The 144179-nt window shown below is 43.6% G+C and overlaps 2 protein-coding genes, 1 long non-coding RNA gene and 2 other non-coding genes across 9 annotated transcripts; 1 reads left to right on the plus strand and 4 right to left on the minus strand.

Annotated features, from left to right (window-relative positions):
* Positions 1–17032: 17032 nt before the first annotated feature.
* Positions 17033–17165, minus strand: LOC146046536 (small nucleolar RNA SNORA57). Its single transcript, XR_014465933.1, has one exon. It is a non-coding gene; the product is annotated as a small nucleolar RNA SNORA57 (small nucleolar RNA).
* Positions 17166–17494: 329 nt separating this feature from the next.
* On the plus strand, positions 17495–35226 carry MRPL49 (mitochondrial ribosomal protein L49). Of its 4 annotated transcripts, none has more exons than XM_083165047.1 (4): positions 17495–17613; positions 30490–30652; positions 34610–34737; positions 34896–35226. In XM_083165047.1, the coding sequence occupies exons 1-4, from the start codon at positions 17605–17607 to the stop codon at positions 35040–35042; spliced, it is 447 nt and encodes a 148-aa protein (XP_083021173.1). In that variant the 5' UTR covers positions 17495–17604; the 3' UTR covers positions 35043–35226. The 4 variants fall into 4 exon arrangements, with proteins under 4 accessions (XP_083021173.1, XP_083021172.1, XP_083021170.1 ...); XM_083165046.1 differs by lacking the exon at positions 17495–17613 and adding an exon at positions 25979–26044; XM_083165044.1 differs by lacking the exon at positions 17495–17613 and adding an exon at positions 26858–26990.
* LOC146045922 (uncharacterized) lies at positions 24728–26747 on the minus strand. The gene is made up of 2 exons (XR_014465681.1): positions 26501–26747; positions 24728–25959 (listed from the first exon to the last, which is right to left on the minus strand). It is a non-coding gene; the product is annotated as an uncharacterized LOC146045922 (long non-coding RNA).
* On the minus strand, positions 26294–26426 carry LOC146046537 (small nucleolar RNA SNORA57). The gene has a single exon (XR_014465934.1). It is a non-coding gene; the product is annotated as a small nucleolar RNA SNORA57 (small nucleolar RNA).
* Positions 35227–42112: 6886 nt separating the features above from the next.
* LOC146045923 (pre-mRNA-processing factor 39-like) lies at positions 42113–95422 on the minus strand. 2 transcript variants are annotated; one of them, XM_083165049.1, is made up of 14 exons: positions 95297–95422; positions 93850–94046; positions 90373–90498; positions 83479–83597; positions 68808–68975; positions 67821–67971; positions 62041–62145; positions 61779–61943; positions 59220–59346; positions 58846–59114; positions 49411–49586; positions 44544–44615; positions 42693–42996; positions 42113–42590 (listed from the first exon to the last, which is right to left on the minus strand). In XM_083165049.1, the coding sequence occupies exons 1-14, from the start codon at positions 95328–95330 to the stop codon at positions 42528–42530; spliced, it is 2076 nt and encodes a 691-aa protein (XP_083021175.1). In that variant the 5' UTR covers positions 95331–95422; the 3' UTR covers positions 42113–42527. The 2 variants fall into 2 exon arrangements, with proteins under 2 accessions (XP_083021175.1, XP_083021174.1); XM_083165048.1 differs by having other exon boundaries at positions 95273–95402.
* Positions 95423–144179: the final 48757 nt, after the last annotated feature.

The raw sequence follows: 144179 nt of genomic DNA on the forward strand, positions 1-144179 counted from the left end.
CTAAATCAAACATTATACCCCACAGGGGGGAGAGCCCAGGCGATAGAGAAGAACCAATAACAGTAAAATGGAGGGACAATATGAAATATTTGGGGATTCACGTTTCAAATAATCCAGCAGAATTCGAGAAATTGAATCTGGAGCCGTGGATAAAATGGTACCAGAGTAAGACAGTATCTTGGGGAAGACTACCATTAACAATAACAGGAAGAGTAAACCTGATTAAGATGGTTGTCCTCCCCAAAATTTTGTATATTCTTCTACAGTCCCCCGTATACATACCCAATCGAGTGTTTAAAGCCATAGATAGTATTACATCCTCATTTATATGGGGGAAAAAGAGGGCTAGGATAGGAGTGGGGACCCTAATAAGGAATAAGAGACAAGGTGGACTGGGACTCCCCCATTTTAAATTATATTACATGGCCACACAGCTATGGCAAATAAGGGGATGGATAAAGGGGGATTGTGAGGATAATGTTAAAAGTATGGTGGACCAAGAAAAGAAAGGGTATACCCCCAAACAAATTCTTGTAGAACCAGGTGGTAGTAGGATCAAGACCCCTCTAATAAAACAAGCTAAGAAATGCTGGGACTATGGCAATAAACTAATGGAGTACAAGGGCGTGGACTCGGAAGTCCCAATTTGGGCATGGAAAAATAGGAGGGAAGATGGCATAAGAAACACCGAGATCAGGGCATGCTGGGGAAAATTTGGTATAACAAATATAGGGCAGATGTACGAACGGGGAATTATTAAACCATTTGAACAACTCACAGTAGAATACCAGGTAGACAACAAAATGTTTTTTCGATACCTCCAGTTAAGACAAGCCTAAATGCAAAATATGGGAAGGAGGAAATTAACATACAGGACTCCCCACTTAAACAAGTACTGGGTAAAGAAAGAGAAGTAAGGGTATCAACAATATACAAGGTATTAATAAACCAACTGGAGAATAGTCAAGTGGAAAAAAGTAAACATGAGTGGGGGCTAGATATAGGGGAACTATCGGAAGAGGAATGGTCCAGAGCGCTGTCAGCGCCATCTAGGGCAACGTCATCTATAAGGTATCAACAAATACAATTGTTTATACTGTATAGGGTATACGTGACCCCGGTAAAATTAAAACAGTACGATGCAACTAAGAGCGATGTGTGCCCGAGGTGTAGGGGTGCAATCGGTACATTTATACATATGATATGGCTATGCCCCAGGGTACAACAGTTATGGGAGAAGGTGGGACAAGTGATAGAACAGCTGGGGGTCTCGAACTTTGAAGTAAATGGGAAAATCGGCCTACTGAACATAATGCCCCAACAAGGAATAAGTAAAGATGACCAGGTTTTCGTTGAAAAACTAATGACATTAGTGAAAGTGTTAATAGCTCAAAGATGGATGGCAAAGGAGAGCCCGAGTTTTAAACAGTGGGTGAACCTAGTAAATAAAATAATAAGCCACGAAAGATATATGTATTGTAAATGGAACAATATAGGAAAATTTCATCTAGTATGGGATAGGTGGGTGACCTCAAAGCACTATAAGATTGGAAAGTAACACTTAAAAGTACAAAGTAGACACATATATAGTAAGAGTGGTACGAAGTGTATGGACCCATGAAACCCCCAGTAAAGGTGGGATAGAAGGGGGACCCGTATGAAAGGAAAATAAACTAGGGAGAGGTGCAACACATAAAACATGAAAGTCACACAGACACCGTAGATAAAGTAGTGAGTAGATATAATTAGAAAAGAAGTATTTAAGGCTGCTTTCCCTTTTACACAAACAAATGAATCACGTATATATAAAAACAGTAACACTTAAATGAAGGAAAGCCGCACAGCAAATAATAGTGAGCATAAGAGATAGAGTTGAAAACACAAAGACAGAGAGAAGTAGGTAAAAAGAGCGATACTTTAGGACAAATTCCACATGGGGGGGGGGAAGGCGGGAGGGGGAGGGGTCGGTAAATAATTAGGACAGGTAGCATATGTAGTAGAACTGTATAGAGTTGAAGAAGGGTGATACTTGTTTTGATGAAAAATGTTGTTTATGGAATGTGAATATGTGTCTTATTTTATACCTGTACTATGTTTGCCGTTTTATCAGGCACTGGGTGCAAAAATGGAAAAAACAAATAAAATAAAAACTTTATTAAAAAAAAAAAAAGATGTGTTTGGCATCCTACACCTGCTGCTGCAATCGTATATCACCCTACTCCACAATCAGTGACAGCAGTGTTTGGGGAGGGGGGCAGCAAGGGGGAAGCTTGCTCCTGTAACATGCAGAGCGGAGGAGGGCAGCAGCAGTAGCCCAAGCATCTCCTGTCCTCTCCTTCCTCTGGCTGACACAAGGGGCTGGGAAACATACAGAGAAGGGAGGGGGCCGAGTGGGGGACATACAGTGAAGGAGGGTCGGGCTGGGGGACATACAGTGAGTGGGGTACATAGTGAATGGGGGTCATACAGTGAATGAGGGCCAGGCTTGGGGACATACAATGAATGGAGGCACTGATGGACATTAAGCGAAAGGGGGCAGGCTGGGGGACACAGTGAATGGGTGCAGAGTGGTGAACATACAGTGAACGGGGGACATATAGTGAAGGAGGGGCAGGCTGGGGGACATACAGTGAATGGGGGCAGGCTGGGGGAAATACAGTGAAGGGGCAGGCTGGGTGACAGAGTGAGTGGGGGACCATTCTGATGTGATTAATGATTCAAAGAATGTCAGGCTGAATGGTTGGCCCCCACACATTTACACTTCACCAAATCTGGCCCTCGTCGCAAAAAGTTTGGACACCCCTGCCCTAGGGCCATCCCATCAGATAAATCTCATGGCACATCCAATTTGCGTCAGATAAATCACGTGATTAATCACATGTGATTTATCTGACACAAATTGGATGTAAAAAATGGCACATCAAGTGTCAAATTGTATGTAGGCCACCTGGGAAGCTGCCGGGGAAGTTCAGGGGAAATCAGATGCAATTTTACAGGTCAGATAAATCTCATAGTATATGGGGGCCTTAAGTAGCTGCATTAGCTAACGTTACAAATGTTTCTGGTATACAAGTTCATGTAAACTGCAGTGTTAAGGCCCCCATACACTAGCCGATTTTGGTCAGATTTCTGCCAGATCAGTCGGATCTGGCAGAAATCGGACCAAAATCGGCTAGTTTGGATGTCCCCTCAGATCCGATGCGCGGTCCCGTGCGCATCGGATCTGCGTCGGGTGGTCGGACCTGCTGCACGTCCGACCACCCGACTTGGGACCTAGTGCGGCGGTAGAGGGAGCAGGGGGGGCTGGGGACGCTGCGGGGGACACAGGCGGCATAGAGCCGGGCAGGGGGAGACGGCGGGAGCTGTCAGTATTGAATAAAAAAAAAAAAAGCCCATACAATGCATGGGCGGCCTGTGATTGGCTGAGCGCTCTCTCAGCCAGTCAGCAATTGGCTGAGAGAGCGCTCAGCCAATCACAGGCAGCCCATTCATTGTATAGGCTTTTTTTTTCTACCATTGACAGCTCCGAGTCCCGCCGGCTCCCCCTGCCCGGCTCTATGCCGCCTGTGTCCCCCGCAGCGTCCCCAGCCACCCCCGCTCCCTCTACCGCCTCGCCGCACAGACGCTGGGGGGACACAGACGTGTCACCCGCAGCGTCCCCAGCCCCCCTGCTCCCGCCTCGCCGCACAGACGCTGGGGGGACACAGACGTGTCCCCCGCAGCGTCCCCAGCCCCCCCTGCTCCCTCTACCGCCTCGCTGCACAGACGCTGGGGGGACACAGACGTGTCACCCGCAGCGTCCCCAGCCCCCCTGCTCCCTCTACCGCCTCGCCGCACAGACGCTGGGGGGACACAGACGCTGTCCCCCGCAGCGTCCCCAGCAGCGGGGGACACAGAGTCCCCAGCCCCCCCCCCCCCCCTGCTCCCCGTTTTTTTTTACATGTGATAAATCGAGACGATTTATCACATGTAAAAAATGGCACATCAAGTGCCAGTCTAATCAAGCTCCCCCGGGGAGCAGCCGGGGAAGCTCAGGGGGAAGTCGGGGGCGACTTGTCCTAAGGACAAGTCGCCCTAGTGTATGGGGGCCTTTACTTTTAAAATGTTTAGATAAAACTAGTAGTGTAAGTAAAATTGGGGATGTTCTTTAAATCTGGATGCCTATAGACATGTGTGAAATTTACGTAACAATGCTGAGATTAACATGCAGGTTATGCTGTGCCTTAGACATCGACGTATTGTAAATCAGACTACTAAAATGGAGCTGGTACTGGACAATACTAAAATGCATGCGGCTATTGGAATTGGGCTTCTAATGTGTCTTCCATTCACTTGTTCTACTGTAACCCAGTAAATGTAGCTACTTAAGCGGGTTCCAGGCCTAATGTTCAAAATTAAATTTAAGGTTAAAGGTCATGAGACTGCGGGATTGTTCCTTGCTGGAGTGGTGACTTGTGAATAATTCCTAGTTTAGATTCTGAATGTAGAGAAGATAAAATGCCCTAAATTGTTATCATTAGTCTTAATTGCATACTGTGTACAGTAAAGGTCTGTTAACTTGTGTAAAGTACATTTTATTGTAATAAAACATTTTGAACAAAACTTTTTTTTTTTTTTTTTTTAGATGGTTACTTAAAAAGCGTACATAGTGCATTTTATTTTATACTAGCAAGCCCAGGCATGTCCAAACTGTGGCCCTCCTGCTGTTTTAGTATTCCCTTTTTATAGCAAAACTGTGGCAAGGCATGATGGGATTCTTGATTGTTCGGCAACAGCTGGAGAGACGGTAGTCAGGACATGCCTGGCCTAAGGCAAGCCCAAGCTTTCTATTTTTATTTTCTATTTTGAACACTGAGTGGGTAGCGCTGGTAGTTCATACACTACTGCTCTGTTGCACCCACTGGCGTTAATCACCTTATATGAGCAGAGTGGATGGAAGGGAGCCCAGCGTTTAGTGCCGCACTTCCAGGACAGTGTGGGCCGGACATCGGGGAGTGTAAGTGCTCTCCGGAAAGTGGCAGAAAAATCGCTGGCTGCTCCTGCCTACTAGCTGCTTCTTTGCGCCCTCAGATGCTGGCAGCCATCTACATATCTCTATACATGGTCCTGGAACGCTGGGCGCAGTCTTCCCTGTAAAACTGTTGCCTGCTGATTTTTTTTTTTTTTTTTACTGCACTCTCTATCCCAGGCATTCCCAACCACGGTCCTCAAGGCACACCAACAGTGCAGGTTTTGTAGATATCCAGGCTTGATTAGTATCTGAGGGATTCTGATTAAACCATCTGTGCTGAAGCCTGGATATCACTAAAACCTGCACTGCTGGTGTGCCTTGAGGACCGTGGTTGGGAATGCCTGCTCTATCCTACTGGCCTATAGTGCTATTTTACAGTAGATTGTACTTTATCTGCTGTGTGTGACTGAACTATACTGTCTGTCTCTGTGCTATGGACCACCAAGTGGGGGTAGTGGCTGGGTGTAAGGTTCAAGTGTGCACAAAAATATGGATGTCACCCTGCCCTTATCCTCACCTATATAAATAATTACCGTGACTCAATGGTGTCCCAATAATATATATATTTTTACAGTAAACTTATATCTTAAATTACCTAATACCGGCATACATACACAATGGGGTGACACAAGATAAACATACAAACAAATACAGGTTGAGTATCCCGTATCCAAAATGCTCGGGACCAGGAGAATTTTGGATAACTGATTATTCCGTATTTTGGAATATTTTAATATTTCAATGATGTATTTTGAAGTACCTTGCATTTATGCTGTATAAACACATAAAATAAACACAAATATATTTTATTACCACATAAAATACACACAAATATATTTTATTTGTTCAAAAAACAAGGTTTCAAAACATGAAACAAAATTTGTGTACTATCTCAGATATTGAATTTGAATGCCAAGAAATCATTTTCTTGTACATATATAGTGCCAATTACATATCATGTCCTCAGTAGTGCTGTTACATATGTCCCCAGTGAGTTTTTAGCTAAACAAATTTTTTTTTCCCACTTTCTGGAAAGTATGGTTTTCGGAATAAAACGGATATTCGGATACGGGATACTCAACCTGTACGTAAAAAGTAATCCTGATTATAGGACTGCCTGAATCTATGAAGGGGGTTCCTCTGTACACCTTCTTGCAAACCACATTACCTGAGCTGTTACATGTTGAAGATGCCTGTTCAGGCCTGATTGTTGAAAGAGCCCATAGACTGGGTCCCATGAAAGATGGACACCCTGACAGGCCTAGGGCTGTAATTTTTAAATGCTTAAATTACCAACATAAAATGGCTTTGTGGACCGCCTTCCGACAGGACAGGTCTCTCCAGTGGAATGATCACAGACTCCTCCTCTTTCAAGATTTCTCTGCGGAGGTGGCTAGAGCGCGGAGAGAATTTTCTCCTTTATGCTCCCGTCTGGTGAAGGAGAAGATTAAATTTTCCTTGCTTTACCCTGCGAGACTCCGGCTGTTTGCTGGCCCCTCCCCTAAAGACTTCTCTACAGTTCGTGACGCCGAGGCCTTTCTGCTCGAGGGAGTCCAGGACACTTTCATCCCTGCAGAGCCAGATGTAGATGAGTGACTCTTTTTGCTTTACACAGTTTGCTGTGACCTGTGTGATGGGTCATACCCATGATTGGTTTTCCAGGTCTGATTGTTTAGAGGCCTTCTAGCCAAGAGTTAACCTGTCCTTCTTGAGAAGGTGTTTGACTCTAAAGCTAGTCTAATACAGTCAAGAATTTACACTATGTGTTATTGTTCAATTTGTTTTTTGGGAGTTTACTATGTGACCTAGTTTAAATTTTTTATGTGCCTTTTTAGTTGGCGCGACTATAGAGGTTGTTTCCCTCTGTGGTCAAGCCTTACTATTGTTATTGCTATACTAGAATAATCGAGTGGCCGGGGCGGCCATGTTAGCTTGGGAGGCCAACCAGGCTTCCTTGAAGTGTACCTGGAATCTAGCGGATTTGTACTACCGTCTGCTAGAGGTCCGGAGGTCAAATTAACGATTAGATACGCTATGTTTGGCAGGATGCCAAGACATCCGACTGATATTTTGATCTCATATCTAGGTTTCCTATTTAGGATTCTTGTATTTTTTGTCATTGAATATGTGATGTCTGGGGTTCTTCTGCCCTTTGTCTTTCCCCTACCCTCAACCCTCATGTGTTTTCCCTGTTGCTGCGCAGAATGGTTTAAAGTAGAGATTATAACAGTTCTGTATGTGATTACCTCTAACACTATGTTATTAATATGACTGATTTGAAGTTTACCACGCTGAACGTGGGTGGCTTCCACATACCATCAAAAAGGAAAAAAACCCTTTTGTATCTGCATAAATTACATTCGGAAATAGTGTTTCTTCAGGAAACCCACTTGACCCCCCCTGAATCATCGAAATTGGGTTCTCTAGGGTGGACGCTGCTGGCGGCGTCCTCCTTTAACTCAAAATCTAGAGGTGTGGCCATTTTGGCTCGCAAACAAATTCCAGTGCAGATCCATTCTACCTCTGCAGATACAGAAGGCCGATGGGTACTTGTGGACGCCACCATACGCTCTGTAAGATACACTTTATGCAATGTCTATGCCCCAAATGTGTTTTCTAAGGCCTTTTTTAGGAGTCTGGTGACTTTGTTAACCCCATTCAGTGATAATATTATAGTGCTAGCGGGAGATTTCAACATGGTAGCTTCTAATGTGTTGGATAGAGAGTCGTCCAGGGCCCCAAGGAGACCTCCCTCTCGACATGGTATACAGCTTTTAAAAGAAAGTTTACAACTAACAGATGTCTGGAGGGCGAGCAATCCTACAGAGAGGGAATTTACGTGTCTGTCTGCAGCTTATAAGACTTTATCCCGTATAGATTACATATTTATCTCGACAAAGGCGTTCCCTCGGCTTCGTGATACTGGGATTGAACCTATAGTCATCTCGGATCACGCAGCTTGTTGGGTTACACTTCATACTTCCCAAGATAAAGGCCCTTTCATTAATTGGCGCTTTCCCAGCTATTTGGCTAACTCCTCCAAGTTTAGATCTATGTTAGACACAACATGGATAGAATATAAACATAATAATGGAGAAGCAGAACAGAACTCCCCGTGCCTCTTTTGGCAGGCTTCCAAACCTGTCCTTAGGGGTGCTATAATTTCTTATACCTCCCACACCTACAAGGAGAAAGCTAAGGGCTACTTAGAGGCACAGGCAAGCCTAACGTCAGCATACCAGACCTTTAAATCTTCGCCTACTCCCCAGAATCAGCTATTATACTCACAAGCTAAAACATTTTTTGACTCATTTCTTGTAAAAGCTGAGGCCAAACTCTCCTTTTTGATGCATAGTAAGTACCATAGATTTGGCGGAAAATCTAACAAAGTAATGACTAGCCTACTCCAGGGACAATTTTCTCCCACAATGATTACTGCTCTTAAAGATGACTTGGGCAATCTTGTACATAAAGGTGTAGATATCGCACAAATCCTTCATGGATACTATGCTAAATTATATACTGACCATCCAGTAGATTCACTAAGCAAGGCCTCCTTTTGGTCTTCGATTACCTTACCAACGCTTACTTCAGATCAATCGGCACCCCTGCTTACTGATATTACAGAGGAAGAGGTAGCTAATGCTATAAGTAAACTTAAAACAGGCAAAGCCCCAGGCCCAGATGGCTTAACGAGCGAATATTTTAAATTGTTATCCCCGAAATTGGTCCCCCCTCTGACTGCTATGTTTAATACATTTCTACAGGGCACCCCTCCACCAGCGTATTTTAATGCAGCACTCATTAAACTTATTCCTAAAACTGGCAGAGACCCGAGACTCCCCGCATCGTACCGCCCTATCTCTTTACTCAACACAGATTATAAGCTTTTTACAAAAATTCTAGCTGACAGACTCAAATTGCTTCTCCCTGGTGTAGTTAACAAAGACCAAACAGGTTTTATTTGGGGTAGGCACTCAGTGACTAATGTACGCAAACTCCTCACAGCAATGCAATGGCATAGATCGCAAGATAACCCAGCCCCTCAAGCAATCTTGTCGCTAGATGCTGAGAAAGCTTTTGATGTTGTCTCATGGGACCATCTCTTTACCACGTTGTATTGCTTTGGGATCCCTGATGCATTTGTCACAGTGCTGAAAATTTTATATTCTTTATCTACATCACAAATATTAGCTAATAATTACCTGTCCCCACGTTTTAATATCCTTAGAGGCACTCGTCAAGGCTGCCCTCTTTCCCCCTTGTTATTCGCTTTAGCCATAGAACCCTTAGCAGTGAAACTTAGATCTTTAGACATGTTTAAGGGCATGTTGGTAAGAGATAGAGAGGTGAAACTTAGCTTATTTGCGGACGACATGCTTCTTTTTCTCTCTGACCCCCCCGCTTCTATCCAAGCTATAATTTCAACTATGGATGACTTTGGATCCTTCACAGGATTCAGGGTCAATTATGATAAATCTAATATCCTCCCACTGTCTTGGCCTTCTAATTATGTGTCACAGTTCCCAATGTTACAAAAGTTTTCGATTTGTACAACATCTTTAAAGTATCTAGGGGTAATGATCCCGTTACACTTAGAGGATTTATACTCTAATAGCTTTGGGCCCATCTTGCGGAGTGTGGGGCAGTTGTTGGAGAGGTGGACCTCCCTCCCCTTATCTCTATATGGTCGAATTACGGTAGTGAAGAGTGTGATCTTCCCCAAGTTGGCATATTTGTTACAAATGTTGCCGCTTATGCTGTCGAAATCTGATACAGCTAAATATAATAAGATGGTCTCTAAATTTATCTGGGCGTCCAAGAAGCCTAAGATATCTATGGCAAAACTTTGTCTTCCCAAAACTGAAGGAGGCTTCGCCCTACCCCATGTGCAGACATTCTCACAGTCAGCCTTGTGTCGATATGCGACGGACTGGCTGCTGCAGAGATCTGACTACACAAATCAGGGTCTGGAGGAGGCATTATTTTATCCCTTTTCCCCGGCGGCTTTGCTCCACACTCCGCAAAATAAAATTCCCCTAGCTTTGAAAGATAACCTTCTTTTTACAGCAACATACAAAATGTGGCTCTGCATACATAAACGTCTTGATAGAAACCCGACTAATACACCCTTTATTACACTTTGGGGTAACCCAAACTTTGAACCTGGATTGGAGAATGCCATGTTCTTGCAGTGGCGCCAAAAAGGAATTATTGCAATACGAGACGTTTTTGATCCTGGAGGCAAAAACATCATGCCCTTTACTGACTTAGCTGAGAAATTTCATTTACCACGAACACATTTCTTTATGTATTTGCAGGCCCGCCATTTCATTCAATGTCTACCTAGCCCCCTTTCAGACCTAGCTGGTCCAGATCAACTCCTTTCATTGTTATCTCCGCAATGTGTCCAGAGTTATAGGATAAGGAACCTGTACTGGATTCTGATTACACTGCAGAAGGATAGGCTGCTTCAGATTTTAGAATCAAAGTGGAAATTAGATATCCCTAGTTTTCCCCCAGTCCAAGAGGTATTGAAAAAGCTACCGAGCACGTTAAAATACCTGCAGGCTGCCACCCTCCAGGAAACTCACTTGAAGTTTTTAAACAGAGCTTATGTGTCTCAACACCAAAGACGACACTTTGTCTCCGATGAATTGGGCATTTGCCCCAAATGTTCTGCTTCAGTAGCGAATTTATACCATAACTTCTGGGAATGCAGGAAAGTTAAGCTTTTCTGGAGAAAAGTATTGGGCTTTTTAGGTCTGATGTTTGGAGTGCAGCTTACTTTAGACCCTCTTCCAATACTTTTTCTATATTTCAAACATTGGAACCTAGGCCGTAAAAAAAAGATGATTGTCCCATTGATGACATTGATCTTAGTCCAAGCTAAAAAATTAATATTAAAAAATTGGATTACCAAAAATGCCCCCTCGTTATCTGAACTGAAAGCTTCACTCTTAACCATCCTTTATTACGAAAGACAGGCAACATTACGTGACATTGAGAGAGGTGTAGCACGTTTTTATATGAAGTGGGAACCCTTTATTGAATCTCTTGAGTCAAATGTACAGTCAAATATACAGAAAGTGTTCGAAAATACAACATGGTACCTACTACGCCAAATTACTTAAAAATCAATATGCAGAACTATTTTTAGTAAGTTGAAGATCCGCAGCCTTTCCTTCCCCCCCTTGTATGTCTCTTACCTGACCCATTTTTCCCTCCCCTCTGTCTTTTTCTTCTTTTATATTCTACTTGTATTCATGATGTTTATACATATTAACAGAGACTTAGCAGTAAAAGTACTATGTTTTTTCTGTGATCTGCTGGATGCTCTTCATCATTCCGATGGAAGAATGTACTATTTAAGGAGCTTACGCCCTTTCCTCACAAAAATTGAGCTTCTTAACTTGTAACATACAACTTGGAAGGACCGGATTAACCGAATGTCTAGATAGATATATGCTACTGTATTGAAAATGTTGTCCTTATCATTCTCTGAATTTACACATCCGCCTAGAGATATCATTCATAAAATGTTAGGATTAAAACTCAAAAAAAAAAAAAAAAAATATAATGTAAAAACAAATGTCTTTCATATTTTACTTTTACTGGTACTGTATTCTGCTATTTCTCTAATAAAATGTGTTAAAAAAAAAAAAAAAAGTAATCCTGATTAAAAATATTCCAATAATTTGAAAGTCCTTGTTGTATATTGAGCAGGTAATTGTGTTTCTCCTAATGGCGCAGGGGGTCTGTCAGCAAACTTCCCATCATCGCTGTATATGCGCAAATGGGAGTTGGCAGGATCAGTTTGTCCACATTCATTGGGGAAGAAATTAAGTAGCACTAACCAATGAGAAGGAATAAAAAAAAATTAGAATTATTAGTGCACAATATAACATATATTAAAACAATGTTAATGATGCCCGGTAGGTGCAACATTCATTAATGAAGAGTTGTGGATACACTCTTATGTATACCGCCATTGGAATATTGCAAGATGGAGAAAGACCATTTGTGTCACTTTAACATGATTTCCAACAGAGTTCAGGATGTTTAGAATATGGCATATTCACCTGGGGATTTTATCCAATTGTGGATTGCATTGCAGAGATATCCTCCTCTATGGTGTTGAATACAGCCAAGTGTCCTGTTGGGTGACTTGGGGCAAATGGTAAAAAGACGTCCAAAGTTGTGGTGGCTGGTGGGATCCAAATTAAGTGTGAAAGTGGCAGTATTGGGTAATAAAGTAAATTTCCCCCTTTACCTCCAGTGTGCAAGAATCTGTCAGGAGCCAAATACCAAACATTAAAAAGACTTGGGGAACCCTATTAGTTTTTTTCCAGTTTTTTTTTTTAAATCAGGACCGGCTCTTTGAGCCTGGGGCTGGTTATGGCTGTGGGGAGGGGACACCATGCCGTTTTTTAAAGTTATTTATTTTTAACACTGAAGCCTGCACGGATCCGACTGATCCGTGCAGGCTTCTGCCAAATATGCCTGGAAAATGAAGTGTATTTCCCAGGCGTATTTTACCGGCAATTAGCGTCTGTAGCTCGCTAATTTCCGGTTACTACCAGCCATATTGAAAAAACGGCCAGTTAGTAAATTAGGAATCACCATTCTTTTGAAAGATGATTCGTGTTTTCCAATAGCGTATACATTCGTATTAGAAAATACAAATGTGCCATGAATATGAATTTTCATAAATAGTAAATCCCAAAATAAACATATATAATAGGAGTATTTTTGTATACAAAGACACCTATTTAATAAGTTTTTTTCTTAGTAAATTTCCCCCAATGTCTCTAAAAGGTGGTCTGTCTCAACATCTAATATTTGAGTATATGTGCGAATTGAAGCATTCATGGAGTCAGGTTCAAATGTTGAACGAGGTAGGATTTTTTTGAGCTGTGCGGGCACCTCTGGTGGGGTCATGTTAGTCGGTGCTTTTTTAGCAAAAACTCCTTTAGTTTTAATTGTCGATTTAAGGTGGTATTTTTCTATTTGTCGGGAGAGGGGCATCTTGTACATATGTGGGTACAAATAATAGTCCTGTTTCCACAGTGTTTAACATATGTTGGGATAAATTCACTTGTAAGATTTGTTGATTCTTTGGTGGCCTTCCTGCACCTCTTTTGCCTTTGCCATTGGTGTCCCTTGTGCGTATATTTACGTTGCCTCTGCCGGTTTTCGGTCTGTCGCAGGTTTTGGGATGCTCCTTTTTTTTTTTTTTTCCCTCTTTTTTTCCTGTGATGGTACCATGCAATCAGGGAAAACCCATTAATTTGTTGGTAAACAAACACTTTTAATCCAAGTAGTAATCACAATTGAAATCACAGATTGTCAAACAGGCCGGGCAATCTGCGATGACTTCAAAATTACCCCCTATCTATTGCTGATGAATAATACCCCTTTCAGACATGCGACCTGGCAATTACCCAGCATTTTGAGTGCCAGGTGCAGTCTGACCCCCTTTCACACATAGCAGCAAATTACCAGGTTAAAAGAAAAACTATCAACCCGGTAATTTGCCTGAATTACACGGGTAATTTGTGTAGTGTGAAAGTGTCAACCCAGGTCACAAATCCCAGGTCCACAACCCTGGTAAAAAGCACGGTCGATGACCCTTTCACACTCCACAAATTACCGGGTACAATTGCTCCACCCAGTAATTTGCTGTTTTGATAAGACTTTTTTTAAACACAGATCACCACTACATAGATGACATTTCCTTTGCATCTGGAAAGATGTTGAACCACAAGCACTTGGCTGCCTTGTTTGGGGTTCAAGGAATCCTCTTTACCTTTCCTCATCTCAGCCTTCTTTCCCTTGTTCTTCTATTAAACATCTGTGTTTTGCCACTTTAGATGAATCACATTTCCGGGTCATAAAACATTAACATAATGATTTTCTTGGCTTTGTGCATTCCTATTAAGAAAATGTGGATCAGTTTTATGTATGACTTATTATGTGGAAACCGCTCAAACTGATCACTAGTTTCACAAGGTGTATAGTGAGGCCATGGAAACTGGGTTGGTGCACTGCATGGTGTGGACATGCTGGGCCATATTTCTGCTCATTTTAAACAGCTGTCCTGCCATTATTGAAGGCAGTACACCAAACCAGTTTACAGGACACCTCCATATAGCTTGGAGTTGTTGGTGAATTTCAGCCCTTTTATGTGCAGAAATCTGGTCATTCCATAAACCTTCAGCAAGTGACCAATATCAGCACTTCCAATCAGTCACAACTGTAAACATCTCTTCAGTTGCTGTATGTACTACCCTTGTTTTTTATAACACATGATTTTATCATTTAAGGATTACTTTTAAGACATACTGAAGTGGTGGAAAGCAGAATATCCCACAGATCAGCATACCAGTGTTCCTGAAGTCAGAAAGCTTTCCTAGAATACAGCTTCTGCATACATTGTGTCCTGCTGTGGATTCTAGTGTCCCCCAAAACTAGTGACTATGGCAGCAATTAGTGTATACCTCTGCTGACTCCAGCATAAATAATAGGCAAGATGCAGTGTGCACACTCCTAAAAGATCCATTAAAAAAAAATGATAAACACATCAGTTTTGTTCAGAAAGTTTATTCATATTACAATATACAACTGTCCAGAATTTAACAAACCAAATTTTATAGTACACATGATAAACCCACCAGTCACCATTTAATATGAAGTTTCATTATGCATTAGACCTCATTTCCCCACAGCTTAAGCAACTGCATGTGCTGGTTCACTCAAGACCAAATGAATGGAGGAGATTAGAAGCCTAATTTCCAATGGCCACATGCCTTTTGGAGTATTGTGAACCACCTGCGCCTTTTTTGCAGTCTGAATATCCGCTAAAAATGCCAGCATCACTCAGTGACTTCTTTATTTGGGAGCAATATTTAACTAAAAAGTGAATTAATTGACTTGGCTGTAGTTTTATATATATTTATTCTAAAACAGTTGCTATGAGCAATAATGAAATTTTTTGCAGATATGTTGATGATCTCACAGCAATGTTATCACGCAAAAGGTTAAACTTAACACTCATGGCTAATTGCATTACGATAGCCAATTTGAACATGCCGAGAGCCTATTTGTAGCACTGAAGTATATATTAACTCATGAACCAACTATTCAGTATCATTACCCAGTAACTACAGTATTCAATCATTTCAGCTGAGAATGCTGTACAGGAGCTGTAATTGGGAAGCCAATGCCTTATCAAAAACATCACTTAAGGGCACATTACCTACTTGTGTAAAGGAGCATAAACATGTGTCAATGTTAACATGTTTTCTAAGTGATCTTTCTCGATTGCTTAGAAATTAGGCATGGATCACTGTGTATGCCCCATAATGATGCATGGACCAGCTCGCTGCCATTACCTGACTAGATCTTGACTACATGTAGGAAAGATCTAGAGCGGTGTGGTCTAAAGCAAAAATGCAGCAAAACCCCAGTTATCTGGGTTTTGCATACTTAGTAAAGCCATTCCATCAGGGCAGGGCCTATATAGCATATGGCCTTCTCTCTGCAGCGATATCAGGTATTGGTCACAGATCCCTCACAGCATGCCCTGCATCTTGCTTATGCAGGGTCACAAGGCCCCCATTACACCTGAATGACCTGGTTGTATGCAGGTGGCAAGTGCTGTGAAAGAATATACAATCTGCTTACAACCACAATGAAAGACTGCTCATACATGCAGTACATATGATCTGAAGGCAGACCTCTTGACCAGCAGGACCACACATCAGAGCGACATTACTCACGGTGTTCACACAATCAGTCCCATGACCTGTAGAGATCTTGCTGATTGGCTAGACAACATTCAGGTGTATGGAGACCTGAAGTTAGGAGTTTGAGGACCAGCTGCATCAGTGAATGCAAAGGCAAACAGGATCATATTTATCTCCCTCAAGTTGGGATCTTTAACCCATAGACTGAAACTATTACATACATTAAGCTGTCCATACATCAGAACTACCAGCAACCAATCCTGTTTGGGTCACGATTTTCCTTAGCAGCTTCCCAGACACAGATATTACAGTAAGAGCCAGCCTCATCTAGTGTGGCCTCAGCACACCATTCGCCAAAGCCCACCAGCACATTTGGCGCATGCGTCAGATGCTCATGCACCCTATTCCTGGAAATATATGCATGAGACTCACCAGCCTCCAGGACTGTATTGCTGGTGCACCCACCGAGGATGGCTCCATCTGTATGCAATTTCACATAAGATCGGCAAATCCCAACATGCTGGTCATTAGCAGCCTCTTCAGGTCATGTGCACAGCACACATTATCTTAAGGATCTACCTCATGATGTGCACATCATGAGGTAGTGCATTCGGGCCTGAAATAATTCTGATGTATGGCCAGCTGAACTGAGGATATACCAGCTGCTTTTGCAGTTGAAAATAATGCATCCTAAAAAAAAAAGGTACTAGCTGCAGCTCCAGCACTTACATCTGGGGGGCACTTCATATTTGTAGATACCCTAAAACATGCGACTCAACTTAAAGGGAGAGTCCAGTTTAAGACAGAAGTACAGGCAACGAACAGTACAAGAGTCACCCTGCACAGATTCCCAACATTGGCCCTCCACATACAGCACTCTTCTGAGATATCCGGATGTAACAAGGCAGCGGCTGGTTCTCACCTGGCAGAGCACCTGCAACAGAACAGGACATGGATGAGACATAGGAATGACAAAACATTATAGTGTCAGCTGCACAGTTCAACATACAAGCACTGGGGTATGTACCAATATACAGCACTATGCATCCTACCAGGATATCATCCCAACCCCAAATTATGTACACAATGACCGACAGTACCATAAATACACATATATCAGCAACGAGATACAGTAACGTAACAGATCGTATATAACTTAGATTTCTAGATGTGCGCCGCACGTGCCCGCACTACCCCTCCCCCTCTTGTACAGCGATCACACGGCGGCGCCACAGACGCATGGGTGACTGCGGCCAGGCCCATTCCGCACGACACTTGTCCCGGTGATTGAGGATAGAACCAGCCCAGGTAAGAGCAGGCACCGAAGACATAGCACCGGGTATCATCTACCTCCGTACATTACACGCAGGGGTACAGCCAACGCCCTGTATGCCAAGAAATAGAGGCTCAGTACAGAACACCCGACACACCGCCCAGATAATACCCCACAGCGTAATAGAACTAAAAACAAATAAACACCAAACTGACCTTTCCAGCGTGCACTGAGACCGGAAGGCGTCGGGCCAGCCATTATATACCCTCCCGTAGACACGCCCCATCTTTGGTCGCTGCGGTAGATACTTGGGACCGAGGCTTGGAACGCAGGCTTGGAAGTTTGTCGGAACCTATCACGTGAGATGGGGCGGGGAGAGCGTGTCGGAGGAGGTAATACGCAGCTCTTGTCTATAGCAGACCATTCACAATATCAGCGGCGTGGGTCAGAGGTCAGGCACTCTGCTGTAATTGGAGCAACGATACAGAGGGTCGTATTCCGGTTATCGGATTGGACGGTAATTGGGGCGGGTGTGAAGACAGTCCAAGATAGGCTGGTATCGTACTTCCTGCATGTTGCCGGTAAGATGGAGGTGCTGGGACCATAGGTGCCGATTTATGTTTTTGCTGGTGGGTGCTCAAGCCAAAAATGTAGGGGAGGGGCTTCATGGGGGCGTGGCCACAAAATACTACTGATTTATATTACGCAGCACAATTGTCTCCAATATTCAAATTATGGCAACAGGGCCAAAAACATAAATGCCCACACAGTGCCAAATACATAAATGCCCCCACAGTGCAGGTACATAAATGCCCACACAGTGCCAAATACATAAATGCCCCCACAGTGCAGGTACATAAATGCCCACACAGTACCTGTGCCAGCGACGAGGGAGGGGAAGTGCAGTGGGACACGGGCGAGTGGGCCGCTGCTGAGCGGGCGGGTGCTCATCAATTCCCGTGGGTGCTCGGGCCCTCAAGCACCCACAGAATCGGCACCTATGTCTGGGACAACATGAAATTCTCATCCATGTCCGCAACACATCCCCCACCCCTGCTATACAACCGTCGCGGGAGCGGGATGCACCAGGCTCCGTTCTGTACTCCCTATGCCTGTCTGGCCCCGGGAAATACACCTGTCCGTGGTGCAACGCTCCCTACTGCAGCCTGACCTGTTACCGGGGTCCTGGCACACCGCCTGCTCCGTGCTCTTCTACCGGGAGTCGGTGCTGCAGGCGCTGCGGGAGGAGGCCGATCCCCAGGAGAGGAGGCGGATGGAGGAGATGCTGGCTAGCTACACTGGAGGAGGGAGAGGCTGCCGCGGAAACTGTGCCGGAGCTATCAGGGGTGACGGGGGAAGAGGAGGCCGATTTGTGGGATACCCTTAGAAGGAGGACTTCCGCCGGCTGCTACACAGCGGGGACATCGGCTTTCTGTTACCCGAGTGGAAGCCGCGGTGGGAAAGTAATTCACAGCCGCCGGGGGGGATCTGGGAAGGTAACGGAGCTGCCAGTTGCTGCGGGGGGCCCACAGACTCTGTCGGCGGGAGATGAGCAGGTCCTCAGTGGGGCTGATACAGGACCAAGCAGCCTGCAGTCTCCGGGTATCACTGATACGCCAGACAGGAAGGGGACCCTGACACACGGGTTGGACTGGAGCAAGCTCCTGCGACCAGCGATTAGAACTGGGCTGAAAACGGGAGCGCGCACCTGGCGATTTATCGCCGGTGCACACTCCCATCACTGGCAATATGGTCGCTAGCGACCATATTCCCAGCGATATCAGCCCCTATCGCAGCCGTGTGTACACGGCTTGACCCCCTTTCACACATGTCTTTTTTGTTTGGGTCCCACACTGGATACTCCACTATGATGATTTTAGATATATACATTTTTAGAGAGGCATAAACAATTATTAATTAAACCTAAATCCAGATCCTGTATTAATTCTTTGTCAGAAAAATCACACTTCGATCATTTATAGGTCGGAGGTGCTCCCCAGAGTCAGAGGTAAGTATATTTTTTTAAAACATGGAGAAAAGAAGACTCATTGTGGGGGCACTCTTAAGAAATGTGTGTGTGTAAATATATATATATATATATATATATATATATATATATATATAATATACCACTGATACGCCAGACAGGAAGGGGACCTTGACACACGGGTTGGTTCTAAGCTGTGGCCCTGAAGAGCCAGACACGTCCCCCTGTGCTGCAGCGCCCACCATACTCACTAACCCTAATACAGGCAGCCCTGCTGGCTGCCATGCTGCAGCGGTCTCTGAGCACATTGTACAGGTGTCCTGTGACCTGGAGGATACACAGGCTGACTCTTCATCCCACATGGCCGGTGAAGGTAGTGATACTAATAAGCCTAGCAAGGAACCTGTAATTACAGAAGTGCAGACTAAAACCGGGCCCCATGATTCCAAAGGAACCCCACAGCAGGGTCTCAAATTGGGCAGGGTGCAAGAACGCACCATAAATAGCAATGAGTTACAAGGTGTATCCACAAGACAGCACCTATGGATTGTGGACCAGTCCAAAGTGTCTCCAGTTCCTCCTCTCCTACGTTCCATTCCCCCACTGAGCTCACTCACTGTGGAAAGAAATCCAACTCACCAAGGTCCTCCGGCCGACTTTCTCGGCTCATGATTGGCCGCTAGGCAGCCAATAGAATCAATTTGAGGAGAGGCGTGGAAGATGAAACATCTCTGCGTCTCTCCACAGTCCTTGTAGGGTACCGGACGGAATCGCCGGCGTTTGTTATTTTCAGAAGACCTGCACTACTTCGGACAAAAGAGGACGTGATCTTCACTGGAGGACCTTGGTGAGTTGGATTTCTTTCCACAGGTCCCCCTATAGATTTCTTTGGATCCAGGACCCCGGACTCTTCAGCCCTGGAGCCCCGCACCCAGGAATCAAGGCACTGGACCATGGAGGCCCGGACCCAGGAGCACCGGACCCCGGGACCTACCGACGGGCTCAAGATAGGTAAGTATCAGTATGTGTGGGCTTTGGATGTATTAGTTTTATTTTTCTTGTGTCAGTGTGTTTATTTTACTATTTTTCATACTGTGGAACTACAAGTGCCAGCGGGCCCTTTAATGCCCCACATGTTGGGACTTGTGGTTCATAGTTCCACAGTATTAAACAATAGTTAAATATTTTTTTTACACAAAGATCAGCCCGGTGGCCACCGCTCCAGGGCCACCGGGGACAGCACCAGACTTCAGCCTGGTAAGGTAAGTCCTTGAGGGGGGGACCCCTTTATTGGGGGGGTCCCAACTCCCCCAGGGCCCCTGGCCAGGCTGAGTGGTCAGTAGGGTGAATGCTTTGGCCGGGGGACTTGTATAAAAAGTCTCCCCCCCCGGCTGTGGCATTACCCTGCTGGCTGGTTTGGCCTGGGGCTGGTTCTAAAAATACTGGGGACCAATAGTCATTTTGTCCCCCGTATTTTGGGAACCAGCCCTGGACCTGGTTTTAAAAAAATCGGGGAACCCCTATTTGCCGGGTTTCCTGATTTTTTTTATTACCAGCCCCGGCTCCTTCAGCCTGGTGCTGGTTACGGCTGTGGGGGGGACCCCACGCCGTTTTTAAAAAAAATATATTTATTTTTCGATTTATTTACACACTGAAGCCTGCACGGATCTGACTGATCCATGCAGGCTAAAGCCAAATACGACAGGAAAATAAAGTATTTTCTTTCGCGGCCGTTTCACGCTAATTAGCGGCCATATTTTCAATACGGCCGCTTAGTAAATCAGGAACCACTATTCTTTTGAATGGTGATTTCTGTCGTATTGTATCGATGGTGTAATTATTCGTATATTTGTAAATACTAATACGAATGTTCCATCAATACGAATACGAAATTTTTTATTTTTGGCATAGTAATCAGCGCTGGTCCCGGGGTGTCCTGCAGCAGGGTCCTGAGGGAGGGAGTCCTGCAGGCAGCGCTGGGTCCTAAGGGTGTCGTGCAGGCAACACTGCCATTGCAGGATGCCTTGGCACCTTCCTAACCACTAGCAGCAGCACAAAAGCCCCACTTCCAATGCAAACACCCGGCAAGCACGGACACCCGCCCCCGCAATTGTCGCAAACCCCCCCCCTATTACCGGCAAAACCAGAGTCTCCGGCACCCATGCATCCCTGTCATTACCGGCACCAAGGTCAAGGTGCCGCTGCTGTGCTGTAGCCGCCAGGTCCACGCACCATCCCCCCTGAGCCGCCACCAGCCAGGTCCCAGAGAGCCTGCACCGCCTCTACTGGAGTCAGCTCATCGTTGCAGACTCCCCTAACCCCCGCGATCGGTACACGCACCCCCCAACTATGCTCCCTGTCAGCTGCCTATGCACTTCACGGCTCTCCCTGTCCTGTCCCCCGCGATCTCCAGCACCATCCCCAGTGTCCCCCCACAGCGCAATCCCCCCGGTACCATCACCATCCCCCCCCCCAGCATCCCCCTGCAGCATCCCCAATCCCCCTGCAGCATGATCCCCCAGCACCATCACCAGTATTCACCATCACCAGTGTGTGTTTTACCACTTTCTATTTTCATACATGAAGTGGATGCTTGTGTATGTAATGCAGAGGTTTTTTTTAAGTATTGGAATGTAATAGGGAATGAGTATTTTGAAAACAAAATAAATGGTTATAAATGTATATGCAAATTTATATAGAAATCTGATGCCTTTAGCAATAGTAACAACTTATAGCCACCAGTTCCACCTCTCTAGTGAGTGTGGTTTACATCTGTGATGTAGGCCACAAGTGCTGTCAACCCAGCACCATGCCTACTGTATCACCAAAATTGCTTTTCAATGTATGTACATGTATGAATGTATATGTAATGTATGTGTGTATATGTATATATATATGTAATATGTAATGAGAAAGTATTATTTATTGTTGTGATTGGGAAGATGAGAGGGAGGAGGGGAATACCATATGATGTAGGAGGTAAGAAGGGTGCAGAGCTGGTTCCAGAGGAGATTTCAGAAAATACGTAATAAAGTGTAGTCTGCGCTCAAAATAGCAGCTTTTTCTATGTGGTACGATTTGTTATTTAAATAAAAGCGCTTGCAAATGGTAAAATGTTATTTAAAACATTGAGCTGTTCCGCTCAAAAGTAAAAACAAAAAACAACGTGAGTACAATGTTTACAGCCCTTCGTGGGTATTTGGGGTTGTGGGTCCGAGTGGCGGTTCAGATATGCGGCACTATTTGTGGAGACCTTGGCAGCCCTGTCTGCCCCTAAGCTTATCTAGATCTTCTGGCCTTTCTATCTTCTTCCAGAGGAGAAGCAAGCCCACAGTAACTGGCCTCACACTGTAATGCCGGCCACACATAAGAATGATATCGTACCAACCAGCCACTATCTCCGCTGTCCCCCTCTGTCACTGTTCCCGTGTCCCACTCTGTCACTGTTTAGCATGGTATGTACAGTTTTGAGATAGCATGTGCAGTCTCTATTTAAGTGCCGCTGGACCGCGGCTACAATATAGACGGCTGCTGCTAGCAAATTTTTTTTTATAATGTGTAAAAGTTAAGTTTTTTGTTTCCATGCTCAGCATGGTATGTGCAGTTTAAAGAGAGCAGGTGCAGATTCTAAGTGCCGCTGGAACGCAGCTACAATATAGATGGCTGCTGCTAACACGGAAAACAATTTGGGTGGGATAGTTACGTCCTTTTTCTATGCCTAGCATCGGCGGCTGTTACTTTGTACAGGGGGTGAGTTGGTAGTGCATAAGAAACAGGTAGGAAGACGCATTTCGCCCCTCCCACGGGGCTTGCTCACATCCTCTTTCACACATAGCAAATTACCAGGTTAAAAACTATCAACCCGGTAATTTGCCCGAATTACACAGGTAGTGTGAAAGGGTCAACCCGGGTCACAAATCCCAGGTCGACAACCCTGGTAAAAACCTTTCACACTACACAAATTACCAGGTAGAATTGCTTCACCCAGTAATTTGCTGTTATGTCTGAAAGGGGTATCAGTAGCTTTATCTGATGTATGATTCATTGGTTAGCAATAGATTCATTTGAATGTGGTTTAATTGTCTTTCACAATGCACTGAATGTTACAAAGTGTAATGCTCTGCAGGGTAGGCTATTTACCCTGAAAACATCTATATATTATATTCCCATAAGAAACAGCCACTTAGTAAGATAATAAAGTGGTAATTAGATTGATAAGTTCCCAAACCAGTTGATGTGTTTAAAAGGGGCTTTCGTTCTGCCTTATCTATAAATATTCACATGTGACGCCTGTCAAACTAGTCATTTCAGTTCAGAAGCTGGTGCAAAATTTCACAGGATCTGTGTGAGACCCTGAGCAAACCCAATTAATGTTCTTTTCATTTTGCACCAGAGCAGGTAGGGCACCGCTTCCCCTCACTGCACATCAGTTATACTGTCCCATCAGCTGAAAGGACAGGGCTACCAGAAACATGTTCTAACCGCTAGGTGCCAATCATTCCCTGATTCTACTTTTAAGGGGCACATCTGAAAATGTATATAAGATTGATATACAATTCCCACAATACTTCATAAAATGTATCCCACTTTATCTAATCAGTGACTGAGATCCTGGTGATTTCCTATATATACACACACAGTATGGTGGCAGCAACTTCTCCATTTTGGGATGAAGTGTCATAATATATATTGTAGAAGTACTAAACCTGTGTCTGCCCCATAAGTTTATATAAGCACTCGCTGCTTAGACACCTTAACAATGCAACTAAAGCCACAATTCTGATTTTATGGAGATCAATAAAACCCCCTGATAAGACTTTTTTAAACACAGATCACCACTACATAGATGACATTTCCTTTGCATCTTAAAAGATGTTGAACTTCACAAGCACTTGGCTGCCTTGTTTGGGGTTCAAGGAATCCTCTTTACCTTTCCTCATCTCAGCCTTCTCTCCCTTGTTCTTCTGTTAAACATCTGTTTTGCCACTTTAGATGAATCACATTTCAGGGTCATAAGACATTAACATAAGTTTGATTCTCTTGGCTTTGTGCATTCCTTTTAAAATGTGGATCAGTTTTATTTACTACTTCAATTATGTGGAAACTTCTCAAACTGATCACTAGTTAGACCAGGTGTATAGTGAGGTCATGGAAACTGGGTTGGTGCACTGCCTGGTGTGGACATGCTGGGCCATATTGCTGCTCATTTTAAACATCTGTCCTGCCATTATTGAAGGCGGTACACCAAACCGGTTTACAGGACACCTCCATATAGCTTGGAGTTGTTGGTGAATTTCAGCCCTTTTATGCGCAGAAATCTGGTCATTCCATAAACCTTCAGCAAGTGACCAATATCAGCACTTCCAATCAGTCACAACTGTAAACATCTCTTCAGTTGCTGTATGTACTACCCTTGTTCTTTAGAACACATGATTTTATGGATTACTTTTAAGACATTATACTGAAGTGGTGGAAAGCAGAATATCCCACAGATCAGCATACCAGTGTTCCTGGAAGTCAGAAAGCTTGCCTAGAATACAGCTTCTGCATACATTGTGTCCTGCTGTGGATACCAGTGTCCCCCAAAACTAGTGACTATGGCAGCAATTAGTGTATACCTCTGCTGACTCCAGCATAAATGATAGGCAAGATGCAGTATGCACACTCCTAAAAGAACCATTTAAAAAAAAAAAAATGATAAACATCAGTTTTGTTCAGAAAGTTTATTCATATTACAATATACAACTGTCCAGAATCTAACAAACCGAATTTTATAGTACACATAACCCACCAGTCACCATTTAATATGAAGTATCAGTATGCATTAGACCTCATTTCCCCACAGCTTAAGCAACTGCATTTGCTGGTTCACTCAAGAACAAATGAGATTAGAAGCTTAATTTCCAATAGCCACATGCCTTTAAGGACAGTGGGGTAGCTACGTTGGCTGGTTGGAGGAAAGTTGGTCTGATGTGTGGCCAGCATTACTGTCTGCCCTGCACACCGAGGGACTGAGCCTCTGCAACTCACCAAATGTGTTAAGCCGTGTACTGTCTATGCCTGCAATTCCCAAATGAGTTGTGAGCCCAGCCAAGTCTTATGGTGTGTACACACGGCATGCTAGAGGGCACAATTTACACTATATAGTGCAGACATGGGTCAATTTTAACCTGTTAATCATATTGATCTCCCTCAAGTTGGGATCTTTAACCCAGACTAAAATTACATAAATTAAGCTGGCCACACATCAGAACTACCAGCAACCAATCCTGATTGGGTCATGATTTTCCCCCGGCAGCTTCCCAGACACAATAGTTATTCCAGTAAGCCAGCCTCAACTAGTGGGGCCTCAGTGCACCAGCATATGTGGCGTATGAGTCAGATGCTCATGTACCCCTCTCCCGGAAATGTATGCATGAGAGACTCACCAGCCACCAGGACTGTATTGCTGGCCCACCCACTGAGGATGGCTCCATCGGTATGGGATTTCACATAAGATCTGCAAATCCCAACATGCTGATCATTAGCAGTCTTTTCAGATCGTGTGCACAGCACACATGATCTAAGGACTCATAATGTGCACAAAAACATAATGCATCACACTACACATTTGAATGGTGCATTTTGGGCCTGAAATAGCTCTGATGTATGGCCAGCTTAACTGAGAAGATATACCAGCTGCTTTAGCAGTTGAAAAAAGATCTTAAAAAGTTACCACCTGCAGTTCCAGCACTTACATCTGGGGGCACTTCATATTTGTAGATACCCTAAAATATGAGATTCTCAACTAAAATGGATTCCAGCAGGTTAGCGTTAAGACAGAAAAGTAACAGTACAAATCACCCCGCACAGCTCCCCAACCTTGGGCCTCCACATACAGCACTCTTCTGAGATATCCGGATGTAACAAGGCAGCGGCTGGTTCTCACCTGGCAGAGCACCTGCAACAGAACAGGACATGGATGAGACATAGGAATGACAAAGCATTATAGTGTCAGCTGCACAGTTCAACATACAAGCACTGGGGTATGTACCGATATACAGCACTATGCATCCTACCAGGATATCATCCCAACACCAAATTATGTACACAATGACCGACAGTACCATAAATACACATATCAGCAACGAGATAGTGTAACAGATCGTATATAACTTAGATTCATATATGCGCGCCGTATGTGCCCGCACTACCCCTCCCCCCGTTGTATAGCGATGACACGGCGGCGCCACATAGACGCATGGGTGACTGCGGCCAGGCCCATTCCGCACGACACTTGTCCCGGTGATTGAGGATAGAACCAGCCCAGGTAAGAGCAGGCACCGAAGACATAGCACCGGGTATCATCTACCTCCGTACATTACACGCAGGGGTACAGCCAACGCCCTGTATGCCAAGAAATAGAGGCTCAGTACATACAGAACACCCCGGCCCTCACCCAACCACATGCCAGCCCATCCCAGAGAACCATCGCTACTAACCTTCCAGCGTGCACAGAGACCGGGAAACGGCGTGTCAGCCCCTATATACCCTCCCGTAGACACGCCCCATTCTGTAAGATGATTGGCCAGGGCGGTAGAGACTTGGACCGAGGCTTGGAACGCGGGAAAGGGCGGAACGGAAGTCGGTCCGACCCTGACACCACGGGTCATCAAGCGAGGAGGGGCGCCACCGCAGGAAGAGCGAGTAACTGACTGAGGCTCCACATTTAAAGAACAGTCGCACTGGTAATACGGTTGTTTGCAGCGGCCATATTGGTACTCCTCTCAGAGGGCCAGACTCCGCCATATTGCTACACCCACGCATGCTGCGTATAGCTGCAGTGAAGATAGGAGGCAGGTAAGCGACGTTCCGTCCATATTTCTACACCCAGTAACGACGAGAACCTGCTGCCACTACCACGAAAAGATGGCTGCCCCCTTGCTGAGAAGGGCAGCAGTAAGAGCACTCCGAGTGGCTGTCCGGCTACAGGTACACTGCTGCTCAGGCTGCATTCATTGTGATTTAGTTTAGGATTTTGTCCGTACAATAATAGCTGTGTAGCTTATCTGCCGTACACCACAGATTTGTCATGCATATTACAGTTGTGCATTGCAAGCTGTTGTAGGTTTCTGGCACTTGTGTAACTACAAGTCCGGACAGCTTCTGGCTTGCTGACAGGGCTGACTGGCAATGGTTACCCTGAGGGGCTGGCACACTGCTATAAATTGGATTCGTGCCACTGTCATTCCTTTTAGTACATCCACATCAAGACTCTCAAGCTGGGTACACACTATGTGATTTTTGTTAACAATATGCATGATAACCATATCGTTAACAATATTATTGTGAACATCGTTTATACCCCTTTCACACCATCCTAAATTCCCGGGTTGAGTCCGGGAACAACCCGGTATTACCTCTGGTATGAAAGGTACCCGGGACAAATTACCGGGCTAATTTGCCGGCAATCCAACCCTGCTAGGTAGCAGGGTTGTTCCCGGGTTCATCCTGGGGACCTGGCTGGTGTGAATGGGTTACCCGGATTGCCGGGTCCTCTGTGTCCTGTCCAGTGGGGATTTGATGCAGGCGCAAATGACGGGACAGCCAGTGGATAATGATGACGCAGCTCTCTGGCGAACAGTGAAGGCACCGGAGAGCTGCGTCATCTTCATCCGCCACCTGTCCTGTCATTTGCGCCGCCACCTGTGTGGATCCCTGGCTTGCGCGGAGGACCAGCAACCTGGGTGAGTATTCTCCCCACCTCCTGCCGGCCTCCTTCCCGCCCCTTCACACACCAGAAAATGCAGGGACTTTTCTGGTGTGAATGGGAGTGGTTTCCTCCTGAGGAAGCTGCTGAGAGGTATTTTGAGGCGGAGAAACGCGTTGAGATGACGGAGGGGACGCCCCTGGCTACCACTAGACACCACCAACCGTTGATCTCGGATATGACCGTGCAATAGGACTGCACCAACAGTCGGAGAGCATCGCGGTATCTATAAGCCCCAACACCCCATCACTGCTCCAAAGCTGAAAAACTTATAAGTATACTTTTAACCTTGCATGTGCACATCAAGTGAGGACTGTGCTATTTATGATTGATCCTATTTACTGGCTACAAAGTAACAAAGTTCTAGCATGCATGCAATTAACCACTAACCAGTTCTGAGAGATGGGAATGGACTAACAGTTTTATATATGTTGTAAGTCTTGTTTGTCTATTGTTGGCCACAATATTGTTATATTTTAAATAAATATATTCATAATCAGCACAGCGCTGTTCCATATTTCTTTTTCCTTTTGCTTGGTCTACACTAAGAGGTTCAGGTAATCCCCCCCTTTTTTGGTATGGCTGCAGTGCAGAATATTCTAAATCAGCACTCAATGTCACTTTGCTCTTTTTCTGCGTAGGATCAGCCTTTGTGGAAAAGGTCACTCCTAGAACAGATGATACAAAATTGGAGCTTTCAGCATCCTTTGCTTGGAGTAGGGTTCCACCGTTACAGTCAGGTAGTTTTCCTCCCACTCATGAGTGTACCAGGTGAGACAGCCATGTTGTGCGCACCAGAGAGGTTACACTGGGAGTTAAGCCACACAAGGACCCAAAGCATGCGTGGGAAATAGAATAGATACAGGTGAAGTACATCTTGCCCATGGAGGTATAGCATGCAGTCATGGCATACAATGGTGTAAAAAGCAGGAACAGGAAATCTAGGAGACCGGTATGTGGAATATGCACAATCCTGGGTGGGGCCACGTGCTGACTGATGGATGTGGCAGTATCAGCAAATGGTTGGTTATTGTAACACAGAGTTAAGAGTCCTAACTTAATTTGTGGCATCCGAAAGCTTATAGTAAAGTACCCCCTGAAGGACCCAGACAATGTTGCTGCAGCCACAAGAAAGAGACTGTTGGTGCATTGGTAGGGTCCCTGTTCAATTGGAGATGGAGACTGTCGATGGTAGCATGGTGGTGAACCTCTTTGTTTTTACCTCCCAGTGCAGTGATGGGGGGGGGGGGGTCTTCTCCCATGGAATCCTTCAACTGTGAGACTATCCTTTGCACATTTGGTTCCTTGCGTTTAAGTCACTGCGCATTTGATAGAGTAAAGAAATCCTGTACTCCTCCTCAGACACCCCTCAGTTCTCTTTAGGCTCCCTACATGCACCCCCGGGTTGCTGTAGGTATCACTAGGGACCTACATGTTGTTGGGGACTTTACCCTTCTGACTTTTGAGGAATTGTGTGAAAAATACGGATTAACAACTAGACACCATTTTGCATATTTATATGTCCTTCGTTTACTTAGTGTTCACGATATGCTGTTTTAGCAGGGTGCCATGCCCTGCCCTATTTTTAAAGGGCAAATTGCAGACTACTAGAACAGTCTGCTGCCTGTCCCCACGAGGAAACCCAGATGCCCGGCACTACCCTGGCAGTTAGTTTGGCAGGGCCTGGCCCTCCCCAATGATGATGTTAGCAAGTCTGCCCTGCCCCCTTTGGTGATGTCACAGCCTGGGCCCGCCCCCTTTTATGCCCCCACCCTGCCCAGTTCCTAGAAGGAACACTATTACTAATTCCCACAATAGGTCACATAAGGAAGGAACTGTGCCCTATTAAGTGTCTGCACTTACGACCCTGGTCATAAAGGTGCTATTTATTTATTGCACTGAATAGTAGTGACGTCCCCCTCTGAGTTCAGAGCAAGCATGAGGGACAGAATCTGGATGATTAAATTGGGGACCCCCCCCTTAGCATTCTGTGGCTATGATCACGCGCCCATGCGGTTTGTATTCTTTGTATGGCAGCTTTTACGATGTTCCGAGATCCTACATTGATTATGCTGTTTGCTGCATGCAGTGCAGATTTATTGAATGCAGTGTTGTGTATTTCACTGCAGAATGACCTGCTATAATCCGGCAATGAGTAAAATGCTAATACAGACACGGGGGTTGACTACTTTATATGGACACTCGATAATAGTCAAGGTGGCCATACACTTGTGCAATTGAACAATTTTTATCCGCTTCGACAGCTCAGTATGAGAAATCAAGTGAAAGTGTCAAATTGCATGTGTTTTGAGCTAGTGTGTACATTCAATATAGTTAACGATGACGGAGGTCTTCCAAACATGAAGCGACCTGCATGTTAAGCGGCAGATTTCGTTCAGCGTTTACAGACCATATCGGCCGCGTCCCCCATCGTCTAGTGTGTATGGGGCTTTATGCAAAGGCTTTAGAAGGAGATGGCTAGTTATAATGATCCTCACTTACTACAGAGTGGTTCTCACACAAACTATTGCTCCAGGGTTGGAATCACTACAGTATACCTCCCACCATCTGCAGGATGTAATGAGACCTGGCATACCAGTGCCCCAAAAGAGTGTGGGATCTCGCTGAACGACACACATTAGACATATTATATCACTTTCCACATAGAGCATATGTAATGAAGAACATCTCTCTGCTAATTAACTCTTTGTTTCTTTCCAGCGGCCATGCAGTGGGCAAGCTGCCAATGTGACTGCTCAGTACCCGGGAATTATAGAATCACATGAAGAATTTCACTTTGTGGAACGTCTCATACCACCTACTCAAGTCCCCAAACCACCAAAACATACACTAATAACTCCGTCTGGGTGGATTCCCCCTAAAGGTACTGTGCTTATTATTTCAGATGAGGTAGGGCCACCTTTAAGAGAGCTGGGCCCCTGATCTGGTGTAGCTTCCTTCAGGTTCTCATTAATTTAATAACTAGCCAACCATCAGATTACCTTCTGCTATGTTAGACAAACAGATAATGTGCGTATACAGAGCCCTCATGTTTTCACTTCAATCAATTTTCATGGGAGCTGCTTCATCTGAGGTTTCTTTGTAAAGTTATGGCTTCTCTATGGTATCCATGACCTCTTGCTGACAGTATTACATTGATCAGCCATAACATTAAACCCACCTGCCTAATATTGCGTGGAGCTTCCTTATGCCTCCAGAACAGCTCTGACCTGTTGAGGCATGGGCTCCACAAGTCCTCTGCCCCCCACAGGAAAAAAACAAAACTATTGGCCCACAGGATTCAGTATGAAATCCCGGCGGTCGGGATCCCGGCGTTCAAAATCCCGACTGCCGAAATCCCGACAAGGGGGGGGACGTTTGATCGCGCCCCCCCCCCTTGCTGGCTCGTCACGCAGCGGACCCGGTGCCTCGCTACGCTCAGTACGTTAATTTTATTCTCCCTCCAGGGGTGTCGTGGACACCCACGGAGGGAGAAACTGTCGGGATTTCGGCGGTCGGGATTCTGAACGCCGGGATTTAAACTGCATCCCGGGCCACATATAAAAAACAATAACACTGGTCCCCACAGGTAACAAATATAAAATACATTCACCTTTTAAATAAATCGAAGAGACCAGTAAATAACAGTTGAACTGGTGGTGGCTGTAAACTGGTTTGGGCATCTCTAGATCTGGGGGCACACTTGAAAAACACTGCATTCGCAGATTAAATCTTGAGTTGCAAGGTGGAGTATTCATGGCTTAAACTTGGTTTTTCCAGCACATCCCATACTGTAGATCAGTGGTTCCCAACCCTGGTCCTCAGTACCCCCAACTGTGCACATTTTCCAGGTCTCCACACAGAATCACAGGCAAAATAATTAGCTCCACCTGTGGATCTTTTAAAATGTGTCTGAATAATGAGGGCACTTCTCAAGTGACCTGGAAAACATGCAATGTTGGGGGTACTTGAGGACCAGGGTTGGGAACTACTGCTGTAGCTGCTCCATAGGATTGAGATTGGTGGAAGTTGGAGGCTAAGTTAACAACTTGAACTCTGTAATGTTCAAAGTCAAAGAAGAGAAGAAGAGTTTGTGCGGATGCACTCCTTATTGGACAATCATAGAAACAATATATAAATGGTTTTATTCCTTTTCAAATATAGTTAAGAAAGTGGGGGTTCCTTTTATCTTTATTGGGACTGGAATGGATAAGGATACCTCCACATGTAGCGAAATAAGAGGTTAAAAGATTTTTTTACATTAAACAACAAACAGTGTTCTAAGATAGAAAAAATGTGAGTAAAGATTTTTAAAAGTGTAGGTAGATACGAATGTTGGTGCTAGTATTCTGATATAAATTGGGGTATATTCCCATTGGGGTCCTTACATGTATTTATAATTCTGTACCAATAAAAATTATTACCACACGTGTTTGTTTGTTATTGCTTTATAGGGGCTATCCCATCAGATATACTCTGAATTTATCTCTTAAAGAAATCCTTTGAGGATCTCTACAGGGAATTTGACCCTAGAAACTGTATGGGAATACATGCTCTGGTGAAGATATCCCCAATTATATCGATTCTGTACCAGTGTATATAACACTATTCAGGGAAGTTATCCCTAATTACTTTGACTCTGGGCCAGTGGATATAACACTCTCTGGGGAACATACCCCTAAACTCTATAGATTCCGTACCAGTATATATACCTTGGGAATTTAACCCCATAGAATCACATAAAAGCACACTTTCTGGGGAGAATACCCCTAACTATATTCCGTGCTAGTGTATATAACACTCTCTGGGGAAGACACCCCTAAATTACGTCAACTTTGTGCCAGTATATGTAATAGTCTTTGGGGAATATACCCCTAAATACCTAGAATCTGCACCAATATATAACACCACTTGGGGAAGTTCTCCTTAAATTGCATTAGCTCCTGACCAGTGGATGCAACACTCTTTTGTATTGGTGTATATACCTGGGGAATTCAACCCCATAAAATTACATAGGAGCACACTCTCTGGGGAAGATACCCCTAATTTTCTGTGCCAGTGTACGTAACACCCTCTGGGGAAGATACCCCTAATTATACTAACTATGTGCCAGTGTATATAACAATTCTTGGGGAATATACCCCTAAATGCATAGACTTTGCACAAATATATACACCTAACCCAAGTGGGGAATCTACCCCTAATTTATAAACAACTGTATTCTGGTGGGAATACTTGTGGGGAATTTACCCCTCTAATCAACGTCCTCTGTCAATACACAGTTGACATATGGGGAACTTATCCCTAAAATTCTACTAAACTACATCCAAGGATCCCCTATGGGTGGTATAATACAGGGATATACTTCAGATAATATCCGAGAAAAGCCCCTATAAAGCAATAACAAACAAACACGTGTGGTAATAATTTTTATTGGTACAGAATTATAAATACATGTAAGGACCCCAATGGGAATATACCCCAATTTATATCAGAATACTAGCACCAACATTCGTATCTACCTACACTTTTAAAAATCTTTACTCACATTTTTTCTATCTTAGAACACTGTTTGTTGTTTAATGTAAAAAAATCTTTTAACCTCTTATTTCGCTACATGTGGAGGTATCCTTATCCATTCCAGTCCCAATAAAGATAAAAGGAACCCCCACTTTCTTAACTATATTTGAAAAGGAATAAAACCATTTATATATTGTTTCTATGATTGTCCAATAAGGAGTGCATCCGCACAAACTCTTCTTCTCTTCTTTGACTTTGTATGTTAATGTTTGGGATAGCACCCCCACTGTTGTGAACCAACATACAGTGGTAGATTGCCCGCCAAACAGAGGGCACTAACTGTCTATTTTTTGTGTGCAGAACCCCCCCAAAACCCCTATCCACTCTGTAATGTTCCTCTGATCATTCTGTAACAATTTTAATAGTGTATATCCTGGTCAATGCTGTGTCAAAGTAACATCCACATGGATAGCAGAACCTACCAGGATATTTCCTAGAGCAGGACTGGCCAAACCGGTTCTTAAGATCTAGCAACAGTCCACGTTTTCCAAATCACCTAGCTGGTGCACAGCTGTAGTCATTACGAACTGTCACAATTTCAAACCCTCTGCATCCATTCCTACTATGGATGCACAGGTGGCCTGAAAAACTTGAACTGTTGATAGATCTTGAGGAAAGGTTTGGCCACTGCTGGCCTTAAGCATCACACTGCCTTGCCTTTTCCCCATAGTGCATTCTGGTTCCAAATCTTCCTCAGGTAAATATGGCATCAGGCCTCCACATAAGATAAAAAGTGATTTTATATGACCATCGTAGGTGCTTTTAGTGGTGGAGAGGGGACAGCAAGGGCACTACGAATGGCCTGCAGCAAGCTACAATGCATTGTGTTCTGAACCGTATTATAGCCAGAATTAACTTTTTTATTTTTATCAATTTTTGCCACAATATCTCTTCAGTAAGATACTACGGCCTAGCCGTCTCTCCCCAAGCTCCTCGGTGATCATTGAGTGCCCATAATCTTATCGCTGGTTCTCCAGGACCACTGCATACTGGGAGCATCCTAGATTGAGTTGCTTAGATCTATACTTACCCATTTTCCTGCTTCCAACACAAACATCAAGTGTGTTGACTTGCTGCATAATATAATGCACCCCTCCACAGGTGCCATTGTAACAATATAAATCTATTTTATTCACGTTATCTGCTAATGTTATGGCTGATCAATGCATATTGCCTGCTCTGTATCTACATTAGTTCAGGATTGCAGAGATATTTCCCAAATCTTTGTCAAGTTAAATATTGTGTTTTATTTCCCTCTCAGACACCATCCCGACAGATCTACCTTACATTGTGCGACGTTCTCGAATGCACAATGTCCCAGTGTACACAGATATAACTCATGGTAATCGACACATGACCATTATCCGCAAAATTGAAGGCGACATATGGGTGAGCGTGCATAGTGAACTACCTTGAACATACAGACTAGAGGCGTTTTTAAAATAATATTATTCAGAAAGGCCTTTCTGAGCGATTGTCTAGTGTGTAAGGGCCTAGGTGTTAATATGATAACTGGAATTTTTATTTTTTTGGTATCCTTTTTTTAGGCTCTGGAAGCTGAAGTACGAGACTTCCTGACCCAGCTAACAGGAAAGACACCAGCTACTCAAGTTAACGAGATCAACCGCACAATCAGGGTCAAGGGCTATTATGATAAGGAATTAAAAACATGGCTGGGTGACAAAGGCTTCTGAAATGGCTAGTAAGGGAACACCAGTCCTGTGGACAATGGATAACCTAAAGGCTGCAGTCATTACCAGTTACACATCACATTGACATACTGTCTATGCTAAGCAAACAGTAAAGGCATAGTATTTTTTTATTTTGAAACCTGAATCTTTATAAACTTCAATTAAAATGACATGTTCTAGAACATTGTTTATGGAGTTTCTTTTCCATGGATTTGTTTGGATTTTGCACTGGTCGCTATTGGGGTCTAGTGGTAGTGTGTACACTCCATCCCTTCAGGAGGAACCTATACAAGGCTGTAGCATATTTCTCAATGGGACAGTGTTGCTGGTAAAATACGCTTATTGAAATCTTCTGTCCAACAGACATAAATGACTCTATTTGGTTCTAGTGAAGCAACATTTTTCTCATTGTGCTATACTGATCCAGCTCCAATGGTGTCCGGTTATTTTAAATGCACCATTATAGGCCAGGTTTTAAGAATATCCATGCTTGAGCAAAAAAGGTTTAAATCAAAATGAGGTACTAAAGGCATCTCTGTCCTCAAGGCACCCTTGTCCAGGTTCTATGGATGTCTATAGCAGAGTTTTGGAAACATGGATTTCACTTGTAGGAACCAAAGGGGCAGATTGTAGCTGGCCAATGATTGTCTCCCATTAAGGGATGTGTATCGTTTGATCTGAGTGCATCAAATAAAATGCCCTCATCAGCCAGTAAAACAACTAAAGTCTCTTGGTTAATGATATGAAATGACTTCATGAACAGTTATTAAGAGTTATTGGTTTCAATTTTAGAAGGTTCTTCTTGCTTGATGGTAAACTATAGGGAGCTTGTTTGCACATCTGCACACCGAATAAATGTGATATTTTTAGGAGAGGCCCCAAATAATCTGATCAATAGAGGGGGTGCTGTTCCCAGCAGTCAAGTATACAATGATTTTTAGGACAAGAGAAAAAAGGGACTGCTGTGTGGGGAACGCACTAAAAAAATAAAGAGTCCTGCTGGACTGATCTCCCGCCCGTCCTCCGATACCAGGGCTACGTGTGGTCGCTGATGGAGAGACCAAATTCTTTACAACACCGCGGGAGGCTGCGGTATGGCTGGACAGACACCGACCACAACGTCATGCCCTGGCGCCTGAATGACTATACTCCCCCTACTTCAAGACTGATGAGTATATCTATATATAAGCTGGCGGACGCCACCTCTCGTTAACAGAGGCTTATGCAACTGTTTATATAGTAACGTACTTGCTTGTGTTTTTTGATTTTTCTATTGCTCATATAGTGCACAACTCATTCTGTAATGGAGGAACGCACTGGAAGGTGCTCCGTATCCGTGATACAGCGGCGCACTATATGAGTGCACTTTCGCAGCCCCGGGAGGCTGCGCATATATATATATGACCTAGGTGGGGAGCCGCTCTGGCTCTAGGTCATTAAATTCTTTGCCCCACTGTAAAGTTGTGTTTAGCACAATAGGTATACCCTAAGTATGCCTGTTTGAGTTACCCCCTTGGCCTGTGTTCTAGAGCCGGGGATAGATAGATAGTTAGTAGATAGGTGTCTATATGGTGACCTACCATTAGATACAGGGTTTCTTTATGGTATTTGCTGGGGCTCCAGGTGTGCCACAGTTGGGTTCTGGTATACGGGGTGGGGGGTTTGGGTTCAATTGTTCATTTTGGTGCACTTGCACCATGTGTTTTGTTTTCACGTCTTTATGTCTTTTTTGTTTTTTTTTCTATTTTTTTATTGAGCTATGACCGTGTGACCTTATCAATCTTCAGTGTCATTGTGCTCCCATGGGTGTGTAGAGTGAACTGGATTAGATGTGACAATGGGTACACTTAATTTTCTGACATGGAATGTGGGAGGTATTAACGACAAGGTAAAAAGATCCTTGGTTATTAGACAACTGAGGCAATACAACTCTGATGTCATTTGTCTCATGGAAACTCACCTAGTGGGTAGTAAGATCTTGTCACTAAAGAAACCGTGGGTTGGCTGGGCCTATCACTCTACATATACCTCTGCATCTAGGGGTGTCTCCGTTCTCATTAAAAAAACTATATCCTTCTCCCTAGACACCGTCCAGACAGACCCATGGGGAAGATTTGTGTTCATAAAATGTTCCATTCAATCTATCCCAACCCTTCTCATGGCAGTATATATTCCACCTCCATACTCCCCGTTTGTGTTAAAAAAGGTGGCAGAATTTATGGCATTGCACCCAGGGGTCCCCGCAGTGTGTCTGGGCGATTTTAACAACCTGATGGACCCTGCTTTGGACAGGATCTCCATGAAGAATCCCCAGGTGCGACCGAAAACAACCCCCTTTGCCAAGGTTGTAGCGGAAATGGGCCTGGTCGACGTTTGGAGATCCAGACACCCAACTGATAGGCAATATTCATGCTTCTCCCACTCCCACTCGACATTCTCGAGGATAGACTTAGCCCTTGCTACACTAGAAATCCTGCCCAGGGTCCGCTCCTCGAGATATGAGAGTAGAGGCATCTCGGACCACTCCCCCCTCTCACTGAATATGGACTTTGACTGTCAGAGGGGACAGGCGGTTTGGAAGCTTAACCCATACTGGCTCACAAATATGGGGGACGGCCTGGAGCTAGAGGCCGCATGGAGGGAATTTTTTGAACACAACTCAGAGGGGGTCCACACGGCAATATTATGGGACGCCTTTAAAGCATACCTCCGGGGAACGCTAATCCAAAGGATCTCTAGCTTAAAATCCTTCTTTAAAAAACGGGAGCTAGCTCTTGAAAATGATTGTATTGCAGCAGAACTGCGTTACTTACGTGATAGACTGGATTCCTCCAAGTCCTCTTGGCTGGAAGCCCAGAGGGAATGGAAAAACTGCTTGCTAGATAAGACACGATATAAATTGTTGTATACCTCCCATTCTGTATATGCATCTGGAGACAGACCGGGTAGTTTTATGGCTCAGATAGTAAAAGGTGAACGCAGGGCTTGTACAGTTACTGAACTACAGACTTCCCGGGGTGACACGAACCCCTGATATTGCAAGTGAATTTATGTCTTACTACCAGACACTGTATGAATCGAAGGCCAACTATGCCCTGGATGACCTACGCGCTTATCTACATGCCATCCCACTACCCTCACTGACCAGTGAACAACGAGATCTCCTAGACTCCCCCTTCTCTATTACAGAGATCACTGCGGCTATACAGGCTTCCCCTTGCGGCAAGGCCCCGGGCTCTGATGGAATCCCATCTGAGCTATATAAGAAGCACATCACCTTCTTTGCATCACACCTGCATTCTGTCTTCCAGCGAATATATGACACAGGGTCCCTCCCAGGCTCTATGTCTGAAGCAATAATAATTGTTATACCAAAACCTGACAAAAACCCTAAACACCCTGAATCATACCGCCCCATCTCGCTGCTTCCCACAGATGTTAAAATTCTCGCTAAGGTCCTGGCTACTAGATTGACACAGGTTATTACGCATATTATTCACCCCGACCAGACGGGCTTTATGCCCAACAAGTCCACGTCTGTCAACCTGCGACGTTTATTTACGCACATGCAGCTTCCTAGGGAGGACGCACCTGTGTCGGCCATAGCCTCACTAGATGCAGCAAAGGCCTTCGATTCTGTCGAGTGGGGATATCTCTGGGAGGTGCTAGACAGGTTCGGTTTTGGCCCCAGATTCACCAGGCTTATACAAACCTTGTACTCCACCCCGACAGCCAGAATTTCGGTTAATGGGTATGTGTCGGAGTCCTTCCCCCTCTACAGGGGCACGAGACAGGGCTGCCCCCTCTCCCCACATTTGTTTGCTATAGCCATTGAACCCTTAGCCTGTCTAATTAGAGACTGTACCTCAATTAAAGGACTGACGGTGGGATCTAGGGAGGATAGAATAGCGCTATACGCAGATGACATTCTCCTTTTCATCCAAGACTATTCAGTCTCCCTACCTATATTAATCGACATTATTAATGAATATGGTCAATTCTCTGGTTTACTAATAAACTGGTCCAAATCGTCAATCACCCCGCTGAGAGGACAGGCCACAGACATCTCAACCAGCCTAGCCCAGCTCCCTTGGACAGACAAATTTAAATACCTGGGCATCTGGGTTACCAATGCCCCAAGTACATATATACAACTAAACCTACTCCCACAAATCTCTTATCTCCGCTCCAAGATCCCAATATGGAGCAAACTCCCACTCACGATCACGGGAAGAGTTAACCTAATTAAAATGGTCTGCCAACCTAAATTATTATATGTCCTCCAACAGTCCCCAGTCTACATCCCTCAAAAGTACTTTACTCAAATTAACGGCCTCCTATCTTCAATTATATGGGCTAATAAACGACCAAGGATTAACATACAAACCTTAACCAGATCCAAAGACAACGGAGGTCTGGCGCTCCCTAATTTCCAACACTACTACTACGCAGCACAATTACTGTTCATTTGGGAATGGCTGAATGAGACGGTTGACGCCTCCCTGCACATGCAGATGGTAATGTCCGCTTCCCCCGATTTAACCCCCCTACAGGTACTCCTAAGCAAAAATGCAAAGGCAGCCAAAATCCCTATAATTAAACAGGCAGTAATTGTATGGCAGCTGGTGCATAAGCTAATGGGGGGCAGGGGGTGGGACCCTGACACTCCAATATTCAACCCCGGGGGTCTACCGGAACTCTCCTCTTTGCAAGTGCGGGAGACATGGAATACCTGGGGTGTTGGCACGTTGGGGCACTTGTATGCGAACAACACTTTGAAACCCTTCCAAGAATTACAAATGGAATTCCCTATCCCCAACTCACAATTTTACAGATATTTACAGATGCGACATGCTCTCAATACTCAATTTAAAACAGTTCCTCTGACTCTTTCTGACTCCCCGGTTAAAAAACTACTAAGCGGCAGACCACAGGGGCACTTAGTCTCCATCGCTTACTCGTCTATGCAACAAATTCACCACTCTGACCCGCTAACCCCCCTTAAACTAAAATGGGAGGCTGATTTGGGACCCCTCTCAGATGACACATGGTCCTGCGCACTTGAGGCCCCAAAGCGGTCTACTACTGCTATTAGATATCAGCAGATACAAATGTTTATATTACACAGAATATATATGACGCTGGTTCTGTTGTGCCGTATTGGGGGGGCTCCCTCATCGGCCTGCCCAAAGTGTGGCTCCCTGGACGGTTCTTTCATACACATGGTATGGACATGCCCTAAGATCACGCAATATTGGAACGATGTCATTGGGGCTATAGAATCCACAGGCATACCTAGAGTGGCTCTGACACCAGAGTCCTGCCTGCTAGCCGCTATAGATGAAGAGATGTTACCAGACCCAGACAGACGGTATGTAGTTAACTTATGCACTCTGGCCAAGGTATGCATAGCCAGATTGTGGATGGCTGGGGAGGTCCCGAGGTTGGGCGCCTGGGTGTCCTTAGTGAATGAGGTGATAAGCCACGAAAAATTTGTATACTTGGCCAGGAAGTCAGAGAAAAAATACTACGCCATATGGTCTAGGTGGTTGGACTCCACATACTCAGGGAAAGAAACGCCTGCCGACTAGATGATGCGGCTCTACCCTCGTGGCTGTAGGGACAACCTCAGCTCAAAATACTGACTAACTTGGGTGGTATGATATGCAGGGATAGGAACATACTGATGGACCCATGAGACACGACCTGTATGCCGATATGCCTCCCGCCCCTCGCACATCTTATCTGAGACCCATGATACCTACACTCTGGGAACTACACTTATAATACTAACCAAGATGCTGGACTGGGGACACGCGGTCAATTGTGCTACTTGTTAAAATAATAGAATTCACTGCGTTTTACTTTATTTTATTTTATAACTGAATCCTCCAATGTCACAATGTCATAATGGCATGTTATATGATGTCTGTTACATGATAGATGGGTGCCTCAGTGATCTTCGGAATGTCTTCTGGGATACTTGGGGCACCATATCCTCTGGAATGATGCTGTACATGTTTATTGATTTGTGCCAATTGTTCTCTTCCTTATTTTTTACTTTCTTCTCTCTCCCTTTCTTTTATTGCTATATTTTTTTTATTTTTTATTTTTATTTCTTTATTTCTTATTTGCTTTAAAATGTTAATGTTTAACCTGCAAAAAATTCAATAAAAAAACGTTTGAATTAAAAAAAAAATAAAGTCATAAAATGTAACTTTTATTTAGTGAATCATTAATATTCCCAGAATTTACTATACGGGAAATGGTTTTTGCAGTGAAAAATAGGGGTTAAAAAACTTTTTACATACAAACATACATTGTGTTTAAAGAAAGAAATAGTGTTTTAAAATCACATTTGAATCCAATTCAAAAGATGTTAGTTTAATTTCTGTCAGTGTCGTTGTGCAACATGTGATTTTCTCCCTCTGTGGGTAACCGTTTATAATGGTGTAACGGACCTGTTGTGTCAATAAACAGTTATAAGGTTTATATAATATCCAATAAAGATCTGAAATGTTTTGTGTTCTTTGGCAATATATTTTATTTATCCACCATTTGGTGCCACCTATTGGTGATTAATTATATTGCACTGATTTCATCAGATAGGGATCTTGTTGGAAATATCTTTATTTTTTACCATTTATTTATAAATGATCTTTTGGTGCCACCTACTGGTGGTTAATGGTAATGCACTGATTTTCAGTGTAATATACACAGTGGAGCTTTATTGTGACACATAGAAGATTTATCAAAGGGAGAGAAATAATGTTTATGAGAAGCAGAATAGTCAATGTATGTTTGTATGTAAAAAGTTTTTTAACCCCCATTTTTCGCTGCAAAAACCATTTCCCGTATAGTAAATTCTGGGAATATTAATGATTCAATAAATAAGTTACATTTTATGACTTTTTTTAGTGCGTTCCCTACACAGCAGTCCCTTTTTTCCTCTTGTCCTAAAAATCATTGATGGTAAACTAGTATTGTTGGTAATGATAGACTCTGGAAATATTGTTTTAAAAAGAAAATGTAAAGAAAAATATAACATACAAAAAAAGTAAAATACTACCGTCTAAAAATGAAACATTTGTCCATGTTTTTATTTCTAGTTGGAGTAAAGAACATTTAACAATAAGGGAATCAAATCGTTCAAATTAGCAGTACATCATATCAGAAGTTTTATTTATTAGCATATGTAAAACTATGTATAGAAAGCAAAATATTAAATGAAAATCAATATATACCAACTGCTGCTTAGATATGTGGATTGGGCGGATGAAGGCAACCACTCCAAATATGGTAGTCAGGTGGTGTTTAGATTTCCAATGCCCTTCACACATCATTATGGAATGCCATTGTCCTTTGTAGACTTCTCTGAGATGCAAAAACAAACAAACCTTATCGGCAAAGTCACTTAAATAAAGTAGCCTCTTCAGAGCAATCTGCAGAAAGGACCCCTATTCATGAACTATTGAAAACTAAAAAAAATCAATAAGGTGGAAAAAATCTGTTCTGGGCCCACATCGGAGGGATGTTATACGTTGAGAAGTTCTAAGAAAAGATAGAGAAGTATAACTGATTAGTGACAAATGTACAATTTGAGAACAAATCACCAGGTAACTGTTATACAGCATCATTTTTTCCTTTTCTCACCTGAGGCCATGATCCTTGGTTGAAGAAAAATGGTACACGGGGTCCTCCTAAAAGGGGTGCTGGTCTATAGGGAGCAGGTGGTCTTCCAAATGAAGGATGCGGAGGATTAAAGTATGTTGGCCTAATTGGTGCCATTAGTGGGGGAACTGGTAGCAATGTGGTTTTAATTCGTTTTCCTGCCACGGGTGTAAATACACTGGCTTGTGGCACAGAAGAATTTACAGGAGTTGAATTACTGGTGACTATTTTTGCACTATTGTCCTTCACAGATTGCGTGGTGGAGGCAACAGCATCACTTTCGTCCCTGTATAAAAAATATTACAATTTTTACATTACAGTATTTAATCTAGAAATGGTTGTAAGTTAAAAACATCAAAGTACTGTCAGAAAATTAAAAGCAAGGGAACCCAAGTTGTGTTCTCTAGGAGTGAGCAACATAGGAAAGGTACTGGGGAAATTGACTTCCATTGTACCAGTAGTAATTCCCAGATCCAGTACATTCAAACAGGCTTTATCTGCAGATGCAAACAACCCATAAAAAGGTGAAGAAAGAAAGATTGCAGGATTCTAAAATAAATGCAATTAGTTCTGCAACGGCTTAAAATGTCATCAGTGCTACAGAAACAAGGTACTTCCCATGATTACATAAAGCACACTGGCATCATTAAAACATAGGGACTAAGCATCATTTTGACTGGCTTTTAAACCAGATCATTCAACCTGTTTTCTACCATTAACCTGTGTGTAGTGATTCATCTCGGACACTTCCCTGTTGATGAAGGGGTCGATCTTATTATCGCCGTTCTGATGCCATTTTACGGGTATGGATCATTAGGTCACCACAATGTTGGTCGACATGCAGGAAAGTTGACATGGATTAGGTCGACATGGTGTTTTTCACCTTTTTTGTCCCAAATGTCAACATGGACACTGAAACGTAGCTTCGGGCACACTATTTTATTTCCCCACCACACCCTAATGGATAGTAGGGCATGAAATACTGCCTGTTGGCACATGATGGTTTAAAAAAATTGTGACAAACACCATGTCGACTATTTGACTGTAGATCTAATGACCAGGTCTGCCATAATGCTGGTGACCGAATGACCATATCCCGTTTTAACGGCACCTGAATTAAGCCTAACTCGCACACGTCGCAGGGCCGAATTCGCTTAAATGACTCTCACCCCTATGGAGGTGCAAGCACTTTTAAGCTAATTCAGCCGCCATAAAATGCACCCGGTGTCGTGATGATTTGCACTCGCAAGTCATCCGCAGGTAATAGGAACGACCCCTATGACAGTGGTACACATTCCAAATGAACTTCAGTGGCTTTATTTAGTTATTACCATTTTAAAAATAGTAATATGCAAATCAGGTACCTGTATAACAGTATAGCTCTAAATGAATTATTACGCAACAATAAAGAATAACTTAATACAATGAGGGGTATTCAATGCTGCAGCGAGCGGCCGGCGAGGGGGTTAAACAGCGAGGATTGCAGAAAACCAGCGATCCTCGCTGTTTAACCCCCGCGCCGGCCGCTCGCTCTATTCAACGTTCTCGGGAAATCCTCGACCGTCACAGGACGGCGAGAATTCCCCAAAACAGCGAGACCCGCGGCTGCTGCAGAAAACTCACAGTTTTTAGCCGCGAGTCTCGCTGCTTCTGGAGCCACATCCGCCAATTCTCCCTCGCTCAAAAAACGGAGCGAGGGGGAATTGGCGTATGCGGAAGGTGTGTTGAATGCGGTCAGGGTGAGTGGTGACAGCGAGCAGGAAGACCTGCTCGCTGTCACCACTCGCAAACAGCATTGAATACCTGCCATAGTGGAGTAGTTACAATGCTCACCCATTGCCCTCTTCGCTCTCCACATCGTCTGGTTTTGCCAAAGTTTGGTGTTTGCTGTAGGCACTGAGCCAACTACAGAGAACAAGAGAAATTCCATTTACATTAGGAAGCATAAAACTGCTAATAAGTTCAAATGAGAAAAATGTAGACGTTTATATTATATAAAGCAGTAACAGAATCTGTTCAATATACTGAAATATCTTCTTGTGATTTCATCATAGCAAAATGATGTTAATATGTGACAGTCACCTTTGACACAGAAAACACAGTGGGTACAGCTTCAGAGTAATTGCTAGAAAACTGAGAATAGACATCTTTAACTATTCAAAGTATTGGCCTCATTCTGCTTTTGGCTGTATTTGTTCTTTCCCAACCAATATTAAAACAAAATCTATGTCACTGTTTCACCTTTATTCATATACTACCACAGAAGCAGAACTTAAACATAGCTTTTGGGTGCAAACTGTAATTCACACATGAAGTGATTAATTACTTACGTAAACATACAGTATACTATACTTCGTAAAGAGGATCATCTACATCAGTTACGGCCAAACTCAGGCCCTCCAGCTGTTGTGAAACATCAAGTCCCATCATGCCTTGTCACAGTTTTGCTATTAGTGAATGCTAAAACTATGGCAAGGCATGCTGGAATGTGTAGTTTCACAACAGCTGGAGGGCCACCGTTTGGCCATCCCTGACCTACACAAACAGTAATATACAAATACTGTGCAAATGTTTGAGGCAGGTGTGGAAAAATGGTGCAAAGTAAGAATGCATTTAACAGTAGAACAGAGAAGTTTATTTTTTTGTGACTAAACAGAAGACAAATTGAAATCTAATCAATATTTGGCGTGACCCGCCTTTTTCAAAACTGCATCTATTCTTCTAGGTATACTTGGCACATGGTTTTGTAGGAACTTGGCAGGGAGGAGATTCCAAACATCTTGAAGAATTAGATCTTTTATGGATGTAGGCTTGCTCAAATCCTTCTGTGTCTTCATGTAAACCAGGCAGACTCAATGATGTTGAGATCAGGGCTCTGTGGGGGCCATATAAATCACTTCCAGGACTCCTTGTTGTTCTTTTAGCTGAAGACCTTCTTATTAATAGTGGCTGTATGTTTGGGATCCTTGCACCAAGATAGATTTGAGCCAATCGGGAGCCTCCCTGATGGTACTGCATAATGGATTAGTACATGCCTGTGTTTGTAAGCGTTGAGGGAACCATTAATCCTGGCCAAATCCACCACTCCATTTGCTGAAATGCAGCCCGAACTTGCAGGGAACCTTCATCATACTTGACTGCCTCCAGACAGTACATAGCACCTGCTGCCATTTTTTTTTAACCTCAGGTTTTTGTATATTGTTGAGTTGCTTGGCCTGGTTTCCACCTCTAATGTATGTTTTTTCTGCTGGAATTTTTCCATGAAGACCACTTCTGGCCCGAATTCTGGAAACAGTAGATGGGTATACTTTGTCGCACTGGTTTCTGCCTATTCTGAGCTGATGGCATAAATTTACCATCTTCCATTTTCAAAGGGAAGCATGATGTGTCTTATCTGATGCAGTTAGTTTCCTTGGCCAACTACTGTGTCTTTGGTTCTCAGTGTTACCAGTTTTTTTTTGTACTTCTTTAAAAGAGCTTGAAAACCACATCTTGAAACAACAATCTGCTATGAAATTTTTGCCTGGGAGAGACCTTGCTGATGCAGAATAACTACCTTGTGTCTGTCTTGCCACGGTGAATGACCAGTGACATGAAACAGTCTTCTACAACCTCACGCTTGTAGAAGTTTCACTTTTCCCCCTATTTTGAAGCTTCCTACACAGTGGTTTCAGTTAACCAAGTACACTCATCAACTGCAGGAAGGGACAGCGCAGGGTGGGCATCCAGCGTACCCTATAGAATAAGAGAATAAATTATTTATTGGTAAGTACCAAAATCCTGTTCTGTACGCTGGGAGTCTTAATGATAGTGACACTCCCAGAGCATCCCCCAAGGATGGGAGAGTGCCAAGAATCCTGCAAAACTTTGCAGCCAAACTGACTGGCAGATCCCACTAACGTACCAACACGATATCATTTTACAAAATTTTTCGGCAATAAGCGACACGACACAATCAGGGCAACCACGAAGAGGAAACCACTGAACATGTGAAAAGAACTTAAAACCAAAGTAGAAATTGGTGATGAGACTGCAGTATAAGTTTGACCGCTAAAAAAAACCTAACCAGAGACAGTCTAGCGGCCAGTTTTCCTAGCATATAGGCATTAAAAAGTTCAAAAGGGGAATCTCTCGCATAAATCCAGAGAGTGCGATATTAGTGAATCCGGAAGCGAACTTGAACCACAATAGGTTGGTTACTGTGAACAACTCAAACCCCTCGCCGTAGAATAAAAAAAGAACGAGTACTAAATTCTGCCCTTTGCTCATGAAATATAAGATGAACAACACTGTCATTATCTGTGTCTTCGCTTGTGGTAAAGCAGCTAGGATTCTGGTTGCGCCTTGGGACTTTTTTATTTTGTTGTTTGAAGAGGAATAACACGACAGAGCTTGCAGCTGCGACAGACCTTGGCCTATGCAATGCCAGGGCAAGCAACAAAGCTGTCTTTCAAGATAGTATTTAAGTTCAGCAGACTCCAGAAAATCAAATACCATATATACTCTAGTATAAGTCAACCCAAATATCAGCCGATGCACCTAATTTTACCACAAAAACTGGGAAAAACCATTGACTCGAGTAGAAGCCTAGGGTGGGAAATGCAGCAACTACTGATAAATTTCCCTGTATAATAACACCAGGACAGCAAAGGCTGCTGCCCCCCGCATACCACCAGGACAGCACAGGCTGCTGCCCCCGCATACCACCAGGACAGCACAGGCTGCTGCCCCCGCATACCACCAGGACAGCACAGGCTGCTGCCCCTGCATAACACCAGGACACCACAGGCTGCTCCCCCTGCATAACAGGAGGACACCACAGGCTGCTCCCCCTGCATAACAGGAGGACACCACAGGCTGCTCCCCCTGCATAACAGGAGGACACCACAGGCTGCACCCCCTGCATAACAGGAGGACACCACAGGCTGCTCCCGCTGCATAACAGGACGACACCACAGGCTACTACCCCTGTATGACAGGACTCCACAGGCTTAGCCATTTCTCCCCCTGTACAGACCTGAGGCAGGGCTGACCTCGAAGACACCACCCCCGCCGGCCAGACACCGAGGCTGCAGCACTAGGATGAATTAATGTGGACCTCAGAGGTCTGTGAACCTTCTTACAGGGAGGGTTGAGCCCCTGGATGCCTTACTTGTGAGTCACATTACACTCACACATACACAGGCAATGGCAGGGCAAGTACTGACAGAGGAATTATAACATAACAAATCTGAACCCAGTGAATTTGTATGTTGCCTACTAAGCACTGGGAAGAGACCCTGCGCTATAGCAGAATCTTAATTCCCACCACATATTCCCCCACTCTCTCAATGTTAAAGGGAGGGGGGGGGGGGCAGTGGCAGATGGCGGGTGTCGCTGCAGCGGATAAATAGCTACCTGAGGTGCCTTTTCTCCCCCTGCCTGTATAAAGCTGCCATTTGACCCAGGATCTCTGCTAAGCTATACCTGCCAAGCTTCTATCTTCAGCCATGCAGCCGGAGGCGGCGCACTGCTGCGAGCTCCACTGTGGGAAGCAAGACACCAAGGGACTGATGTCCCTGAAGCTGGCAACGTGGGCTCCAGACCCCAAAGGATGGGACCAGGTCCTCCTGGCAGGGCCCAACTGTTAGCCTGTTATAGAGCTTGGAAAAATGAAGTAAAAAAACTCTGGATCTCAAGACCGGCTCTCCCGGGCACATTTAACCAGTCTGTGGGGGAGGCATAGAGGGGAGGAGCCAGTTATACACTAAAAAATGTGAAGTGCCCGGCTCCTCTAATCCCCCATCTATACCCCATTGTTAAGAGGGTATACCCCAGCATATCCAATGGATAAATGAGGAAAAAAAAAAACATAGTTCAGCATTTTGGCCTCAACATGTTGAATGTTGACATTCTGAATATGTTGACCTATTATCCATGTCAACCTAAATGCACATTGACATGTTTTGTCAGAACGGGTCATCCAGATAGCCTACCCACCACTTCTTCAGGACTAATCTATTAAATGTGAATAAAAAAAAAAAGTTTGGTCTAAAAAACCACACAACAGTGAATTGGGAGCATACATGTCTGGCCGATCACTTTATGTATCAATTGTGACCCAAAACACTAGACGTCCGGACGGTCAGCTCTTTTATAGAAGTTAGCAAATAGCTATTTTGGAGATCAGGTTTATCCAGGATGGCCGTTCCTATATGGCCCAGCAGTAAGAAACTGGCTCTATGTTGTTTGCTATTGTGGATATTTGTATCGTGTGGCAAATGAAGCGGTTAAGCTACTTCCACTCGATCACCCTATTTTGGTGGCTGAATATCGTGGAAAATACATTTTTGCAACAAGTTGTTTACCCCTGGAAAATGAACATTGCAAAGATAAGCCATGTACAGCAGTTAGAGGATTTCATCCAGTCTAGATCTCCTGATCCTGGTTCAGATCTGCCCCCAGTTCGCAATTTGGATTCTAAAAACAAATTTAAGTTTCCTATTTCAAAAATTACAGGATTTTAACGGTTTCTAAAGCGTGTGAGGTAAAAGAATGTGGCATCTGTTTAGACCATATAAAAGCTACACAGATTGTTTATAAGTTATTGACTCCGTGTGTGGAAACAGACGGCCAATGTAAGGACTGGAATTTCAGGTTTGGACTTTTTTCTTGGATGAGTTACAGGATACAGAACAGGATAGGAAAGAGGACACATTACCTTTGGTCACTCATTTCATAGTCCTCTAGGAATTGGAGAAGCCTCTCTGACAGCTGCTTCTTGCCATCAATATGGAGGTTACTTTGCACGGCTTTCTCCACACAGAGTACAGCGTCATCAGTAGCATCTCTGGAAATCTCAATGTCTAGTAGGCATTGGTGAAGTCGAAGGTTATCCTGGACATGCAAATCAGGAAAGTCAGTCAATCTTTAGGCTGAGAATATGCCTATTTACATATATGTGTTCCGTGCTAGGTATACATACCGTCTGTAAGTTATTTTTTTTTTTTTTATTAATATTAAGTACAGTCGCAATAATGTTCAACAACACATCCACGCACACAAGTTATTTTTAATATGTACTTGGGCCTGGAATTGGGGGTATAGGGTTATAGTGTGAACTGGAGTTAGGAATCGGTCTTAAAATGTTAAGTTACAGACAGGAAATTAAGGGGGGTATTCAATGCCGGGTCCCACCAGTAGTGACCCTGGCCCGTTCTCAGCCCGCTTGCCTGTTATTCGCCAGGTGGGATTCATTGTCCCACCTGCCGAACAACGAAAAGGGGGCGTGTCTGCGGAAACGGCAGTGGATCATCAAGATACGGCCATGAACTCGGCAATCCACGGTCGTTTTTGGCAAAATGGGCCAGACTGCATTGAAGAGGCATCTCGGCAGAACGGAACCGACTAAAAGCAGTCAGGAAACACATGGGGGAAATAATGCCGGAGTATTGAATACCCCCCTAAAGCCTGAACTGTCAACTGCATTCAACTTAAGGAGCAAGAAAACTCCTTTTCCACTAACTTCCAAATCCCAGGTTTTGTGTGTGCACATTTTGGTCAGTGTAAATGCAAATTACCCAGGACTAACAAGTGACCAGGGGCATGTGGGAGGGTGCCAGGGTCTTCCATGGATTCAGAAAAAAGGAATTTACTAGGTAAGACAAAAATATTATTTTTCATTTCATGCCTTTGATTAAATGAGATAGGACACAAACTTTGTTTCATGTTCTGAAACCTTGTTTCACGCACAAATAAAATATATATTTGTGGGTATTTCATGTGTTTGTACAACATAAATGCAAGATACCTCAAGATACATCATTGAAATATCCAAAATTCTCTGGACCACAAGCATTTTGGATAACGTATTATTCCATGTTTTAGAATATTTTTATAAGGGATACTCAACCTGTAATATTTGTCAATACTACGTTACGTATGCGTCATATACACTTTAGAATAAATTGCTGTAAATTGTTTTTTAAAAGCCGCCAAAGCTTTGAAAGCTGGATTTAAAAGGGCGAAACTAATGAACACAAAATAAGCCCGATTTTGCATATAATTGTCCTTTTAAATCCAGTCTTCTCAGCAAATGCTTAGAAAGCTTTATCTTTATTAAATACTAGGTGATTCATCGCGCCCTATGGGCGCTCTTCACACCGGCGTAAGGGGCTGCGCCCCCTAAATTTGTGAACGTTTGTATTGTGTGAAATATGGTTAGAATTGTATGAAAGATGCCCTGTATTGCAGCTTGAGTTATAGGTGAAATGTGTTAAATAGAGAGCATATGATTTGGAAGGGGGTGTGTATTGTTTTGTTTAATTAAAAAGCGGTTACAGAGTAAGATGTACATTGATAGTGTGGAGGGTACAGTGACATTTGTGGGTGTGGCGGGGGTGTGCGTGCGCGTTGTTGAGGTGTGTGTGCGATAGTATAGTAGGGTGTTTTTGAGTCAGCGGCTCCCCACTGGCGGAGGTCACGACCAGGGGCGGATTGGGATGGAAAACCAGCCCGGGAAATTTCTGGAACCAGCCCTAATGGGGGCGGGGTCTGTTGAGGGGCGGAGTCTGATATGTGCAGTGGTGGAAGTGGAAATAATGAAGTGGGGCTATGTAAAAGTGAAGGGCGTAACTATGCACACGCCAAAGGCGCATGCACTCTGGAAAAGGGGGTGTAGCTACACAAAAGTGTAGTGTACAACCCGATATACCCCTTATAACACAAAAGTAGGATCCCTTAGAGCAGGCATGTCCAAACTGTGGCCCTCCAGCTGTTATGAAACTACACATCCCAGCATGCCTTGCCATGGTTTTAGCATTCCCTAACAGCAAAACTGTGGCAAGGAATGGTGGGACTTGTAGTTTCACAACAGCTGGAGCACCATAGTTTGGACATGCCTGCCTTAGACTATCTAGTACCGGGAGAGCACTCAGAGTGAGAGGGAGGTGCAGGGTGGGAGAAGGGCCTTAACTTTCTGTCTGGCGCAGCCCATTTTCTTTCCATTCCCTGGCTGCAATGGCCATGTGCAACAATGCCATAACTAGACATTCTGGTGCCTCGTGCCAGAAGGGGAATTGGAACCCCCTCCCCTCCACGCACACATACACAAATAGGCATAGTGCATGCCCTAGGTGCACAAAAAGTTAAGGTGCATGGCTTCATGGGAAGGGGCATGGCCACATAATAGTACCAATTCACATTACACCACATAGTAATATCCATAATTCACATTACACCACACAGCAGTGCCACTTATACACACTGCGTCAGGTAGACCGTAACACCCCTTAAACATTATGCCACACACTGTAATGTCCATTATACATGTTGTACACCGTAGTGCCCATTACAAATTATGCTGCAGACCATAATGCCCCTCACCGTAATGTCTATCACATTAAACCACACACCATAATGCATATTACACATTATGCCACATACCCTAATGTCCATTACACATTATTTTTTACACTGTAGTGCCCATTACACATTATGCTGCAGACCATAATGCCCCTTAAACATTATGCCACCCACTTTAATGCCCATCACATTATGCCACACACCATAATGCATATTATACATTATGTCACACACTGTAATGCTTATTACACATTATGCCACACAGCATAATGCCCATAAATAGAATTGTATCAGTCCATTGCCACAGTATTAGGCTAGGGGGAGGACAGACTGCATTCATAGGCGTGCCCAGTGCATTACATTAGGGTGTGCACTGCTGGAAAAATATTTCTGCCATTTTAAATATTGAATTATGATCACTTATATTTCCCCTAACCCCCTCGCTTTTTGGGTCAGTGTTCTGCCTGCCAGTGTTGAACATGTCCTTCTAAGAGGAAGGCTATATGCTATATAATCCTCTGCCTTCTCACCAATGACATGGCACAGGAGAGAGAGGGCACGTGTGTGCATAGCGTGATGTCATAGAGTCACATTGTGCGGTTACATTCAGGGGCTGGCTGGCAAACTTTAGCCTGGGGACATTCATACAACACTGGCCCATGAGTCTCAGCCCATCCTCAGGAGCCAGGAGGAGACTAAAGGTGGGTTAAAAGAAAGAGGCAGGATGCTGGGTTTTAAAATGTAAGGGAGCCGGGGACAGGAAGAAGTGTGAGCTGTACCTTAGGGCAGGTATGTCCAAACTATGGCCCTCCAGCTATTGTGAAACTACAATTCCCATCATGCCTTGCCACAGTTTTGCTATTAGGGAATGCTAAAACTATTGCAAGGCATGCTGGGATGTGTAGTTTCACAACAGCTGTAGGGCCATAGTTTGGACATAACTGCCTTAGGGAGAGTGAGGGGTGACTCCTAGGGCCGGGCTAGGTGTACCTGCAGTGCTGACAGATCCCCACTGACAGCAGGGAAGGCAGACAATGGAGAAGAGCAGCACAGAGGGCAGAGCCATGCGTGTGCGTTCATCATCGTGCAGGGGCTGGAATGGCTGACGGAGATGTGGGCACATCCAATGCTGTCTATAAGCCTGTCAGTGTTATTAAAATATCTGAGTAACATGCAATGTAATAGAGCAGCATTGATCATTAGCCAGTCCTATCGGCGATCACTGCAGGAGCCAGAAAATGAGTGTCCTGGACATTAAGCAACCCAGACACCCCCCCCCCCCCCCGCCCCCCGTGCGCACGCATATGGCTGCATTCGATATTCATTTTATTCACCTCGGCAGGCTTGTCCTCGGTCCCAGGGCCGGTGCTAGGGTGTTCGGCGCCAACCTGAAAACTATACATTTGCGCCTTTCCATACTTTACAAAGGGACAGTGCATGCCAGAGGCATGTGCTGAAAAATGCCTGTGGCGTAATTACAAATTGTCCGCAGTAGCAGCACTGCTTACACACACACGTTGCTCCCAGTAGCATCACCGTGTAGTGCCGCTTACACACAAAATGCCTGCAGTAGCAGCGCTGTTTAAACACAAAATGCCCCCAGTAGTAGCTCCACTTAGTAGAAGAATCAGAATCAACTTTATTGGCCATGTATGCTTGCGCACACTAGGAATTTTTGTGGATTTACAGTGCAGCATCAAGCAGGGATGAAGGGGGGGGGGGGGGGGGGGGGGGGGGCATTACATACATTACATTAAGACATTACATGTGGGGAACACATACCCGCCGAACTGCACAGTGCCTAGGCAGCCATCAGCGGCGCCACTGGTCACTGCAACAGCCAGGTAGGTAACAATACAAGCAGAGACAGTACAGTTATCACACAGGGAACATATTTGGCTGAGCTGCACAGCTCCTAGGCAGCCATCAGCGGCGCCATCTTGATCATGCTGCTCAAAGGCAGCAGTAATAATATTTGTATTTATGAACCACTTTTCTTCCAAAGCTGACACACCCTGCCAGCGTTGCTTACATGCATAAAGTGCCCATTAGTAGCGCCCCTTACACACATAGGCCCTAATTCAGATCTGATCGATCGCAGTACAAATTTGTTCTCAAAATGGGCAAAACCATGTGCACTGCAGGTGGGGCAGATGTAACATGTGCAGAGAGAGTTACATTTGGGTGGGGTGTTTTGAAACTGAAATCTAAATTGCAAAGTAAAAATAATGCAGCCAATATTTACCCTGCACAGAAACAAAATATCTCACACAAATCTAACTCTCTCTGCACCTGTTACATCTGCCCCACCTGCAGTGCACATGGTTTTGCCCATTTTGAGAACAAATTTGTACTGCAATCAGATCTGAATTAGGGCCAATGTGCCCACAGTAGCAGCGCTGCTTACATGCATAGTGCCCCCAGTAGAAGCACCAAGCAGCACCTCTTAAACACATAATACCCCCAGTAGCAGCATCAATTACAAGCATAACGTCCCCAGTAGGGATACGGTCATTGGGTCACCAGCCTGAGGGTCGACATGCAGGAAGGTCGACATGGGTTAGGTCGACAGGGTTATTAGGTCGACAGGGTCATTAGGCCGACATGGGTTAGGTCGACAGTCAAAAGGTCAACATGGGTTTTTCCACATTTTTTTTGAGCCGGCATGTGCCGACAGGTAGTATTTCATGCCCTACCGTCCACTAGGGCGTGGTGGGAGAATAAAGTAGCATGATGAGTGCAGCGAGGTATGCAAGGGGATGCGGTGCTACATTTCAGTGTCCATGTCGACTGTGCTGACATTCGGGACAAAAAAAATGTGAAAAACCCCATGACCTTTTGACTATTGACCTTCCCCATGTCGACCCAATGACCCTGTCGACCTAACCCATGTCCACCTAGGCTCATGTCGACCTAATGGTGTTGACCTAATGACTGTCGACCAACATTGTTGTGACCTAATGATCCATGCCCCCCCCCCCCCCAGTAGCAGCGCCACTTAAATGCATGATAATGCCCACTGTAGCAGCGGTTACATGCATAATGCCCGCAGTGCCACTTACACATATAATGCCCCCAGTAGTGCACCCCCTAGTAGAAGTGCTGCTTACATAGGTCTCCTGTAGAGATGCCACTTACATGCATAATGGGGATATTCTGGTTGATTCGCAAAGCTGCAAATTCGCAGCCTTGCAAATCCACCAAACCCCACCCGGCGAATGAACGCCCACTTGCCCCCCTTCACAATGCGGGTTTGCCCGCACAGGCTGTGCATGGATGTTTAGCATAAACATCCATTTGTATGCCGCGGGTAACCTCCCACATCTTTCGATGGTCACGACCATCGACAGACGTGGAAGGTACACGCATATAAAAGTGACTTTCAAGTCACTTACATATGCATGCACACTGGGTCGGATATGGGCGGGCAGCTGACATCCGGTGATGTCAGCTGCCAGCCTCCTGCACCCGCATCACCGCCTCATTACTATGACAACGCCCAGCATTCTCATGGGAACGCCCATGGAATGCTGGGAGTTCCCATATGGAAATGGAGCAGCCCGGCGCACCCCTGCCCTTCTCTGCCCCCCGCACGCCATTTATGGTGCGTTCACCCGGCGAACCGAAAGTTCGCCGTGGGAACATTTAGCATGTAAGCGGTCCTGCTACGGAGAACATTGGGGGTTATTCTTATTCCTTCGGTTCGACCAATGTTGCGCATCTGCGCAGGCGCGTTTCTGCGCATGTGCAGACGTAGGGTGCCTACGTCTGCACATGCGCAGATGCGCAACATTGGTCGGACCGAAGGAATAAGAATAACCCCCAATGTTCTCAGTATCAGGACCGCTTACATGCTGAATGTTCCCATTAGGCGCGATAGTAGTGCCCCTAACACGCATATTGGGGCAGATGTATCATAGCAGCGCTTATCGCGCCGCTATGATACTTCCTGCTTCGCCTCAATAGCGAGGTGAAGCAGGAAGGGACATCGACAAGATGTATTAACATCTTGTCTGCCGAAGCGGGGGAGCGTTAACTCCCCCCTCCGGCGATGTCCCTTTCTGGAGATAGCACATCAGTTAATACTGATGCGCTATCTCCTGTCCCCCGGCCGGCCGCACTGGGCATGCGCGGGATCTCGCTGTTCACGCGAGATCCCCAGCGCAGCCCACAGCTGACAGCAGGGACAGCGCTGTCCCTGCTGTTTAGATAGGGCTTCGCCAGCCTGATGCTGGCGAAGCCAAAGCAGGCTTCGTGCGGAACGGTCAGCGATGCTGACCGTTCATACATTCGGCCTGCTATCATTTTGATAGCAGCGCCGATATGGACAGGGGCGCATAGCGCCCCTGTCCTTTACCGCATCTCACCTGCTTCATACATGGGGGAGAAGCGGTATCAGTGCACATAACGTGCGCTGATACCCCTTCTCCCCCATAACGACCCTTCATACATCTGCCCCAATGCCTGCAATAGCAGTGCCATTTACATGCATAATGCCCCCCCACTAGCAGCCCCCACCCCACACACACAGACTGACATTACACACTATGATTGTCTCACCGCTTGCTTGGTTGTCACTCCACTTACTTAAGAGTGCTTGGCAGCCATTGTGACAAACACAGTGTAGCTCCGCCCCTTGGTGTCGCTTAGCCATGCCCATTCACCCGCGTAGCTCCGCCCCTTTTCGGGACACGGTGCCTGTTGCTTAATAGGACTTGTTCCCGAGGATTTTCAAGTTGCTGGCTCCACTGCCTGACGCCTCCCATTGCTTTGCATCCTTCACCCCTGTCCTTCTCTGCCGCTGCCCATGTCGTTCTGTTGATGATGATCCCCAGCCGCACGAACATTTTGCGCTGCCTGCTGGGGATCAGATTCTGTGACTGTAGCTCTGCCTCTGCTAAGCACCATGGGAGGAGCTGCGGCGGGCGCACATGCGCTGCAGCCCTCCAGCGGCCATTTTGCTTTCTGGCAAAATGCCACTCAGATCGTTTTGAGGTCCGCAGCAGCCCTGTAAGTGAGGGAGAGCGGCCGGTTCTGGTGGCTTATGGGCCGGCCCGCCGGGAAATGGCCCGGTTTCCCGGCTAGCCAATCCGCCTCTGGTCACGACACAGGAAAACAGGAGGCTGGGTAGTGATAGGGGTGTGTGGGCATAAGGGGGACTAAAGAGGACGGTGGGGGACACTGTGCAGCTTCTGCCAGTGGGTGAGGGAGTACAGGACGGTGCCCCTGAGTCAGTGTCTCCTCCTACTGGGTGGGAGTTAGGGTGCATGAGAGCAGGCGGCTGGGTGGTAAAGCACGATAGGGGAATGTGGGCAACACAGGGTGAGAGGGTCCCCACTGGCGGAAGTTACAGGGCAGGAGAACAGGAGTCAAGGTAGTGATAGAGGTGTGTGGGAATGAGGGGTAGTAAATTTGGCTGTTGCTGAGTAGGGATAGGCATTGGTGCAGATGCCATCGATGGTTGGCATTGATGGCGATTTTGCACCCTGCCATCGATAGTAGTAACATATTGCTTGGATAACCATTGATTGTTGTAGCCATCGATGGTCATCCATTATATCTGACTGAATAGGCCGTGGGTCAATCAGAACTTGGTGGCGGGACTTCCGGGTGTGGGGGGCGGAGCTATGCTCCGTGTCCCGGCACCTTAAAAAAATTTGAATCTTGATCGGTTCTCCTTTGCCATCGATGTAGGGAAACCATCTGGTCCTCCCACATCGATGGCAAAACCATTCAACATCGGCCATAAACCATCGATTATTTGAAATCATTGATGGTCGATGGGCATCCCTAGAACTGGAGGAGGGTGGGGGACAGTATGCAGCTCCCGGCAGTAGGTTAGTGGAGGGAGTGAGCGTGCATGAGAGCAAGAGGGGGTGTGCGGGAATCCGCGATTAGCGGAAGGGGGCGGGGGTCCGCAAATCGTGGGGGGGGGGCTTGAATCGCGGGAAGGGGGGTCCGTAAATTGCGGGAGGGGGGTTGTCGGGTCAGTGAATTGCGGGAGGGGGGGTTGTGGAGTTCTGTGAATCGCGCCGTGAAACCAGGGGGGGGGGGTGGCGCGGGGGTCCGTGAATCGCGGGAGGGGGGGTCCTGGGGGAGCTGCGAATCACAGGAGGGGGGGTGCTGTGAATTGCGTGAGGGGGGGTGTGAATCACGGGAGGGTGTGTCCGTGAATCGCGGGAGGGGGTATGCAAATTGCGGGAGGGAGCGGTGGAGGGGGAGTGAATTGCAGGGGGGTCCGCAAATCGCAAGAGGGGGCCCGCAAAACGCGGGAGGGGCCCGCAAAACGCGGGAGGGGCCCGCAAAACGCGGGAGGGGCCCGCAAAACGCGGGAGGGGCCCGCAAAACGCGGGAGGGGCCCGCAAAACGCGGGAGGGGCCCGCAAATCGCGCGGGGGTCCGCAAATCGCGCCGGGGGGGGGGGGGGGGGGGGGCGTCTGCCGAATTGTGGGAGGGGGGGCCCGAATTGTGGGAGGGGGGGTCGGGGTCGCGGGGGTCCCACGAATCGCGGGAGGGGGGGTCGCGGGGGGGTGGATGGTGGCTGTGGAGTAATGGGCGGCGTGTAGTGTAGCCCTGGCTGGGCGGGGGGAGGTGATGTCAAGGGGGTGGAACGTTATACACATGAAAACATACACATAGAACACTGGTCTTTTCCCTAGGGGGGGCGGGTTTGTGTATGCCGCTGGGTCGGAACGTTAGCTACACAGGGGATGAGTGACAGATCTGGACTACAAATTCCTTTATATGTAGAAGCACCAAACATCAATATTTGCAAGGCTTCTATGGCTTCTCACCGGTTCCTTCTGCAGAGCTTCAGTGACTGCATCTCTTGCTTGCAATGGATCCTTCTTGAGTTTTAGCAGTAGCCGCGCAAGCTTGACAGTATAAAATGCCGCCAGCTCCTTGCCTGCACTTAACTGCACAGCTTCCCTCAGCAACCTTTCTGCCTCCTGTAGATTCCCATTTCGCCTTTCCAAATTCACACGTTTTAGACACACCATGGCCAAACCAGGCTTCATACTTTCTGCATTGCATAAGATAATACGGGCTGCTTCCACACGTCCTAAGAGGAAATAGTATATACAAGTCTTACACCATCTGCTCAGTCTCCAGATAGACAACATCCAAAGTCTGGCTAACAATTCCTCCAGCATTACATTACACATACCATGTTTCTCTTCAAACTCTGCCCAACGAAGATGTAGAGTGACTTTCCTTGGCAAATGAATCAGACAAGCTCTCTCATATATAGAACGAGCAGCTTCCACAGAATGGTTCTCCATATATCGGGCATACTGTAAAGACACATAATTCATTCATGTACACTCAGATCATATTTATTAACAATCTGATAATCCATGTATATTATTTCCCAAAAGATGAGGACATTAAAAAAAAAAACGCTCCATGGCCAGCTAAGCGGCAGTAAGTATTCACCCATCTTACGCGGTGACTTATATCATACAGAATGCTTTGCTACTTTGGGAATGATTCCATTCACACCACCCTTGTATTCTCTGCCTCATTATATTGTGTAACCGTGCTCGGCACAACATACGTGGGATTTTTATAATGACCTCATCTCCATACACACCACCTGTATTATACTGTATTGTGTAACAGTGCTCGGCACAACATACATGGGACTTTTACAATGACCTCATCTCCATTCACACCACCTTTGTATTCTCTGCGTCATTATACTGTATTGTGTAACAGTGCTCAGCACAACATACATGGGACTTTTACAATGACCTCATCTCCATCCACACCACCCTTGTATTCTCTGCCTCATTATACTGTCTAACAGTGCTCGGCACAACATACATGGGACTTCTATAATGACCTCGTCTCCATCCACACCACCTGTATTATACTGTATTGGGTAACAGTGCTCAGCACAACATACATGGGACTTTTACAATGACCTCATCTCCATCCACACCACCCTTGTATTCTCTGCCTCATTATACTGTCTAATCATGCTCGGCACAACATACGTGGGACTTCTATAATGACCTCGTCTCCATCCACACCACCTGTATTATACTGTATTGTGTAACAGTGCTCGGCACAACATACGTGGGACTTCTATAATGACCTCGTCTCCATCCACACCACCTGTATTATACTGTATTGTGTAACAGTGCTCAGCACAACATACATGGGACTTTTACAATGACCTCGTCTCCATCCACACCACCCTTGTATTCTCTGCCTCATTATACTGTCTAATCATGCTCGGCACAACATACGTGGGACTTCTATAATGACCTCGTCTCCATCCACACCACCTGTATTATACTGTATTGTGTAACAGTGCTCGGCACAACATACATGGGACTTTTACAATGACCTCATCTCCATCCACACCACCCTTGTATTCTCTGCCTCATTATACTGTCTAATCATGCTCGGCACAACATACGTGGGACTTCTATAATGACCTCGTCTCCATCCACACCACCTGTATTATACTGTATTGTGTAACAGTGCTCGGCACAACATACGTGGGACTTCTATAATGACCTCGTCTCCATCCACACCACCTGTATTATACTGTATTGTGTAACAGTGCTCAGCACAACATACATGGGACTTTTACAATGACCTCGTCTCCATCCACACCACCCTTGTATTCTCTGCCTCATTATACTGTCTAATCATGCTCGGCACAACATACGTGGGACTTCTATAATGACCTCGTCTCCATCCACACCACCTGTATTATACTGTATTGTGTAACAGTGCTCGGCACAACATACATGGGACTTTTACAATGACCTCATCTCCATTCACACCACCTTTGTATTCTCTGCCTCATTATACTGTATTGTGTAACAGTGCTCGGCACAGCATACGTGGGACCTTTACAATGACCTTGTCTCCATCCACACCACCCTTGTATTCTCTGCCTCATTATACTGTCTAATCATGCTCGGCACAACATACGTGGGACTTTTATAATGACCTCGTCTATATCCACACCATGCTTGTATTCTCTGCCTCATTATATTGTCTAACAGTGCTCGGCACAACATATGTGGGACTTTTACAATGACCTCATCTCCATTCACACCACCTGTATTATACTGTATTGTGTAACAGTGCTCGGCACAGCATACGTGGGATTTTTTTTATGACCTTGTCTCTATCCACACCACCCTTGTATTCCCTGCCATATTATATTGTCTAAGTGTCTGAGTTGGCACCGCTTACTGATTCAGCCTGTGTGTATATAATAATGCAGAGTACCCCTAATCATTTACTATCTTCCATTTTGGTTTTGAAGTTTTCTGGAAAACATAATTTACAAGAAAAAATACCTGCAATTACAATGAACAGAATGGGTCATCATGCCATAATTTATATCCAGCATGAAAGCCCTTGCCCTAACTGTTGTAATAAGGGGGGTAAATGTATGAAGAATGAAGTGCATGGTACTTCAGCTCCTAACTGTCCCTTTTTAAACCAAAGCAAAAGGAGGAGGAAAAAAAAAGACTCGTTTTGTTGGGGCACTCTTTAATTGACTGATTTATTGTAATGTAATAAGTATGATGTGGGATTATGTTAATATTGAAAATAAACTCCTAATCAAAAAAAATATATAAGCCCAGCCTGTTTCTTAACAGTAGGGAGCTGATTGGCCGGTGATAAAGTACCAGGCACTTTATCACTTCTCCTCCCTTATGACTGCTTCATACATCTACCCCAGTGTGAGGCTCACCGCCAGCCAGAAATCTTCGTACAGTGTGCAGGCCATCAGGCAGCGCTCATACAGTATCACTATCCGGTCATGTTGACCCTGAGAGATCTCAAAGTCCAGATATCTTCTCCAGTTCTTTAGCTGCTTCACGTTTATTGCTGAGGAAGTGAAATAAAGGTTTTTGATCTGTTTGAGGAAGAAATTGAGAAAATAAAGTAATATATAATTATAGGATACATGTATTTGAATGAATGAATGAATGAATGAATGAATGGCAACTTACCTCATTTTCAAATGAACAGCGTTTTTTACATTCAGCTTCATTTAAGAGATATAGTTGTTCCCTGCTTTTTATAATGTGTTCACGAAATTTTAAAATCTCAGAGTCCTTAAAAATGTAAAATATAACAAAAAGTTTTGTAAGAATTACTGTGGTCTACATAGTCATAGTAACAGTAACAGTTCATGTGGATAGTTTGGAATGCGGTCATTTAGTCTACAGCATTATGGTCGACACCATTAGGTCTACATGGGGAAAAGTTCGACATGGGTCTAGGTCAACATAGTTCTAGGTCGAAAGGTCGTTAGTTCGACCTTGGAGTTTTTCACTGTTTTTTGAGCCAACATGTGCCAACAGGCGGTATTTCATGCCCTACCATCCACTAGGGCGTGGTGGGAGAATAAAGTAGTGTGCCGAGAATAGCGAGGAATCGTGCCCGACGCATTGCGATGTGTCCATGTCGGCTGTGTTGACATTCAGGTAAAAAAAAACCTGTGAAAAACTCCATGTCGACCTTTTGACTGTCGACTTAGACAATGTCGAACTAATGACCTGTCAAACTGACGACCTGGACCCATGTCGACCATAATGCTGTTGACCAAATGATCCCAACCCGATAGTTTATGGAAGCAGGTCAAGTGTTGCTAAGGGTTCAAAATCCGCATCTCAGATGCGGTTGTGATGCCATAAAGTTGCCTACATTCAGATTGTGATGTTTAAAACATAACTTTTTAAAATGATATATTAAAATGATTATGTTTTTTTATTATTTATAATCAGATATTTATATAGTGCACACATATTACACAGAGCTTTACAAAGAATATTTGAACATTCACATCAGTCCCTTCCCCAGAGAGCTTACAATCTATGTATATTCCCTACCACATGTACATGCACACACATTAATTCAAGGGTTAATTTTGTTGGGAGACGAACTGATACAGTGCCTGAAACTTTATCAACGGCCAATCAGCACCTAACTGTCTCTTTTTAAACCCAGCCTGTTACTTAACAGTCAGGAGCTGAATGGCCGGTGATAAAGTACCAAGGCACTTTGGGCCTTATTCTAGTTCACTCTGACACTCTTATTTTGTTTCTGTGCAGGGTAAATACTGGCTGCTTTATTTTTACACTGCAATATAGATCTCACTTTGAAGTAAAACCCCACCCAAATCTAATTCTCTCTGCACAAATTACATCTGCCCCACCTGCAGTGAACTAGAATAAGGCTCTATATCACTTAAACTTAGTCCAATGACTCAAACTAGGAGGACTGCAAAAACGTCAATACAACTGACATGTCCCACGGAGCTGTAGGCGGTACAAAAGGAGGCTGTGCAGAACACCTTGTAAAAGTATCTGAACCTCCGGAATCAAAGACAACTTCCTAAGATGATGGAAAAGGCTGATATCTGTACCTTGATAGAGCCCAAATGCAGCACTATTATCGACTCCAGCCTGCAGAAACCGGAGGAACCGACCCAGTCAGAAAACAATGTCTCCAAGAACTGATGATAGGTGTCTAAACGTCACCGGCTTTCTAACCTGAATCATGGTAGGGATTACATTACCTGGAATACCCTTCCTGGCTAAGATCAGCCATTCAACTTTCAAGCTGACAAACTAAGCCGTCGTAAGTCCAGACAAACGAACGGCCCTTGCTGAAGAAGCTCCCTTCTCAGTGTAAGAGTATAAGGTTCATCCACCGACATGGCCAGAAGATCAGCGTACCAAGGCCCTTTGTGGACAGTCTGGGGCAATCAGAATTGCTTGCACCCTCTCCCTCCTGATCTTGCGGAGTACTTGGGACAGCAATAGAATTGTAGGGAATAAGTATACCAGCTGGTATGACCAAGACTTCGACATTGCTTCCACTGCCATGGCCTGAGGGTCCCTGGTCTTGGCACAGTAAAGCTGCAGCTTCTTGTTGAGCTGAGACGCCATCAGATCTATGTCCGGACAACCCCACCGGTCCGTGATCAGCTGGAACACCTGTGGGTGGAGACTCCACTGCCCCGGGTTTAGGTTGTGGCGACTGAGAAAGTCTGCCTCCCAGTTCTCCACGCCTGGAACGAAAATGGCCGATACGGCCCTTGCATGCTTTTCTGTCCAGAGGAGGATTGTGGAAACCTTCAGTATGCAGGCCCTGTTTTTTGTCCTTCCCTGACGACTGACATATGCTACAACCGTAGCGTTGTTGGCCTGCACCTGAATCACCTCATTTAGGAGCAGACAGATGGGAGGTCTGAATCAAAGCTTGTAAATCGCCCAAAGTTCCAGGGTGTTGATTGGAAGGAGAGACTCGTGGCTTGACCACCTGCCCTGAAACTGGACCCCTTGAGTTACAGCTCCCCAGCCTCTTTGGCTCGCATCCATCATTAACAGGACACAATTTTGGATCCCAAACTGTCGTCCCTCCAACAGGTGAGACCACTGAAGCCACCACGCTAGAGAAACTGTAGCCCGAGGGGATACCCGTATCGGTCAATGCACAGGAAGTCCAATTGAATACTCCTGGCGTGGAAATGCGCGTATTGGATGGCCTCGTAGGACACCACCAACTTTCCCAAAAGGGTAATACTGTCTGGTTTGGAGACAGTATCTCCCTGACCAATTCCTGAATGGCCGTCACATTGTCCAGCAGAAGGAAGACCCTCTGGGCCATGGTGTCCAGAATCATCCCCAGAATAAGAGGTCTCTGGGTAGGCAGCAGGTGAGACTTGAGAATTAAGAAGCCACCTGTGCTGGGACAACAGCTGAGTGGTCCAAGAAATGCGAGCTGACAGCTGTTCCCTGGACCCCACCTTTATGAGGAGATCGTCCAGGTAAGGGATGATGTTGATCCCCTGCAGCATCAGCATCATCGCCATTACCTTTGTGAACACTATTGGTGCTGTGGACAGCCCAAAAGGCAAGGCATGGAATTGGTAATGATCCTCCAGCAGGGCAAAGGGCAGGTATGCCTGATAGGGCAGCCAGATTGGGATGTGCAGGTACGCATCCCTGATATCCAGAGAGGCCAGAAACTCCTCCCATTTCCAGGCCGGAGATTACCACCCTTAATAATTACATTCTGAACTTGATTTGAGGTTCAGTATTGGGCGCACTGAGCCATCTGGCTTCAGTGTGACAAATAGGTTTGAGTAATAACCTAGACCACTATGGGGAGAAGGGACCGGGACAATGACCCTGGACCAACTGGTATAACGCCACTAGTAGTGTATCCCGAGTAACCTGGAAAACCGGTAGACAAAACTTGAAAAATCTGTGAGTCGGGCAAGTGCTGAACTCCAGTACGTAACCCTGGGAAACGACATTACATACCAAGGAATCCTGGCAGGAAAATAATGTTGGTCCAGGGTCATTGTCCCGGTCCCTTCTCCCCATAGTGGTCTAGGTTATTACTCAAACCTATTTGTCACACTGAAGCCAGATGGCTCAGTGCGCTCAATGCTGAACCTGGAGCTCCAGTGTGCATACTCTCCTGAGAGCACATTTTTCTAAACTGAGCTGTGGGAGGCGGCATAGAAGGGAGGAGCCAGCATACCCTGTTTGAAGTTTTATGTGCACAGGCTCCTTTTGACCCCATCTATACCCATAGTACTAAGTGAATCCCCAGTATCCCTTACGGATGATAGAGAACAGTTTAAAACACTGGGCATCCCTCTGATTGGCTGAGAGAGCTCAGCCAATCAGAGGGCTGCCCAGTGCTTTTAAAAAATGTTAAATTCTGCCGCTGCGCTGACCCCCGCCGCCCGCTAGCGCTCCTTTACAGCCCTACGCTACTCCACCGCCCTCTGTCCACCCTCTTCAAGCACACAATGTGTCATCGCAAGATGGCAGGTGACATCGGGTGCTGGAAGAGGTCACTTTTTACACCAGAAGATGCGATCGGATGCGATGGACATCGCACTTCGATGACATAAGTGTATGGGCAGCATAAAACTCACACTATTACAGTAAAGGGTTTGCTTTTCTACAAATAAAATGTCCCAAATGAATACTGATCGCAAGTGGCAATTTGAGCTTCTGATTGCTCTTCAAGTTTTAAAATAGTGTGTGTATGTTGGCTCTCATCAGATGAAGACCTAGGGCAGTGATGGCTAACCTTGACACTCCAGCTGTTGTTAAACTACACATCCGAGCATGCCTGCATCAGTTTTAGCATGGCCAAATAGTAAAATTGTAGCAGGGCATGCTGGAATGTGTAGTTCAACAACAGCTGGAGTGTCAAGGTTAGCCATCACTGGCCTAGGGTGACCATGTGCCTAAAAATTAAATTTTTAAATTTAAACAAAATACTTTTCAGAGTACAAAGGGGACTGTACATACTGGGGTATAAAGATGCTTGAACAATTTGGGCCTGAGCTTACAGCTATGAAAAAAATAATAAAAAAGGAACCTTGGTAAAACCATGTTGCAAAGATAATGGGTGTGTCTAACCATAATTCTTATTTACAACATAAAAACAAAGCTGTTCACTATGGACCGATTCAGATGTGGACAGAGTGAGCATCGCTGCTGCTTACTTGGAAGCAACAGCAACGTTTAGATAGGTATTTGTGCTAAGAGGCATCTGGTATAAGTAGATGTCTCCTGCATTGTGGTCCAGTGCTACATCCGAAGACACAGCATTAATCACTTGTGTTAGCATGGGCTGGTTGAGCGACCTACGAGGTAACGTAGGCTTGCCAACGCAGCTCATCCAAATAGGCCAGGAATTATAAGTCAAAAGGAGGAGACACTGGCCATGGCAATCCCAGCGGCAGACTGTCAACTACTTGACGGTTGAATCCGCATTGCGTCGCACGACGTAGGACCCGTACTGCCCATTGACCAAACATAAATGACGTATTAATTTGACCCAAATCAGGCCCTATATGCAAAAGCAATGAGTATTTGCCCTGCATGCACAAAATAATAAATGCATTTTCCTTGGATGGCAACAAGTTTGCTCTTACCTTTGGATCAGGACCTACATATCTTCCCCCCCTTATAGGCTGCCAGGATTCATTAATTTTAGTACAAAGCCTCAATGATAGAACTAGAGAAGAAGGAGAAAACAAGTTCTCCAACAACAGGAGTAATGTGAACTATAGCAAGGAGATCCGAGAACAAAGAGGAAAAACAAGAGCAAGAAGGATAATTGGGCACTTAACTCAGAAAATCTAATGTGAATATAAAAGCTCCATGTTCACTTCCACCCATTTGGGGGGAGGGGGGGGGACATTGGAAACACCAGTTGTCCAAAGGCTGCCTTTAAGGAGGGTATACCGAGTCTGAACAATAGTACAATCTTCATAAAGGATGAGATAACTGAGACATACAAGATCAATCCCTAGATCCCCGAAACTCTACTGACTGCGGAAACGGGCAAATAAAAGATAGTAATCAAGGCTAGAAATTTCAATTGTGTGAGATTCCAAGGGTTCAAAAACAAAGTGCAGCTAGGCAGTGAGCACCAGACTGATCTTAAGTTCTTACAGGACATCTCCTGGATCTTCTGAACTAGAACCCTGCAACTTAAACCCTGTACCCACTCCTCTTGTGCGTGCCCAGGTGCCAGAGACTAATATCATCTAAGAATCCAATTCTTCTATACAATAGTAAAAGACACAGCCTGGTGCCTAATGGAACTGGAAACCCATGCAGTAACCAGATCTCACCAGTAGCGAAAAAGGTCTCTAAATATTTTATGAAATAAAAAGTACTTGCTAAACACGAATTGTTAAGCCACTTTAAAGATGATTCTACAGATATTTTTTAAAAATCATACGCACCGATAATGACTGTATAATGTCCTCTGGTGGACAGTCTTCATCAGCAACCTGATCATTTTCAATTTCAGCCTGAACATTTGAGTGGATCCATTCAAGTTCCTCCGAGCTCAAGATAGCAATAGGTGAATGAGAAGCTACAAACCGTTTAAATCTGTACGGTACAAGAGAGACATGTGCGTTACTATGCAAGCCATATATTATGTGATCTAGAAGAGGGCAGAGAGAAGGCGCTTCATGGTGCAATATAATTTTAAAAGATTTATTGGACAGATAACAAATCCAGGCAAGGCAAAATGAAGACTCGTACCACAAGTAAAAGCACTGTGGACTGAGTACCACACGATTTAAAACAATAGCCACAGGCTAAGCTGCTCACACATCTGCGCAGGAGCTGGATCCACCAGAAAAACCGCTATGCTGGCTTGCAGGGAGGTAGACAGGGGAAATCCACGGACCAAAGCAGCTGATGTGAGGAGAGAGGGAGCGTCGTAGGCCACGACTGTTTTTCTGGTGGATCCAGCTCCTGCGCAGATGTGTGAGCAGCTTAGCCTGTGGCTATTGTTTTAAATCGTGTGGTACTCAGTCCACAGTGCTTTTACTTGTGGTACGAGTCTTCATTTTGCCTTGCCTGGATTTGTTATCTGTCCAATAAATCTTTTAAAATTATATTGCACCATGAAGCGCCTTCTCTCTGCCCTCTTCTAGATTTGCCTGTCTCTGTGGATTCCAGAGTTCCCTCCTGAGAGTGAAGCAGCTGCAGGTCCATAAGTGACTTTGGTGCCCCCTCCCCTTGTTGCTATACAAGGGTATTGTACATTGGTGGACGTTATTTTGATCACACTTGGCGCATAGGTCCATGCCCTTTACAATATATTATGTGATGTTTATAAATTTGTGCAATATACAAAGTTGTATAGTATATTGTGTGTGTGGAAAAAGGAAAGCATAGCACAGAAAACAAGGTTATATTTAAGTCGGGGTGCTTACCTTATAAAATGATACCGATATTGGTCAGTGGGGATACAAAGTACACGGTCGAAAAGTTCTAGTGCCCTTTTCAGTTGACCCCTTTTTATCACCCATTCTATGTAAAGGTTCCACAGTCCATCCGAGCGGTATTCCATGCCGGAAGCCTCCACGGCATCTGTAATCACTCTGTAATATATACATATATAGCATTCTAATCTATTACTACGCAGATGAAAATCAAAACACAAGTACCCTCCTGATCCCAAAAATGTGTACAGTATGCACTGTGCTGTACCGGCCTCAATATAAAGCAGGGGCTGGATACCCAACATCACTTTATTTGAACATACATTGGAAACAAGAAAGGGAAATAAAAAATTTCTAATGAAGAATCACAAACTCCAATAAAAAAATGTACAATTTTAATTTTAAATGGCTTATTATTATTATTATTATTATTAATAATAATAAAAAGAAATTGCTAAGTTTTGGGACACTTTCATCTACTTCAACAACAAACATAATAGAAATCAAGAATTACATATTATGCTTACAACACTTATGTCAGGGGATTTTTTTTTGTTGAGTCCAAAATGCAATGTTACCTTCCAGGAGGCTGGCTACTTTAGTGAACAGACACTGAAATAATAGAGGTGAGCGGTGAAGTTGGTGTACCATTAAATCCATTTCACGGGTAGTTCCTTAGAAGAGCACAAGTAATAGGTCGTGGGCACCAAGAAGCTGGCTATAAAGCTTAAGCCCTGAACACACAGTGCAATTCATTTCCTATTCAATCCCATTTCGAACAGGATCGAATCGCACGGCAGTGTACACATTCGATCTGTACAGTCTATTTTTCTAGTCGATTTCGGTGCCACACATCAGGATTGAAAACCGCTAGATTTAAATTTAATTTTGACTACATAAGCAAAATCGAATAGAAAAGTATTCAAAATCAAACCATGTTTACGAGGCATTACTCCCACACACAGCACCAAGCAAACTTAACAAGGTAAATAAAAATAGACTACTAGTGTAGAGTATATTCAATCAGTGTCGAAACTGCCGTCTTGCCGAGAAGACGGCAGTTTTCGACATGAATACATCGGAAGGGGTTCCGATCTATTCAATCTTATTTTTTTTATTCGACGTGCCGAAAAGCAGGTGTATTGACGGAAGAGCCACTAATTCATCTGCTTTTGACGGAAACACAGCCAAAACTGCTCAAAACCTTCTCAATCCGGCATAACAAGATGCCGGATTAAGGCTGGGAGGATGGCGCCGGATGAGCAGCAGCAGCTTACACAGCGCCGTCCTCCTGTCCGCCGCCGCCCGCACCCTCCCATACATACCCGCCGCCGAGCTGGGTGAGAGCAGCTCACCCGGCACCATCCAGGCTCCCTCTCCGATTCTCGTCGTCTCCCGCGCTCACCCGGTCCGAGCGCCGGCCGGGTGAGTGTCAATCATCGGACAAATCCGACATCTGGATTTGGCCGATGAATTGAATAATGAATGCCAGGTCCATTCCGGCAAAATGGATCCGGCATCAATTGAATATTGCCCATACGATAATTATATGTTCTATTGCTAGAGAGTGTACACAGGGAGATATATAATACATAGCAATGATGCCAGAACCATAATAGGAGAGGACTCTCCACCAGAAGTGCCCTTGATCTAAAGCTGAATGCCAGCAAGTCTACTGAATGATGACCAGAGTTGGCGAGGAATAGCCTGCTTTGCAAGTCAACCATATTATTCCTATACATTAAGGGGTATCCAATTAGCTGTGATGAAACATCAGGAGCAAATACAGACTTTTTCGTAATTTTTCCCCTTTTTTTTCATGCTATGAGAGTGTCTGTTCAAAAAACACATTTACTCCCTAAAACATACAGGATCAGTGAAACCAGTGTGTTTGTGTTTTCAGCCACTGCAGCTCCTTTTTAAGGGGTGCCTTTAGGGATCTGGTTTCTCCTGCCTGAGGGTGAGTGAAACAAAATCCCCATTTGAGCCGCTGCAGCTCCGTTTTCAGGGCTGCCTTTGGGGATCTGGTTTCTCCTGCCAGAGGGCGAGTGAAACAAAATCCCCAGATGAGCTGCCGCAAACACCGGTTTAATGGGGGTATAAGATAGCCCTGGGTGAAGCAATTACCAATGACTGTGGGTAATGGGATATCACCAATAAGAGTATCTAATTACCAAAAAGAATTTAGTCTTGATAAGCCAGCGTGAGCAAAAAAAGGGCTGTGGCCACTGAACACACACAAGTTTTACTGAACCTTTGTGTTTTCAGAGTAAAATGTCGTCGTCCCCACCCACCAAATTCAGCAATATATAAGTGTAGATTTTACTTAAATAAAAAAACCTATGCCTAAAGCTTTCTTTTTAGGGTTTTGGAAAAATACTGATAGAAAGAGACCTGCCCAAAAAGTACCAAAACAGGTTCAGTACAGGGGTGAGAAAAGGTATTAATCATTGGTTTAGACAGCTAGACGCACTGGAGTCACTGCATTTACATTAGTGACTTGGAGTGTTGCCAAAGGTTGATTGTAGACTAGAAAGTCGGAAACTAAAATAAATCCTTACGTGTACGTGTGTGTGTGTGTGTGTGTGTGTGTGTGTGTGTGTGTGTGTGTGTGTGTGTGTGTGTGTGTGTGTGTGTGTGTGTGTGTGTGTGTGTATGTATCTATATATATATATATATATATATATATATTAGCAGATGTATTCAATAAAAGTGATGTACACATTAGGATGCTTTCCGGAATGACTTTATTATGTTAATTTGGAGCATCATAAACTAGAATATAATTGAATACATAAAAAAAAAAAAAAAACACACTCCCACATCCAACTACACATTAAGACCAATTATGTACAGTATGATAGCGTAACAGAATGGAAGCAGCAACTCGTTCCATTCCATGCTCCTTAATCATACATTTACAGATATTAGATCCCATGCCTGTACTTGTAGCCAACATAAAAAAACATGGATATCAGACTTAATTTGGGGTCAACGTAACGAACTTAAAAAAAAAAAAAAGGAAGTACATTAATCTGTGAAACTACACTAAAAATGTATGGAAAGAGATACCACAAAATGTAATCATATAGAGTGCAATGACCTGGGACATGGTGATCATTACAAGACTATGAAATCATTATAGCATAATCAATATGGCAGCAATGTGAAATTAAATATTTAACAACCGTTAAATAAAAGTAACAGAAAAGTGACAAATACATGCAAGTGAAATATGGCTTAAAGGACGACTAATAATTATTGTATGCTAACACGACAAACACCACTTGCATGCAATGCTCAGAGGAAGGGCTTTTACAGGTTATTAGGGAACTAGGAAAGCCTTCTTTATTTATCTCACATAATTACATTTTATCATTTTGGGGCTCACTACAGGTATATCATTCATGATTAAAAATACAATTAAACAGGTTCAAAGTTAAAAGGATGAACAATTATTTAACTTATAAAATCAAGTGAAATGACGGCATTAACACATTATAACAAAGCGTTATATTATACATTATATATCACCATGTACAAAAACATTAAAACAATTGTCAACAACTGACTAAATACTAAGCTTTCAAATAAGGCATATACATTGCGATACAGCCACTGAAGAGTGAGCAAGGCCTCGAAAGCTGCTTATGGTGGTAGAACTTATGTAAGAAGGTGCAGGGATCACGATTGTCCTTCCCGCTTTTAGTCGCTCCTCGATGATAACCCAAGAACAACATTTATTCTCTGTTCTTTCCGTGTACACCTTCCTTCAGGTATGCGTCATTAGGTCGACCGTGAAAAGGTTGACCACTGTTTGTAGACATGCATTAGGTCGACATGGGAAAAGGTCCACATGAGTTTTTCACGTTTTTTGGGTGTCTATGTCAACATAAATCGATATGGTAACCCTATAAGTGTAATGCTGCGCTCGCCATGGTACCTCACTGTGCCCAGCACACCAATATATTCTCCCTCTATGCCCACTGGAATGGTAAAGTATGAACATGTCGGATTTAAAAAAAAAAAACAAAAAAAAAAAACATGTCAACCTTTTGACCACACCGACCTAATGCAGGTCGTCATTTTTTTCATGTGTTGACCTTTTGACTATCCACCTAATAAACGCATAACGTTTCTTCACTAAATACTGAACATAGGAACAGCGGCAGCCTATATATATTGTTTAGACCAGGCATGTCCAAAGTCTGGCCGGGGGCCAATTGCGGCCCATGCCATCATTTCAAGTGGCCCGCAGCCTCCAGCCAGAAATGGGCGGAGCATCAGATGCACGATGCACAGCACAGGACACTAAAGGTGGGGTCCCGGCGAGCGCGCCTTTACCTTGCTGTCTGCAGCAGTGAGGAGGTGCCGGCTGCCAGTTTTCTGGTGAGAGTACGTCCAACCCCTGATCATTCAGAGAAGGGGGGGGGGGGGGGGAGAGAGCTACAGGACAGAGTGGGGAACATACAATGAATGGGGGGCATACAGTGAAGTAGGGGCATGCTGGGGGACATACAGAGAAGGTTGGTCAGGCAGGGGAATATAATGTGAAGGGGGCAGAGCGGGGGACATACAGCAAATGGGGGCAGGCAGGGGGACAGACAGTGAATGGGGGCAGAGTGGGGGACATTCTGATTAATGATTCAAAGAATCAGCATTGGCTAGAATACATTATTGTCAGTATTACAACTAACATCTCAATGTTTCAAACACAGTTAACTATAAATGGTTACGTTTAAACAGTAAAAGTACACGTATTGCTGCTATACAGAAATGTGATGCACTCCATTTAACAGATTCATAAAAGTGCTAAGCCTATCAGAGGACCCTGGAAATATTGGGGTACGGGGGTGCAGTACAGAAACTTGGTCACTTTAAAATCTTCTTTAAAAAGTTCAAACTCCTCCTTAATATCCAACAATGGATGCTAAAACTTCAGTGTTTTTGTTATGTTTTAAAAACAAGACAGTACAGAGCAATATACAGAGAGGAGATAATAGTTTCCCTGACAGCAACACCCCCTGAGGTTGCTGCCACTCAGCCACAAAAAGACCATCCTTTGAGACATTTTGTTGAACTTGCTGGTCAGACTACGGTGACATTTACCATTTCAAAACAGATTAAATTTAAATTTTTCTGGAATGCAACCATGTACACCATTACTGAAGGAGACAACTATCTTATCTAGGAATTTCATGCAAGAGTCTTCAAACCACCAGTGACAACACACTCTGTTGATGGGCACTGAAAAACTGCAACTGCTGTGTAGGAAAAGGCTTCAAATTTGGTGAGAAACCACTAAACTGCTCCAAAGGATGTGGAAGGCCATTTCATGTAACAGGTCATACACCATGGCAACATTGAGCAAAGCAACAAGACAGAAGGTCCCCAGGCAAAGACTTCAAAGCAGACTGGGGTTTTAAAATGTGCTGTTCAAGAAGAAGCACAAAGAAACGGATGTTGATGACCGTAGAGGCAGTGGACGGCCAGGGAAACTTAGTGCATTAGATAAAAAGACACATCATGCTTACTTCCCTTCAAAAACTGAAAATGTAATGCTGCATCATCCGCTCAGAACTTGCAGAAACCAGTGGATCCCAAGTGCATTCATCTTCTGTTTGGGGAAGTCTGGCCAGAAGTGGTCTTCATGGAAAAATTGTGCACAAAAAGCCATACTGTTGATGTGGAAACAAGGCCAAGCGAATCAACTATGCATGAACACAAAGGATCTGGGGTGCAGAAAAATGGCAGCTGGTGTTCTGGACTGATGAATCAAAATGTGAAACATTTGGATGTAACAGACGGCAGTTTGTTCTAGAGAGCAGTACAAAAATGAGTGTATGCAGGTAACAGTGAAGCATGGCAGAGGTTCCTTCTAAGGCTGGGGGTTCATTTCAGCAAATGGAGTTTGGGATTTGGTCAGGATTAATGGTGTTTGAGACATATAGGCAGGTACTTATCCATCATGCAATACCATCAGGGAGGTGTCTAGCTCCAAATTTATTCTGCAGCAGGACAAAGAACAACAAGGAGTCCTGGAAGTGATGAAATGGCCATCACAGAGCGATCTCAACATTTTTTAATCTGACTGTGATTACATGAAGAAAAAAAAACGGTTTGAGCAAGCCTACATACACAGAAGATCTGTGGATATCTGGAACAACCTCACTGCTGAATTCCTTCAAAAACAGTATACAAACGGTGTTCATACCAAATATTGATTTGATTTAGATTTGTCTTCTGCTCATTCGCTTTGCTTTTGGTTAATTGAAAAAATGTAATAAAGGCGGCCAAGTGATAACAACAGCATATCCCTGGTAGGTAACTTGCCAATCATGCAGAAGGCTTGGACGCTGGACACCTACTGCCCAAGTCTCTGTTGTTCCTTGCTGACTGCCACAAAGAATAGAGTCTTGTTATCTGAAGGTCTCACTCCTGGCCTTCCAGAAGGCTAAAAAGGAGCCAAACCTAGAGCTATTTAGTGTGGAGGAACTTTCAAGGGAGTAAAGACCTCTTCCATTTGTGGCCAGGGAAATAATCATGTCTAGCTCAGAACTGAACAAGATCTCGAGAGCGCAGAGTACTTTTGAGCTCAATAAGAAACCCAGGAGTTCTTTTGAGCTCAACATCCATCTCCCAGACTCAATGCCAGAATATACGAAAGAACAGCATAAAATGTTTTTCAAATAAGGTGAAGGAAAGTCTCTAACTCAAACTGAATTTGGTCAAGAATCATGGATTCTCTGGTGCCTTGAATATTTAGAATCTGTATGATAAATCACAATAAAATCCTCTATTCCTTGCATCTGTTCATCATGTTAATGTTCTCTTGGTGGTATAAGGAAACCAAAGAGTCCAATACTGTAGCCAAATCAATTTCCTCCTAAAAACTAGAAAATGGAGAGTCTGATCCTAGCCCAGACTAAAAAACCACCGGAAAGGCCTTGATTGGAGAGGTCATGGGGAAGCACATCATTCCTTGAGGAACTTGCAATGAGCCATGTAAGCTAATAAATAGCTGTCTGTGCTATTTTATTGGGGTAATCCATAAACCATGTAGTATTCTGTATCACATGCCAGTACCCTCTCTAGACTGAGCAATTTGGATTAGCAACTGTAACATGGAAAGTTCTTGTCCTTCCTATAGGTAGGACCATGCATATACTTCCTTCAAGAAAAAGTAGATAAGGGAAGAAAGAGTACAATTCATTCTGGATATGGAAACTGCATGACAGCAAGAAAAGGAAAAAAAACATTGGCCAAACCATTAGCCAAAACCAAGACAGAGGGCCAAAGTGAAAGAGCCCTCTGTCTTTTTGTGTGATTGCCTGTGTGGAAGGACAAAGAATAGCTCCTCTGGGTCAGGACGAATGGGATGACTAACCTGTATGAAAGGCCTCGCATAACCTGGAGTGTGGCTGCCATGACTAACAGCACCAGTCTGATGCAGTACCTCTGTTCCTATGCCTCCAGCGAAGGCCTTCATGAAATATAACTTGCTGATCCCAGAGAGTAGAAATCTGCAAGCCACACCTACAGTGCATTCAGAAAGTATTCACAGCACTTCACTTTTTCAAAATTTTGTTATGTAAAAATTGAATACATTCCTTTATTTCCCATCAAACTTCTACACACAATACATTATGACATTGTGAAAAAGGTTTTATGGAGATTTTTTCAAATTTATTAAACATAAAAAAATCTCAGAAATCTCAAGTACAGAAGTATTCACAGCCTTTGCACAATACTTTGATGCACTTTTGGCAGCAATTACAGCCTCAAGTCTTTTTGAATATGCCACAAGCTTGGCACACCTATCTCTGGCCAGTTTTGCACTTTGCAGCACCTCTCGAGCTCCATCAGTTTGGATGGGAAGTGTCAGTACACAGCTATTTTCAGATCTCTGCAGAGATGTTCAATCGGATTCAAGTCTGGCTCTGGCTGGGCTACTCAAGGACATTCACAAAGCTGTCCTGAAGCCATTCCTTTGCTATTTTGGCTCTGTGCTTAGGGTCGTTGTCCTGCTGAAAGATTTACCACTGCCCCAGTCTGGGGTCAAGAGCGCTCTGGAGCAGGTTTTCATCCAGGATGTCTCAGTATATTGCCGCATTCATCTTTCCCTCTATAAATCAGTAAGTCTCCCAGTTTCTGCCACTGAAAAACATCCCCACAGCATGATGTATTCACCACCATGCTTCACTGTAAGGAAAGGCATTGGCCTGGTGGTGAACGGTGCATAATTTCCTCCAAACAGGACACCTGGCATTCACGCCAAAGAGCTCAATCTTTGTCTCATCAGACCAGAGAATTTTGTTTCTCATGGTCTGAGTGTCCTTTATGTGCATTTTGGCAAACTCCAGGCAGGCTGCCATGTGCTTTTTACTAAGGAGTGGCTTCCGTCTGGCCACTTTACCATACAGGCCTGATTAATGGATTGCTGCATAGATAGTTGTCCTTCTGGAAGGTTCTCCTCTCCACACAGAGGAATGCTGTAGCTCTTAAAGAGTGACCATCGGGTTATGGTCACCTCCTTGACTAGGATCCTTCTCCCCCGATCGCTCAGTTTAGACGGCCTGCCAGCTCTAGAATGAGTCCTGAAAGGGTAAATCTGTTTTAAGGTGCGCTGCTATTTGCCGCTGCTTCAAGGGTTGTCAATCCTCTTAACAATTTAGAAAAAAAGGTACGGGAGAACCAGTGCTGGCTAGGTCTTTCAAATTCAACTGAAATTATACATGTATGACGGTTTCCGTTAAATAAAATGTATTTATTAACACAATTGGTAAAACATTTAAAAATCAATTGATTTTTAAATATGTTTTACCAATTGTGCTAATAAATACATTTTATTTAACGGAAACCATCATATATGTATAATGTCAATTGAATTTTAAAAACATAGCCAGCGCTGGTTTTCCCGTCCCTTTTTTTCTAGAATGAGTCCTGGCGATTCCAAACTTCTTCCATTTACGGATGATGGAGCCCTCTGTGCTCATTTGAGACCTTCAAAAGCAGCAGATATTTTTCTGTATCATGGGATAGACAGGTTGGATACAAATGCGCAATCCCTACTGCTGAATAACAAATAATATATGACCACTCTCTGGTGAAGTAAAAAACTGGACAAACATACATAAAACATAGAACATAAAAGTCCTCTGGGGCCTGATTCAGCACCTGGTATCAGGGCAGATGGTGTCATAGGGCAGTATTCAATGAGAAAAGTTCTCCGTGTTTTGTGGAGAATTTGTGCTTTGTTCGCCTTGGATGGAGCATTTTGCTCTCCAAAAGCGAGCAACCCTATTCAATGTGCCATTTTCTCCATCGGAGAACAGAGAATAATGGATGGTTCTCCATCTGTTACTCTCCGCCACTCTCCGCGTGTTGTCAATGGGATTTTGCATGGAGATTCTCCGTCTCTCTCCGTCACTCTCCATGAGTGTATTCAATGTGAAATGTTCTCCGTCTTTCTAAGTGACTTTCTCCGTGTCTCTCCGTGTAGCAATTCTCCATCTTTTGATGGAGAGCTGGAATGTGAACTTTTAAACTAAAAGGTTTTTTTAAGAAATTTTGTTGTCAAAAAATCAGTTTTTTTTTTTCTGTGAAGGGGCATGTTATTTTTATTCATGTGCTTATAGCACATGAATATATATTTAATTTTAAAAAAAATATTTTTTTAAATTTTTTTTTTTTTTTTTTTTTTACACAGTGCAGCCAGCAGGGGGCCGGAGCGCTCGAGACGCTCATTAGATATTCATATATTCACTGCACCCGAACGTAACTATGCACGAACGGTGCAGTGAATACTGGGTCCCCCGCTGGCTATAGGGGGGTGCAGCCTGGGTCCTGGAGAGCCCCCCTCCCCTCCACAGTCCTCTGGAGCAGCCAGGGAGACTTTAATCTCTCTGGCTGCTTCCGGCTCCCTGAAAGCTCCCTGCTCCCTGCAGGGGTTAAGACTCTCCGCGAGTGGCGGAGAGCATCAGCCACATTGAATAGAGGGAGCAGGAGTGGCAGAGAGCCCTCCGGGACACAGAGAGTGCATGGAGAGCGAAATAAAACGCTCTCCATGCACGGAGAACTTTTTCATTGAATACTGCCCATAGACAGTCCAGAGTGTAGCTCAATTGAGTAAGAACAAAGTCCTGCAATCAGGGTAACTGGGTCCTGCAACCAGGATAACGGCTGTATGAAAGTTGATGAAAGGGTCTTGGAGGGTTGGAAGGGATTTACCTTGTATCCAGATACTCACTGACCACAAAAAAAAAAAAAAATCGAAAAAAGTCTGCCGACAGACTATACTCCCACTGTGATGCCTTGAAGACAGTCTGGAGTCCGATTCCTCTGTGTAACCTCAACGCGTTTCACCTGTGAACAGGCTTCGTCAGGAAGAAATTGCAGAGTGATGTGGTACCTTGGTAAATGCTTTTTTTTATCCCCATGCCGCCTCATCTGTTAATCAGGGCTTCTGCCCTTTCTCCCCGTCACTTCTGGGATTCTTGGCGTTCACTTCCGCCCTCATTGCGTGTCACTAGCTTGTAGTAACAGGTGCCATGTCCCGGGTTCTCTGCCCGTTTCGTACGTCACTTCCGCCGATTACTGGCGCTCAATAAACGTTTAAATTTAAATGGTAGGGCAGTAAGACACATATCCATTCATGCAGTTCTGGCAATAAACGCATTATGAAGCCTGTTATATGAAGGGCGGATATACCCATCCATCTAGGGGAAAGCTTTTACTGTAGCACCGGATGGCTGAGGTGTGCATCCCAAAATTGCACACCGTACACGGCAGCGGAAGTGACGTATGTAAAGGGCATAGGACCCGAGACTCGGCACCTGCCGCCATAGCGCACATTAAGGGCAGAAGTGAGCGCCAGTAATCGGCGGAAGTGACGTACGAAACAGGCAGAGAACCCGGGACATGGCACCTGCTACTACAAGCTAGTGACACGCAATGAGGGCGGAAGTGAACGCCAAGAATCCCGGAAGTGACGGGGAGAAAGGGCAGAAGCCCTGATTAACAGATGAGGCGGCATGGGGATAAAAGAGCATTTACCAAGGTACCACATCACTCTACAATTTCTTCCTGACGAAGCCTGTTCACAGGTGAAACGCGTTGAGGTTACACAGAGGAATCGGACTCCAGACTGTCTTTAAGGCATCACAGTGGGAGTATATTCTGCCGGCAGACGTTTTTCGATTTTTTTGTGGTCAGTGAGTATCTGGATACAAGGTAAATCCCTTCCAACCCTCCAAGACCCTTTCATCAACTTTCATACAGCCGTTATCCTGGTTGCAGGACCCAGTTACCCTGATTGCAGGACTTTGTTCTTACTCAATTGAGCTACACTCTGGACTGTCTATCACACCATCTGCCCTGATACCAGGTGCTGAATCAGGCCCCAGAGGACTTTTATGTTCTATGTTTTATGTATGTTTGTCCAGTTTAAGTATACCGGTATTAGGAGACACACTCCCCTTCTCTTACTTTGTTTTAAGTATATTTTAGAAAATTGCCTTTAAACATTGTGTTTTTGTGCACAAGAAAATAAAACCTATTTTTACTTCACCAGAGAGTGGTCATATATCATTTGTTATTCAGCAGTAGGGATTGCGCATTTGTATCCAACCTGTCTATCCCATGATCCTTTTGCAAAGGTGTTATTGTAGTGCACCTTAAGATATTCTGCAGCAGCCCTTCTATATACTGCAGGTACAGCGCAGTCTTGTATTCTCTTTTTTTCTAGATAATTTTTCTGCACCCTTCCCCAGATTGGTGGCTCAAGACAATTCTGTCTCAGAGTCTACAGACAATTCCTTTGACTTCATGCTTGGTTTGTGCACTGTCAAGTGCATGTCATACAGACAGGTGTGTACCTTTCCAAATCATGTCCAGTCAACTGAATATACCACAGGTTGACTCCAATTAGGCTGTAGGAACATCTCAAGGATGATCAGTGGAAACAGGACACACCTGAGCTAAATTTTGAGCTTCATGGCAAAAGGCTGTGAATACTTATGTACATGTGATTTCTTCGTTTTTTTGGTACTTGTTTCCTAGCACGGCCACCACGATTTCTATCGTGGTGGTCGTGTCGGGTGCATACCAAAACGCACACGATGCGACCGACGCGATGTACCCGATTTCTCCATAGGCTTCAATGTTAAAATAATTTAAAATTGAAGCCTATGGAGAAATCGGGTCCATCGTGTCCATAGGCTTCAATGTTAAATTATTTTAACATTGAAGCCTATGGAGAAATCGGGTCCATCGTGTCCATAGGCTTCAATGTTAAAAAAATTTTAACATTGAAACTGAGTCCATTTAACATAGTAAAAAATGGTAAAAGGGCCAATATGGGCCATTTCTCATTGGGTATGGCCCCGTCATGTGTGTAAAAAAGAATGGCCCCCCATTGTGGCCGCCACCCACACGATTGACGCGAACCCGAAGCGTGGCGAGCGCAGCGGTGCGCGTCCTCCGACCTTTTCATTCCCCTACTATCCACGTCAGCGTGGAGTTGAGAATAGATTAGTGTGGCGAGCGCAGCGAGCCCCGCGAGGGGACGCTGATACCTTCACAGATCCCTGCGTCCCCTCGCGGGCTTCACAGGTATCAGCATCCGCTCGCCACGCTTCGGGCTCAGTGGCTCGCTGCGCTCGCCACACTAATCTATTCTCAACTTTACGCCGACGTGGATAGTAGGGGAATGAAAAGGTCGGAGGTCGCGCACCGCCGCCCCTCGCGGGCTCGGTGCGCTCGCCAAGCTTCGGGTTCGCGTTAATCGTGGGGGTGGCGGCCACAATGGGGGGCCATTATTTTTTACACACATGACGGGGCCATAGCCAATGAGAAATGGCCCTTATTCGGCCTTTTCCCATTTTTTACTATGTTAAATGGACTCAGTTTCAATGTTAAAATAATTTAACATTGAAGCCTATGGACAAATCGGGTCCATCGCATAGGCTTCAATGTTAAAATATTTTAACATTGAAGCCTATGGGGAAATCGTGGGCATCGCGTTGGTCGCGTCGTGTGCCTTCTTAAGGCACACGACCGACGCGATGTACCCGAGTACTGCTTTTTTCAAAGGAAATTGCGGGCATCGTGTGCCTTAAAGTAAAGGCACACAATGCCCGCGATTGTGGCCGTGATAAGAAACAAGTACCGGGTTTTTTTTTATACAATTTAAAAAAAATAAAACTTTCACATCGTCATTATGGTATATTTTGTGTAGAATTTTGAGGGGGGAAATGAATTTATTCCATTTCTGGAATAATGCTGTAACATAACAAAACGTGGAAGAAGTGAAACGCAGTTAATACTTTCCGGATGCACTGTACATTGCATGCTCAAAAGATATCCCATTCTGGAAGATGCCAGGCAACAGGAAAAATACCATCTCTCAGTGGCAGTGGGCACAAATTTAAAAAAGAATGATCGCAGCAGCATACAAGGTTTGGATGGGGTAGGGGCTTGGGCTTTATTGGGATGTTTAAAGTAGCCATGCTTTTGTACTGCACATCTGTATCACATTTTTTTCAAGTGTCCCAATGAATGTAAGAACACAACAATGCAGCCGAGTACACAAGTATACACCCTTCCAATGACCCTGCAAAAACAAGAACCCTGACAATCAGCTTACAATGTTAAAAACATTGTGGGTTAAAATTCACAAATACTATCTGCAAATATGATGTACGTGTCTTCTAAAATCTATAGAAAACTCCACTGGGATTAAATTATGGCAGAGGTAGAACTTCTAAAGCTCCATACACACGGAGAGATTGTTTGCACAGCGATACAATGCTCAGCGACCAAATTGCTTATTGTCCAGAGACATTCTGCTCCCTCGACCTTTGCAGGGCTACGTCGCGGGAGCGTGCTCCCGGCAAACGTCGCCCTGTGTTCACAGGGATATGGTCGCTCAGCGGCCATATTTCCGGCGATTGTGGCTGAAATCGCCCCGTGTGTACGGCGCTTAAGAGACATAAAACAATTGCAGCTATTTACAAAAATGCTAGAGAACGCCAAATAGAAAACCATGGCAACATTTATATAATTTATTATCAATAGCACATATATTAATGCATAGAAATGATCACAATATTAAAATATTTTATAGTAGTGGAATAGACTTTGGATGGCTGGTCACAGTGTCAGACTGGTGGAAGAGGTCTCCCACGGGAAAAAAAAAAAAATTCTTCCTGGCCTCTTAAAAGCACAAAAAAGAAATGCCTTCAACCTGTCAAAACAGAAACCAGACACATGCAACAAAAAAAAAACATAGTACCGTGACAGAATAGAGAAAATAAATGAATGTACAATAAAAAACAGCCCGAACCGGAATCATGAAATCGTTTCAATTTAATCATTGAAATAAGAAATTGGGTTACTGAACAACTAATTTGGATTATCCAAACGAAGGATCATGCACTGAATATAGCACAGGTTTATTGTACATACGGGGTAATACACATGCCTTACTTCCACCAACATATCCATACCAATGTATCACTCCCACCCAAACTCATATATATTCCACACAATATAGCAAATCATAAGTAAATAAATAAAATTATATACACAGAACATACCCCCCATTTTCGAATCACGCGATGGAACAAAGATATGTGTCTATCGTGGGCAATTGCATGCTTACCGATCTAATTTATCGACAGATGCCGGCACAGACATATTCAAGTTTTGTTTCATGAAGGATATGTAATTTATCCACAAGGCCACATTGAGCGGATTCGCCTTCACAGCACGACTATACACCTGAACAGAGCAAAATGTTAGTACACGTACAGAATGGCATTGGGAGTGGCGCTCTATAATCGTGTGGTAACTGCAGTGCTCTAACGGTGCGGGTAGAGGTATGTTTCAGTGACAGACCTTAAACAACATGGCAATGTATACTACTTTATATTTAATAAAACTATGTGTATTAGCCTTAATATGACCAGAAAAAGATTGTATTTAAGTTGTTTTTGTTTGCATATATAAAACGACTCTCCTATTATATACAATAATATGTTATTAAAAACCGTGTGTAAAAAAAACCCAACTACTCCCTCTATACAAAACTTAAATGACGTGTCAGTAAATAAAGAAAGTTCATATAATATTCTGTACACACATTTTGAAAATTATCCATAAACAATTCATACATGTTACCAATACGCAGTGATGGCATTTACACTGACAAAAAAAATAATTTTAAATAATTAAATTAAAAATAAAAAAGACAAAAAAATAACAAAAACACAAAATAGAATTTGAGGATATTTCCTCAAAGTAGTAAGTAAACAAAATAATTATAAACAAGAGAAAAAGCCTTTTGCCGTCCTACGGTGCAGGACATACAGTTACATGGAGGAAGAAACAGGGGGGTTATAGAAATATGGAGCCTATTCTCATTTTCCAACGCCCTGGCTCCTAGAGGTAAAACATAACCAAGCGTTTGTGTCCCACCAAATAATGAAGAAAATAACTTTATGTGAAGACATAAATGTATTGCTTTGTTTTCTTTTGTGTTACTTCTGAAGGAATATATATAATTTACCCATATAATATCATTTACACATATAAGCAAGTGTTCAACATTTACATATCAAAGCATAGCTTGTTTTTAGACTATTATAGGTGTTATGTCCTCCATCTGGACTGCACTACAGATTATAAGAAAACTTGCCTGTTTCTCTCCAAGTGTTTTCTCCTCAGTCACCAACTTCATCACTCGTCGACAGGTACCAAATATCCATAAGCAAGCCTCCCCTACTTCTCAGAGAGGCAGCAGGGTCAATTCACGCATCGGTAAGGGTGCAGCATTTTCTTTACACGGGTAGAATGAAGATTCTTGCCACTTCATTTTGACTGTTCAGATGACGTCGCAACCTCTGAGAACTGCTAAGTAGGTTTCTTGGCAATTCTCAATACAAGAGTAAGTGTAACGTGTCTCTTGTACGGTCAGCCTGTGCCCCATTACATATTGCTAGTACACCGACAGCAGGGATGCAAATGAACACAGCAAAAAAAAACTTTATTTCACTGTATCTATTTTAGTTTGCATACGCGGTCTGATTTACTAATGGCCTTGTCTAACAGTGTGAGATCTGATGCTTTACTCTCGCTACAAATGCTCCATTACTGTAACTTCCACGTGATATGTTGTTTTTGTTTTTATTCTGTATATTAAAACAAAGGGACTGATGCAGAGTTGTACTTATGTGTCTTTTTGTGGGCAGGCGGGGCATCCTAACATGCAGAACAGCAAAGATACCTACAGTATATACACTTTCCAAGGGAAGGGTGTACTAATTGTAGGTGCCTGAAGTCAGGTGCAAATAAAAGCGAATGACGACAACGGTTGCTAGCATTAGATACCCACTTATACTGACCTATTATGGATTAACCTCTTTTCTGCATTACTCCTTCCTATATAACATGGTATTTGAGTACATGGTACTTGTTTCCTAGCACGGCGCCCGTCGGTCCCATCACATAACCATTAGTTAAGGTATGCGATGGGACCCGATGTGACCCGATATCAGTGTTTAAAGAGCTTACTGTACAATTTTTTTCATTGCGTCGCAATACAGCCACCCTGATGGGTGATTACTATGTTAAATGCCCCCATTGTTAACGACACCCCCACTATCAACGGCAACCCGAAGTGTGGTGAGCGCAGCGAGCCCGCGAATGGTGGCGGTACGCATCCTCCGACCTTTTCATATCCCCACTATCCACGTCGGGATGGAGTTGATTTTAGATCGGGAGTGCAGTTAGCCCCGCGAGGGGACGCGGAATACATGTGAAGTCATCCGCATCTGCTCGCCACGCTTCTGGTGCGGTGGCTCGCTGCGCTCGCCACACTATATAAAATCAACTCCACACCGACGTGGTTAGTGGGGGTATGAAAAGGTCGGAGGACGCGTACCGCCGCTCGCCACGCTTCGGGTTGGCGTTGATAGTGAGGGTGGCGTTAACAATGGGGGGGGGGGGGGGCATTTAACATAGTAATCACCCATCAGGGTGGCTGTACAATTAAAAATGGGTCGGATGGCATAAGATAAAAATCGTGGGCGCTGTGCTAGGAAACAAGTACCGAGTACATAATTCAAAGTATATTTTTCTTTCACATACACAGTAAGGAAAGGGACGTGGTACAGTCAAACTATAGTCATATTACAGACATCATAATGTCTGCAGGTAAATGGACTATAGGGTAATTCAATTAGTCATGGTAATTTCAACTAGCCCTAAAGGTTAGTTGGGGGTTCCACAAATAAATTTAACCCTGAACCAAAAGAGCCCAATTTTAACCCTCCCTTCCTCGCAGCCTGACCGTAACCATCCCTGCTAGTGCCGCCACCTAGCCTTCGTACCCTGCAGCATAAACTGAAATTGCAGGTTACACCACTCTGGGCCTAATCCAACTTGAGCTGTAATTTATCGAAATCAAATGCCGAAATGTAACCACTTAAGTGTCAAGTCTGTAAATCTTCCAGAACGTGGCTGCACTTCTGGTGCTTCTCACACCAGAAGATTTTGGGGTTATGTTGCTTTTCAATCCCCTGGGGACCGCCAGTGTGGACTGCAGCACATCTGGAATCAGCTTAAAGCATTACATACCCAGGCTTCTATTGGCCAGAGGGCGGGCTTAAAAACTAATATTTAATGCATAATATTTTAGGATGATTCCCAGGTGCCACAAGGTGGCCGGGAACCAGCGCTGATGCTGGGGGATCCCCGCTGGAGAATCCCCCGTGCACCTCTAATAATAATAATAATAAAAAAAAGGTACTTGTGTATTATCTGGGTGCCCGATTTTTTCATTGCATGCCACTACTTAGTGCATGCGATGGGACCCGATTTTCGGGCTTTTTAGACGTTCCTGTACAATTTAAAAATCAATCGCATCGCATGCCATTGTAATGCGATGGACCCGATGTGTACATTGTACCCAATGTTAAATGGCCCCCCAGACCTGATTTTTAATTGTATACCCACCATGATGGTTAATTATTAGGTAAAATGCCCCCCCATTGTTAACGCCACCCCACGATCAACATCAACCGGAAGCAGGGCGAGCGCAGCGGTAATCATCCTCCGACCTTTACATACCCCCACTATCCACGTCGGCGTGGAGTTGATTTTATATAGTGTGGCGAGCGCAGCGAGCCACCAATCCCCATGAGGGGACGCGGAATACATGTGATGTAATGCGTGTGCGCTCGCCATGCTTCGGGCTCGCCACACTATATAAAATCAACTCTACGCCGACGTGGATAGTGGGGGTATGAAAAGCGCTCGCCACGCTTCGGGTTGTCGTTGATCGTGGGGTGGCGTTAACAATGGGGGGGGGGGGGGGCATTTGACAGTTATTACCCATCAGGGTGGGTGTACAATCGTACAATCAAAAAATCGGGTCTGGGGGGGGCATTTTACATATGAATCAGACATCTGGGTGCCTGAACAATTAAAAATCGGGTCCAATCGCGTCGCATCGCATGCGATATGATCGCATGCGATGCGACCGATTTTTGGGTATACAATGCCGTAAGATGAAAAAAATCGGGCGCCCAGATAATACACAAGTACCAAAAAAAAACATTCTTGTGGTGTATGTGTCTTTTTTTTACCAATCCCACCACTGAATTTAAGGCATAAATAAGTGCACATAGTTTAACCTGTAGTCATCATACAGTATAGGCAGGACTGTATGCTTTGTTGGGAGCCAATTATTCTACCTCTGTCTCCTCCCACAATCCAAAAATATACTGGTAGGTTAATTGGCTGTAAATTCCCGGCAAAACGCTACAGAGTATGTATGCGCTATAATCATAGCTGGAATAATATGCAAGTATCACAACTATTATAGTTTCCAATTGATAAAGCCGCCTGGTGTGCGGCGAAACGTGTCTTTTAAGGATCCACAAGCTCCTGCCCTAACAAGTGGCTATCGAGGGGGAAACTACTTACCGTGCAGATTGCACAAAACTAAACTCCCAGCACAGAGACACTTGCAGCGGTGCACGCATACAACGGCAGGCGCTGCTAATTCGGCTTCCACATGCTATCAAGGAGCCTCCTGCCCGGTGCACTGCAGATCGTTCTCTCCATAACACCAAGCAGCCTCACCCGGTTACCTATCCGGCGGCTCATCGGGAAGAAGCTGCGAAAGTCAAGGAAGACAAGTGGACATCGCTCACCTAAACCTCAGTGTGCCAGCCGGCTTCTCCACTTAAGCTGCAATCCAACAAGCCTTGGACATCAAGCCACCCGCAAAAATAAGGGAGGCAGGAATCTGCACACGTAAGCGAGTCATCAATTATTAACTGACTTTTGCTTTTGTGCCACATGCCCATTTACAAGAGACTTTTGGGACTTAAAACCACAGGTGTGGATCAATCCACAGAGTGGACAGCAACATTATAAAGTGGACCACTGGGTTTATACTATATTAAGGGTCTCAAATTGACCAATTGCCTAAATATATTACCAACATCAGATGGAAACTTGACACTAAATAATTTTATGTGTATACCTTTGATGTCCTTTTTTACAGTGCATAATAGTTTGTCTACCTGAGTAAATTCATTATTAATTTTATCCTTATATTTATTTTTATATATCTTTCTTTAAGGTTTATTTTTGTCATTCTTTATGTAATAAAGTTTTTTATATATTTGTATATTTTATTGATTCATTATCTATATCCCGAGCGCCTAGTGGTAATTTTTTCATGTATCACAACTATGAGGGTACTGGTACTATTATGATTGAGCGTAATGCCTGGTTTAGCACACCAATCGCTGCAATCAGTTTATTGTGTGGAATGTAACAAGAGTGCAGGTAGTCAGTACCAAGTCCTATTATGTGACATTTTGACTGCATAGGTAATATCTTACTTGCACAGGGCTCTTCCCCCTCTGTAGGCAACCTGTGGCAGTCACGCCCCTGTGGAATAACACATGCCAGCATGCCAAGCCAAAGATGTGATGTTAGGGCAGACTAAACCTGTGGCAGGGCATGCTGGCACAGATAGTTCTACAGAAGCTTTAGGGCCACAGGTTGCTAACCCTATTCTACACACATCTTGATATTAGCATTAGACACACAGTGGTCTTCCCTCAGTGGGACACTATCTTGTATTAGTGTCCTTTTTTTATTTATTTTATTATTATTCAGCGTTACTTCCTTGTTGCACTTCAGAGTTTGCGACACCGACAGGACTATGTAGCACAGTGTAGGGATGGCCAACCATCAAGGTTTTGCTACTGACATACATTGGCTACGGAAATCCGATGGAGGATGGCAGGCGAGGTGTGCGCATGTGCGAAGGTGAACCACCTGTTGTAGAACAGTCGGATGGACAACCACTGAGCAGTGTGTGGAAACGGTCATATATTTCTCAGTCCTTGGCGTAGGAAGATTATTGTAGGTTTGTTAGATCATTATTTTACCTTAACATTGTTTTTCTCAGACTGGACAAATTGGCAGTTATGTGCCACAGAGATGGCGCTTTCCCACCAAATCCTTTTTCAAAAACCTTGAACAATCATTTGGCTTGATAGTCGTTTTTTGTACAAAGACCCATGAGTGCCACCATTGATTTATATCTACCAGTCTTGGGCCTTATAAGGTAGAGAAAAATTCAATAATTGATACGTTTATGACAAGTAAAAATTCCTCCACTGGATTACAAGGGCTGGAAGAGCTAAAGCAGCTTTATAGTGAATGATTATCTTTTGTGGAACCTCCCTCATTGTATCCAACCATAAGCCTTCCCTCACATCATGGTGTTTACCAGTGTCGGTTTTTACCTATGGGCTGCAGCCCCCCAGGTAAAATGTGCCACTGTTCTCTGCCTAAGTGAACCCAGTGCAGTCTGTGAGACTGCACTGGGTTCACTGTGACTGGCAGAGACTTCCCTCCGGGATGCCTCTACATGGGCTGCTGATGAGCAGCCCTTAAAAACTGGGTTCCGCTAATGTGCAGTACGAGGACGATACTGTGCATGTGCCGGAAACGGGACCCGAAATAGGCCTCTGACGGCTGCTGCAAAATCAGCCCATAGAGGCTGATGCCCGGCGCATGTGCAATACCAAAAGAAGCTACTGCGCATGTGTTGACCCCGCGGCGGAGACAGAGATCCTGGGACCGTGATTGGTGGCAGCAGAGGGGGGGACCCGCATTGCGGCAGCCCCCTCCTCCACAGAGGTAAGAGCCGCTGCTGGTGTTGACTGAAGTTAAATCAAATGAAGGACTTTAGTTTTACGGAAGCAGATTTCCATCCCCCTTACAAAAGCTCTGTCTGTGGTATGTATTCTCACCTGCCAGTTGGAACAGTGAGGAATTCATTTTGTGCCCCAATAACTGTATGAAATTCCACAAACCCAAAATCAAATGTAGGGTCTATATTGTACAAGAGGGACATATTAGTAGTCATATGCTAGTAACATCCATAGACAGATTTGGCAGTTGCCAATGTAAATGAGGAAAGTAACAATTATCAGGCTGTGGCAGCCTGGGTAATGGTCACACGCACCTTTTCAGCTTCATCTTTACTCACAATCCCTTGCATTAACACTGCGTACTTCTTCCAGTAGATGTGAGACAGTGGGAATTGCGTGAGAAAAGCATCGTACACTTTCCTACAAGCTGCCGGGATTCTCTGTGGAACCAAGGAGAGAGAGATATAGATGGAAACATCTGAAGGAATTCCTTGCACATCCAACTAAACAAAAGAGGAAATTCAATACCAGCTGATAGTATTAAGGTGGACAACTAATATTGCCTTGTCCAAATAGAGGATTAAATTAATATTAGTGGTGTTGGGGTTACTGAATCGTAATGCCATGTTCGAAGCCAAACATTATGGAGGCGCAAAACACTGAGAATGGATTCCCACCTAGAGTGCCTACAATCAGACAGGTATACACATTCAGGAACATGTCTGCAGAGAAAAAGTGTGAGGTTCTAAAAAAAATGGATTATAAGACTGTGTTCCCAAGAACAAACTGGGATGAAGAGCAACAAAATGGACAGATAAACTGATTTCGGCACCAGAAGGCTATCGTGTGCCCCAACTGCTACTGTGCTGACGTACATAGACTGGCATAGCCATCATGGGAAATACAGGTCGAGTATCCCGTATCCGAATATCCGTTATCCAAATTATTCCGAAAACCAGACATTCCAGAAAGTGAATATTTTTTTTTTTTGCTAAAAACTCACTGGGGACATTTGTAACAGCATCACTGGGGACATGATATGTAACTGGCACTATATATGTGCAAGACAATGATTGCTTGGCATTCAAATTCAGTGCTGAGATAGTACACATTTTGTTTCACGTTTTGAAACCTTGTTTTTTGAACAAATAAAATATATTTGTGTGTATTTTATGTGGTAATAAAATATATTTGTGTGTATATTATGTGGTTATACAGCATAAATGCAAGATACTTCAAAATACATCATTGAAATATTAAAATATTCCGAAACACGGAATAATCCATTATCCAAAATTCTCCTGGTCCCGAGCATTTTGGATAAGGGATACTCAACCTGTATATTATTTTTCTGCACGGAGCTACTCTCATTTCACAGAAGAGGTCTGTTAGGTTCCCCTATTTCACCATCCTCCCTTATTTGGGAGAACCACTGCTGTGCTGATAGTATATTAGATTCTTCTAAAAAAAAAAAAAAAAAAGAGATGAGACCAATCGGTGCACCCTGGGGTTATTTATTATAATGTGAGTTCTATTGAAGATGGTATGTTGCCCATGGCAACCAATCATATTTAACTATCACCTTCTAGAACAGGGCTGGTCAACACCGGCCCTCCAGATGTTGATGAACTACACATCCCGGCATGCCTTGCATCAGTTTCAGCATGGCCACATAGCAAAACTAATGCAGAGCATCCTGGGATGTGTAGTTCACTAACATCTGGAGGGCCGTTGTTGCCCAGCCCTGTTCTAGAAGGTCCTAAATAAAGTAGAATCTGATTGTTTGCTATGGGCAACATTCCATCTTTAACCCCTTCAGTGGCACTCCAGAGAATTTTCCGGGTTATGCTCCAGTGGCAGACTGGCAAACCCAGAAAATTCTCGGTAGTGCCATTGCTTGCGCCGCTGAGCTCTGAGATCAGCGCTGCGCTCAGCTTCACCCCGCATGCTTCCCATGGCTGTGTGTGGCGTGATCTTGCTAACGTCACGCCACACACAGCCGGGGTCAGGGCCGTGCAGCGGCTGATGGAGTGCTCAGCCGCGCTGCCCGGCCCTGGAAAACACAGTGTGTGTGGAAACTATTTTTCAGATACATTTGTTAAAACAAATGGATTTAGCAAATTTTCCTGAATGACCATTGTCTGTTTTCCAGTGTTTGGGAGCAAATGTTCGATTCTCATATGCTCCCATACAGTACCAGATTTTTGTTCCCACCAGATTGGACAGAAAAATCTCTAGATGTGTACCCAGCTGAGTCAGACACCATGTTCAGATCCTCATCGTTATCGGATTACCAAGCTCAGCTCGCTAGTTATTGGGACACATATAGGGTTCAAGCCCCTCTGGGGGTGTGCACCAGCATCTACAAATTCATCACAATTTATTTTTACTTATTAGTTCCACCAACGCTCCCATTTTATCATAAAAGCCCATTTGATCACACAGAGCTGCTCAAACACAGCACAGTAACACATTATAAATTCCCTATTACCAGATATTTGTTCCCACCAGACAGATTGGACAGACAAATCTGTAGGTGTGTGCCCAGCTTCACAATATAGCCATATAACAGTACTGATAGACAGCTAAGCATATACATATATAGAAAAATATGAACACATGATCTCATAGAATCAGTCATGGACAAGCCCCGTTGGAAGACCCCTGGTTAACAATCAATAACCATACAGGAATACAAATCATTCGTTCACTCATGAAGTGAAACATTTATTGCGGGATATTGATCTTTTGCTTTTACTGAAATGGTACCAGCAAAGAATAATAAACTCATGGGATAGGATATCACAATGTTACTTTATTTAAAAAAACAAAACAAATAAACCTGACACAATTCTATAGAGAACTTTTGAGAATGGGGCTTTGCAAGCACAGCAAATGTCTGAAGGACAAATCGCTTGAAAATTGCTCATACGAGAATATGCAATTACCCCATAGGAAAATACTAAAAAAAAGAAAACTATATAATAACATTAATAAATAATAACCAACCCAGCGGCCAATTGTTTTTAATCTGAATATGTTCTTCACTATTACTACGCTTCTTGAATGTATATTTTAATTTTATGCGTGTAAAGGTGGCCATACATCTACAGATCGACTGTCAGATTGGGCTGGTTGGAACAAAAACCTGGTAATGTCTGAATGACAGTATTTGGCAGTTTTCCAGCAATTCAAAGCAAATGGTCAACTGTCATTTGCTCTCATCCATTACCAGGATTTTATTCCAACCAGCCAGATCTGACAACTGATCTGTAGATGTATGGCCAACTTTACGTAATAAAAAAAAATCTAAAATAATATGATTCACATTACTGGAATCTGAATAGAAACCAGAAACATTTTAGTAGAGCCAAGCATTTAGTAAGTTCCCAGAGTGGATCAATAGGTTTTTTTCTTTTTTTCCCTAGTAGAATATATGTATAATGGGTGTGTAGACTTGAGGGGGGGGGGTGGATGAAATCACCAAGAATATAGAACCATTACCATTTTACTGGAGATGTGCGCAGTACAAATTTTATTTTCCCATAAATATGCGCAAGCACAGTAAACTCACAGTGCTGAATAATTCACTCTATAAGGTATTGTGAGGAGGGGGAACTCGCACTGATATTGCACATGGACCACCATCACCTCATAAAATTACTCTCTGAGGCTGCTGCTGCTTCTGTGTATACAGTGACACATGAATGTGACAAATAAAATAACCAAATATATTATGGGTGCCAGAAGTTACATCGGTCAAGGTGGAGAACCCAACAGAGATTGGTTACCTTTCCTACTGCAAAAGTCACCAGCTTAGTCCACTCTGAGAAACTATTGTCCTTCTGTATGGCTTCTATCCAGTAGGCTGGCATATTAAGCACCTCCTCCGCGGGTGCATCCTCCTCGTCATCGCTGCCTGAGCAGTCCTCGGTGGTGTAAACTTCAGAAGACATGATGAAAGGAGGACCAGCAACAGTGGGCAGGCCTGCACATATTTTATAAAAAAAAACATTGTTACAATATCCTTATTGGGCATTGCAATAAAGCAAATTATCAAATATACTAATCTGGGATATATTTACGAACACATCTAAAGACAATAAATAGTAATATTGCCCATAGCATGGAAATACTTCTCTATTGCATTGTAAAAAAATAACAGACAAAATCTGACTAGTTGCTACGGGCAACACAATAATTTGTCTGTTTCATAAACTTTAGTAAATATACCCTCTATGAGTAAAATAGTACCCTATTACTTTACATAACCTACCCAAGGCCAGTAGAGTATCCCATCACATTACCCACCAAGATTATCCAGTCACATGACCTAGCCAGGGCTTGCCTAGTTTCCCATTACCTAGCTAGGATGCGCAGAGTATCCTATCACATTACCTAGCCAGGGCTTGCAGAATATCCCATCATATTGCATACACAGGGTCTGCAGAGGATCCCATCAAATTACCTGCACAGGGCCTGCAGAGTATCCCGTCACATTAGATTAATACCCAGGACTTGCAGAGTATCCGGTCACATTACTACCCAGGTCTTGCAGGGTATCCCCATCACCTTACCTTCCCAGAGCCTGCAATGTATCCTGTCACATTAAGGGGTTAATTTACTAAGATGGGAGATGGGATGTTGCTATTTGCAAACAATCAGATTCTATGATCTTCTAGAAGCCAGTGCAAAATAAATAAAAAGTAGATTCTGATTGGTTGCTATGGGCAACATCCTATCTTTAACAGAAATCCCATCTTAGTAAATAAACCCCTAAGTAGCCAGGGCATGCACAGTATTCCATCACATTTCCTAGCCAGGCATACAGAGTATCCCGTCATATAAATGATCTGCCCAGGGACTGCAAAGTATCACATCAAATTATCTACCAGCAGAGTATCCAGTCCCATTACAGTACCTACCCGGGGCCCGCATTATATACCGTAACATTAGCTACCCCGGGCTTACAGTGTACCCCATCACATGACATAACTTAATTTGAACGTTAAGTTAACGTTATGCAGGACATATCCCGTCACATTACCATTAGCAATTCTGAGTCTACAGATGATCCCTGTATCCCGTTATACTATACAGTATAGGCCTTTCCGATTTCTCACAATAATCCCTTATATAACACAGTGTGCCGGGCGCATATCCCCCTCCCTATACACATGCAATATTTACAGTTACTATTTTAAATGTCATTACTCATTAATGGTTTTAGCATCGGACCTCCAGAAACGTTCAACGGGAGCCTCGACGCCATCTTCCCTGCTTGACGTCACTAAGCAGCGCCGGTCACAGTCCTTTCCATTCTTCAGTTAGCGGCCAATCAGCATGAGCCAGCAGCCAGGGCAGCTAATGGCAACGTGACTAGCCCCTGTGTCTACGGCGGCCATTTTTGATTCAGGCAAGTTAATAGTTTATGCTTACATTACAAGAAAAGCCCATTATATTTCAATATTATTATTATTATTATTATTATTTAATTCATGGCTTTTTTTATCATAAACATTTTATTTGTACCATTCATCAGTATTTCTCATCGTGTACTGTTTCATGGCAAATATTTTGCACCCATTTTATACAGTATAGGATAGAGTGACCAACCGTCCCGGTTTGCCCGGGACTGTCCTGATTTAGACCTCCTAAATCCTGCGTCCCGGCCAAACCCATCCCGGGACGCAGAAAGTCCCGTTTTAACTAAATTGTTGGTGTTGTTGCCTGGTGACGTGCTGGGCAGCTCACTGCTCTATCCGGCCGCACAGCATTAGACTTGGAGTGTGGGAGGGGAAGCTGTTACGCGGTGTGCGCCGCCGCTTTCCCATCATTGGTTAGTTCAGCCACCGTGTGACCGCGTCCCCTCCCATTCTCCCAGTAATGCTGTGCAGCCAGCCAGGGCGGGTGCGGTCAGGCAGCATTACTGGGAGCGCGGCGCCGGCGCCGCGTTAATGACCTGCTGCTGTCTGTGCTGGTGAGCCCCTGGCATGACTGAAGGAGGAATGGTGAATGCGGTGACCCGACGGCTGCTGGAGGCTGGAGCCTGCGAGTCGACTCTGCGTCTGCGACGGTGTGCTGCTGAGTGTGCCCCCTGCCTGTATATGCGGCCGGGTGAGTCACTCTGTGGGGAAGGGGGGGGGGTTGTCAAGCCTGCGACCCCCTGTCCCGGGTTGGCCCTATGGAAAGTTGGTCACCCTAGTATAGGAGCTAGGGATGGATCAAAAGAAAACATAAGTTAAATTATGTTTTTCAACATTGGTTACAAAACATCATTTAGACCTAAACATTGGTACTCTAAAACCGATGTTAACCAATGTTTGGGACTATGTAAAAACCGGACCCGGACTAAACCCCGGACCCGGACTAAACCCCGGACCGGACATCAAAATCTGCAGTCCGGAGCTTGTAGTGTCCGGTCCGGGGGGTGTACCGTCCGGGGGGTGTCTTATCAGGGGGGTCCCTGTGATAGCTATTATCAGGGACATGGGGAAGGGGAGATTACAGCCGTGTGGTCTGGCCTGTTCGTTTTTTGCTACATGCCCGGACCATACAGGGAGGCTTTATTCTCTCCCTCCTCCTCTTCCTGGTGACAGGTGTCACAGGCAGCCCCCTCGGATAGGACACCCCCAGACAGGACACCCCCTGGAGCGGACGCTACAAGCTCAGGACTGCAGATTTTGATGTCCGGGAGTCTTGTCCTGGTCCGGTTTTTACCCATACCCCCAATGTTTCTATATATTTTTTAATAAACTCTCTACTTAAGTATATACACTACACTGATACACTTATGAAATTATAAATAATTATTCTATTAAGTTTATCTTGTTGGAGGCTTACAGTTTACACACACATTCAATATATGATTCATGTTTTGTGGTAAATAATTTTTTTTACGGAGGGGAACAAAAATGAAGAATTCACTAGCAAAACTTTCTCTTTCAATGGTCCTGGTGACACAGCTCAACACTGGGATGTAGGAGGGTCCGAAGGAGCCAGGCACCTATCCTAAAGCTTTTAGAGGGTAGGCTCCTCCCCTACTGCATCCCGGCATCTTCAGTTCGTGTTAGGTGCCCACTGGAGTGGGTGCTATTCTAAAGGGCTGCAGGAGCAGCTGAAGAATTAGAGTAGTTAGGGGAATTTTATTGTTTTATTAATTTCACTCTAGCTAGGTAGGCACAGTGTGAGGATTCTCATAGTGAATCCTCACACTGATAGCGCAGCAGGAGCTGACAGAAGCGCGTCCTGTCAGCTCACTGTGCACAAGGGAGACGCTGTCTGGCCTCCCTGTGCAGCGCTTACAGCTTCTTTTAAGAAGCTGCCTGGGCTCCGGAGTGTCCTGAAACCGGCTCCACGTTTAGGTGGGGATCATGGGGGACAGGCGCTCCGTGATGGCGGCGGCCATTTTCTGCGGAGCTTGCACACTGAGCTCCTATATGAGAGGACAGCAGTGTTGTTACAGGCATGTTCCAAGTGGTCCCCAGTCGAGGGGGAGATACTGGAACTAGGAAATCCTACCAAGGGAGCGGCTGACTGGGGGTGGTTGGCGCCAAAAGTCACGGACCCCGCAGCAGCAGGGACTTTGGTCTCTTCCCTCACTCTGTGTTTGGCGCCTTTCAGAACGCTTGCAGCGGAGCTGAGCTGGCTTACAGATCCTGGCAGAGTGTTTGGATTTCCTGGGCATCGTTTCCCCGCATCTGAAACCGACAGACAGCTAAGTGACTGAGTGCATTAAAACTGTATAATCGCTTGTACATTGTATGCACTGTGTAGTTCACTTTTCATCATGTCTGAGCAACATGCTGTGGTTTTGGGGGAGGGAGCCCTTATTGCACTGAGCGCTTGTAATGTGTGTACACAAAAATTTGTCCCTGAGCAGATGGCCAAGGGGGGCTTATGTAATACTTGCGCTGCTGTGAGACCCATGGGGAGTGAACCTCAGAGGGCAGAGCAGATTGAACCCGCGTGGGCTAGGGCCCTGGGCAGGTCAGTGAACGCTTTGGTGCAGTTACTGGACAGAGTGATGTCTTGGTAGAATCTCAGAGACCTATGCCATCATCTCAGCAGTCCTCTGGCTCCTTGCCTCTTACCCAGGCAGATCCTGCCTTTATTCAGGTGATGCAGGATACTGCAAGGGGGATCAACAGGTTTAGTGAGATACTAGACAAGATTGATGTTGATGTTGCAGGGACCCCTAAAAGGTCTTATGCTATGCCTACGTTGGTAGATGAGGAGGAGGGAGCGTATACTGACATCCCCTGGGATCAGGGTGATGATTTGGAAGATACCTCTTCTGCAGGGGTAGAGGATCTTATTGTAGCTGTGAAACAGGCTTTGAAACTTTCAGTGGAGGATAAGACTCCTGCTAAAGGTGTGTTTAAGCGACAGCGTAAGGAGGCTGTTACTTTTCCTTCGGATGAAGGTTTACAGGAATTGTTGGAAGGGGCTTGGAAAACCCCTGATAAGAGGCTGCAGATGCCTAAGAGATTCCTCAGTCTGTACCCCATGCCAGAGTCTCATGCGGAGCTCTGGGAAAAAGTGCCAGTTGTGGATGCATCTGTGGCACGTTTGTCTAAGGCTACTGTATTACCAGTGCAAGGCGGTGCAGCTTTCAAAGATCCGGTGGACAAAAAGCTGGAGGGTAACCTCAAGGCTATATTTGAGGGGGTGGGATTCACCCTACGTCCTCTTATTGCTTCAGCCTGGGTCACTAAGGCCATGGTTGAGTGGGCTAATGATTTATGCACCATGCTGCAGGCTGACCCTGGTGTATTACTGCTGGCGGAGAAGCTTAAGGCTGCTGCAGAATATGTTGTGGAAGCAGAGGAGGAAGCACTCAAAATGGCGACTAGAGTGTCCACAGTTTCTATTAATGCCAGGAGAGTGCACTGGCTTAAGGCCTGGGAAGCAGACAATGAGTCTAAGAAGGCCTTAGAAACTTTAGCTTTCAAAGGAAAGTTATTATTTGGATCAGAGTTAGAGGAAATCATTAAACAAGCCACGGGCGGCAAAAGTACTTTTCTGCCGGCCCCCACGGCTAAGCAGTCATCCAAATTTTCTGCCTTTAGGCCGTCCTTTCGGCCCTCCCCTAGAGGTGGTGCGTCCTTTCGAGGACAGTCTTTCAGGGGAAAGTTTCAGTCTTCCAGGGGCAAGGCCCAGAAGTCAAAATTTGGCTTCTTTCACAAGAAGCCGGTCTCAAAAGGAGAGGACAAACCCTCCGCATGACTGTCTGGGGATTTGCCCGGCAGTGATAAAGGTGGGGGGGCGTCTCTCACATTTCAGGGACGCATGGGCTTCTCTAGACCAGGATGCCTGGGTGTTAGACATTATAGCCCAGGGTTACAAAATTCCTTTCAGAGGTCTTCCGAAGAGAAGATTTATCCCCACCTCTTTGCCAAAGGAAGCTCGGCTCCGTACGGCTCTTGTGAGAGCAGCTCACTCCCTGTTAGAAAAGGGGGTGGTTACTCTGGTTCCCAGGGCAGAGTGGAAGAAAGGCTTTTATTCCACTCTGTTTCTGGTGCCCAAACCAGACGGGTCTTTCAGACCAATACTAAATTTGAAGTCTCTAAATGCCCATTTATGGGTAGACCATTTCAAAATGGAGTCTCTACGGTCAGTGCTCCTGAGCCTAGACCAGGGAGAATTTTTGGCGTCCATGGATGTCCAGGACGCATATCTGCATGTTCCTATACACCCAGAACATCAGGCCTTGTTGAGGTTTGCAATAGGAGACCTGCATTTACAGTTTCAGGCGTTGCCCTTTGGTCTGGCCACCGCGCCAAGGGTATTCACAAAAATAATGTCAGTGATGGTGGCTGTGCTGAGGCTCAGGGGAATCACAGTGATACATTATTTGGACGACCTGCTGTTCAAAGCAGAGTCAGCAGCCATTCTTCAGAGTCATTTGGCAGAAGCCATCAGTTTTTTGCAGGCTCACGGCTGGATTTTAAACTTGCAAAAATCTCAGTTGGTACCATCACAGAGGCTCCAATTCTTGGGAGTTATTCTGGATACCCATCTCCATCGGGTATTTCTCCCGGAGGCAAAGGCCAGGGATCTGGTCGCCTTAGTCCAGGAGATTCTCAGCGCTCGGAGCATTTCAGTATGGAGGTGCCTCAAGCTGCTGGGGAAAATGTTGGCGTCATTCGAGACGCTGCAATTTGCCATGTTCCACTCTCGGGTGTTCCAATGGAACATCTTGACGGCTTGGTCAGGAAACACACAGACCATGAAGTCGGAGCTGATAGTGCTGTCTTCGGACACTCGAGACTCCTTGAAATGGTGGACAGAAGTGGACTCCCTTCAATGGGGTCGGTCATTGCAGACCTGGAACTGGCTAGTAGTTACTACCGACGCCAGCCTCAGGGGCTGGGGGGCAGTAGTCTTGGACCTCAGGCTGCAGGGCTTGTGGACTACAGAGGAGTCGGCTCTACCGATCAACATCTTGGAGCTGAGGGCTGTCTGGAAAGTGATTTCCTTGGCTGGAGACAGGTTACGGAACCTCTCTTTAAGGATTCAGACCGACAATGCCACAGCTGTGGCGTATCTGAATCACCAGGGAGGTACACGCAGCAAATTGGCCATGTGGGAGGTGTCCAGAATCTTCCTGTGGGCGGAACAGAATGTTCCAGCTGTATCAGCTATATTCATACCAGGAGTGGAGAATATAGAGGCCGACTTCCTGAGCAGGGAGGAGATCAAGGAAGGGGAATGGAGCTTAAACCCTCAGGTGTTTCAGCAGATCACCTTGAAGTGGGGAACTCCGGATGTGGACCTGATGGCATCCAGGTTCAACCACCAAGTGCCCAGGTTCTATGCCAGAACAAGGGATCCACTAGCGGAGGCGGTGGATGCCATGACTATCCCCTGGGAGGGGAATCTCCTTTATGCCTTTCCACCAGTACCAATGCTGGCGAGACAGTTATTGTTATAAAATGTGCATATAATATGTGCAGGCGTTTGTACTGAGTTAGTGTATTCCAGTGGCTTTGAAAGATTGAACTGAAGATGCCGGGATGCAGTAGGGGAGGAGCCTACCCTCTAAAAGCTTTAGGATAGGTGCCTGGCTCCTTCGGACCCTCCTACATCCCAGTGTTGAGCTGTGTCACCAGGACCATATCAGAGAAAGGGATTCGAACGGTAAGTTCTTACAAAAATCCCTTTTTATTGCAACAACTCACAGCAGCTCACAATCTGCTATTTTGTAATATTATTAAGGTACCTCCTCATCTTTGCGGCCACCGCTTACACCAGTTACGTTAGCTGCTACGTGAATCCGCTCCTGCATGACGTTTTTTAAACCCAGTCTGTGACATGACAGGTAGGAGCTGATTGGCTGGCTGTTTATCACTCTCCATTTTATCACTTTTGAAGCTTAGTACATCTGGCCCAGTTTGTGTTAGTGTTTTGTATCTGTTTTTAAGTTGTCAATGAATATAAAACAAGAGTGAGCTGGTTGCTGAAAGCAGTGACAGCACCACACAGTGACACACAAAAAAAAAAAAAACATTGGAAAATTGAGAAAAACATCGGGGGAGAAATCAGAGCATTTTCTCACTGCAGGAGAGGGTCAGGTAGGCAACCATGCTTCAATTATGACATGAGATTAAGGCCTACTTCCAAAAGACCTATCACAGCCGCAATGCCATGCTCCCAAAATTTTGGAGGCGCGCAAAGCATCCCTCCTCCCTATGGTTCAATGTTGGGAGGTATGTTGGAGGGAGGAGAGCGGGCCCTAAACCAGTATCTTCCCTAGGGCCCGGGCTCCATGAATTCTAACTCATACTTACCTACCCTCCTGGTTTAAAACTAATTTTCCTGATGCAGCAATGGCACTGGCGGTCACACTGTGGTCCCTCTAAGCAGCATTGCAAATTGGGGCATTACCATACCTCCCAACTTTCATTGGTGGTTCAGTGAAATTTTGGGGACATAACCTTCAAATCGAGGGGCCAAGCCCCTGTTTTTCAGCTGCTGTTGCTCTGCCTGCAGGGAATTCCCACTGACAAGCGAGTGGCAGCGGGGACTCCCAAATTCCCGCCCCGCAGGACACTGGAACTTTCCCAAAATCCGTGACGTTCCCCGGTAAACGGTTGGGAGGTATGCATTAGTTAGTTGCTGAACATATTGTTTACACCCTCCCTCCCCCTGTACGAGCTGACCCAGTAATTCCTACAAGAGTACATCATCTGACCTGCACACACCAGCCTGGTGGCCTGTCATCTTCAAGTCTGTAACTAAATCATGGAGATGAAACAAAAGTTTGTACTAGATTTGGCTACAGACAACTTATTTTTAAAATGCTTTAAACATTTACTAAACACTTCCCCCTCCCTCCCCATATCTGCTTCAGTTTTTATAGTTTGGACTCGACACCTACAAACGCTCCCATTACTGGACTCACCGTTCTGTTGCACACTGCTTTAGTACACATCATTTATCATTCTGCTGTACGCCATTTGCTCTATCTGTACTTTGCAACATAATCTAGAACTAGAATTTCTTTCTGTTTTGTTGAATTTTAAATGTACTATGCTAATATTGAAACCTACTGTCTCTCCACATCATAAACTTCATGTCAACAGATTGTTTCCATTTCTTTGTCATTTCCCACTACATGATACACTTCTGTGAATTTCTCATCTGTAAGCCGCCTTACCTGCTGTTGTCAAGGGCAAGATGAGCAACATACTGATCTATGTATGTATGTATGTATGTATGTATGTATGTATGTATGTATGTATGTATGTACAATGTTCGTTCACTGTTCGTTTTATCCTTGGATCTTATCTCCGGTAGCACTTATTTGCACTATAGGCCAGATTCAGAGTTGATTGCTAGGCAAACCATGCTAACGCTATACTGCAGGTGGGGCAGATGTAACATGTGCAGAGAGAGTTCGATTTAGGTGAGATGTGTTCAAAATATAATCTAAATTTCTGTGTGTGGTTCTAACCTTGATAACGGATTAAAATCCGAAACGTCGAGTGCAGCCGGGGGGATGGGCGTGACCACGGCAGGACGTGCGTAAGGGCGGGCTTCCGACCTCCCTCATGGCTACCGTCTATGCTGGCGTCTCTCCCCACGAACCGGTGAACTTACCCAGCCTGTGAGCCCTTGCTGCCGCTATGTCCGTCTCCTTGTGAGGGTATGATAGACGGGCCTCCGTGTGCCTCCGTGTGCCTCCATGTGCTGTCCCGCTGAAGCCTGAAGGGAACTGAGAGTGCCGGCGAGTGACGTAGTGGTCGAGCGGCTTCCTTGTGCGGCCACAGAGAAGTCCCGGGCGCGTGTGAGAGACGCAAACCGGGTAAGAAGCTGTCGTAGACGGAGAGGCACAGACCCTGTATATTCGGGTGTCCCTCGGCCTGCTCCTGTTGGTGCCTGAAAAAGGGGACAGAGAAGAATGTCTTTTTTGTTGGCGCACGAAGAGGGGTTTTAAGAAAATTGAATAAGTTAAAAAGTTTTCTTTATTAGAATATATTTAAAATTAAACTGTCCAAAATGTGAAATATTTCATGTACAAATATATGTGTGAAATAGAAAACCTTTTCTTAATTTTATAGGTTTTAAATAAATTACACTTCAATTGTGATCATTGTCCTGTTATTTGTTATGTTAGGTCCTTATGTCTTAGGGAGTTTTATTCGTTCTGTAAGGACGTTAGTACGTTATTCCTTAACAGTGTTTATTAATTTGTTCACAGTGTTACTCCCTTTGTGATGCTATTTCTTAAATCCTTCTATTATTAACTGTTTTCTGCGAGTTTTTAGTACTCATGAATGGATTATTTTATAGTTGTACCCAATATCAATAGTTCTTTTCTCACTTTATGTGCACTTGGTGGATTGAAACTGTTGTCTATTGTTGCCAATTTTAGAATGGATTATACTTTGTTGCTTTATCAGCATAAACAGTTATACTGCAGTTGTTTTGAAAGTAAAGATGCAGAATGGTTACTGTGGATCTTATAATTGCTGCTCCAATTCTTTATATTCGTTGATTGGGTTGTGTATGCAGCTTAAATCCCAACAAATTGTTTTACATGTCTACCTTTTATCCACTTGTACAGACTGAGAAATAGTAGGATTTAAATTATCCAGCTGATATTGCCGGTTATCCAATTAACTAGATCCGTCATGTGGAGGTTGGTAATATTTAATTTAACATGTTACCAGTGTGTTATGTTGATATTGTTGCTGGTTTTACAATCAATGTGGGAAAATAAAATTTTTGATCTCACAGTTCATTCAAATGTTCTCATTTAACAGCCAAAGTGTGATTTTAATGCGGATTCCACTTTTATAAATTGTGCTGCCGCGATCTCAATTTATTGCTGCCGGCTGAACGATTTATATATATATGCTGAAAGCAATTGGTATTTCTTGAAATCGTATTTTAGTTTAGGGCCAGTTTCAACCAAGCATATTTGTACAGATATTACTCTTTTCTTGGGCAGTATGGGAGGCAGTTTTGGCTGTTACTGCCTTTACTTTGGCTTTATATTCACAGCCGATTTACTCATGTATGTTCGTAATTGAGTGCAATATCTGCTGGTGTATATCACTCTTTATATTATTGCAGATGCACTCTAGTAAGTTCCCATACAATATCTGCTGGTGTGTGCCACCTTGTTGCAGATGCACTCTAGTGAGTTTCCGTACGATATTTGCTGGTATGTACCACCTAATACACAATGATTTTTTGTATTTTTATTAACTAGAAAACATTTGTACAGTTAATTTTTAATTATTTATGCACACATTGGGTTACAACAATAAGATTGTTCAAAGTGATTTAGACACAGAGTTTTTAGTGCTAACGTTTATATTCTCCTTACATATAATTGCGAGTTTTCTTAAACTTCAGTAATACAGTGCTTCTGCTCTTTTATTGCTTATTACATCAATATGTGATGAGAATTGGTTACTGTAGTATTTAAGAGCAATGTTGCACTGTACTTGGCAAATAAAAGGAGAAAATGGATGTGTCGCTATTGCTGCTGTGTCGATACAGCTGGTGCAGTTATATATCCGGTTTGCACTGATTCTGCATGTATATACGGCGATTATTACAAATAAATCAGCCGCTGTTGCTGCTGTATTGGTACAGTCAGCAAAGCAGATACTATTTGTGCAGAGACTTTACATTAACTGCACAAGTATATTATGCGTATGTATTAGCCGCTGCTCCTGCTGCTTTTATACAGCCAGCAGAGCGGGCGCGCTTTTATGTTATGGTTATGCCGGCTCCACAGAATGTATGATAGATCAGCCACTGTTTTGGCTGTATAGATATCTCCGACAGAGCGGGTGCACTCGCGTGCTGACACCGCTCTGTCACTATATCTGTGTGCCGCGTGCAGCAGTTATAGACAGAGAAGCAAGCCGCTTGTCTTGGCTTTGATATAGCGGGTACAGTCGCGTACTAACGCTGCACTGTCACTCCGCAGAAATACAGTTATATTGTTTATAGCATCACATTAAATACAATTATTCAGGTTCTAACATGCAGGACAGGTGAACACCGACGCGCGTTTTACTGAGACAGTTTTTTCAAAGGCAGAACCCGATCATTCTGCTTGGATGATATTTAAATGCCCAGCCACCAATTACAGACTGTATCTGGGTTCACGTGCTTTCCTCATCCACTCTGTTTCCACGGAGTCAGTTGTATTTTATACAGGGTGCAGGTAGTCCCTCTTTCTTTATAACAGACCTGGCTATGTATACTTCAATCATGGGAATCCAAGAATAAATTATTTAGGAATCAAAAAAAAGTTTTTAGAGTATAGACATTAGAATATATAGGATATAGAATAGAATAGAATATAGACATTAGAAAGATTTCCGACTATACTTATTGGCACATCTATTTTTGGTAATTATTATTTATATATAAACTTGTATATTGAAGATAACGGTATATATTGGATAAAGACGTTGTGCAGGAGTCCACAAAAAATGTTTTTAAAGTTACATTGAAAAATATTGGCAAAATATATATAAATGTTTTGTGTTGTGGGTGTGTCAAAAATAAAAAAGTGATGACACTGAGTGTAGTGTGAGTAGTAAACCATGGTTCAGATAGTGACAACTGTACTTTGTTGTGTGGGTTATTGTTGTGTAAATAATATTATCTCAACTAATTAAGATGATTGATAAATAATTTTTAGTAAAAAAGTGATGTGAAAAAAACAGAAAAGAAAAGAAGAAAATTTCTTGTGAGTGGAGAGCTTTTGTGATTGTGCAGTAATCATCTTTATTAATTGTGGTGAAATATGGTGAAATATATGGAAACATATTTGTGAAGAATTACTCCCAGTTTTATCATTGATTATTATGGATTTAATATATCATACATTGGTGGTTTCTGAATATTTTACTTTTTTTGTATAGGATTTATCTAATATCATTTCGTAATTATTCTGATGTACCTTAAGTATAATAATCCCTTAGATATGTTTTTAGTTCACGATATGGTCTTTATATCTGTGATCAGAATTTTGAAGGTTAAGGGGAGGGGGGCAGTGTTAGTTATAGGAGGAAGTTGGAAGGTAAAAAAAAGTGGGGAACATGAAAAAGAGGAGAGCAACACATCTTATATGGACATGTGGGCTAGAGTTTTTAAAGAAAGTGTGTATAACTGTTATTCTCATTGAGACCTTTTGGATATACACTATCCATCATAAAAATCATTTGTGTCTCAAATTGTAACAGTTTCCTATCTATATCCCCTCCTCTGATGTTTAGCCGTATGTGTTTCATCCCAAATGCTTGCAATCCCAGAGGGTTTCCTCCATGATGTAATAAGAAATGGGACGCTATTGGGGTCAGATTTTTAAAGTTGATTTTATCTTGTTTTGCTCTCTTGATACTGTTGACATGTTCCAGGATTCTTACTTTAAGTTTCCTTTTTGTCTTCCCAATATAGATATGGTTACATGGACATTTCAAATGGTACACTACTCCCTCCGTGGTGCAGTCAATGTAATCATTTATATTCCATTTTTTACCATATCTATCAAGGTAACTCGTTGTGGATACCATAAAGGGGCATGCTTTGCATTGGCGACAGCAGTAAGATCCCTTTTTGGAAATGAGAGATTTCTGTATCTTGGATAGGTGGCTCTGGACCAGGACATCTTTCAAATTATTTGAGCGTCTCCAGCTGATCTGTACTTTTTTAGGGAGGATGTCCATTAAATCAATATCCGTGTGGAGGACTGGCCAATGTTTTTGTAAGATTTCATTTATCTCACGCCACTTATTGCTAAAGGTCCCAATGAACCTTACTGGTTCTTCTTTTTTGGTTCTGATTTTTGGGATCAGAAGTGAATCTCGAGGGCGTTCTCTTACTTCTTTCTTGGCTTTCTTTACTGATCTTTTACTGTAGCCTCTCTGGTGGAGTCTCTCACAAAGTTGTTGTTCTCTTATGGCAAAGTCGGTGGTTTGTGAGCAATTTCTCTTAGTTCTTAGGATTTCCCCTTTAGGTATTGCTTTGATGGTAGCCGGGTGATGAGAGCTAGTTGCATGAAGAAGGCTATTTGTGGCAGTTTCCTTACGGTAATTATCCGTAGAAATGTGGCCATTATCTTCAATTCGTATGCACAAATCCAGGAAATTTACTGTTTCTTTGCTGCTGTTGCCTGTTAATTTGAGATCCAAAGAGTTGTGGTTCAAGATATCAATAAAGGTCTCCAGTTCTTTTTGGTCTCCATCCCATATTAATAGGATGTCATCTATATATCTGAGATATAATACCACATGATCCGTATAGATGTTATTGGTCTCGGCAAACATGACTTCCCTTTCCCACCACCCCAGGTAAAGGTTCGCATACGTTGGGGCACAAGCTGTCCCCATTGCAGTCCCCTTTACCTGGAGGTAGTATTTCTCATTACATGTAAAGTAATTTCTAGTAAGTACAAACTCCAATAGCTGAATCAGAAAGGAGTTGAAATTGTTATATCGATTCATGCTGAGGAAGAACTTGGTTGCATTGATGCCGTTGTCATGATGTATACTAGTATACAGACTCTCGACATCATATGTAGCGAGCCATGTATCCGGCCCAACAGTTATATCCTGGAGTTTACGGAGGACATCCATTGTGTCCCTCACGTACGAGGGTAGGGAAAGTACATGATGTCGTAAGTACTGATCGATGTAAATGCTTGCTTTTTCTGTTAGACATCCTACCCCCGACATGATGGGCCTCCCTGGTGGTGTTATTTCGTTTTTGTGGATTTTTGGTAACAGATATAACGTTGGAGTTACCGGAGAGTCTACTTGTAAAAATTCATAGTCCTTTTTGGTAATGATGTTGTCCTTCCATGCATTCTCGATCATATTTTTATACATGTGAAGGTAATTGGTGGTTGGGTTAAAGGGAAGAATCTTGTAGCATTTTTTGTCGTTAAGTTGTTTGTTTAATTCCTGGATGTACATGGATCTAGGCCACAGAACCACATTCCCCCCCTTATCGGAGGGTTTGATGATTATGTCCTCCCATTTGGCAATTTCTTTGAGAGCCACCCTTTCTCCAATTGTTAGATTATCATGATGGTTCTCCAATGGATCTGACTGGCTGAGGAGTTTATCCAGATCTCTTGAAATAAGATCCAGATATACCTTTACTGGTGGACAAATCTTGAAATCCGGAAAAAAGGTGGATTTCTTTTGAAGCAGTTGGCTATTATATGGCTGGATCCTTGATTCATCTTCCTCTCTTTCGAGCTCAAGGTCTTCTAGGATCTTTAAAATTTCCAAATCTTCTTTGGAGAAAGAGGAAGCAGTATTGGTGTTAGGGTTTCGTTCCCGTAGTCTTTTTTGGGTACTAAAGAATTTTTTTAGGAGTATTTTCCGTGCGAAGAGCTGGATGTCTTTCTCGCAATCAAATCGGTCAGGTTTACTGACAGGTGAGAAAGATAAGCCTTTAGATAACAAAGAGGTTTCGTCTGTACTGAGTATTCTTGTAGAGAGATTGATAACTCTTAGGTTATCCTCTACTTCTTGTACTGGCGTCTTTCTCTCGGCTCTTCTCTCCAGTCTCTGTACTCTCGCTTTCTTCTTGTTCCCCTTGCCCCGCCTGGTCTTGTGTCTTCTAAATTGGACCGGTTGTTCCTTGGGGTCATGTCTAAAAAAGGCCTGCGGTTACTGTCAAACATGCTCAAAGGGCCCTCTCCTTCGGACGAATCAACCTCTGATGTAGAGTAGTGATTTCTGGTTTCACTTCTATTCCTAGGATTATATGTTCTCCATCTATAGACAGTGCCTTGGGCAAAGTCCGTCTTGTCCCTTTGTAGTTTCCTACGCTTCCTCTCTATTACGGTGGCTTCAAATTCTTCTACCTCTTTCTTATATCTATTATACATAGATTGAAATTTGTCGAGTCCTTCAAATTTCCTCAGCTTTTCCGCCAGTATTGTTATATCCTTTGTATATTGGTTTAGCAAGATCTCATCATGCTTTATCAATATCTTGATTAAATCTGTAGAACATTGTGTCAGGGTGTTCTCCCATTCTTTCTTAAGCTCTTCTGTGGCTAGTTCATATGTGGGGAACACTCTTGGGCGTAATCCCCTAGGGGTTATGTTGTTCTTCAAATAGTTGTCGAATGTGTTCTTATTCCACCACGTTTTACTCTGCTTAATTTGTGTCTGTTTAAGAGAAAAGAGGTCTTCCGACCAGCTTCTGTTTGCCGGGTCATTTGTATCCATTTCACTACCTGATAGGAGGTCCAGGCCATTGTTTAGTTTCTCTCTCCTGTCGTCCAAGTCTTTTGATAAATTAAATGTTGCCATGCTGTGCTTGATGATCGGGTTTTTTCTCTTTTTTAGAATGAAAAAAGAAGACAATAAAACTGATTTTTCAATATCATTTAGGTAATCTTCCTTTGTTATGGAACTGTTTTGCTGTGCAGGATTGTAAAGACTGAAACGTCAGTCCTATGCAATACGAAAGTTTTGAGGGTAAGGGGAGGGGGATAAATCCGCACAAGCTGGTGCTACAGCACCCGAAATACCCCAAACGAGATATTTATCACTTGTAGATCTCAGAGGGGGTGCAGCCAAAGACAATAATTTTATCAACAGAAAAAGGGGACAGAGAAGAATGTCTTTTTTGTTGGCGCACGAAGAGGGGTTTTAAGAAAATTGAATAAGTTAAAAAGTTTTCTTTATTAGAATATATTTAAAATTAAACTGTCCAAAATGTGAAATATTTCATGTACAAATATATGTGTGAAATAGAAAACCTTTTCTTAATTTTATAGGTTTTAAATAAATTACACTTCAATTGTGATCATTGTCCTGTTATTTGTTATGTTAGGTCCTTATGTCTTAGGGAGTTTTATTCGTTCTGTAAGGACGTTAGTACGTTATTCCTTAACAGTGTTTATTAATTTGTTCACAGTGTTACTCCCTTTGTGATGCTATTTCTTAAATCCTTCTATTATTAACTGTTTTCTGCGAGTTTTTAGTACTCATGAATGGATTATTTTATAGTTGTACCCAATATCAATAGTTCTTTTCTCACTTTATGTGCACTTGGTGGATTGAAACTGTTGTCTATTGTTGCCAATTTTAGAATGGATTATACTTTGTTGCTTTATCAGCATAAACAGTTATACTGCAGTTGTTTTGAAAGTAAAGATGCAGAATGGTTACTGTGGATCTTATAATTGCTGCTCCAATTCTTTATATTCGTTGATTGGGTTGTGTATGCAGCTTAAATCCCAACAAATTGTTTTACATGTCTACCTTTTATCCACTTGTACAGACTGAGAAATAGTAGGATTTAAATTATCCAGCTGATATTGCCGGTTATCCAATTAACTAGATCCGTCATGTGGAGGTTGGTAATATTTAATTTAACATGTTACCAGTGTGTTATGTTGATATTGTTGCTGGTTTTACAATCAATGTGGGAAAATAAAATTTTTGATCTCACAGTTCATTCAAATGTTCTCATTTAACAGCCAAAGTGTGATTTTAATGCGGATTCCACTTTTATAAATTGTGCTGCCGCGATCTCAATTTATTGCTGCCGGCTGAACGATTTATATATATATATATGCTGAAAGCAATTGGTATTTCTTGAAATCGTATTTTAGTTTAGGGCCAGTTTCAACCAAGCATATTTGTACAGATATTACTCTTTTCTTGGGCAGTATGGGAGGCAGTTTTGGCTGTTACTGCCTTTACTTTGGCTTTATATTCACAGCCGATTTACTCATGTATGTTCGTAATTGAGTGCAATATCTGCTGGTGTATATCACTCTTTATATTATTGCAGATGCACTCTAGTAAGTTCCCATACAATATCTGCTGGTGTGTGCCACCTTGTTGCAGATGCACTCTAGTGAGTTTCCGTACGATATTTGCTGGTATGTACCACCTAATACACAATGATTTTTTGTATTTTTATTAACTAGAAAACATTTGTACAGTTAATTTTTAATTATTTATGCACACATTGGGTTACAACAATAAGATTGTTCAAAGTGATTTAGACACAGAGTTTTTAGTGCTAACGTTTATATTCTCCTTACATATAATTGCGAGTTTTCTTAAACTTCAGTAATACAGTGCTTCTGCTCTTTTATTGCTTATTACATCAATATGTGATGAGAATTGGTTACTGTAGTATTTAAGAGCAATGTTGCACTGTACTTGGCAAATAAAAGGAGAAAATGGATGTGTCGCTATTGCTGCTGTGTCGATACAGCTGGTGCAGTTATATATCCGGTTTGCACTGATTCTGCATGTATATACGGCGATTATTACAAATAAATCAGCCGCTGTTGCTGCTGTATTGGTACAGTCAGCAAAGCAGATACTATTTGTGCAGAGACTTTACATTAACTGCACAAGTATATTATGCGTATGTATTAGCCGCTGCTCCTGCTGCTTTTATACAGCCAGCAGAGCGGGCGCGCTTTTATGTTATGGTTATGCCGGCTCCACAGAATGTATGATAGATCAGCCACTGTTTTGGCTGTATAGATATCTCCGACAGAGCGGGTGCACTCGCGTGCTGACACCGCTCTGTCACTATATCTGTGTGCCGCGTGCAGCAGTTATAGACAGAGAAGCAAGCCGCTTGTCTTGGCTTTGATATAGCGGGTACAGTCGCGTACTAACGCTGCACTGTCACTCCGCAGAAATACAGTTATATTGTTTATAGCATCACATTAAATACAATTATTCAGGTTCTAACATGCAGGACAGGTGAACGCCGACGCGCGTTTCACTGAGACAGTTTTTTCAAAGGCAGAACCCGATCATTCTGCTTGGATGATATTTAAATGCCCAGCCACCAATTACAGACTGTATCTGGGTTCACGTGCTTTCCTCATCCACTCTGTTTCCACGGAGTCAGTTGTATTTTATACAGGGTGCAGGTAGTCCCTCTTTCTTTATAACAGACCTGGCTATGTATACTTCAATCATGGGAATCCAAGAATAAATTATTTAGGAATCAAAAAAAAGTTTTTAGAGTATAGACATTAGAATATATAGGATATAGAATAGAATAGAATATAGACATTAGAAAGATTTCCGACTATACTTATTGGCACATCTATTTTTGGTAATTATTATTTATATATAAACTTGTATATTGAAGATAACGGTATATATTGGATAAAGACGTTGTGCAGGAGTCCACAAAAAATGTTTTTAAAGTTACATTGAAAAATATTGGCAAAATATATATAAATGTTTTGTGTTGTGGGTGTGTCAAAAATAAAAAAGTGATGACACTGAGTGTAGTGTGAGTAGTAAACCATGGTTCAGATAGTGACAACTGTACTTTGTTGTGTGGGTTATTGTTGTGTAAATAATATTATCTCAACTAATTAAGATGATTGATAAATAATTTTTAGTAAAAAAGTGATGTGAAAAAAACAAAAGAAAAGAAGAAAATTTCTTGTGAGTGGAGAGCTTTTGTGATTGTGCAGTAATCATCTTTATTAATTGTGGTGAAATATGGTGAAATATATGGAAACATATTTGTGAAGAATTACTCCCAGTTTTATCATTGATTATTATGGATTTAATATATCATACATTGGTGGTTTCTGAATATTTTACTTTTTTTGTATAGGATTTATCTAATATCATTTCGTAATTATTCTGATGTACCTTAAGTATAATAATCCCTTAGATATGTTTTTAGTTCACGATATGGTCTTTATATCTGTGATCAGAATTTTGAAGGTTAAGGGGAGGGGGGCAGTGTTAGTTATAGGAGGAAGTTGGAAGGTAAAAAAAAGTGGGGAACATGAAAAAGAGGAGAGCAACACATCTTATATGGACATGTGGGCTAGAGTTTTTAAAGAAAGTGTGTATAACTGTTATTCTCATTGAGACCTTTTGGATATACACTATCCATCATAAAAATCATTTGTGTCTTAAATTGTAACAGTTTCCTATCTATATCCCCTCCTCTGATGTTTAGCCGTATGTGTTTCATCCCAAATGCTTGCAATCCCAGAGGGTTTCCTCCATGATGTAATAAGAAATGGGACGCTATTGGGGTCAGATTTTTAAAGTTGATTTTATCTTGTTTTGCTCTCTTGATACTGTTGACATGTTCCAGGATTCTTACTTTAAGTTTCCTTTTTGTCTTCCCAATATAGATATGGTTACATGGACATTTCAAATGGTACACTACTCCCTCCGTGGTGCAGTCAATGTAATCATTTATATTCCATTTTTTACCATATCTATCAAGGTAACTCGTTGTGGATACCATAAAGGGGCATGCTTTGCATTGGCGACAGCAGTAAGATCCCTTTTTGGAAATGAGAGATTTCTGTATCTTGGATAGGTGGCTCTGGACCAGGACATCTTTCAAATTATTTGAGCGTCTCCAGCTGATCTGTACTTTTTTAGGGAGGATGTCCATTAAATCAATATCCGTGTGGAGGACTGGCCAATGTTTTTGTAAGATTTCATTTATCTCACGCCACTTATTGCTAAAGGTCCCAATGAACCTTACTCGTTCTTCTTTTTTGGTTCTGATTTTTGGGATCAGAAGTGAATCTCGAGGGCGTTCTCTTACTTCTTTCTTGGCTTTCTTTACTGATCTTTTACTGTAGCCTCTCTGGTGGAGTCTCTCACAAAGTTGTTGTTCTCTTATGGCAAAGTCGGTGGTTTGTGAGCAATTTCTCTTAGTTCTTAGGATTTCCCCTTTAGGTATTGCTTTGATGGTAGCCGGGTGATGAGAGCTAGTTGCATGAAGAAGGCTATTTGTGGCAGTTTCCTTACGGTAATTATCCGTAGAAATGTGGCCATTATCTTCAATTCGTATGCACAAATCCAGGAAATTTACTGTTTCTTTGCTGCTGTTGCCTGTTAATTTGAGATCCAAAGAGTTGTGGTTCAAGATATCAATAAAGGTCTCCAGTTCTTTTTGGTCTCCATCCCATATTAATAGGATGTCATCTATATATCTGAGATATAATACCACATGATCCGTATAGATGTTATTGGTCTCGGCAAACATGACTTCCCTTTCCCACCACCCCAGGTAAAGGTTCGCATACGTTGGGGCACAAGCTGTCCCCATTGCAGTCCCCTTTACCTGGAGGTAGTATTTCTCATTACATGTAAAGTAATTTCTAGTAAGTACAAACTCCAATAGCTGAATCAGAAAGGAGTTGAAATTGTTATATCGATTCATGCTGAGGAAGAACTTGGTTGCATTGATGCCGTTGTCATGATGTATACTAGTATACAGACTCTCGACATCATATGTAGCGAGCCATGTATCCGGCCCAACAGTTATATCCTGGAGTTTACGGAGGACATCCATTGTGTCCCTCACGTGAAGTGTAATTTATTTAAAATTTATTTAAAACCTATAAAATTAAGAAAAGGTTTTCTATTTCACACATATATTTGTACATGAAATATTTCACATTTTGGACAGTTTAATTTTAAATATATTCTAATAAAGAAAACTTTTTAACTTATTCAATTTTCTTAAAACCCCTCTTCGTGCGCCAACAAAAAAGACATTCTTCTCTGTCCCCTTTTTCTGTTGATAAAATTATTGTCTTTGGCTGCACCCCCTCTGAGATCTACAAGTGATAAATATCTCGTTTGGGGTATTTCGGGTGCTGTAGCACCAGCTTGTGCGGATTTATCCCCCTCCCCTTACCCTCAAAACTTTCGTATTGCATAGGACTGACGTTTCAGTCTTTACAATCCTGCACAGCAAAACAGTTCCATAACAAAGGAAGATTACCTAAATGATATTGAAAAATCAGTTTTATTGTCTTCTTTTTTCATTCTAAAAAAGAGAAAAAACCCGATCATCAAGCACAGCATGGCAACATTTAATTTATCAAAAGACTTGGACGACAGGAGAGAGAAACTAAACAATGGCCTGGACCTCCTATCAGGTAGTGAAATGGATACAAATGACCCGGCAAACAGAAGCTGGTCGGAAGACCTCTTTTCTCTTAAACAGACACAAATTAAGCAGAGTAAAACGTGGTGGAATAAGAACACATTCGACAACTATTTGAAGAACAACATAACCCCTAGGGGATTACGCCCAAGAGTGTTCCCCACATATGAACTAGCCACAGAAGAGCTTAAGAAAGAATGGGAGAACACCCTGACACAATGTTCTACAGATTTAATCAAGATATTGATAAAGCATGATGAGATCTTGCTAAACCAATATACAAAGGATATAACAATACTGGCGGAAAAGCTGAGGAAATTTGAAGGACTCGACAAATTTCAATCTATGTATAATAGATATAAGAAAGAGGTAGAAGAATTTGAAGCCACCGTAATAGAGAGGAAGCGTAGGAAACTACAAAGGGACAAGACGGACTTTGCCCAAGGCACTGTCTATAGATGGAGAACATATAATCCTAGGAATAGAAGTGAAACCAGAAATCACTACTCTACATCAGAGGTTGATTCGTCCGAAGGAGAGGGCCCTTTGAGCATGTTTGACAGTAACCGCAGGCCTTTTTTAGACATGACCCCAAGGAACAACCGGTCCAATTTAGAAGACACAAGACCAGGCGGGGCAAGGGGAACAAGAAGAAAGCGAGAGTACAGAGACTGGAGAGAAGAGCCGAGAGAAAGACGCCAGTACAAGAAGTAGAGGATAACCTAAGAGTTATCAATCTCTCTACAAGAATACTCAGTACAGACGAAACCTCTTTGTTATCTAAAGGCTTATCTTTCTCACCTGTCAGTAAACCTGACCGATTTGATTGCGAGAAAGACATCCAGCTCTTCGCACGGAAAATACTCCTAAAAAAATTCTTTAGTACCCAAAAAAGACTACGGGAACGAAACCCTAACACCAATACTGCTTCCTCTTTCTCCAAAGAAGATTTGGAAATTTTAAAGATCCTAGAAGACCTTGAGCTCGAAAGAGAGGAAGATGAATCAAGGATCCAGCCATATAATAGCCAACTGCTTCAAAAGAAATCCACCTTTTTTCCGGATTTCAAGATTTGTCCACCAGTAAAGGTATATCTGGATCTTATTTCAAGAGATCTGGATAAACTCCTCAGCCAGTCAGATCCATTGGAGAACCATCATGATAATCTAACAATTGGAGAAAGGGTGGCTCTCAAAGAAATTGCCAAATGGGAGGACATAATCATCAAACCCTCCGATAAGGGGGGGAATGTGGTTCTGTGGCCTAGATCCATGTACATCCAGGAATTAAACAAACAACTTAACGACAAAAAATGCTACAAGATTCTTCCCTTTAACCCAACCACCAATTACCTTCACATGTATAAAAATATGATCGAGAATGCATGGAAGGACAACATCATTACCAAAAAGGACTATGAATTTTTACAAGTAGACTCTCCGGTAACTCCAACGTTATATCTGTTACCAAAAATCCACAAAAACGAAATAACACCACCAGGGAGGCCCATCATGTCGGGGGTAGGATGTCTAACAGAAAAAGCAAGCATTTACATCGATCAGTACTTACGACATCATGTACTTTCCCTACCCTCGTACGTGAGGGACACAATGGATGTCCTCCGTAAACTCCAGGATATAACTGTTGGGCCGGATACATGGCTCGCTACATATGATGTCGAGAGTCTGTATACTAGTATACATCATGACAACGGCATCAATGCAACCAAGTTCTTCCTCAGCATGAATCGATATAACAATTTCAACTCCTTTCTGATTCAGCTATTGGAGTTTGTACTTACTAGAAATTACTTTACATGTAATGAGAAATACTACCTCCAGGTAAAGGGGACTGCAATGGGGACAGCTTGTGCCCCAACGTATGCGAACCTTTACCTGGGGTGGTGGGAAAGGGAAGTCATGTTTGCCGAGACCAATAACATCTATACGGATCATGTGGTATTATATCTCAGATATATAGATGACATCCTATTAATATGGGATGGAGACCAAAAAGAACTGGAGACCTTTATTGATATCTTGAACCACAACTCTTTGGATCTCAAATTAACAGGCAACAGCAGCAAAGAAACAGTAAATTTCCTGGATTTGTGCATACGAATTGAAGATAATGGCCACATTTCTACGGATAATTACCGTAAGGAAACTGCCACAAATAGCCTTCTTCATGCAACTAGCTCTCATCACCCGGCTACCATCAAAGCAATACCTAAAGGGGAAATCCTAAGAACTAAGAGAAATTGCTCACAAACCACCGACTTTGCCATAAGAGAACAACAACTTTGTGAGAGACTCCACCAGAGAGGCTACAGTAAAAGATCAGTAAAGAAAGCCAAGAAAGAAGTAAGAGAACGCCCTCGAGATTCACTTCTGATCCCAAAAATCAGAACCAAAAAAGAAGAACCAGTAAGGTTCATTGGGACCTTTAGCAATAAGTGGCGTGAGATAAATGAAATCTTACAAAAACATTGGCCAGTCCTCCACACGGATATTGATTTAATGGACATCCTCCCTAAAAAAGTACAGATCAGCTGGAGACGCTCAAATAATTTGAAAGATGTCCTGGTCCAGAGCCACCTATCCAAGATACAGAAATCTCTCATTTCCAAAAAGGGATCTTACTGCTGTCGCCAATGCAAAGCATGCCCCTTTATGGTATCCACAACGAGTTACCTTGATAGATATGGTAAAAAATGGAATATAAATGATTACATTGACTGCACCACGGAGGGAGTAGTGTACCATTTGAAATGTCCATGTAACCATATCTATATTGGGAAGACAAAAAGGAAACTTAAAGTAAGAATCCTGGAACATGTCAACAGTATCAAGAGAGCAAAACAAGATAAAATCAACTTTAAAAATCTGACCCCAATAGCGTCCCATTTCTTATTACATCATGGAGGAAACCCTCTGGGATTGCAAGCATTTGGGATGAAACACATACGGCTAAACATCAGAGGAGGGGATATAGATAGGAAACTGTTACAATTTGAGACACAAATGATTTTTATGATGGATAGTGTATATCCAAAAGGTCTCAATGAGAATAACAGTTATACACACTTTCTTTAAAAACTCTAGCCCACATGTCCATATAAGATGTGTTGCTCTCCTCTTTTTCATGTTCCCCACTTTTTTTTACCTTCCAACTTCCTCCTATAACTAACACTGCCCCCCTCCCCTTAACCTTCAAAATTCTGATCACAGATATAAAGACCATATCGTGAACTAAAAACATATCTAAGGGATTATTATACTTAAGGTACATCAGAATAATTACGAAATGATATTAGATAAATCCTATACAAAAAAAGTAAAATATTCAGAAACCACCAATGTATGATATATTAAATCCATAATAATCAATGATAAAACTGGGAGTAATTCTTCACAAATATGTTTCCATATATTTCACCATATTTCACCACAATTAATAAAGATGATTACTGCACAATCACAAAAGCTCTCCACTCACAAGAAATTTTCTTCTTTTCTTTTCTGTTTTTTTCACATCACTTTTTTACTAAAAATTATTTATCAATCATCTTAATTAGTTGAGATAATATTATTTACACAACAATAACCCACACAACAAAGTACAGTTGTCACTATCTGAACCATGGTTTACTACTCACACTACACTCAGTGTCATCACTTTTTTATTTTTGACACACCCACAACACAAAACATTTATATATATTTTGCCAATATTTTTCAATGTAACTTTAAAAACATTTTTTGTGGACTCCTGCACAACGTCTTTATCCAATATATACCGTTATCTTCAATATACAAGTTTATATATAAATAATAATTACCAAAAATAGATGTGCCAATAAGTATAGTCGGAAATCTTTCTAATGTCTATATTCTATTCTATTCTATATCCTATATATTCTAATGTCTATACTCTAAAAACTTTTTTTTGATTCCTAAATAATTTATTCTTGGATTCCCATGATTGAAGTATACATAGCCAGGTCTGTTATAAAGAAAGAGGGACTACCTGCACCCTGTATAAAATACAACTGACTCCGTGGAAACAGAGTGGATGAGGAAAGCACGTGAACCCAGATACAGTCTGTAATTGGTGGCTGGGCATTTAAATATCATCCAAGCAGAATGATCGGGTTCTGCCTTTGAAAAAACTGTCTCAGTGAAACGCGCGTCGGCGTTCACCTGTCCTGCATGTTAGAACCTGAATAATTGTATTTAATGTGATGCTATAAACAATATAACTGTATTTCTGCGGAGTGACAGTGCAGCGTTAGTACGCGACTGTACCCGCTATATCAAAGCCAAGACAAGCGGCTTGCTTCTCTGTCTATAACTGCTGCACGCGGCACACAGATATAGTGACAGAGCGGTGTCAGCACGCGAGTGCACCCGCTCTGTCGGAGATATCTATACAGCCAAAACAGTGGCTGATCTATCATACATTCTGTGGAGCCGGCATAACCATAACATAAAAGCGCGCCCGCTCTGCTGGCTGTATAAAAGCAGCAGGAGCAGCGGCTAATACATACGCATAATATACTTGTGCAGTTAATGTAAAGTCTCTGCACAAATAGTATCTGCTTTGCTGACTGTACCAATACAGCAGCAACAGCGGCTGATTTATTTGTAATAATCGCCGTATATACATGCAGAATCAGTGCAAACCGGATATATAACTGCACCAGCTGTATCGACACAGCAGCAATAGCGACACATCCATTTTCTCCTTTTATTTGCCAAGTACAGTGCAACATTGCTCTTAAATACTACAGTAACCAATTCTCATCACATATTGATGTAATAAGCAATAAAAGAGCAGAAGCACTGTATTACTGAAGTTTAAGAAAACTCGCAATTATATGTAAGGAGAATATAAACGTTAGCACTAAAAACTCTGTGTCTAAATCACTTTGAACAATCTTATTGTTGTAACCCAATGTGTGCATAAATAATTAAAAATTAACTGTACAAATGTTTTCTAGTTAATAAAAATACAAAAAATCATTGTGTATTAGGTGGTACATACCAGCAAATATCGTACGGAAACTCACTAGAGTGCATCTGCAACAAGGTGGCACACACCAGCAGATATTGTATGGGAACTTACTAGAGTGCATCTGCAATAATATAAAGAGTGATATACACCAGCAGATATTGCACTCAATTACGAACATACATGAGTAAATCGGCTGTGAATATAAAGCCAAAGTAAAGGCAGTAACAGCCAAAACTGCCTCCCATACTGCCCAAGAAAAGAGTAATATCTGTACAAATATGCTTGGTTGAAACTGGCCCTAAACTAAAATACGATTTCAAGAAATACCAATTGCTTTCAGCATATATATATAAATCGTTCAGCCGGCAGCAATAAATTGAGATCGCGGCAGCACAATTTATAAAAGTGGAATCCGCATTAAAATCACACTTTGGCTGTTAAATGAGAACATTTGAATGAACTGTGAGATCAAAAATTTTATTTTCCCACATTGATTGTAAAACCAGCAACAATATCAACATAACACACTGGTAACATGTTAAATTAAATATTACCAACCTCCACATGACGGATCTAGTTAATTGGATAACCGGCAATATCAGCTGGATAATTTAAATCCTACTATTTCTCAGTCTGTACAAGTGGATAAAAGGTAGACATGTAAAACAATTTGTTGGGATTTAAGCTGCATACACAACCCAATCAACGAATATAAAGAATTGGAGCAGCAATTATAAGATCCACAGTAACCATTCTGCATCTTTACTTTCAAAACAACTGCAGTATAACTGTTTATGCTGATAAAGCAACAAAGTATAATCCATTCTAAAATTGGCAACAATAGACAACAGTTTCAATCCACCAAGTGCACATAAAGTGAGAAAAGAACTATTGATATTGGGTACAACTATAAAATAATCCATTCATGAGTACTAAAAACTCGCAGAAAACAGTTAATAATAGAAGGATTTAAGAAATAGCATCACAAAGGGAGTAACACTGTGAACAAATTAATAAACACTGTTAAGGAATAACGTACTAACGTCCTTACAGAACGAATAAAACTCCCTAAGACATAAGGACCTAACATAACAAATAACAGGACAATGATCACAATTGAAGTGTAATTTATTTAAAACCTATAAAATTAAGAAAAGGTTTTCTATTTCACACATATATTTGTACATGAAATATTTCACATTTTGGACAGTTTAATTTTAAATATATTCTAATAAAGAAAACTTTTTAACTTATTCAATTTTCTTAAAACCCCTCTTCGTGCGCCAACAAAAAAGACATTCTTCTCTGTCCCCTTTTTCTGTTGATAAAATTATTGTCTTTGGCTGCACCCCCTCTGAGATCTACAAGTGATAAATATCTCGTTTGGGGTATTTCGGGTGCTGTAGCACCAGCTTGTGCGGATTTATCCCCCTCCCCTTACCCTCAAAACTTTCCTGTTGGTGCCTGCCTGGCGTAGTGAGAGGACGCCGGAGCAAGGCACGCTAAGTGCAGAGAAGCCGGTGCTGTGTCCAGGGCGCGAGTGAGAGGCGCTGCCCTGTGAAAAACCTGAAAACAGTGAAGGTGGTCAGCAGAAGGAGCTTCAAAGCTACTAGGAGCAGAACATTGGATGCTGGAGGGTCCATGACAGCGTGTCAGCCAGACAAAGTATATGCAGCAGGAGACAAGCATAAAGAAAGGCAAAGGTGATCATCAAGTGGTGAGCAAAACTGAAATTCGTTCATTCATAAATTGGGGACTTTAATGACAACTTTAATTCAGTATATATACCCAGGGCTGATTTATTCTGCGGTTGATGTGTGAGATTATACTACTGAAGAGACTGGCACTGAGTATATAGTGGCTCACATCTTTCTAATTAAACCAGTTCTGGTTTATAATTCTCCCCGATCAGTTCTGTCATATTGGCAATAAAGACCTGGCCCCAAGTTGTTTCAACTGTGCAAGTATACATTAACAGGCATAAACATGGGAAAAACAGGCCAGAGTACAGCTGCGGCCAGACTCGAGAGATTTGCCCGGTCCCAGGTGGGCAATAACTCACAAACAAGCACCCCCCAAACAACTCCGATTAAAGAAAATAAGACCCCGCAGCAGCCTAAGGTTACGTTGCAACAGGTGTTGGAGGCAATTAATACCTGTGAGACCCGCCTTTTGGTACAAATACACAAAGTGCAATCAGACATTACCCTGCTCAGAGAGGATGCACAAAAAATCCGGGAAAGAGTGGGGGAGGTGGAGAATCGAGTGGCGGCGGTGGAGGACATTGTGGCCCCATTACAGAAGCAAGTTAAATGGGTGTCAGGACAACTGGCAGATGTGCGACAAAAAATGTCTGATATGGAGGGAAGATTAAGACGAAATAACGTCCGCTTTATAGGCTTTGAAGAACGTATTGAGGACAATGCCCCCGAAAAATTCCTGGAGGACTGGTTAATACAGTCGTTTGGCAAAGGGGCCTTCTCAGGGCAGTTTGTTATAGAGCGAGCTCACCGTGTTCCTGGCCGGGCACCCCCTCCGGGGGGACCCTCGCGCACGATGATTGCCAAATTTCTTAATTTTAGAGACCGGGACTTGGTGCTGAGATTGGCACGGGAGAAAGGGGAGCTTTGCTTTAACGACAAAAGAATTTCGGTCTTTCCAGACTATTCGATGGATGTGCAAAGAGATCGAGCAAAATTTAAAACCATTAAAAACCGTCTTAGAGAACTGGGACTGCAATATTCGATGCTCTACCCCTCCAAACTACGAATAGTGTCAGATGGAGTTACTAAGTTTTTCTCTACCCCAGAGGATGCGGCCAGTTGGCTGGATAGCACCCATCCGGGGAGAAAACAACTGGGGTCCAGCTAGCCTTCCGCATCTGGGGGTCTGGTATTGGTGATCTAGTGTATTTGCATTAAGTGTACTATGCTATGTTTATGCTTTTTTCCTTGTATCAAAAGTGTGGATATAACTGCCGGAAGGGGGATTGACCGCATTATGTTTTCTGGTATAAAAATAGTAGACGTGTGCGGTGAGCTATGGGGGGGGGGGGGGGGGAGGGGTCGGCCTCTTTGGTGGTCATTAGTGTATTGCTCTGTGTGCAAATTAGGGGTTAAGGGGTATTTGTTGGGGTGGGAGTGTGGATAGAAGGTATGCCTAGGTCTTTAGGTAATACAGGGAGGGGGGAGGTGCGGGGGGGGAGGGGGGGTGTTTGTTTGTCTTTGTATGTGTATAGCGAGTACAGGAGAAATGTATCATATGGAGTGGTTGAGTTAGATGTTGACGACTTTTGTGTGAGAATTGGGTATGGTCCCTATGCCAGCTGCTTAGTCCAAGGGTGGGCAAACATATATATATATATCCGTTTTTCTCTTCTTTAACAGTCCAACATGGTTAGAATAATGACCTGGAACGTCAGAGGTGTTAATGGCGATTAAATATGACCAAAGAAACAATAAGTGAAAAGCGCAGGTTACGTTTTATGTCCGTAACCAGCGTACCCTTTATACCTAGCTACGTGCGAACAAAGCGTAGCGCAGCGTAGCGTACCTTTATAGTGTATTGTACACCAAAGAACCAATACCTTAATAAGAGATCCTTTCGCAGAACTCTGACTCTAATCTGCGAATATACCTCTAAGGACAGTGTCCGTAATATACCTTATCGCTATATGCGAATAAACAGACACAACCACTGTATAGAAGTAAGGAGATAGGAACTCCGTAAAAAGATGTATTTAAGTCCCTAACGGACAACAGGGGGTTACAGGAGTAGAAAATACAGGTATAACAAGTGATACAAAAGTCTAACAATGAGTATAATAAAAAGGCTCTACTAGGGGAAGAAAATACAGATACAGGATACAATCAGCCAACAATACAATGAAAATAAGTACCGTGAATGCAACCGTTTACCGTCCCATCAAATATGCGCAGTCCGGTCGGAGCTCGCTATCGTTCAGGGTTGAACTATAGCCCGGTCGAAGGTCAGGGAAAGGAAGATGTGCCGAAGTGACCAAGGCCGCCCTGGGTCACCTATCTTATAGGGTCAGAAGGAGGAGGTCAAAGGCCATTCCTATTGGTCGGGGGTCGTATGTCAGGTTCTCTGTGATTGGGGGTAAAATGATGCACCTGGTTTGAATAGGTGCAGGGGAGTGAACTTTTGGAGTTCTTTGTTTGTTGGTTTCGTCGTCAGGGGTTGTAAATAGCAGTAGAAACCGGTTACATCTGGATTCCTTTGTTATACCTTTTTCAACAGAAACTGTCCTGGGAATATGGATTATGTCCATAACTATCGGGCCGTGTGTATTGCGAAATATTCGCAATGACCGGAATACTGCGCATAAGAAACGGAACGGTACTAAACACTATACAGACAGATGTATGCAATGCTAACTAAGCTATGTGTGGCGTTCTAAACCTTTAACTATATTTTATTTAGTGTCAGTATGTTCTTATGAATTTATGTGTAATAGTATGGCTACTCTTCTGGTCCACTTTGTCACACAGACTCGGGTATGGAAACTTTATTTGCGCAACTCTGCGAACCAAAATGGCGGCCATACTATCGTAAAATGGCATGTATGCAACTCGATTTTAACAGTCCACCCTTTAACAGTAAATATAAAACTGTTACAATACAAAACATTTTAAACAACAATACAGAAATTCATAATCCTAACAGAGAAATTAGGATCCGTGAATTGAACATATAAGGGGAGTAAACCATCTGCTCTTTGGCCGATCCAGGATCATGGATAAACGATTGGGCCGCATTTATCGAACAATCTACTCAGGGTGACGAAGGATAATGTACAATTTTTTTGGGATAAAAATAAAAACAAGGGAGGTTACAACATATACACATTCACAAATATGGTTTCTTTAAAGGGAGGTGGTTTCGATTCTAGGGTCATATACCAAACCCTGGTCTTCCTCTGCATCTCTCGTTCTTACACTCATGATTTCTGTACGTTTTGTCTTTCCCCGGGTCACCACCTTTAAACATTTGAACAGTAGCACAAAGACTATGATGGTACCACCGATACAGAGAAGGAGTTTTCCTATGTTAGCTATGATTCCTTGCGCCCATTCTCCTAAACCGGAGAACCAGTGCATGGGATTCAACCAGGAGGTCCATTCGCTGACTTTGTTACCTATTTCTGCCAGGCTGATATTGTGTTCCCTTCTAAATTCCCATTTAAGCTGAAGAATCTCATCCATCCGATGATCTATGATTTCTTCTGGGTCTTCAGTTTTGTTGGTGATGTATGTACAACATTTCACCCCAAACTGTGTAGAGAGGGTGACACAATATCCTCCTGTCATAGCTGTCAGATAGTTCAACACCATCCGATGTTGGACTAGCTCTCTTTTATACGCTTGTAACTCTTTCCCAGTGTATCTAAAGGTGTCATCATAAATCTCAGTGATGTTATCTACCAAGCTGGCCAATGCTTGGATATACTTAAAATTTATGACTACTCTGGCGGTATGGGTGATATCTAATGCGATGAGGAGTTGGATACCGAACGACTCGTGTATCATTTCCGAAGCTAGGGGTTCTTTCTTGATTGTTAAATCCCTTTTATGGATTTGATCATAATGGGTATGAGTGTAAGGAGGAGGTACACTTTTGTGTATGCTTACCATTTCATCATGTGTAAGGGTCATCACTTCAGGTAACACTCTACCTAAATAACAAATTCCAACGTAGTTCATGGAGAGCCATTTGTACGCCCTTCTACCACAAATATAATAAACGTCGTCAGGGAGGAAATAAGGGACAGAGTATTTCATGATTTTATCACACATTATCCATAAGAACATTCCTGTCCCCTGCTCCCTGACTTGTTCCTCACAGGTTTCTGGCTGTAGGGTCATATTACAGTAGCCGGCTGATACTCTGCCGGCCATCATTTTACTTTTCTTCACCGTGTAGACATATTTATAGTGTCTCCCACTGGTTCGGATCTTTAACAATAATTCCTTATCAATGGGCTCTCCATCTGGACGCTGGGAGTAAGTTATTGTCTGGTTGTGCCATGTCACTTCCCAAGTACCAATCGTTCTGGAACTCGAGAAGTTCATACATACCAGGGACTTATCCACTTGGTATGGGTGTAATCTAAGACTAGGGGACCTGGTATACAGGTATCTCTTATCTAGTGGTCTCCCTTTATTTAATACGATTATCTCTGAAATATTAAGCGGGTATGGGACTAGGCCTACACTACTCCTTTTATGTAGCACTTGTGAACACACCCAGCATTCTGTTTGGTTTAAGACCTTACCCACTAGTGAGTGGTAATCACTCAAGGGATGTCGGCCTGTAGTTGCCTTACTTGTCGACTGACATCGCTGGATGCATTCTTCTTCCATTTTCGGTTGACAATATCTACAGACACAGTACTCACCAGACAATAACCCATCATGAACTACGTTTTCCTCATACCTTTTACCTTCTCCTGTTATGGGTAAAGTATCAAGCTGATTTAAGGATTCTACTTCACCCATATCTGGGTCCATTATTACACTGTCAGAACTCCGCTCCGATCGCTCTAGAATGTGGCAGCCACCGAGTATCCTTGGATAAGGAAGAGGAAAAAGGAAGAAAACAAGGAAATAGATATATAACTGTGAACCTGTTGCTTGGAGTCCTTCCATCATCTCTACCCAGGGGACTTGTATTTGCTCTGCTCTTGGACCTTTGCTCGCTCAGGTTGCTTGACCTTGGCTGCCTTTCAGTTTTCCCGGAACAATGCTTCTAGCGACACTTCTTCTCTTTCGCTCTCTGCACACTGGAACTCTGGGTTACTGGCTTTCTTGCAGTGGGACGAATGTATCCAAGTCTCTCTCTCTGCGACTTTAATTGATGTAGTGCTGGTCAACAAAACTTAGTACGGTCCTTCCCAACGGTCTATCAAACAACCTGAGCGTAAAAAATTTCGGATCATAACAAAGTCTCCTGGTTTAAGATTATGACAATTTTCGATAGGCATATCAGGTGTTAATATATTCAGCTCCTTTTGTTGTTTCCGTAGCTGTTTGTTTAGCTTTAGGATATACTGTACAGTTAGCTCATTGTTACACTTGAGATCATCCTGTGGGTCTATCATGACGTGTGGCTGCCGACCAAACAATATCTCGAAGGGGGACAAGTTGAGCGGAGCCCTGGAAGTGGTCCTAATGCTATACAGCACAATAGGCAATGCCTCTGGCCATAACAACCCTGTTTCAGCCATAACTTTACCCAATTTGTTCTTAATAGTACCATTCATTCTCTCAACTTTGGCGCTCGCCTGGGGACGATATGGAGTATGAAGTTTACTATTAATCCCCAGGAGTTTACACATGATTTGGAAGACCTCTCCTGTGAAATGAGTGCCTCTGTCACTCTCAATGACCTTTGGGATACCATATCTACAGACAAACTCTTGACATATTTTCTTTGCTGTAAAGGTAGCAGTGTTGGAGGCAGCGGGGAAAGCCTCCACCCAGCTGGAAAACATGTCAACACATACTAATACATATTTCAAATTTCTACAGGATGGTAACTGTATGAAGTCGATTTGTATTACCTGGAAAGGGCCTTCTGTAGGAGGGATGTGGGATGGCTCTGTTGGGATGGCTTTTCCAATGTTCTTCCTCAAACAGGTGAGGCATGACATTGCCACTCTACCTGCTTGAGAAGCGAACCCTGGTGCACACCAGTAGGCCTTTACCAGCTTGCACATACCTTCCTTCCCAAGATGTGTCAGCCCATGGGCCGCCTCGGCTAGGCTAGGAAGGTATGCCCTGGGGGCCACTGGTTTCCCGTGTCCATCTCTCCAAAGTCCGGTGGACTCTTGGCCACATCCCTTCGACTTCCATATTGCTCTTTCCTGTGGGGAACACAAATTCTGCATGTCTATCAGTTTGGATGTGGATACCATGTTCAGTGTACAGAGGTTTGTAGGATGGGTGGAAATATTTACAGGGCAATGTATACACGCAACCCTCTACTTATAACTACGCTGCTTAAAGGGGGCACGGTACACCGATATCCATGGAGAGGAGTACTGTATTTACAGTGTGCGGAAAATAATACACGCAACCCTCTACTTATAACTACGCTGCTTAAAGGGGGCACGATACACCGATATCCATGGAGAGGAGTACTGTATTTACAGTGTGCGGAAAATAATACACGCAACCCTCTACTTATAACTACGCTGCTTAAAGGGCCACAATGCGACATGTTGCTGTATGACAATTTCATACACATTACATATGTAAGGAAAGCATTGTAACGTGATGTTTTGAAATGTGACTCACAAGGCATACACGAACTCCAACAGATACCAGCTGACAACACTCATCATTGGAATGACAGGTGCACACATTTCACGATGTAGCCCACAATGCTCCACAACCTGTGTATATGCATATACGGGTGATTGATCAGGTGCATTGAGACCTGCGTAATTTAAGCGGCAATTATCGGCGGGAAATATCGGTGTAAATTTGCATCTACCTTGCGGGAAAAAATATACGCCCCCTTGTTCGTGGCGGGAGATTAACATATAAATATTCAGTCAGATGCAGCCCACAATTGCTGCAAACATGTCTGACTCAGACGATTCCGCAGCTGAGGACGCTCTGCAGAGAGCTACAGCACAATCCCTGCTTGATGCACTGAACAAGAGGGAACAGGAGCGGAGAAGGAGGGCCCAAGAGAGGAGTAGCCTGCAAGATCAAGCGGGCTCCTCAGTAACAGGCCCTGGTGAACCTCCACCAGCTCCACAAGGGCCAAGCAACCAGCCAGAACAAGAAGTTGCATCTCTCCAAACAGGTGTGACCCAGCAGGTGCATGGTGAGAGAACTGGGGCCACCAGAAAACAGGCTGCAACATCTAGGGTGAGGACTGAGCAGGATACCACCACCAGAAAGAGAAACCCTGCATTTGTAGAGGCCGAAATGCGAATTCTAGTGCCCAGGGCACGCGAATGGATTGAATTGGCAACCAGGAAGCCGGGTGCCAGTGCAAGGAGAAACCTTTGGGACAAGATCACAGAGGAAGTGAACCAGGTGTCACCAGTGGTCAGAACTTGGGACGCGGTGAAGAAAAGGTTAGTGTGTTTGTCAGGGCAATTTTTCAGCAGTCTCCAGCAGTAACTGAGGCCCTTATTCTAGTTCACTCTTTCTGGCCAAATATTTCTTAGATGGACAAAACCATGTGCACTGCAGGTGAGGCAGGTGTTACTTGTGCAGAGATAATCAGATTTGGGTGGGGTTTTACACCTGCCTCACCTGCAGTGCACATGGTTTTGTCCATCAAAGAAATATTTGGGCAGAAAGAGTGAACTAGAATAAGGGCCTCAGTTCCTGCTGGAGACTGCTGAAAAATTGCCCTGGTCTTTGTCCCCCTGATAATGTCATATGTGTGTACATATGTTACATGTAGGTTTTGAGACTAAAAGAAAGGTGTGTTTGTAGATAGTGCTACACTTCAATGTCCCATGTGAACACAACCATGTCTAATAACCCACATTTATATATGAAACATGCACCATTGGTGTGATGTGAGGTTATGGGCACAGTTCTGCTCATGTGAAGTATGTGATGGGACAAGAGAAAGTGTGTTTTTGAAAGAGTTGTTGTAACATGTTCCATATGATGCTACTGAAACAAGAATGAGCAAACTGTGCACATGTAGCTGGTGAGAAACTACACATCCCAGTATGCCATTCCATAGTTAAATTACTCCATAATAACCACATTGTCAAGCTATGGTGGAATGTGTAGTTTCACACCAGGTGGAGGTGCCTAATTTGGCCATGGATGATGTCATTTCTGGCCAAATATTTCTTAGATGGACAAAACCATGTGCACTGCAGGTGAGGCAGGTGTTACTTGTGCAGAGATAATCAGATTTGGGTGGGGTTTTACACCTGCCTCACCTGCAGTGCACATGGTTTTGTCCATCAAAGAAATATTTGGGCAGAAAGAGTGAACTAGAATAAGGGCATCAGTTCCTGCTGGAGACTGCTGAAAAATTGCCCTGGTCTTTGTCCCCCTGATAATGTCATATGTGTGTACATATGTTACATGTATGTTTTGAGACTAATAGAAAGGTGTGTTTGTAGATAGTGCTACACTTCAATGTCCCATGTGAACACAACCATGTCTAATAACCCACATTGATATATGAAACATGCACCATTGGTGTGATGTGAGGTTATGGGCACAGTTCTGCTCATGTGAAGTATGTGATGGGACAAGAGAAAGTGTGTTTTTGAAAGAGTTGTTGTAACATGTTCCATATGATGCTACTGAAACAAGAATGAGCAAACTGTGCACATGTAGCTGGTGAGAAACTACACATCCCAGTATGCCATTCCATAGTTAAATTACTCCATAATAACCACATTGTCAAGCTATGGTGGAATGTGTAGTTTCACACCAGGTGGAGGTGCCTAATTTGGCCATGGATGATGTCATTTCTGCATAGTGATGTATGTATGTGCATTTAGTGGCCTAATGAATGAGATGAGACACTGAAATGCCTCCTAATTGAGACATGAATGTGTGTGTGGGACACATATGGCAAAAAAACATAAGATCACCCACACTAGGAAATGTCACGTAGCTAGGGGTACCACATAGTCCCTTTAATTCCGGACACATATTAATTACACAGGTTCTGTGGCTGGCTGACTTCAAGACTCCACGTCACCTAATTTTAAACTGCCACAGAACCTGTGTAAGTAACATGTGTCCGGAATTAAAGGGACTAGGTGGTAACCCTACACGTAGCACAGTGGTGCACATATCTCATGGTGATATTTGTATTTTTAAACTTGTAGGTGGACTGACTTCAAAAGTGCACTGAAGAGGAAGATGACTGACCGGTACAACCACAGCATGTCCACCGGGAGAGGTCCTATGCCTGACCATTTGGAGTATACCCCCCTGGAGCTGGACTCCTGTGATGTGATCGATGTGGGGGAGATCAGGGGGATCTCCAATATGGACAGTGAGCTCCCGGCGGAGGTCTTTGATGCTGCTTTTGATGGTAAGTCACAGTAATGCATTGTATTTAGAAAGATATTTTTTATTGCGTATGTGATGGTGACATTGTTTTCAATTCTTATCCTAGCAGAAGCAGAAAGCCAGGATGTACTGGCAGCATCTTCCTCTGCAGAGCCACAGGTGGAGCAAGTGGTCCAGCCTCCACCAAGACGTCGCCCCCAGCCCCAGCCACAGGAGACATGGGATCAGAGCATGCTGGTGATACTGGACAGGATCGAGCAGCAAGGGGTGGATGCTGCGATCCGTCAGCAGCAGGTGGCGGATTTTCTGGCGGAGTGGAAGGCCACAAACAAGCTGCAGGTTGAGGCCTTGAACCGCATTAATGAAACTCTGGCGGCTGGCATGCTAAGCATTGGCCAACACCTCAGCCGCCAGAATGAACTTATTGCGGAGCAGCTGTCCACCGCCAGGTCCCTAAGGGACAATCCCCCACCTGCTGCCCCAACCCAAGCTGCTCCCCAACCTTCCACCTCGGCTGACCCTCCTGTGTCGACTAGGGGAAGACGCCGAAAGCCAGCTGAGCCAAAGGCCCCTGTCCCCAAGGCCCCATCTAAAAGGGGCAAAAAAGGGCCCAAATGAGACCTGGTTCACTTCCTCTGTGGTTGGAGGCCAAAGGTTTAAATTGCACTGGACATCCGCTTCCTGAGTTGGCCATCGATCCATTTGCGTGCCATGGGCATGAAAGTTCGTATTTTGACCTCTACAAATGCAGGATTTTTTTTTTGGTGGTGTGTATCTTGCTTAGTATTCACCCTGGTTGTTGCAGTACGTATTCTGGTGTCCCCATTTCTTTCACCATTGCATTTGCAGGGTAACACATGTTTGGAGATATGCAACCTCTTGTTCTGGCTGTTTTATTATTTGTGTGTCTATTTTATTTGTTTATTTGATTTCTCACATTAAAGTGTCAAGCTGTGATGCTGAACAGCAAATAAATTTATTTTACAAATTAAATCTAAATTGTGGTATGTGTAATTTCTTGTGTGAAACAAATACTAGATTTATGTGTACTTACTGACCAGGGTATTTTTGAACATTTGTGGAAGTGTGGTCGAGGTTTCCCATGTGTAACCCTCTCCATGGCCATTCCCATGTTCCTATCCAACTTTTCCCTGCTAATTAGTTTGTGTCAGCACATGTGCAGAGCAACTTAATAGGTGAGAAAGCAGTTTGTGTGCAGGTGAGGTAGCTCCTACAGTAGTAGGTAAAAGCAGGTCCAGAACAATGCTTTCCTCATGGAGTGGGTGAGGCAGACAAACAAGGGTGAAAAGGTACATTTGTGTAGGAATGCATGTGTCCTCCCTAAAAAAAGATGTGTGAATGGGCCAAACATGATCAATTAGCTTGTGAACAAACATGCATAACTTTTTAAATATATATGATTTTACAGTGTCATAAGCAGATGTAGGAATCCTTTGTTAGAGAGATGAGAGTGCAATAATGTGATTGGTGGCATCTTACATCCAGAGTGTAGTCAAATCCAAATGATAGCAGATGAGATAGTGGTACAGGTCATTATTTTGGGTACTATACAAAGATTGTGTGGAAAATAGTGGTCATGGGCTTCAAACATTGCTGAAACATCCTTTGTAGGTGTTAGATGTGGTTTATGTTATTGTATCCTAAATACAAAACCTATGTTAGTATTAGAGTGAACACGTTGACACATGTCGACTTGTGTAGATTGAGTGTGCTACTGCGTAAAGTCTATGAAAGCACGTAGTGAATGTGTCTAACTGTTTAGCAAATACCTACCTTAGCGTATAAAAAGATTCTTACCTTAAATTAAACAAACCTTTAAATGTGGAGAAGTATAGAAACATAAGCTTCCAATGTGTTTGCGTGCTGTATGTGTGGCTTGCAGGCAGTGAAATCATGGTTTGGAGTTAATAGACTGCAGCATTGCTTATTACATTCAGGTGTATGTGTTTGAGTAGTAATCAGCGTTAATTAGCCAACTCAGGCGCACGCTGGCATGCGGTATCTGTAGGGGTGGTTTGAGCTGGCGGTTGGCGGCCGCCTGTTTGGTGTCCGAAATGAACGGTGCCTTAGTCGATCGTGCGGTAGTAGCACCGCTCATTTTTGGTGCACACCCCCGTGTACGCCCATATTTACGCCCATTTTCCCTCATTATTTCGGCCGCTCCCATCAACACGCCCCTATGCCGCCCCATTACCCGTACACTCGCGTACAGGTTTTTTCGCACGTTGAGACACCGGCCGTAAGCGTTGTGGAGTGTTCGCGCCGGCACATTAGCGTATCTGCACATGCGCAGATCGTGAAAAACCCCGGGACGTACGCGTACGGCCCGGACGCTCCAACCAGAATAAGGCCCTTAATGGGCTGTCGCTTATGTCAGGACGTGCTGTAAAGGTCTGATTCAGGTAGGTCATGCAATCATGTTTGTCCTCACCCTCACTAAACTCTGCTTTACCATATTCAGCAACATTCCTATCACCCTCCACCCTTTGTGCCTTGGAGGGCACATGAGGAAGGAATGTGGCTGGGTTTAGTGTGTTGCATCTTTTGATGGTAATATTTACTGGGGCCATCAGCGCCAGTTCCCACTTGGTGAACCGTGCTGAGGACACATGACGTGTTTGGGCAGAATTTAGGAGGGCAGAGACAGCATGGGGAGCATGAACAGTTAAATCGTGTCCCAACACCACATCCTCACTCTTGTTTACTAGTTGTGCTATTGCGGCCACACTTCGTAAGCAAGTTGGGAGTGAGCGTGCTACTGTGTCCAGCTGGCCACTGTAGTACGCTACTGGTCGGTTGGCATCACCATGTTTTTGTACAAGTACTCCTGCCGCACACCCAGCTGATTCAGTTCCGTATAGTTCAAAGGGTTTCCCATAATCTGGCATTCCCAATGCTGGGGCCTTTGTTAGGCTCACCTTTAGTTCCTCGAAAGCCAGCTCAGATTCCTCAGTGTGAGAGAACCGGTCTGGCTTAGTTGAGGAAACCATCTCTTGTAGTGGTAATGCCAGAATAGAGAATCCTGGGATCCAATTGCGACAGTATCCACACATGCCTAGGAACGTACGGATCTGGTGCTGGGTCTGTGGCAGTGCCATGTTTCGAATCGCTTGGATTCAGTCGTCGGTGAGGTGTCTCAGCCCTTGGGTAAGGCAGTGGCCCAGATACTTAACCCTGGTCTGGCATAATTGTAGCTTATCCTTTGATACTTTATGTCCTGTCTCTGAGAGATGCATCAGCAGCTGTCTAGTGTCATCCACTGATGACTCCAGTGACTCAGAACACAACAATAAGTCATCGACATATTGTATAAGTATCGAACCACTCATGGGTTGAAAGGATTGCAAACAATCATGCAAGGCCTGGGAGAAGATGCTGGGGCTGTCTATGAATCCCTGGGGGAGTCGTGTCCAGGTATACTGTACTCCTCTGTAGGTAAAGGCGAACAGATACTGGCTGTCAGGGTGCAAAGGGACAGAGAAAAACGCAGAACACAAGTCAATGACTGTGAAATGAGTACAGTGAGGTGGTATTTGCATTAGGATGACAGCTGGGTTTGGCACTACGGGGAATTGGCTCTCAACTACTTTGTTTACCCCTCTTAAATCCTGCACTAGTCTGTAGCCCCTCCCCCCGCTCTTTTTCACAGGAAAGATGGGACTATTGGCCGTGCTGGAAGTTCTAACTAGGATTTCCTGTTGGAGCAATCGCTGGATCACAGGGTATACTCCTAGCTCAACTTTGGGTTTTAAAGGGTATTGCGGTATTTTTGGGGCTATCCTGCCTTCTTTTAAACGGATCTCTACTGGAGCTACATTTGCCATCAACCCAGCATCCTGTCCATCTTTAGTCCAAAGGGAACTCGGTATTTGTGCTGTAATTTCAGCTACCCTAGATGGATTTGACTCTATAACAGTGGAATACAACATTAGCCTCTGAGGACTGTCCAGCATATCTTGCACTTCTTGTGTAAGATTTCTAGGAGTGTCCAGGAATACCCCATCGGGGGTGCAATAGATGACACATCCCATTTTACATAGTAAATCTCTACCCAGGAGGTTAGTCGGGGCCGCTGCAGCCAACAGAAAAGCGTGTTTGGTATGCAGAGGCCCGATTGTAACCTCTGCTGGTTTCGTCAGTGGGTAATGTTGTATTCTTCCTGTTACCCCAATTGCTGCTACTGATTGGTCGGTGAAACCCAAGTGAAGAGGAGTATTGAGAACAGATCTGGCCGCCCCTGTATCAACCAAGAAGGTTTGCCTTACTCCAGCTATGTCAACCTTTACCTGAGGTTCCTCTCTAAGGTGTTGTGTTAATCTAACTGGCTGTAGGATACAGGTATGACCTGTTTCCTATTGTCTTACCTGGGTTGCCCTTAGTACCGTGTCAGCCATCAGATGGGGAGGAGGCATGTTGCGTGACCTGTCTGTCTCCTCCCATTGTCTAGGGGTTGGGTATCTCCGCGTCTCACCCTGGTGAGGCTCCCAGTCTCGCCTATGTGTTTTGTAACTCCTGGGGTTTCCTGACCTGCAGTGTGCGGAGTAGTGTCCTTCCTTATTGCAGTTGTAGCAAATTATTGGCTTTCTACCTGCGTCTCTGGTGTTTTGTTGATATGCAGCTTTATTTGGGACATTTGAAAAAGCTTGGATGCTAACCGCCATTAGTTTTTCGGTTTGCATCTCTCTGTTTTTTTTATATGTTTTTGTCATGGGCTACAGCAGATTCCCGTAGGGCATCTACGGTCATTCCTCGCCAATTTGGGAACGATGTCTGGACCCTGGTCCTCAATTTCTCTCTCAGCCCCTCCACTAACACAGAGACAACCATCTCCCTCAGGTGTGGGTTATCCTTAGGATCGGCGACACCAGTGTGTTTTGATACCGTCATCAAACCCCGGTTGAAATATTCGCAAGCTGCTTCACCATCTTTTTGTTTGATAGTGAATATCTTGCTATATTCCACTGCTGCAGGAAAATATACCCCCAACTGTAGGTTTATTAGGCGTATATTTTCCTGGTTGACCTCATCATTTATTTCCTTGTCGACTCTCAACCCACTATCCTGAATAAATTTCAAGATATCGATGTGAGTAGGGAGACAGGCCCTCAACATGATTCTCCAATCCTTGTTGGTGGGTTCATCAGAGTTTCCCAGATCCCTTACAAATTTCTGACATAATGTCAGATCTTTCCTAGGATCAGGGAAATCTGAAATGATGGACCGCAGTTCTAACCGTGTCCATGGGTTTAGCATGGTCATCTTTCTGGTAGGTATCACACCCTCTCTGTCTGCCTTACCATAGGGAACCTCCAGCGTGCATACAGGGTATGTTTGTACCACATCCGCATTACTGGGTCCTGGCGTGGGGCTGTCTGTGTCTGTGTTGTGTAGTGCTTTCTTACCTGGGTCCAAGACTATGCTGTTGGCCTCAGCCGTCCCCTCTTCCTGTGCTGGAGCCCCAGCAGCAGGTTTAGCCGTTTCAGCTTTTCCCTCAAGCATGTTAATTGCATGGGAGACGGCCAGTGCCAACAGCTGCTCGTTTTCTTCTCGGGTTTCCTTATAAAGGGAATAAGACAGGATACAAGTTAGCAACTGTTACATTATTACTCATGTCTTGCTTATTAGTTATTAACCCCTTCGGCACATATGGGGGTGGGGGAGCGGTAGCGGCTGCATTCTTATTGTGGCTGATTGTATCTGGCATTGCCAGACATTTGATTCCCCATTGTTCCTGTCCTTCCTTCTGCCACAATTTAAGAATTTCTATGTGCTTCACTCTCTTCTTACGACTGGAGAGTAGACATATTTCATCTTTTTACTGCCGATAAGATTTCTGGATCAAAGCTACCAACACTGGGAAATTCTAGTTTGCTGCCTTGTGTCATTCTTTTCCATTTCTTTTGGTAAACAACTGCTCGTTCACCGTGCTTACAGCACATTATGAAAGCCGCCGACCCTTTGGGTCGACTAGATTCCTCCCTAACTGACTCGGTATCCCTGTGTGACCCGTTATTACCCATAATTACAGGAATAAACGTTCACAGCTAGCAGAAACCGGAGGGCCTTTTATCAGTGAGTCACTCCCAAATCACTCCTTCTCCACAAAATTGCACTATTCCGCAATCAAGCGTGAAGCCCACTATGCGAGGTAATGTACTCAATCACCAAGTCTTTCAACTAGTAGCGAACTACTAATCAACTTGCAAGGTGCGGCAGTTTTTCCAGGACACAGCAAAACTTGTTTTTCCTGTACCCCCAAAAACTGGTATTTCTAAAGCAGCTGATCGGATCACTGGGTTCCGATTTAGCTTCTTGTACCCTCCCAGTGGATCAAAATAGGTAGTTCCATGGAAGGGGCAGTTCCTATGGGCACGTCGTCACGTGCACCCTGTCCTACCTGGACTGTCCTACACTGGACTACACTGCGCTTGAGTCGTGCCGTCACACACCCGTTCGCCTCAGTTTTGTTTCACACTGGGCGCTAGTTACACCTTGGTCTTATGCTTAAATTTGAAATATTTCTGTACAGAAAAATCTTCCCAGGCTGGTAGCTTCTCACTAGGTACTTATGCAGGTATAAATCCCTTTTAAATAACTATAGGAATCTATTAAAATAATGCTTGAGTTGCTTGTTTATGAGAAACTGAACAAAAAGAAAAACTTGTTTTCTCTTATTAATCACCGCCTTATCCACAGTATATTACTATACTGTTTTAAATAAAGCTAGTGATTCAATACTGTTCACCTTTGCGTTCCTATGTGTGCTGCATGTGCAGTGCCAATGAACAGCCACGTGTGTACGTGCGTTGTTCACAGACCGCCGATGAATCGGCCACCCACGTGTTCTATAGTGTATTTGCAAGGTTGCGCTCGAGTTTCGCTATACGCAGTAATTGCGCCTAAATGTGGAATAAAACCCTTAACTTCGTCCGAAAGTTACGTATCAAGATGCGAAATAAATCCCGCACTTAATCCGTAAATCACGTACAAAGATGCGAAAATTTCCCGATATGGGCACGTGCGCGCGCACCTTGCGTAATACACAATAGACGCTTTACGTTACTGTAAAAGGCCCAGAACTTATCGCCACATGGCGGAGTCTCTGGTCCTGCAGTAACCAACAATAAAAGTTATAGTTTTGCACAGAAGGGATCCTCTATGTACTATAATAAAACACAGGCCTTTGTCTCCACGTGTGCGAACTTTATCGCACGTGGCACATATACTGTAATAAACAAGCAACTCAAGACACTATACCCCGTTAAACTACTTGTGGCAGGCAGAAGTACAGTTTACTAAACACTTAGATATGCTTTAAAACACGTGGCTTGATGTTTCACTTATTGTACTTCGGGTTCAACGCTAGCACTTCTCGAACCCCGCACCGCCGCGGAACTGGCCTATCCAGCAATGGATAATAAATACTTCCACCCTTTTGCTGGTATAGGTCAAGCCGCGCGCCTGGTACTGAGCTCCAGAATGTGAAACGGACGGACGATGCCCCCAATTGTTAATGGCGATTAAATATGACCAAAGAAACAATAAGTGAAAAGCGCAGGTTACGTTTTATGTCCGTAACCAGTGTACCCTTTATACCTAGCTACGTGCGAACAAAGCGTAGCGTACCTTTATAGTGTATTGTACACCAAAGAACCAATACCTTAATAAGAGATCCTTTCGCAGTACTCTGACTCTAATCTGCGAATATACCTCTAAGGACAGTGTCCGTAATATACCTTATCGCTATATGCGAATAAACAGACACAACCACTGTATAGAAGTAAGGAGATAGGAACTCCGTAAAAAGATGTATTTAAGTCCCTAACGGACAACAGGGGGTTACAGGAGTAGAAAATACAGGTATAACAAGTGATACAAAAGTCTAACAATGAGTATAATAAACAGGCTCTACTAGGGGAAGAAAATACAGATACAGGATACAATCAGCCAACAATACAATGAAAATAAGTACCGTGAATGCAACCGTTTACCGTCCCATCAAATATGCGCAGCGCAGTCCGGTCGGAGCTCCCTATCGTTCAGGGTTGAACTATAGCCCGGTCGAAGGTCAGGGAAAGGAAGATGTGCCGAAGTGACCAAGGCCGCCCTGGGTCACCTATCTTATAGGGTCAGAAGGGGGAGGTCAAAGGCCATTCCTATTGGTCGGGGGTCGTATGTCAGGTTCTCTGTGATTGGGGGTAAAATGATGCACCTGGTTTGAATAGGTGCAGGGGAGTGAACTTTTGGAGTTCTTTGTTTGTTGGTTTCGTCGTCAGGGGTTGTAAATAGCTTTAGAAACCGGTTACATCTGGATTCCTTTGTTATACCTTTTTCAACAGAAACTGTCCTGGGAATATGGATTATGTCCATAACTATCGGGCCGTGTGTATTGCGAAATATTCGCAATGACCGGAATACTGCGCATAAGAAACGGAACGGAACGGTACTAAACACTATACAGACAGATGTATGCAATGCTAACTAAGCTATGTGTGGCGTTCTAAACCTTTAACTATATTTTATTAAGTGTCAGTATGTTCTTATGAATTTATGTGTAATAGTATGGCTACTCTTCTGGTCCACTTTGTCACACAGACTCGGGTATGGAAACTTTATTTGCGCAACTCTGCGAACCAAAATGGCGGCCATACTATCGTAAAATGGCGTGTATGCAACTCGACTTTAACAGAGGGTTGAACAGTAGGGTTAAAAGAGCTTTAGTTCTTAAACAGTGCAAGAATATGGAAGCAGATATTATCTGCTTACAGGAGACACACCTATGTGGGGATCGCTTGGCCTCCTTGAAACGACCATACATAGGTCATTTGTGTCATTCACCTTTTTCATCCTCCTCTAGGGGAGTGTCAATATTGATAAGGAAATCCTTGGTTTTCAAGGTAGGAACAATAAAGATAGATAGTGGGGGAAGATTCATATTCTTGCAGTGTTCAATAGAGCACGTAAATATGTGTATTCTTACAGTGTACATCCCACCCCCGTTTGCATATGATGTTGTTAAACAAGCTGTGGAATTTGCTGCATCATTCCCAGATAACGGTATAGTCTGACTGGGAGATTTTAATAATGTTTTATCGACACGTTTAGATAGATGGAATGGGTCTTGAAATAACATGGTTAAAGAAGACAATAGATGGTACTTATGTAATATCTGGGCTCCCGTTTTTCTTATGAGACCGCATCCCCTCGCGGGGCTCGCTGCGCTCGCCACGCTTCGGGCACGGTGGCTCGCTGCGCTCGCCACACTATATAAAATCAACTCCATGCGTAGTTGGATAGTAGGGGTATGAAATAATGGGGTGCATTTAACATGGGAGCCCAGATAATACATAAGTACCCAATAGATTTGCTAACTTTATAGGTGCAGTTGGATGGCAGGATCCGTGGAGGATGAGGAATCCTGAACTCCAGCAGTACTCCTGCTATTCATCTTCACATAAAGTTTTTTCAAGAATAGACATGATATTGGTCTCTAACCAGATCCTGGATAAAATTAACCAGGTAGAATACAAGGCGCGGGGGATTTCCGATCACTCGCCAGTATGTATGCAAATTAATCTGACGAGTGAGTCGGGATACCGTTACTGGAAGTTGCAACCATATTGGCTCTCCCAAATAGGAGATCAAAGATGAAATAGAAGGGACAATAGTAGAATTCTTTAGCAAAAACAGGGGGACAGTTGAAAATACATGTCTGTGGGATGCCTTTAAAGCATATCTAAGGGGTATCTTTATTAAAAGAATTGCTTTTGCCAAACAGTCAAACCGAAAGAGGGTAAAAGAATTAGAGGCTAGGATGGTTGGGTTAGAAAATAATTTCCTGGGGAGCAGATTGGAAGTGGATATAATAGCCTGGCAATTGGCCCATAATGAGTGGGTAGAATATCTTCAGGATGTGACGTGTCGAAGGCTGACTGCTAAGTCTCATGCCTGGTATGCCAATTCAGATCGTGCTGGAAAGTTTCTGGCCTTTTTGGTAAAACAGGATAGGCCACCAAATATAGTTTCAATGATAAAGACAGAGTTGGACGAAGTAATATGTGAAGCCCCCAAGATTGCTAAAGGGTTTGCGTACATTTTGAGAGTGTGTACAGGTCCCGCTCTAAATGTGGAGAAGAAGAAATAGGGATCTACTTGAGGAGGCTTAATCTATCTAAAATATCTCCCTATGCAAGGGAATCCCTGGATTCACCACTTACGTTAGAAGAAGTGACAATAGCAATTAATTCTTTCCCGAAAGGTAAAGCACCCGGCCTTGATGGCCTCCCCGTGGAGGTGTATCAGAGGTATATCAGCGATCTGGGCCCAAGGCTTTTAAATGTTTTTGAGATTATGGAGGAGGAGATGCGCACTCCTACTTCAATGACAGAAGCCACAATAATTGTAATTCCGAAGAATGGGAAGGACCCGACAAGGGTTGATTCATATCGGCCCATATCGCTGATTTCCTCTGATGCAAAAGTATATGCAAAAGTATTAGCAAATAGACTCAGGAAGGTAATCGAACAAGTAGTTCACTCAGATCAGACGGGGTTCATGGCAGGGAAATCGACAATGATTGACATTCGAAGGGCCTACACTTATCTCCAATACGCCGAATGCGGCAGGTCGGACGCACTGCTCGCATCTTTTGATGCGTGCAAGGCGTTCGACTCGGTCGAGTGGAATTTTCTTTGGCAGGTACTCCACGAGTTTGGCATTGGAGATGGGTTTATAAGACGAGTATCACTGCTTTATCAGAACCCGACGGCTAGAGTGACGATCAATGAATTTACCTCCCCCCCTTCCACCTTTATAGAGGCACCCGGCAGGGGTGCCCCCTTTCCCCTTTTTTATTTGCCATGGCGATGGAACCCTTGGCCTCTCAGTTAAGACAGATACTGAAGGGGGACCAGGAGACAGGGTACGCTAGGAGAAATTTAATATCATTATACGCGGATGATTTATTGGTAGGACTAGGGGAACCGCGAGATCTACCTATGGTAATAGAAAATATTCAGGAATTTGGGGAATACTCCGGGTTGAGGATGAATTGGAATAAATCTAATTATATACAACTCAGTAAACAAGAGGACTTAACTCTGAGTAGTGAAACCCCATTAAATAAGGTGGAAAGGTTTAGATATCTGGGTATTGTAATGTCGAATAATTCAGTAGATTTCATCATGGATAACATCGTTCCCTTTATAAGTGAACTAAGGGCTAAATGCCGGAGTTGGTCTAAATTACCATTATCCCAAATAGGACGGGTAAATTTGCTTAAAATGATAGTGTTGCCTAAATTTTTGTATATAGTACAACAGTCCCCAGTTTATATTAAAGATCAGTATTTTAGGAAGATCAAAAGTATTATTTCATCTTTTGTGTGGAGGGATAAGCGACCTAGGGTAAGGCTTGACACTCTGAGCCGCGATAGACAAAAGGGAGGGCTCGCCCTACCAGAATTCAAATTATATTATATTGCGGCCCAGATGGTACACCTATGCTCATGGATACGACCGGATGAGGCCACAGAGGAGTTGATAAATATATTAAGATGTGTGAATCCAGGGATTGCCCCCATACAGAGATTGATGGTAAAGGGGTTGGGTAGGAATCTTCCTCTGATAATTTGCCAGGCTGTAAAAGTCTGGATATGGTCATGTAAGCTGACTAAATATGACAAGTTGGACCCTGACACTCCTTTTATGTATTTACAAACGGTGAGCCATCTGAGAGAACAACAGTGTTTGAGATGGTGGAACGACCAAGGGGTAAGCTCCATTGGACAGTGGTACTTTGATGGGGGTTTAAAGTCCTTTACCCAGATGCAGGCGGAATTTGGTCTACCTAAGGAAGTATTCTATAGGTACCTACAGATAAGGAGTGCCTTGGTCCAATTTGAAAAAGAAGATGGGCGAACGATAGAGGACTCCCCTTGTAAAAGATTTATCAAAACACTGGGGCAGGGAGAGGGGTTAAACGGTTGTCCAAAATGTATAGGTTTCTCCACTCCTATTCACAATCTGAGGAACTGGGGACACTAGAGTCAAAATGGAAGGAGGATATTCCCCGCCTTGATGAGGCCAGTTGGAGCTCTGCTCTAATTGGACTTAAAGATGCGACCAACTCTATGCGGGTACAACAGATACAATTTAATATCCTGCATAGGATATATCTGACACCTGTCCGTATGAAGAAATATACAAACTCTAGATCAGATAAGTGCCCTAAATGCGGTATGTCTGCTGCGTCTTTTATCCATTTGCTATGGGAATGTAAAATAGTAAGTCTTTTCTGGGGGGGGGGGGGGGGCAGCATTCTAGAACAGATTGGTATTCCAAAAGCTGCTTTAAGTAAACTTAATATGATTCTGGGGGTATGTAAAGAGGTAGGAATAACAAGAGATATGAAACAGCTGTTTAAAAATCTGACCTCACTTGCTAAAGTTATAATTGCCCGTCAATGGTTGGCATCTAAAGGTCCGGCAGTGGCCGAATGGATTATGTTGGTAAACTCCACTAATAGACATGAGAAATATGTATACGCATCCCGGGGGGTGTCTCCAAAGTATTATAGGATATGGAATAACTGGAACCGCTCGACATATTACAGTGTGTGTAATGATTT

This window comes from Crinia signifera, chromosome 11 (assembly GCF_055691185.1).
Source record: "Crinia signifera chromosome 11, ASM5569118v1, whole genome shotgun sequence".
NCBI lineage: Eukaryota > Metazoa > Chordata > Amphibia > Anura > Myobatrachidae > Crinia > Crinia signifera.

What these genes read in the sequence shown, in the direction of transcription:
- MRPL49 (XM_083165044.1), top strand. Translation starts at nt 26,928, where the DNA reads ATGGCTGCCCCCTTGCTGAGAAGGGCAGCAGTAAGAGCACTCCGAGTG. An exon ending in GAGTGGCTGTCCGGCTACAG is followed by an intron (nt 26,991 to 30,489) that starts GTACACTGCTGC and finishes GTTTCTTTCCAG; the next exon opens with CGGCCATGCAGTGGGCAAGC. An exon ending in AAATTGAAGGCGACATATGG is followed by an intron (nt 34,738 to 34,895) that starts GTGAGCGTGCAT and finishes TCCTTTTTTTAG; the next exon opens with GCTCTGGAAGCTGAAGTACG.
- LOC146045923 (XM_083165048.1), bottom strand. Translation starts at nt 95,330, where the DNA reads ATGGCGTCGAGGCTCCCGTTGAACGTTTCTGGAGGTCCGATGCTAAAA. An exon ending in GATGCTAAAACCATTAATGA is followed by an intron (nt 94,047 to 95,272) that starts GTAATGACATTT and finishes AAATATGTGCAG; the next exon opens with GCCTGCCCACTGTTGCTGGT. An exon ending in AAGCTCTGCAGAAGGAACCG is followed by an intron (nt 49,587 to 58,845) that starts GTGAGAAGCCAT and finishes TTGCATGTCCAG; the next exon opens with GATAACCTTCGACTTCACCA.